This window comes from Pinus tabuliformis, chromosome 9 (assembly GCF_031772625.1).
Source record: "Pinus tabuliformis cultivar Carrire ecotype Pingquan chromosome 9, CPIR1, whole genome shotgun sequence".
In the NCBI taxonomy this organism is placed as follows: Eukaryota; Viridiplantae; Streptophyta; class Pinopsida; order Pinales; family Pinaceae; genus Pinus; species Pinus tabuliformis.
The window spans coordinates 143,547,282-143,691,460 of NC_142307.1; the positions used below are offsets into that span (position 1 = coordinate 143,547,282).

The 144,179-nt window shown below is 37.8% G+C and overlaps 1 protein-coding gene across 4 annotated transcripts; it reads right to left on the reverse strand.

The window, feature by feature from the left end:
• Window positions 1-38,856: 38,856 nt before the first annotated feature.
• On the reverse strand, window positions 38,857-114,712 carry LOC149147515 (delta-1-pyrroline-5-carboxylate synthase-like). Of its 4 annotated transcripts, none has more exons than XM_089439837.1 (20): window positions 114,548-114,712; window positions 82,440-82,511; window positions 82,239-82,342; window positions 81,809-81,911; window positions 81,420-81,581; window positions 76,798-77,075; window positions 54,011-54,161; window positions 53,667-53,831; window positions 53,397-53,474; window positions 53,031-53,120; window positions 52,782-52,868; window positions 52,588-52,674; window positions 52,384-52,480; window positions 52,148-52,251; window positions 51,976-52,051; window positions 47,119-47,269; window positions 46,823-46,891; window positions 39,735-39,801; window positions 39,554-39,624; window positions 38,857-39,343 (listed from the first exon to the last, which is right to left on the reverse strand). In XM_089439837.1, exons 1-20 carry the CDS (start codon window positions 114,596-114,598, stop codon window positions 39,172-39,174), a joined length of 2,235 nt encoding a protein of 744 aa, XP_089295963.1. In that variant the 5' UTR covers window positions 114,599-114,712; the 3' UTR covers window positions 38,857-39,171. The 4 variants fall into 4 exon arrangements, with proteins under 4 accessions (XP_089295963.1, XP_089295962.1, XP_089295964.1 ...); XM_089439836.1 differs by lacking the exon at window positions 114,548-114,712 and adding an exon at window positions 105,150-105,343; XM_089439838.1 differs by lacking the exon at window positions 114,548-114,712 and adding an exon at window positions 87,939-88,146.
• Between the last annotated feature and the right edge of the window lie 29,467 nt (window positions 114,713-144,179).

The following is a 144,179-nucleotide window of genomic DNA, read 5'->3' on the forward strand; positions in this document are numbered from 1 at the left end:
TAATATTGCCATCTATACCCTCAAGAGTTAGGTGGTAGAACATCTGCATCACATCACTTGAGAGAGATACTACTTACCATAAATGGTAATAATCACACCCTATCGCAAGTCATCTCAACCCATTAGCTATATTGGGAGAAAAAAATCCCAGCAAACCCAGCTTGTTGGTAGGACGCCAACTGTGATATACTCTACCAAGTCCCAAAAGTGATGGTAGGGGGAGATACCCACACCCTACAGTGACAATAGGTGAGATCAAATTACTATAGGGACAAGGATCACACCCTATCCTATTTTCCAGAGCTAGCTCAACCCTAATAGCTCTTCGACTCAATTCCTCTCCCTGTGAGCTTAAATAGGGGAGATGAGCATATGTCAATGTTCTCGATTAGCCATGACTCCTCCTTCCCATTAGTTCCCTCACTAGCATTACAACTGTTAGTCCTAGCCATAATGCATGACACTTAGAGAATATCGGGTCAACCACAAGCTTACAAGATGCAACACAATGATCCAATTGTCTGCCTGTTCATCAATCAAAAAGTAATGGAGTCTCATAGCTCTTTTCTGCACCATATCCCAAATATAGTGATATTTGATCTCAATGTGTTTGAACCTATCATGGAATACAAGATTCTTTGCATATCATATCCCACAATATGTCATAGTATATCATAGTCGTGCTCAACATATGCTCAAATAACTCTCCAAATAGATTTATCAATCATACTGAATCGCAGATAGTCATGTTAGAAACAATTCATACTACCACTCAAAGCAAAAAAATTAAATACCTGTCTCATCTAGTAAATCATGGAAGACCTAAGGAAACACTCAGGTCTTCTCATCATCATCAACATATCCATATATTCTCTAGTATATCCCAATGGTTCTCAGATCATAAATTACCATCTTTGCAACATTGCAATATACATATTTAGATTCTATATGACTCAAAGAACATCTTGCAAATTAAGAATCCATCTAGTTGTTGACTCGCCATCAAAACTATATTTGAAGAGGAGGATTTCTCAACCGCTTCATTGTAAAGCATTATGCCAAGATTCTACTAGCAAGCTTACCTTGACAAGGAAGTCCTCATCTTCCTTTTGTTACACTTTTGATCTCAAGAAGTGGAATAATCTTGGGTGTAAGGGTTAACTACCTATGGCACTAAATGTTGAGATGATCTTGGTCCTGTCATAAATAAATTGTTAGCATACAAAACCAAATATCAAAGTCATACCTTCAATTATGAAGAGATGTCAGGGACTGCATCAAATGTTTATCATTCCAAGCATGCTAAGGCTAGGGGACTTGCTAGAGTCCATATCAATCTTTCTTCATTCTATAATCACGGGTATACTACTCATGCCAATCAAGGTCTTGAGATGACTACAAATATGCTTCTTCCTTAAATACATAATAGAGGAAGCTCACTTCACATATATCTGATAATAATGTGTTCATCATAGCCTTCTTTATTTGAGAGAATATTTCTTATCATATTTTGAATCATATCATGGAAGTATGAGGAATTGCTACATCTACATCATCTATAATGGTCCTTGCATGAAGGAAATACGAACCTTATGTTGTATTCAATCTAATCCATCTGAATAGGAAGCCTCCTCAATCAATAAGTGAGATTGCAATCCTCCCTCTGAGGTCTTGAGCTCTTGTCCATTTAATAAGTGATGGGATGGTTTTACATCATCCTCAATATTTAATATAGAGGACTTGATCCTTACATTCATCAAATGTACTTGTGACCCAAGAAAAAGATCAAGGACAACAATAAATAATCAAAATGAAAGTGTACCTGGTGATAAGGTAGGACTATCATTTTTCTTTAGAATTAAGAGTGGCTCCTTCATTTTTCTGCACCAGCTCACTCTTGGAGATAACCCTTCCTGTACTATTCTTCAACTTGCTGATCCTCTATATGGATCACATCCTCATACAAGAAGTTAGTGGAATAAATGAAACACTCATCCAAGAAGAATCACCAGTAACCGAAAAGAATAAATTAACAAGAATAGTCACACACAAAGAGATGGCATAAGCCTAGAAATTTCTTAACTTTAATATAGATTGTAAAAGGCTCTCAGCTCCCTCTGAGTGCTAACTTGCAATGCTCCAAATCATGATGATATTTAAGAAGGATCAACTTTCCTTATCCAAGAAATTTGTAGTATAGTCCAAAAATGAAAAATCAAAACAATAGCATTGTCATAACATAAGATTTGAAAAATAATTAATTTTAATGAGGGTTGAAGGTAGATGTTAACTCACTCTTGATCTAGCCACCTTAAGACACCATTATCCATAAAGAATATGGCATTGATAGAAGAAATGCATCTTCTTAAGAACCACATATATCCTTATCTTATTTCATCGAAAGGAAAGACCAACCATCAATGACCTCTAAATCTACAACATATCATCTCTGATTGTTTCTCTGAATTTATCATGGGATTTTCATCGATTATATCATATCGAGATGTTTCACTTTAGTATTTATCTAAATTTTAATAACTAAACTAGGAATAATTCAGAATCATACTAGGGTTTCAATGATATAGAACCTAGGTCACATCTAAGGCCACTTCAATAGTGTCTACCAAACCCTAACCTTTTCCTCTAAGAACAAAGATTCCCTAGGGTTTCCTTCAATCCCTATAATTATTTTAGGTCTATAACATCTTCATGACTTTTCAATCTACTTCAATCATAGGTGTCCACAAGGGGTGATTTTAATGACTTTTGTCAAGCCCAGCTCTGATACCATGTTAACTTTTCTTAGGGCTAGATTGTTCTACGCTGAAGATAAATGCATTTAAACATTTTCAATATTTACTTATTACATTCATCCCATAACATCATTACCAATATTAGAAATTATGTAGAGAGAACAATAAACAACAAAACAAAAAAGATCAAAAAAAGAAAAACATATACAATTGAGACTCTAGGATTTGGTCAGAGACTAGGGAAAGACCCCCACAAGGGGGAAAACCCAGAATTAAATTATTTTTCTATTATATATTCATCAATTTTTTAACTAAGATACTATTATGAAACCAGCTCACAAAAAGATAGAAAAGAGAGATCCACGCCTTAGAATTCAGCCTCTTCGAGGGGGCAACCTCCTTTACATTACATAAATGAACTATTCTTGGATGATAGAAATGAAAATACCTCCTTTCTATATATAGGAGTCTAAGTGGTCCCAATACAATCAAAGCCTACATAACAATAATATTGTAGGGCACAACAATAACAATAGTGGGCTTCTATGTGGCACAATAGTAACAATATGGGCACTACATGGGTACATCAATATAAATAAGGGGTATAACTACAATAGTAATGGGGTAATCACTAGTATTATAGGGACCCAACATGCCCCTCTCCTTCAAAAAAGTGTTGTCCTCAACGCTTGAGTAGTTCAGGATACTTCTGCATAAAATTCTCGTCCTCCCATGTGGAATCTTCAACGGATAAGTTCTTCCACTTGATAAGGTACTCTGAAATTGATCGATTTCGTAGCTGTCGAGTTCTTGTTTCTATAACTGCTTCCGGTTCCAATATAATTTTTCCTTCTTCGTCAAGTTCTGGCAATATTGTTTGAACTGGGAGCTTGTCGCCTATAACCTTCTTTAAGCATGAAACATGGAAAACTGGGTGCAATCGAGAAGCTGCAGGAAGCTCCAATTTGTATGCCATAGTACCAATCTTTTGCAACACCTTGTACGGACCATAATACTTTGGTGATAATTTATTATCCTTCTTAGCTTGCTTGAGGGACATTTGCTTATATGGTTGTAGCCGTAGGAATACCCAATCACCTACATCAAAACTTCTTTCACTGCGATGCTGATCTGCCTGTTATTTCATTCTATTCTGTGCCAACACAAGGTTATCCTTTAAGAGTTGGAGGACTTGTTGTTGATGTTCCACTGCCTGAACCTTAGAATTTTCTCTTAAATATGATGTGATGGATGGTGGTTGATACCCATAAAGTGCCATAAATGGGGTCATTTTTGTTGCTGTATGAAAGGAAGTGTTATACCACCATTCAGCCAGAGGCAACCATTTGACCCATTGTGTCTGTTTATCAGATACAAAGCAACGAAGGTATCCTTCCAAACATTTGTTTACTATCTCAGTTTGCCCATCAGATTGAGGATGATAAGATGAGCTATGAGCTAACTGAGTACCAAGACAAGAAAATAATTCTGTCCAAAAATTTCCAGTGAAAATGGGATCTCTGTCACTTACAATAATCTTTGGGTTTCCATGTAGCTTTTGAATTGTTTCCATAAATGCAGTAGAAACTGTACTGGCTTTAAATGGATGTGATAATGCACAAAAGTGTGCATACTTGGTAAGTCTGTCAACTACCACCATGATGACACTCTTTCCCTCAGACTTGGGTAAACCTGTGATAAAATCCATTGATACCTCCTCCCAACGTTGGCTTGGAATGGATAAAGGTTGTAATAGACCCGGTGTCTTAATTGTTTCAACTTTATTTTGCTGGCAAACCAAACATTCTGCCACAAACTTATGAATATCTGATTTAAGGCCATCCCAAAAAAATTCCTTCTTAACCCTGTGGTAAGTTTTTAAAAATCCTGAGTGCCCTCCTAAGGGAGAAGTGTGCAATTCCATAAGAATCTTTTGTTTTAGCTGGGAATTCTTACAGAGGTATAAGCGATCTTTGTACCATAACGAATCATTTTTCCAGCTAAATGTATCAGACGTACTGGAATCTTGTTGTAGCTTTCGAATAAGTGCCCACACTTCTTCGTCATTCTTCCATTCCTCCCTTGCTTCATTTATCCAATCTGGTTGGATGATAGAAATAGCGCACAACAATGCTTCCACATCCTCATCCTTTCTTGAGAGTGCATCTGCCACCACATTTTGCTTCCCTTTTTGTAGATGATTTCAAAGTCATAACCCAACATCTTTGTGACCCACTTTTGTTGCTCTTCAGAGGATAATCTTTGTTCTAAAAAGTATTTAAGGCTATCATGATCTGTTTTTACCTTGAAGTGTCTTCCCATTAGGTAGGGTCGCCATTTCTTAAGTGCATGGAGTATTGCCAACATTTCCTTCTCATAAATAGCTTTTCTTAGAAACTTTCCCTTGATTGGACGACTTTCAAAAGCAATGGGTCTTTCATCTTGCATTAGAACAGCACCAATTCCATTTCCTGAAGCATCACATTCCACAATAAAGGTTTTTGTGAAGTCCGGTGTAGCTAAGACCGGTGCTTGGCACATTGCCTCTTTAAGATGTTCAAAGGCCTTTGTTGCTTCCGGAGTCCATGAAAATGCATCTTTCTTCAATAATGTTGTTAGAGGTGCTGCTATTCTCCCATAATTCTTAACAAACTTGCGATAATACCCTGTCAACCCAAGAAATCCTCGCAGATGCTTTATGGATGTGGGGATTTTCCATTCCTTAATGGCTTTAATTTTGCTAGGGTCTACCTTAACTCCTTCATGAGATACAATATGACCCAAATATTCCACCTCCTGGACTCCAAAGAAACATTTGGATCTTTTGCATATAATTGTTTCTCTCCAATAGTTGTAGCACCCTGTCAACATGTTCAACATGATCCTTCCAAGACTTGTTGTAGATAAGTATATCATCAAAAAATACTAACACAAATTTTCTAAGGAATGGTTTGAAAATTGAATTCATCAAACCTTGAAATGTTGAAGGTGCATTGGTAAGGCCAAAAGGCATGACCAAAAATTCATAATGACCCTCATGAGTTCTAAATGCCGTTTTCGGAATGTCTTCAATCTTCATTCTGATTTGATGATATCCTGAACGAAGATCCAACTTGGTGAAGTAAATTGATCCATGCAATTCATCCAGTAATTCATCAATGACAGGAATGGGGAACTTATCTTTAATAGTGAGCTTGTTGAGCTCCCTATAATCCGGACACATGCGCCATGATCCATCCTTCTTGTGCACCAATACTACTGGAGCAGAGAAAGAACTTTGACTCGGTTGAATTATACCAGCCTCTAGCATTTCTGCAACCATACGTTCAATTTCACTTTTTTGGACATAGGGATATCTGTACGGCTTGATGTTTGGAGGAACACTTCCTGGAATCAGATGAATAGCATGATCATGATCACGCATAGGTGGGAGACCTTTGGGAGTCTCAAATACCTTGGAATGATTGTCCAGGACTTTTTGGAGATCTGGAGAAATAGATGATTCTAATGTGGAAACATCTAGCGAACATAATTGTGCAATTACACCCCTTTGCTCCTTTTTTAGAAGCTTTGTCATACCATTAGAGCTGATTATCTTTCCTGGTTTCCCTGCAATACCCCTTAATTCAACTTCCTTTCCTTCCACAGAAAATTTCATGAAAAGTTCTTGAAAATTAAAAGCTATTGTACCCAAGGATTGTAGCCATTGGACTCCTAGTACAACATCAGCACCTCCCATTGGAATGGAAAGCATTGGGCTAGTCAATACATATTCTCCCATGGATAGCTTGATATTATGGCACTTTCCAGAGCAATTTATTGTTCCTCCATTTGCAATCATCACTTGACACTCTGGTGCTGGATATAGGAAGCAATTCAATTCTTTTGCTACCCTACAATGAATAAAATTGTGGGTGCTTCCTGAATCAATCAACACTATTACCTTTTTCTTCTTGATTTGTCCTTCTATCTTGATGGTTTGAGGAGTGGTAATTCCTGCCAATGCATTACAAGATATGGTCGGATTTATTTGTTCTTCATCTAGGCTTTGTTCCTGGAATATATCCTCTTCTTTTGACCTTTCTTGCTCCTTTTCTTCTTCCTCTTCACAATCTATGTAGAATAATTTCTTCTCAGCACACTTATGACCTTTTGTGTATTTGCTATCACAATTGTAACAAAGCCCTTTTGCTCTTTTTTCTTCCAATTGTTGTGTTGTCAACCTTGTAGGTTGTGGAAGACTATGGGCAACAACACTTCCATCTTTATAGTTGTGAATGGTATGCTTCCTAGTTGCCATAATTTTGCTTTCCATTTTTCTTGCTAACCTGAATGCCTTCTCTAATGAATCAGGTTCCCAAAGGCGCACATCATGTTGGATATTATCCTTTAAAGACCCTATGAACACATCAATCCTATGCTCCTCTGGAATATCTTTTATCCTTATGTTCAATTTTTGGAACTCCTCAATGTGCTCCATTATTGAACCCTTTTGTTTGAGATTATCAATTGGCTAAAAAAAGTGTTGCTTTTTGTATCCTCATAATGTGCTATCAATTCTTCCGTAAAAATTGCCCAAGTGATAAATTGTTTACGAGAACAAAGCCATTGATACCATACAAACTGATTTGGTTCCAAATATAAAGTTGCCATACGTACCTTTTGTGTGTTTTGCACATTATTGAGATCGAAGAATTGCTCCATCTGTAATATCCATGTGGCGGGATCCTTGCCATCAAACTTCCTCATATCGATTTTTGGAACATGGTGAGTCTTCGATCCAACATTAGAGTCTATGGAATCATGATTAACATTTCTTTTATTCTCATCATGAGTTTCCTTTACTACCTTTTCACCATTAGTGACCCTTTCTTGTAGCAACTTCTTCAATTCATCCATCGTATCATCCATGCCATCAAATTTAGCGTCAATCTTAGCTTCCATGCCATCCATCTTAGCTTCCATGCCCTTTATCTTAGATTCCACGCCATTTACCTTAGATTCCACGCCACTTATCTTAGCTTCTGTTAGCTTTTGTGAGCGTGACATTTGTTGCACTTGTTCTTGTAATTTTGATATATCATGTAGCATTTCTTCCTCTTCTTCATGAGTCATGCTAGAGCTTTCAGGTTCCTTACTAGGTGTTTGCATTTTCTTTCCTCGGGGCATCAGTTACTGATAATAATGCTTTATTATGCCCTTTGAATTCCGTTAAACCAAGCTTACACAAAAATTTAAAAAAAAACTACACACCTTTTTTCACTTTATAGAGGCCTGATATTGAATCTGATGTATCTCTGTGATTTCGGATCATCCAGTTCTGAAATTGCTATCTGTAGTAGCCTTCTGCGTCCTCTTTCCAATGCCACAAGTCTGAGCCAAATTGGATTCTCCAAGGAAGAGTTATGTGAAATCTCCCACAGTGACTTGCTTTTAGACTGGTTCAGTAGAGCGAACTTGTACGACGTGCCACGAGTCACTGTTTCAACCTTTGAATCTGAAACTCACCCACAAGAAACTACCGTCCGTCCAATTTATGTACCTTTTTACGAAATTTCAATCCGATCCTCAGAGAGAGAGTTATGACGAATTTCCCCAGGTCACCTGTTTTGAATGTAATTCAGGAGTCTGCAAAAAGACCAACTTCCTCAGATCATATCTCCGAAAATATCGCGAAAAAAGTTCTGAAATTCGGAGCCAAGGTTCAGCACCAATTCTTCTCAAATGGGTTTTTTTTTCGACTTCTGAAACGTCACAGAAAAAAAGTTATAGCGAAAATGCCACGATGGCCTGTTTGGAGCAGCGAAACCCTAGAATCCAAAGCTCTGATACCAAATGTTATGAAACCAGCTCACAAAAGGATAGAAAAGAGAGATCCACGCCTTAGAATTCAGCCTCTTCGAGGGGGCAACCTCCTTTACATTACATAAATGAACTATTCTTGGATGATACAAATGAAAATACCTCCTTTCTATATATAGGAGTCTAAGTGGTCCCAATACAATCAAAGCCTACATAACAATAATATTGTAGGGCACAACAATAACAATAGTGGGCTTCTATGTGGCACAATAGTAACAATATGGGCACTACATGGGTACATCAATATAAATAAGGGGTATAACTACAATAGTAATGGGGTAATCACTAGTATTATAGGGACCCAACAGATACAAAGCGCATCCATAGTAAGAAACATCACATTAGGCCTCTCAGGGCCAATCTAAGTCAGTTCACAACTTCGTTTGTGAATTAAACAAAATAAGTCTGAGAGAGAGAGCAACTATCACATCATTATCTATAAGTGACATCAACACTATCCACATTTTTAATAGGAGTAAGAGAACTATCTAGGATCATTGTCATCATATTAGAGCAAGGTCTCTACCACATGCATCATAGAAGGACCTTGTCAATTATCATCATTACTATCAAACCATATGAGAGATGATTTACCAGTCATAGTCAAACATCAATGTTCTAGCTATCATTTCTCACAAGAGAGAGATACTTGATATAAATATTGGTAAGAGAAAGATCACCATATCATAGAGCTTGAGAAATTTATCATGGGAAATATCATTATATTGTATCATAGGCACTACCATCATACTATATCATAGGCACTTTCATCATATTGTATCATAGGCACTATCATCATACTGAATGATCTTATCAAACATCAGATAGTGTCATTTCTATATCAAATAAGGTTACTATAATTATTAGGGTCACGATCATATGAACTAGGGTTAGTTCACGTTATGCAACAATTATAGTCTAGTTGCAAACATAGCCTTGCAAACCTCACTTCGACACATCAAATATTCACACGTTACAAATATTGTATTTGTTGTTACACAAAGATCACGTGAGTCATAAAACCGAACTAGGATCCGTCATAACTATGCGAGCCATAACATCTAACCACTCAAATGTGAATGAACTTTTACAAGCATTCGTGTCATAACATCAAGACACAAGAATGTATGTGAACCTTACCAAAGGTAGCAAGCGAGATGTACAAAGATCATGTCATAGAGATAAACACGTCCTTGTCTTGAATGCAAGTTATACCATAAACAAGTGACAAAGAATGCCATCTGAGTCATTATAATGTGCCAAGATAGAATATGAACTATATAGAAAATATCCGGACCACTGTTGACTTCTGTAATGTTAGCTAGATCATACATGCCTTAGATCGAGCTACTATAATTGCCATAGATTGATACGAGCTAGAAATGAGCCTTTGATTTTGTGTGATCATCAACAATACATGTGAGCCAACATTACGAATCATGGAGAAGAAAGTAAAACTGTAGGTGTTGGAGTGGACCATATATAAGTCAAATGCGACCTAGATATATATACGAACTTTAGGAACAAATGTGTTGTTTCAGGCAATATAGGCAAGGCCTTAGTTAATTGGTGTGGTGCATCATGTAAGAGCCATGATCGAACCATAATATATAAGGCCTTATTTAGATAAACCAAAGAGGTGCCTTTTGGTGCCAAGGTGACCCTTTTTGGTTGAGGTCAACTTGAGTTGATTCTTATATAAATAAGTATTTTCAACTTAATCATTTGACGGGTTGACTTGAGGATGGTTAGTCCACCACTAAATTATGACATAGTACCACGCTCATTAATAATAATAAGAGTGGCCATTATATTAATATTACTTTTGTTTATTTGAATTTTCCTTTTGACTATTATAAATTCTCTTTTAAGGGCACAATGGGCTTCATTTGTGGTCTATGGGAAATTTGTCCCATAACTGCCCAAATTTCAACACAAAGGGGGTCCTAGGGGGGTTGCTCAGGTCCCTCTGGCTAGGGAGTATGGAGGGGGAGAGAGCCCTCTTGCACAGGGTTTGGGGCAACATCCAAATGAATTTTTTTTGGCCATTTTTTTGTGTGTTCATTTTTGGCGATTTTTGGCCCATAGTCTGGCTAAAAGTGGTTTTGTGGTACATGGTGATTTTCCCCATGGTTTTGTAGTTTCAATTATGGAACTATGGTTCAATTAGTGGTTCATATCCATGATATGTATATTATATTATGACATTGTACAAAAATTACAATGAAAAAGAAACGTGTTGGCTTTTATGGGTTTGGGTTTGCACAATAAAATCTCTCCGTAAATTTGTGTTTGCTATTGTATATTTTATGTTTTATTAATTGTAGAGGTTAAAAGCTACATTTTGATAAATCTACCTTCAACTCTAATATGAAGGGTTTATTTGGCTTGGTTAAAAATGTGAAGAACAATGATTTGTATCCTGCCATTATCATGCCTGACTAGAATGAGATCAAGGAGCTTAAAATTTTTGTGATAGGAAAGTGCATGGATGAGAGCATGGGTGCAGAAGAGATCTAAACACGTGAGCCATGGAAGCATTATTATCAGCTAGGGTTTGTGGAGATGGTAGGTGAGACAATAACATATCAGGAACAAGACATGAGCTTCTTTATTGATTGACAACAAGAAGTATAGGAAAGGTACAACCTCATCCAAGCCAAAGCACCGACGAAGACTTCCTCCAGATCCGTCCAGCTCGAGCCACGAAGACAACCTCTCCAAGAAATGCAAGGAGATGCTATAAAGATGATGAACATTGGTATCACCAAAAAATGATCACCTAGCCATTTCTAACTAGGTGGATTGAAATACACCATGTAGATTTAATTTTACCATAGTAAAATTACTTTCACTGCACAAAATAATTTAGTAAACCACTTTTTATTAAACTATTTTTTGATTTAAATAAAGAAACCCATGAGAATAATTAGATAAATAATTATTTATTTAAGTTTCTCTAAGGAATAATTATTTAAATAATTATTCCTTGTCACATTTGACTAAATCCCTTAGGAATAATTAAATAAATCAATTTTTATTTAATTTTCCTTACTTTGGTTATTGGAATAATTGTTAAATAACTATTTAATAATTATTTCAATTTCACACGATTTTTAATTTTCGCGAAATAATTAATAAATCATTTTATTTGTTAATTATTTCTAAATAAAGATGTTTAACCATTTTAAATGTCTTTTCCCTCTCCAATAAATATAATAAAGTATTCCAAGCAGTTAGATCTTGATTTGGCTACTATTATTTTATTATTCTCCATTTTTTAGATTACCTCAATACTTTGTTATAAATAGGAGGATTTTTCATTCATTCTTCACCATGATCATAATCATTGTCACCATTATCGTCTTTTTTATTTTGAGCTCCCATTTGAGTTATCCACATTTTGTCTGGGTTTTTCACATATTGAAAGAGAATATCATTTTCTAAAGCATCAAGGACATCAAAGGACCCATCCCACGGAAGGGGACTTACAGACCCATTTGTAGATCTCCTTTACCATGTGTTATTACTACAAGGCTTATTTGTTTAAAGTCTTTCCCTTTGGGTTATTGCATTGGATATTTTCTATTGATGCTTTCTACTATGGATCATCTATACTTTTATTATAGGTTTTCCATTTTTTATTGCATATATGAATCGCTAGCAGCCATCAACTTGTCGTTAGGGTCACTTATCAGCTAGTGACTTAAGTGAAGTGTTTCTAATACGCCTTCCAAGAAATTTCACACTAACAAACGACGACTCCACTGGTGTAATAACAACGTTCTTAGGTGACTGAAGTTTTAGAAAATTTTAGGTTTTTCTACAATTCTTTTTAGCCTCTCATTTTGTATTTATAGTATTAAACCCTTTTTTGTCAAATTTTCGGATTCTGGTTCTTTCCGCAAGTCACAGGTACTAGCCGAGCACGAGACGACAAAATCTGTTCAATATCTACCGACCGAGAGTCCTAGGAGAAAAACACACTTTTCATCCCCTTAACTGAGTTGCAGAGCACACTTTTTGGCCCAAAATCTGTGCTTTCCACTGTTCCAGATCAATACCCGCATTTTGGAAAATTTCCAGAAATTTTCCAAATTTTTTTCCGAATTACCGAGAGTGTTGTCTACATAATGGTTTTGGGTACTTCACCTCTGTTTTCAATCTCCCTTAGGCCTTGATCCACTTGCTTTGTCTCTTTCAGGAAGGAAAGAAACCCCTATGGTTTAGAGTACACCTCTACATTGTTAGGAAGAGATTTGCTAAGTGAGGAGTCTAGGGTTTTCAACATTTTCAACCACTGATTTTCAAAGTCCGATCCATTACATTTTAGATCTTTTGGATAGGTTTATTTACCTTTTCTCCCTTTAGAATTTGGGTTCTCCTTTCCCCCTTAGGATCCCCTTGAGCATCCTAGTTTTAGAACTCCACACCTATCCTTTGTAGAGATTTTCACCTTTGATATTTGTTGTTTGTCTGCACCATTTACAACAGATTAGTCCATCTAGATCTTATTCCCTTGAAATTAGATCATCTAGGCCTTTTTATGTGTATTTGAGTTTCTTTTTTTTTCCCTCTCTTACTTAGATGTTTATTAGCCCTTGTGGGTGGGGTTTTGTGTGCCTGATTGGCTATTTATTTTTCTGTCATTTTCAGATTTATTTACAGTATTTCAGCATTTTATTTTAAGCAACACATGGCATCATGAAACATGCTTAATTAACTCATCCACTTGACACATTATTTTCACACACTCACACCCTAAGCGAATGTCAGCTTGGTTAACATCGCCAAGACAAGACTTGAAACGCTACACCTTAATAAATCAACACCCATAGATTAAGCCCACTTGGGCACCAAGGCCAAACAATCATTGTAGTGTAGGTGTAGGATCTGTGGGATAGGCTTCCAATAACACCCATCAATCACTTTCATTGAGACATAGAATTTGACATATTAGGGAGATTAAAATCCTTCACCATCCCATGATCTAAAGCCAAAGTGCGTTAGAAACCCAATTCATAGGGGGTTAGGATAGGTCATCATGCAAGCGGTTTTCCTCAGGGCTACCCAACCCTTGGTAAGGAATCCCGTGTGGTGGCTGACTACCAAGAAGATCAAGACTCAACCACCCCCGTGGGACGAAGGTAACCATAGTGACCAATCTTAGGAAAACACCCTATAGGACTGGATGAGGGAATAAATTGGTTCTCTACCCTACCTTTCTCTGGACATCTCTGCTAGCGGGGATGAGATTCTTTCAAGTAAGAAGTTATTTGGAAGGCCATCTAAAAAAGTAGATCTAAGATTTTTTGAGGATTTAGATCACTTATAAGCTAGAGGTATTTTTCTTTGATAACATGTGTTTGCTTAACATCATTAAAATAGTTAACTTTACACTTGGCACCACTACACTAGGTGTTTTCTAGTTGTTTGTTACTCTTTGATTCCTATCATCACCCTTTAGTTCTTATATCATTATGGTATGGAAATCATTGCGTTCCCTAGGAATTTGTTGCGTCAATTTTGAGGTCTTCACCCTCAGTTCCTATTAGGACATATTACTTTGCTGCCTCTTAAAATTGAATTTCTTCATTTAAGCCACTCGTACTCTGGTACCACTTTACCTTTGCACTGGTTGACTCACATGTCAATTTTTGTCATGAGTAACCATCATTTACTCATGTTTTCATGGTCCCCTCTGGGCCTTCCCCATGTGGCAACATCATCGAGTCACCCTTTTTTAGAGCATCCAAGATGAGTCACCCTCGTCTTTGTGGATTCTATATCGAGTCCCCTTGAGTCTAATTATAGTGTTGCATCCATCCCATTTTTCATATTTGGCTTCCAACTCTACTACTCTGTCTTTGTCGCACCCCCGTTTGTGTCATTGACCATCCCATCCAGAATCGAGGTAGTTGTTGCCAGGTCAACCATTCTTATTATGCTCTAACAAGGGAATTCATCAGTCCACCACCCATCTTGTTTCCATCTATCATCATCCCTCGTGTCAGTCCACCAGTCACTCTATTATGATCCCTCGTGCTTTTGTTAAGGATTCCTCATTGCCTTAATTCTAGTGGGCCTTCTTCTATCGACCTTGCCACATTTATTCCTGAAGAATGGTCTAGAGGGTGGTGTACATTGGTTCTAACTTCCATCTTTGTTTGGTGCCATAGATCAAGCGAAGGGACTCATTATTTCCCTTTGAATTGGTTGTTTCTCACGTGCTCAACATCAACTCCTTATCACATGATTAAGATTCGTACACTTGATGGTTCAATGATCCAGGCAATTGTCCCAGTGATTCCCAGGTGCGTGTCAGATGTTCCATATCTCATGAGGGGGTGGCCCTTCAGGTAGCCCCCCACATGCCCGAATGACCACACATGTTTATCAAACCTTACATACAATTATGTATATGTGATGGATTAAGTTCAAGCCGATTACAATGGCCAAATCATGCATGTCTCCTTCAGATGATCCATTTAGGTCTACAAACCTTTTCCTGTTGAGCGTGGCTTCCTTGGTTGTGATCCCCCCTCACCACGTCATCTCAAGGGGAATTCTATCTCATGTACTCAGATGTTATTGTATTCAATCCTGGCCTATGTTTTTTCAGGCGCATTATGTATATGGGATCCATTGTATTATTTTTTGGCCCATTGATGCTAGTGTATCATGTATCATATATCATGTACTTTGTAGCTTAGTCCCACATTACTAGGCTCACCATTATTCTTTGTACGCAGTTATCTCGACGGTTATGGGTATGCCTCCCCTGCCTCATTTGAGATAAGTACTCCCACATAAAAGGAGACTCCTGTCAATTTAGTAGGTCTCGTACCCTCTATTATTTGTCCATCCTTGACTTGCTTCAATTCTCTCTCTCTCTCTCTCTCTCTCTCTCTCTCTCTCTCTTTGACTCCCCTTTTGGTGTCTTGTGGAAGTGTAATCAACAACATATTTCGGTCACACTTTTTCCTCCTAACACTCATACATGTGGGGGCAATCTGTTATCACCAAAAAAATATCACCTAACCATTTCTAACTAGGTGGATCAAAATACACCATGTAGATTTAATTTTACCATAGTAAAATCACTTTAAGCGTGGAAAATAATTTAGTAAACCACTTTTATTAAATTATTTTCTAATTTAAATAAAAAACCCATGAGAATAATTAGACAAATCATTATTTATTTATTTTTCTCTAAAGAATAATTATTTAAATAATTATTCTGTGTCACATTTGACTAAAGCTATTAGGAATAATTAAACAAATCACTATTTAATTCTTAATTCTTGCGAAATAATCAATAAATCATTTTATTTTTTAATTATTTCTAAATAAATATATTTAACAATTATAAATGTATTTTCCCTCTCCAATAAATATAATAAAGTATTCCAAATAGTGGGATCTTGACTTGGTTAGTATTATTTTATTATTCTCCATTTTCAAGATTAGCTCAATACTTTGTTATAAATAGGAGGGGTTTTCATTCATTCCTCACCATGATCATAATCATCGTCACCATTATCATATTTTTATTTTGATCTCCCATTTGAGTTGTCCACATTTTGTATGGGTTTTTTACATACTGAGAGAGAAGATCATTTTTTGAAGCATCAAAGACATCAAAGGACCCATCCCACGGAGGGGGACTTACAGACCCATCTGTAGATCTCCTTCATCAAGTGCTATTAATAAAAGCTTTATTTGTTTAAAGTATTTCCATTTGGGTTCTTTCATTAGATATTTTCTATTGTTGCTTTCTATTTTGGATCATCTATACTTTTATTGTAGTTTTTCCATATTTTATTGCAGATCTGAATCGCTAGTAGCCATCAACTTGTTGTCAAGGTCACTTTCCACCCAGTGACTTAAGTGAAGTGTTTTTAGTACACCTTCCAAAAAATTTCACACTAAAAAACATCTTTACAAAGGAAACAAGGGTTTCCATAGAGACTGGGAGTATAGGAAGCACGGGAAAATCAAACTTGATCTGGGAGAAAAATGGGTCTAATGTTGATATCCCTTCCCTTATATATTTTAGGCCTACCCAAGGGGTGTATATATATCACCTGAATTTAGTTAATTCAGTTGTGCTATGGGCTCCTATAAGTGGGCTCTTGGTAAAACCCATGAACCTCGCCCAAAAAATAGCATATTATTTTAATTTTTCATATTTTAAAATGTATATGTGGGTATGTAGTTATAGAACCCGCAAATGTATGCGCTTTTGTATGGGCATAGTCACGTATTGAATTCAAAATATTTCTTTTTAATATAAGATCAAGTCTGCATGGGAAAAGGCTACCCAAGGCCATACAAGAGAATCAAGTCTACATGAGTTCTCAATGATGCTATAAAATATGTCCCCTAATATATGAGGTTAGAAGAGGTACATGCTGACCAAAATATATTACGTATAGACAGGGGAGTCATCAAAAACTCGAGAGGAGATCACCAGATTCCATCTCATCGAATACCTGTGGAAGGAATCAGAAAGAAAATGCATGTCTGAGGTGGGCATACCCATGCTTAAAAGTAATAAATCATGTTCGATGATCAAGTATAAAGTGAATCCAAAATGTATACATAAGAGAACAGAAGGATCTATAGAATACAAAATGGATCATCGGATCATAGCCGAAAATAACACAATGGAGCCATGTCTCAACATCACATATAGAATAATATATGATCAACGATGCAAGAAGATTGTATGATCAATGCTATTGCATAAATTTTCCTCATAAAAGTACCAAGTCATATAGGTGGAATAGTGGTACTGCATAAACTTGTGTGCCAACATATAGGATGTTGTTGTGAAGGACTACAACATATAAGGGTGGAAGGTGTCACTGGAAGAAAACTGAAGGAGATGTCAAGCGAACTAAAACATTGACACAACTCGAGGTCTTCATGGACTGTAGATGATACATTTGTACACTATGGGAATAAATGAGTTGAAGTCGGCCATGTGAGAAATCGTTTGATTACCAGTCATTGATGTCTACCATTAACAAATGCGAGACAACTCACATATAATGATAATGAGTGTCAAGGTACCCCAATACAATCTAACAAGTGTGAATAAATGTGTTCAAGTCGAACACTTGAAAGAATCTATCAATCAGGAGACATTGATGTATTCTCACCATTGATAGTGAAGGAGTCTGCCACTAATGACTGCAAACGCTAAGGTACCAAAAAAGGGACTCTAGACCTTATTCCTAGAGCAATGAGTAAGAGTCAATGGGAAAAGATCTGCTGGAAAGAAGGCATTAAGGCGTCCCACATCAAGCAATGCGAGTGTAACCCACAGGCTAATAATTTGGAAGAACTCGGAAAGAGAGACGAAGTAACCATTCTGAACTACATTTCCGGTGTACACAAGATGTGGCTAGATCATGACATAAATTCTCTGAATCAACCAATAATGAAATCTGACATACAGGCGAGGAATCCACCAATAGGTTCAAATGGAAACCAAGGTACTACACGAATCCCAATGTGTAATAATGTACGCTCATGTTGAAAATAGAGGAAACCACTTAGTCAAAGACCCATGATACGAATCGATGCGCAGTACAAGGTCACCTATTAATAATGTAAATAGGGCTAGGGTGCAACTCTAGGTCTACTCTCAGAGCAATTTTTTGAAGTCGATAAGTGCAGACCCATCGGTAAGAAGTAGTTGGGGACCTCCTCAACCAGCATGAGTGAAGGACCAAACAACTGATGTGATACTGAAAATAACTTCACAGACAAGGTATGACCAATAGAAATGAGTCACGGAACACCACAGAATGGTCGAAAATAGGTTTACCTCCCTTGAACAAAAGCACGACTCAATGTGACTTTATGGCAACATAAGATAACTTTGTATAATTTTTCAATGCAAGAGGCATTAACAAACTCTCCATATTATGAGAAGAGATAACCAACTGGAGGACTGACTCATAAACAAGGTTATGGCTTCCTTAAATCTAGACTAAGTCCCATCCCAATGGAGGAAAGACTCATTTTAAGTGCTTTATTCAAGGGAGACACAAATGACTCTAGTTGTCGTCAAATGATGAAGAATTGTCTCGTTCCCGCTCTTTTTTGGAATATTTGATTTTTTTGTCTTTTTCATATTTAAAGTCTGAAAAATAATAAAAGAATGCCTATAATACAATGGAGAGAATGAGTGTCAAGGGAAAGTGCACTATCTCCTAGGTTTGGAACAATCCTGCGATCAATGCAAGGTGGCAGATGTTGGTCATCAAGACTCAGGGGATGTTCTCTCCATGGAAAAATAAATGTCAAGTTGTAAAGGCTAATGAATGCATGGTTTGAACCCTCAAAAGTTCCTGGCCAAAATTGGCTTATACACGAGTCCAAATGAAGTTGTATTAAGGACAAAAGAGGTATAAGTAGTCAAAATGCAATGCATTAGCACAACTTAACACATGGGAGCCTCTAGGGTATAAGGCCATAAAATAGTGAAGAAGAAGAAGAATGAGGATTCAATGCAAAGTCATGGTGACACTAAAGAGGACTCCCAAGCCTACACGATACTTGCAGCATGGGTGGCATATGTCAACGAGGATCTAATTAGGAAGCCCATGGAAGGAAAGGCTCTACCACTATGATACGACTTTACAAGACAACGAGTGAAAGTGGTTAAAAATCGTAACATGGGTCGACCCTATGGAAAAATATCGTAGTATGAGGTCAAGATGCATAATGCAATGGAAACGTTATATGTATTAACCTATATGCCAATTTATAGAATGGTACCTGCCATGATAGGTAAGTGATCGTGGAGTCGAAATGGTGGAAAAACATCACTAATTCTTCATTAGCCTGAAAAAATAACCTCTCCCAACACTTGAAGAAAAAAGTTAAAAGTTCATAAAAATATAAAAATTAAAAATATTGAACTTTAGAAAAGTGGGTTTTCAAAATTTAGTTATAAAAGAACTTCTTAGACTCACCCAAACTCATCTTTACCATCCAAGTGTTGAGAATAAGGATCTTGGGGGAAATTTGGGCAAATTGAATTGATCAAATCCACCAAAAAATTCATCACATATAGTCTCTAGGTAATTCTAATCCTTAAATTCATCCATTTGATCCAAAATTTCAAGATTTCAAATCGATTTTTGGGAGAGATATTTATTTTCAAAATTATGATCAGCGTGTACAAGAGTCAAAAACTTGAAAGCCACATATATAAAGCACTATACGCAAGTTTTCAAAGGAAAATTCGCGTATGTACGTGATTGTTCATTACAAAAGTCACATACACAGAGTAAAATGAAAATATTAATTTCTAATGGATACAAACTTTAAATTTTGCAGGATGTCGATCATTTGGAGAGAGAGAGAGAGCATATTGATGTTGATAACACAGTCTTAGAGGATCAAGAATCGTTGGATGCAATGACAAATTGAGGGTTGCTTAAATTCTTCATGATGCCCAACATAAAAACACAAACTCGATTGCTAGATATGTTAGTTCATTATTGGGACCCAGAGCATGAATTATTCATTATAGATCATATGGCTTTAAAAATCAAAGTAGAGGATATTTACTTCATAAAAAATCTTCTCCGAAGGGGCGAAGCAGTTGACCAGAAAGGAAAGGCCCGTGGAGGCCTTAACATTGTAGATTATATTTCTGTATATTATGCACCAGATATTGCCAAGGTTGGATCACAAGTTTCAACCAAAGAAATCACAAACTACCCATCAAAATTATCCTCGTTACTATTTGCAAGGTAACAGGTTCTACCTTATTGTATCAAGGTTCACAACCTGCTATGTTCTTGGTAGTAGAATGCCTAAGACCAATTGTTTATGATTGGTGTACAACGCTCTTGATCAATATGAAAAAACAATTGACTTCAGTCAGACGGGGTAAGATGAAGAACTTTGGCTATGGTAGCATCCTTCCCCATTTCTATTTCAACATATTCTAGTGCTACGACCTAGAGTAGCCACTACCATCAACAGTCCTAGTGATCCTAGGACTGTCATCACCAAAGATATAAAGGCAATCTCCCTCTCTTTGAAGCAAAGGATTTCATCTCAAAAGAAAATCCTTATCCTTGAAGAAGATCATCCAAGAAGCATTAAGAAATCATCAAGAAGTTATCAATCATCATCAACAAAGGGATCAAGTTGAAGAGTTCATCTTCACTTGACAAGTATCTTTATTTCTATAATTAAATCTATTAAAATGACTTCATTTTACAAGGAGAACAACAACTTGGTTGGATCATCGAACTTCCTTTCATGGAAAAGGAGGATAAACTTAGTCCTCAAGGAAAATGAAGTTATTGATAATGTTAATGGCAAAGTCTCCACACCATCTGAAGGGAAAGCATTATCTAAATAAATGAAAAAGAATCTAAGGGATCAAAGAATTCTTATAGATTCCATCAAGGATTCCCTCATCCCCTATATAGCAGAGTTGGAGATATCAAAAGGGATATATGATAAGCTAGTAGAACTATTCTCTGGAAGCACGACATGAAAAATCATATCACTAAAATCTGATCTATACATATTGAAAGCATCAAAGGATTAAGGATATCTACATGTCTCACAAAATCATCTCAAATAAGGAATCAACTTCAAGATCTAGGAGAGATGATATCCCATAAAGAAATGATTACCATTGTTCTAAATGTTGTAACTGGTGAACAAGGAAACCTTGTATCAAATGCCCATGAAGAGAAGAAATATATCCCATTCAATAATTTGTGGTCACTATGCAAGATAGAATAAAACAAGTTGAAGGCAAAAAGTGATATAGGCTCAAATGAGCAGGGTCAAACATTTGTTGTCATGTCAAGAAGAAAAGGGATATTTGGCAAGTTTGGTCCTCAGAAAAAAAAAAAAAGAAAATCAATATGTCACAGGACAATGCTATGGGTGTCAAGGATATGGGCACTACAAGAGAGATTGTCCTAAGCTCGAGAAGGACAACAACAAATGAAGAAGGGAAGAAGCCCATATCATTGAAGAAGCGGAAGAAGCTGAAAATAGGAAATTCAAGGAGGAAGTAAAATATCTCTACTATTTTTTAAATAGTGTCTCTATTCTGTTTTTTGTTATAAATTAGAAGCATAAAATGATGCATCATGTTAGGAGATGGCATCATAGAAGCATACGATTGAAAGAAAGAGCTCGTGACATCGTCATAAAGAAGCATGAAAGATAGCTGAAATAGAAGTCTATGGTTGTCATCTAGAGAAAGATGTAGCTCTTGGTAACCTCATTAGAAGCATAAGTAGATAAATCTCATCATACATCATTCAAAAGGAGCATTTGCAGGATAAATATGATCAAGATCCTTCATTGGAATCTTCATTGGAAGGTTCACCTACTGAAAGAAGCAAGTGCCTCGCCAGGGATTCCAACCTGTATGGGATTCATGGAATGATGGTATGATGTCAAAAGAAGTAAAGAAAATCAAGGAAGTTACTAAAGGAAGTCTAGATGACCTAAAAGGATAGTGAGGTATGTATGCTTGTATTTGATACAACAAAGTCATGTCATATAGTTGCTGGTAACATGGATAATTGCTCTATCTCGAGAGCATGATCAAAAGGAAGGATCTTCCTTTGAAAGAATACAGGAAGGCATGGGTCACACATCACCTAGATGAAATAAACATAATATGTCCTCATATGAAATATGAGGTGGTTGACAATATTTGTAGGAACTCTAATTGAAATTCCTTGGAAAGGAAATGTGTGAAGAAAGAATGATATCATGAAATATGCAACTAAAGGCTTGACTATGATATCTCCATAAAAGATACGAAGACCTGGATGAAGTCTAAAAAAGAAAGAGACCCTTGAAAGTACATAACTTTCGGAGATGTGTCAATATGTATGCAATATGTTGATGCTCATAGGAAGATGTCATGATGAAAGACCATCACAAAGGTTATTTTGATTTAATGTTCATTTCTTACTTTTTAATGATATATGGATGGGCTTATGCAAGGCTACCAAGGGAAGAGTTGTGGATGTCTTCCACAACTAATGCCCATGTAGCAAGATGAAAGATCCTTAAGGAAACGTGGCATGACGAAGGCAACATGGCATGAAAGAAGACCAAATATGGACTAATGGATCACTTTCTAATGAATGGAATGATGGCATGATTGTCTCATGCATGAAAGTGATGGATGGTTTATACCCTAAGAAGAAGTCTCGAAAGATGTAGACTCTATGACAAAGAAGAAATTCATGACATCAAAGGAAGGAGTTCTACAAGCAATTGGTTGTCCCATGATCTCCAACTAAAGAGCTATTGGAAGCAAGTCCCTGGTCAAGAGGGAGCTTGGACAAGTCCCTGATTAAGAGAGAGTCTAGGTACATTCCTTTTATGGAATGGGTTGGCCATCTCTGGTTAAGAGGGAGTGACAGATATGGTTCTCTACTTCATGTGTCATGCACTAGTCCAAGACTAACAACCGTAAGTATTAGTGAATGCCATGAGGAGAGAGAGACACATCGTTCTTGTCTTCACTTAGGAAGATAGAAAGGAGGATTGGGTAAAGAATCTAACATCCGATACTCTTTGAGGATGTGGTAGGGAATCCAAGATAAGAGTAGTCGTAGGGGGCTAATATTCTTTGAGGACTGGTAATCCAAGATAAGAATAGTCCTGGTGGAACATACTCTGAGAGAACCCAAGTGGGGTATGTTCTGAGAGAGACAATGATGAGGGTGTCTATAAATCATTGGGCTCACCAACATTGTGCTCTGATGTTGTGGACATATAGAGTTGTTAGGTAAGGCCTTACTATGTGACAATGTTGGAGGATATGATGTTATACAGATGGGTTACCAATCCGACTCTTCTTATGAGAATTCTTCATATTGAGAATGTCCAAGTACCTTGTATGGATTATGAATACCTCCCTGTTTAAGAGGGAGTGTTGAAAAATGTAACCAAGTTCAGTCTTCATAATGACAGGGATAATCATGATTTTATGTATTTATTGAAAAGAGAAAAAATAAATTTATTATTGTGAGTCTTGAGGCATGGGTTTCATGCTCAAGATAATTTATTTTTATAGGTCAAAGCACCCATTGAGTGCTTCTAGATTTTTTATAAATTCATTGAGTCATTGTCATGTATGAATGACCCTTTTGGGCATGTTACATATTGTAAAGAAAATTATTGAGTCAAATTAGAGTCAAAAGACCCTCTAAGACCAAGTAAATCATGCAAGCATCAAGTCGGCCTAATAGGAGGCTCAAGGAAGCCTATATATAGGGCACTCGACCTCATTTGGAAAATACACTCACACTCACACAAGTTCAATCATTAAAAATAAAAGAAGTGTGAAGTAGAGGAGGTCAAAGGAAGAAAAAGAAGTCGAAGTTTAGGGTTTTTATTTTGGGCTACTTCTCTCCACATGTGCGAAGAAATTAGGGAACATATTGTTGTAGTAAACTTGGGTTGCAGAAGCGAAGTTAGGTCACCAAAAAGAGTTGTTCTGAAAAGCTGAGTTCTCTAAGAAAAAGAATCTACCTAAGTAAAGAAGCGAAGTTGTAGTCGAAGCTGCAGTGGAAGTTGCAGTTTCTGGGCAAGTCGAAGTTGTAGTTTCTCAGAAAGTCGAAGTTGCAGCTTCTGGGCAAGTCGAAGGTGTAGTTGCGGAATAGGTCAAAGTTGTTGGAAAGAGGAGCTACTCAAAGAAGGAGCATTGACTTAGTCTTGGAAGGGTTCTTGGTCAAGGGTCTAGGTCTTGGAATTCATCAATTGAAGGAAGGAAATTAATTTGTTGGGTTTTACTCTCAAGCTTGGAGAGGTTTTGGCCCTCGCTGATCACCTACTTCCTATGTGCTTTCTCTTATTGTTTTTTATGGTTTGGTAGCTGCTTGATGAAGAAATAACACATAATAATAATCAAATACAAGAAGAACCTAATTAAAAAAGTAAAAAGTCCTCACAAACCGTTATCATTAAGAGAAATCATCTAATATCTCTACCGTAGATTTCTCAACACCAACCAACCCTGAAGAGTAGATGGATAGATTATCTTAATCTTCAAGGGGAAGAAAGTCAATCATCAACCTAAAGACAATGTTGGGAAGCATTAAAAATTAGTAATTATAAAATATCAGGTGGACGAATCAGATCCCATAACCAAAACAAGAGAATCATACAATACTTGAGGTCTGAGAGAAGTTACGCAGAGCTTAGGATTTAGTGCTAAGACAAGTTACGCAAATCTTAGGATTTATTGCTAAGAAGAGTAATGCAGAGGTTGGGATTTATCACCGAGAAATATGTACAGTTATACATCCTTATTTCTGAGCATGTAAAGACTAAGACTGCTACTGAAATAGAAACAGGTTTAATCTGGAGAAAATTGGTGTGTGCTAATATCTCAATGAACTTATTGTACATAAGAAGAAATATACAGTTATGCAGTCTCCAGCTAGAAGATTTTGGTGTGCATTACACGTATTTACTGCAAGTTGAAGGTTTCTAGTCAGAAACTGTGGGTTGCCATTTGATTTGGGATTTTGCAAGGTTAGTTTTGAAGATAATAAGCTATCATTTCAAAAGCATTGAATTCATGGGAGGTGGTAACGTTGCCACCATCTGCAAAATAAAGTATGGAGAAGGTATGAAATAAACCTGATTTTCAAAGATTTTTTTCTAAGACATTTAGCGGAGTCTTCAAATTCAAAATAAAAAATCATGTAATGAGTAGATGTTCCAAAATTTGTTTAGTTACCATTTAATTGTTTCTGTTAAAAATTGTTTGGTGACAAATTTACTTTATTACTAATGGTTAATCTTTATGTTACTGGACAATGAGGCGTTTATAGATATATCAGTTTAAGTTTATTTGTTTTCCTACGCCAGTTTATTTGTTTTCGATATTTGTTTTCCTACTGTTGATCTAATCTGATCTAAGCCCAGAGTATGTACATACAAGAATATAAGAGAAAAAATATGCAATAAGATATATGTATATTTTCTTTTATTTGCTTACCTTTGCAATGCAAGTTTGATATCTCTGGTAGCATATTGCGATGCAGGATGCAGGTTTGATAAACAACGTTTCAGTAATCAACTTCAGAGGCTCAAATAGTTCACGAAGCAAGCTCAGATAGCTCAGGTCCAATAAACAATGATTTAGTAATCTAAAGAGCTCAGATAGTTCATGAAGCAAGCTTAGATAGCTCAGGTCCGATAAACAATGTTTCAGAGAGCTCAGATAGTTCATGAAGCAAGCTTAGATAGCTCAGGTCCGATAAACAATGTTTCAGTAATCTGAGCTTCAGTAATCAAGTTCAGAGGCTCAGGTAGTACATGAAGCAAGCTTAGATAGCTCGTGAAGCAGAAGACTAATCACTTGTGCCAATGTCCATGGAAGATGGCATGTCAAAGAGTCACCATGAACATGGCAGAAGGAGAATATGCAGGACTTGCTCTCCGCACTGGACAAGATCTAATATTTCCTGGATTTTATATGAATTATCATATGAATTAATAGAAGACATGAACTTTGGCTAAAGTTTCTGTTTATATAAATTAATGGACAAGACATCAAACTTTGGTTTAAGTTAAGGCTCTTCCTATACCGTACTATCAAACTTTCAATAAAAACGCTTTGCATATCTAACATTGCCTCGGCATCGGGACACGTGAAGTTTCCAATAAGAGGTCGAATTGAAAATTTTGATTAAAATTGCCAAATTGCCACTAGAAACTTTGGTTAATTTTTTTGGTAAGAAATAGAAATGTTTGGTCAAAAAATGCAACATTATAGCGATCGCTAGAGTCAATGCCCAAGGCAGGGACTAATAACTCAATAGCCAAGATAGAGTTCAATTTTAGCCCCAATATTTTATGATGAGCTCTATATTTTAATTGTATAGGTTATGGGGAAGTTGAATAAGACACACTAATCAGTCCAGATCAACAGATAGTGTTTACAATGGAAACATTGCTAGTTGGTATAAAAAAATTCAGGATGATCACAGGCTGTGAGAGAGGATTTGGTTCCATGTACAAATTAACACATTCTAAGAAAGCTTCTACTTGTTTATAGAATCTTACAAATTATAGAAGCGAGTGGGAAGCTCTCACAACACCTTGGAATACAAAAGCTTCACATGGATGGCTAAATCTCTCAGGGAATTACTCCACATGGAATCAAAACAGCATTGATGGAAATAAAATGCTGAAGGTTATGTAGAAATGGATGTTACAGGTAGTTCCTATGCAGGTTTCAACACGGAGAATTGTTGTTGTGCGAACCAACAATAGTTACAATGGAATATGAAAAATAAACAAATAATAGTTTGGAAAACAAAAACACCTAATTTTCTTAATCTTCAAATGTAGCTCAACAAGAGATGACAAGCCCCAACAAGGGCAGAGCTTCAAATCAATAACAGTTCAACATTATATGTCTAGTTCTAGCAAACGATATTTAGAGAACATTAGATATGGTAACACTCAAGCATCCCTCTATAGTCTATACATAAGAAGTGGTTATAAACCAACATACTCCAAGTTGTGTGCAGTCCTCACCTGTTGCAACTCTATAAGTCATGGGATATTATTAACAAACTGCACTGAAATAAATGCACGTGTTACCTTACGTTAATAAGCACATCTTACAGTGAGAAAGGAGACCTTGAAAAGCATTGAAAGTAATTGCAAAACATCAACAATATTCCTAGGGACATATTACAACAATAAGTTGTAAGGTTGATGGTCGTGACTCGTGAGCAATATCATTTTTTTACCATGGTGAATCAGTAAATGGAGGAGTAATCTGGGCAAGGCTCAGGATATAATTTTCTAGCTGCTACTATAACTCCAAGAGTATATGCAATAGCCTGCAAGCTAGATATACCAGTAACTTATGACTTGGCAAGAGCCGAAACGTCACATGGGTGGGGGTGCCTACTCTTCAAGCCTTATCACAACATTCCAAACATGTCCCTTGGAATTGAACGTGGGTGGATGGGAGAACAAACCATTCTCCCAACCACTTAAGCTGCCAATCTAGGATGATGGCCATGCGCAATATCAAAAAACAATAATTTTCCCATACATTGTTGATAGATGATGAAAACTTTGAGAGGCTCCACACACTTAAAAAACCTTTGGCACAATAAATATATCAAGCTCTAAATACAACAAAAATGTCGCTAACCCAAACTTTGGTCTTTAACAAGCAACTAAGCAATCTTTTTTCTTTTGAACATGCTTTCATCAAATGTCAATATGGTAAAGATCAATCCAATGTGTCAACTCCAATAAGTCACCTTAACATGACCTTAACATGAGGAACATTAAATTAAGTCACCTTAACATGAACATTAAATTAACTGCCATAAATGACTTCATAAGATACATTTGCCACACAGACTGATGTAGAACAAGAAAATTGTAATGGCTGAGGAATAAATGCAGGGGAGTCAAAGAAAAATGACCAGCAATATCAACAGGAGAGCTGGAGGAATATTACCAACTATAGATTTTAAAACAAAAGTGCAAATAAATTGAATTCTTTCTTCTTATTTTTCAATATTGCACAGAGGATTAAATTTTTGGAATGGTATCATTTTTCGTTAAAGGGAAAATACTTCTTTTTATCTATGGGAAACTACTAATCCCAATTCTACATTACCACAAGTCCATTTCAACATAGAGACTTGTCAACCTTGGTCAACACGCACATTGTATTCCTCATTGCTTCAATGCAAAGTGTATCTTTCTTCTTCGAACTTGTACAATTCCTGCTTCTAGGAATTCCTAAATTGAGGTTGTCCCCAACAATCTCATAGCACTCTTCACCAAAGTCAAATCCTTCACACTCCATATTTTGTCTTTCATTAATTCCTCTCTAGAAAACATGTAATGATGTGCTTCGAGGAATTCCTAAATTGAGGTTGTCCCCAACAATCTCATAGCACTCTCCACCAAAGTCAAATCCTTCACACTCCATATTTTGTCTTTCATTAATTCCTCTCTAGAAAACATGTAATGATGTAACATGTCACTCAACCATAAGATGTCCTTTTATATAAAGGGCAGCCGTTATTGTAGAAAGCCCAAAATGTAGAGGGGAACGCATTTTCATTACTGGCTTAAGAGTTATACATCGACTGCTCATGTTTAAAAAACTAGGAGTGAGTGATTTGATTCTCAACTTGTTGATTCTCAACTTATAACTCGTAAGTTCTTCATATTACAATTTTGTGAATACTCACAAGTTCCTCTTAGTCCCTGCCTCATGAACTAAAAGCAAGAATAGTGATACAAAAGAAAAAAGCATCAAAGATGCTAACATCTAGAGAATCTTATATTTCTGTTTGAATCAAGCAGAGTTTTCCAGTGTTGATCCCACCTTTTCTTTGTTTGCCCTCTCTTTTGATTTTTGTGAGAAGTCTAGAAACTGCAGTATCTTCATTTTCTTTTGTTTACTCAAATGTGGAATGTCCTGGTGTTTCTTCAGAACAGGCTACATCCAAATACTAAAAGCTGTTTGCGCATCCTTTATAGTCTATATGCCTTTTCTCTTTTTCCAAGGGAAAATGTTGGATATCTTCTGTTTAGGGAGATGATTTTATCCAAGATGGTCTCTAGAAGTTTTAAGGACGCTTTTTATAATCTCTAATTTGAAATATTTTTTCCTTTGTTTGATGCTAGATTCTCTCTTCTAAGTTCTTTCTCCCCTTTTTGGTCCCTGAAACCCCCTCTCTTCATTACTAGAGGCATGATTTGGGAGAGGGAAAGTGGAGCCAAGATTCCATAAAGATGGTAGTTTCCACACAAAGGCCAAGTTCTCATATCAAATATTTACGTCCAAGTAATTCTTTCAGCTTTAGATTTAAATATTCCAAGTCCTCTGTGCACACTCATTTCTAAACATACTTCCCTACAAGGAAACATTCAACAGAAAATTTTCCCCAGTGATTTCCTTATATTTAAGATAGTCACCTCCCTGAAACAGAGAGGCAGATTAGGTAGCTTAACTCATATTCTTTAAAGAAGGATTAAATTACAGGTGTCATGGCCATAATAAATAGAGAATGCAGCTTTTCCAAAGCAAGGGACCCTTTTCAACAACAACTAACTTATCTTCTTCTGTACAAACATTTCTACAAAGAACCTTCTTGTACAAAGGAGAAGCTCAAAGAACTTAAATTTACCTGAACTGACAACTTTGTGGGCTAGACAGTCCTTTAAACCTGTACATCAAACCTCCAACAGAGATGGTCGATGTGGGAAATTGTCTGGAAATGCTCAGTGTAGGCAAACCATAGATGAAGAAATTGGTGAGTAATCTGAATACTCACGAATATTCCTTAGCCCTATTGTGAAGCTGAGTTATCTTGGTCCCCAGTTTGACTCTCTTTTGATGAGTCAAACTCGCCAACTACAAGTCAAACATGACCTCAAAAAAGTCAAACTAGTAGATTGTTTGCTGCTCGACAAGTTGAAGTTGCAGGCAGCTCAAATATAAATGCCATAAAGGAGAAGAAAAACCCTCATTTTTAAAGATTTCCAATCCTGAGTTTTTCCCAAGACCAAGTCAAACTCATCTCCAGCCTCCAGCCTTGCAGAGTTATCCACTAAGACAAGTTTTTCAACGAGGCAAATAGTCTGCCATTGTGACCTGTTAGCCTTGTTGGCATTTGGCCCAAAAATGGATCCAAAATACTCCTAAAGTCTTCAAAATTTGCTTAAGATCATCCAAAGATCGAAACAATCACATGCCAAGAGCCCTTGGAAGGGCGGAAAAACACTATCGGGAGGCTAAAACACATGAAAAACAGTGAAAAACCATGTATTGAAGGCAGATCAACGGCCCAGATCTAAGTGGCAAATCACAAATCAGCCAACACAGAGGACTTAAGGTCGAGTGGAAGACACCCCCGATCAGCGATCTCCAATGATCGGATTGGCGGGTCGCAATCGGCAGGTCACAATCGACAGAGTAAACACGGACTGAGGGGAACTTGCGATTGCGATCAGCAATGCAATGTGGACCGTCGATCAAGCGCGCAGATCGACGAACCACATCGCGTCGCAGGATCGCTATCGAAGATAATTAAGGAGCACTAACCATGGGCCTGGTGCGACCTGATGAACCAGACCCGATGGTATTATACAATATATTTCATAAGATTTCAGGTCCGCAGGAAAGGCCATTTTTAATTTATTTTGTGTATTTTCGTTATATAATGAAATAAAAAGGGAACCAAGGAGCGGCGCCGATGCGATAAGGCCCGGACCCGAAAGGGTTCAGAAATGAAATATAAAATATTTCAGGTCCGCCAAAGCAAGTTTTTCATGTATTTTCAGTGTTTTTTTACGTATTTTCATAATACAAAGGGAACACAGGGACAGGTCGTCTGCGATATGTGATAGAAACCCTAAGGGCGGACCCGATAGATGAATAGGCCATATCTAAGGACTTTTCAAGTTCGGAAGAACAGAGATGGGCGGGATTTTACCATGTGCAACATTTTTCTATGTTTAACAGAAAAACAATCATTGTTCGCATTTTAAAGGGATTACAAAGGCCCGAAGACCCATTCCACCACATAGCAGAGTCCAGGAGACAGATTTCCAGGAAACAGAGGTTGGAAAGGGAAAAAGCACAGCACAACACAGTCGAATCAATCCAAAGAGATCATGGGGCATCTCTGGCACGAGAGAGCTCCCTACCAGCGCAGCCAAAATACCAGAATGCGCTTACTGATCTGTTGGAAGAAGAAACCTCCGAGCCATGCTTACCTAGTCAGGGCATCAAACAGTTAACAAGACAAAGGGATAGATTAAGACCTCTCAAGCCTCAAAAGGCTCGAGAGCATTGAAAACAGGCCTATAAATATTTGTAAAATCAGAGTAACAAGGGTTCAACTTCTAGAGACTGTAGATACTTTGTTCCTTGTAGCTTCTCATCTTCATTCCAGTAATACAAGCTTCTTTTGTTGTTACATGTTCAATATCCATTTTTCTTATGTTCTAAGTTTGCACTTGGATAGTCTATTCATGATTTCTTCTGTGTCTAATGCCAGATAACTGTCATCTTATCTCTGCATTGATAAATTGGATTTTCAATTGAATAGGTTGTTCATGTTTCGTCTGTGTCTAATGCCAGATAACTGTCATCAGATCATCTTATATCTGCGTCGATAAATTAGATTTGCAAGCTTCTTTTACTGCCTGTAGCTAGCCATTCATATGTGTTTATATATGCATTTGCCGATACAGTCAGTATTCTCCATTTATCCATTGAATCTACAAACTATTAAGCATTAGTGGTCTAAAGCCTTGTAAAGCTGAGGGTGTTCATGCATGTCTGGAATGAAAACAGAGTTGAAACGGTTATCTGGCTTGATCCAAACCTTCATCCATTCCAATAGTTCAGAGAACAATATTGAAGATTATATGTTACCAGGCATCTCCGAGGTGCAACCTAGGAGAGTCTCCTGGAGTGATAACATAATTGGCGCCGTTGCCGGGGAGAGGAAACTGAAGCTCAACTTCCCTAGGAGACGATACAGATCTAGCTTTGATGATAGACAAAGTCTGGGCACTTTTTTGGTTGTAATCATCTATCTGGCGACTCTACTGGAGGCCGAACCTTTTTAGCAACTCCACTTCATAGTTCTGGCTCAGTTTGTGAGGCATACTCGGAGAAATCCTCAAAAGCCACAAGCTGACCTAGTACCTGACCCTGAAAAATCATCAAAGAAAGAAAGGTATTGCAGAAAGGAGCATCAGGTTCAGGTAAATCTAAACAATCTTCTATATCTCTTCAAGAAAATCCTACAATAGAACAAATACATGTTGAGAGTATAGTATCTAATACTAGCAGTGAAGAAAAAATCTCAGAAATTCATAAAGCTCCTTATTCTTTAGGTTCTCCTTTTGTTGTAAGCCCAAAGGAAACCTCACCTCCTATCCATCATACTCCTTTAGTCTTATCAGTCACTCCTCAGCCCTCTATCATTCAGATTGCCATTACTCTTATAACCACCACAGTTATGGCAGGCCCACAAGCACCTACCAAAATGGAAAGAACCATAGCTGCTAGGTATGGACCTTTAGTACTGCCCACTCTGAATGCCATGCCTGCTAGAGAATATCATAAATATAGGCCTAAGTTCACTAGGATTGAAGGTGTTACAGCTGAAGAACATCTTGAGTCATTCTATAGCTATGTTGATAACCTAGACATTAGTGAAGATGATGTTTTGATGAGAGTGTTTGTCCAAAGCCTAGATGGAGAGGCTAGAAAATAGTTCAGAGAACTAACCCCAAGACCTATAGCAGATATTAAGGCTTTAGATGATGCATTCCTAAAGCATTGGGGGAATAAGAAGGATCTCCTCTACTACCACACTGAGTTTGGGAACTTAATGAGGGAAAATGGTGAGTTGCTGTCTGATTTTAATAAGAGGTTTAACAGCCTATACAGCAGGATACCAGCGGAAGTAAAACCCACCACTACCTCTGCTAAAGTCACCTATGCCAGTGCTTTTGATTCTGACTTTTGCCTACTGTTTTGGCTGACATGTAGGATGCAACCTTGGAAGTAGAATCAAACATCATGGCTGCAGAGAAGCTCAAGGGAAATATTGATAGAAGAAGACAGAGGGGGAAGTCTTCATCATCTTCAGATCCCAAGATCGATAAAATGACTAAGATGATAGAGTCGTTAGCCTCTGAAATCTCCAAATTAAAGGTTGAGCAGCACCCTGGGAAAGGAAGAGTTCCTAATACCTTTGCTCCTAGAAATCCAAATCCAAATCCATATAGAAGAGCTAATGAGCAGTTGCAGATTTTGCAAATAAGAAAGGATGCCCATGAAGACCAAAGGCTAAAGACCCCTTTTCAGAATGCAGTCATGGAGGAAGAGCAGTTTGAAGAAGATGATGAGATCCATTGTTTTGAAGACATAGGCAGTGCCCCTTTTTTGACCTTAGCTGCCTATGAAAAGTCATTATTCAATGACCAGATCAGCCAAGAGTGGGACAGTGAAGCTGTTCTACAAACTGAAGATCAGCACAGATATAATCTGAGGTCGAAGATGAATAATGCCAAGGAAACCCCTGTTCAAAGAGTTGATGTCCCTGCAGTACAACAAGCTAATAAGCAGAAGCAACTGGCAGTTGATCCCATCATCCTCAAAGCTCCAGCGATAGAGGTAAGAGGCCTTGACAAGTCCCCTTCTCCTTTCAGTTTTGAATCAGAAATTCAAAAGCTAAGAATACCTATACCTCTGATTGGACTAGTGAAGAATGAGTCCTTCAAGAAATCTATCCTCAAGGCCCTTAAGCCTAAAGCCATCCAAGCCTCCACCGACTATGTAAATCTGCAAGATGACAAACCAGCTATTATTCTCAGCCCAATGATTGAAAATTGTGAGGACAACTCCCCATCATTCTATGTCTCTCTGACTATTCATGATAAAATCCTTCACAACTGCCTTCTGGACACTGGAGCTAGCCATAATCTAATGCCCAAGGTTGTCATGGATAAATTGGGTCTTGACATTACCAAGCCTTATCATGACTTGTTTTCTTTTGACTCTAGAAAAGTGAAATGTCTGGGATTAATCAAGGACCTAGCCATCACTTTGTCTTAGCTGCCCATGAAAAGCATGATGATGGATATTGTGGTAGCAGATGTACCCCCCAAGTTTGGCATGTTGCTTTCCGGAGGTTGGATCAAGACTCAAGAGATTAGGTGGAACATTGCAAAATGATTTGTCCTATGCTATTGTCCCAGTTTTTGGAGGTGAAAATAGGAGATTGTACAGAGAAGCTCAATTGGCTTATATCATCAGCGATGAAAGGAATCCCACTAATCATCCCATCTATGCTGTTGACACTGATTTTGGAGCTTGTATTCTTCATATTGAAGAATCCCAGTTGGCCTCCACGCAGCTTAAGAAACCAGTTTGTCAGATCACAGAGGAAGAAGGCCCACAAATTTGGGACACGGACATGTTCTTTGATGGAGCTTGCTCTAAGGAAGCTGCAGGGGCAGGTGTAGTCCTTGTGTCCCCCACACAGGAATGCATTCATTTATCTTTCAAATTGACTTTTCAAGTCACAAATAACATAGCAGAGTACAAAGCCTTGATATTGGGCTTAAACACTGCTAAAGAAATGGGCATCAAAGGTATAAAGGTGTTTTGAGATGCAGACCTTATTATTCAACAGGTAAACAAAACCTTCCAAGCAAAACAGCCAAGGCTGAAAGCATATAGAGATGAGGTGAAATATAGACCATCTCTGCCTGACAACGTCAAATACTGGAAAGTATTTGAAGCTGATGATGAAAGCTTCTACAAGTCTTTGATGAATTTGCTGAAATGCACATTGACCAAGAAAACAAAGCCATTGAAGAAAATGACATGGCAAGGAGAATGAGTAACCTAGTAGAAATATAGCAGATCAGAGAGCAGTTGGTTGAGAAGTCAAAAGTCCATCAGAAGAAGAGCAAAGAAACCTTTGACAGGAAGGCACAAGTGGACAATTTCTAAGTTGGTCACTGGTTTCTCAAATGGGATGCATTGAAGGGAAAGAAGGGTAATCATGGTAAGTTTGATTCCTTATGGACAGGTCTATTTGTCGTTGCTCAAGATCAGATGAACAATACCCTTATTCTGCACAGTCTGGAAGGAGGAGATGTTTTTGATGGCCCAGTCAATGGGCGGTTTTTGAAACTTTATTTCATTTAAGGCTTTAAAGCCTTGGTATTGTAAATATGTTTTTTCCAGTTTTTATTTCATTGCAAAATAGACTCCATGCCCAATGGAACACTAGGAGGAAGATTTGATTTTGTTTTATAGGAAAGGCATTGTTCTGTGATTCTTGAAACCTCACAGGGAGGATTTCATCCCCAGAAGGAGCCAGTGTTAGCCTTGTTGGCATTTGGCCCAAAAATGGATCCAAAACACTCCTGAAGTCTTCAAAATTTGCTTAAGATCATCCAAAGATCGAAACAATCACATGCCAAGAGCCCTTGGAAGGGCGGAAAAACACTATCGGGAGGCTAAAACACATGAAAAACAGTGAAAAACCATGTATTGAAGGCATACACAGTGCAATGCACAATAGCCGTTAGATCTAGCCGATCAACGGCCCAGATCTAAGCGGCAAATCGCAAATCGGCCAACACAGAGGACTTAAGGTCGAGCGGAAGACACCCCCATTCAGCGATCTCCAATGATCGGATCGGCGGAGTAAGCACAGACTGAGGGGAACTTGCGATTGCGATCAGCGATGCAATGTGGACCGTCAATCAAGTGCGCAGATCGACGGACCGCATCGCGTCGCAGGATCGCTATCAGAGATAATTAAGGAGTGCTAACCATGGGCCTGGTGCGACCCGATGAACCGGACCCGACGGTATTATACATGATATTTCATAAGATTTCAGGTCCACAAGAAAGGCCATTTTTAATGTATTTTGTGTATTTTCGTTATATAACAAAATACAAAGGAAATCAAGGAGCGGCGTCGATGCGATAAGGCCCGGACCCGAAAGGGTTCAGAAATGAAATATAAAATATTACAGATCCGCTAAAGCAAGTTTTTCATGTATTTTCAGTGTTTTTTTACGTATTTTCATAATACAAAGGGAACACAGGGATAGGCTGTCTGCGATATGCGATAGCGACCCTAAGGGAAGAACCGATAGATGAATAGGCCATATCTAAGGACTTTTGAAGTCTGGAAGAACAGAGATGCGTGGGATTTTACCGTGTGCAACGTTTTTCTGTGTTTAATAGAAAAACAGTCATTGTTCGCATTTTAAAGGGATTACAAAGACCCGAAGAGCCATTCCACCACATAGCAAAGTCCGGGAGAGAGATTACCAAGAAACAAAGGCCCAAAAGGGAAAAAGCATAGCGCAACACAACCGAATCAACCCAAAGAGATCATGGGGCATCTCTGGCATGAGAGAGCTCCCTGCCAGTGTAGCCAAAATACCAAAATGTGGTTACTCTTCCGTTGGAAGAAGAAACCTCCGAGCCATGCTTGCCTAGTCAGGGCATCAAACAGTTAACAAGACAGAGGGATAGATTAAGACCTCTCGAGCCTTAGAAGGCTCAAGAGCATTGAAAACAGGCCTTAAATATTTGTAAAATCAGAGTAACAAGGGTTCAACTTCTAGACACTGTAGATACTCTTTTCATTGCAACTTCTCATCTTCATTCCAGTAATACAAGCTTCTTTTGTTGTTACATGTTCAATATCCATTTCTCTTATGTTCTAGGTTTGCACTTGGATAGTCTATTCATGATTTCTTCCGTGTCTAATGCCAGATAACTGTCATCTTATCTCTGCACTAATAAATTGGATTTTCAATTGAATAGGTTGTTCATGTTTCTTCTGTGTCTAGTGTCAAATAACTGTCATCTTATCTCTGCGTTGATAAATTAGATTTGCAAACTTATTTTACTGCCTGTAACTAGCCATTCATATGTGTTTATATATGCATCTGTCGATACAGTTAGTATTCTCCATTTATCCATTGAATCTACAAACTATTGAGTATTAGTGGTCTAAAGCCTTGTAAAGCTGAGGGTGTTCATGCATGTCTAGAGTGAAAACAAAGTTGAAATGGTTATCTAGCTTGATCCAAACGTTCATCCATTCCAATAGTTCAGAGAACAATATTGAAGATTATATGTTACCAAGCATCTTCAAGCTGCAACCTAGGAGAGTTTCCTAGAGTGATAACATGACCCACGTCTAAGCAGTTTGGGTCATGTTATCTGAAAGAGAGATCCCTAGAAGAAAGGGGGATATTTCACCAGCCACCACCTTTTTAAAAGAAGGCAGCTGAGTTCAATGAAGTGGACATTGTGACTTTTGCAAATGTGCCAATGAAGGGGTCAAAGAAGAAACTGCCAACGTTGATTGGGACAAACCAACCTTCCATCTGTTGTTTGGTGTTCATTTTTTGAGCCATGAATGGGAAATACTCATTTTTGTCAAGGGCCAAAGTATTTCTTTTGGGTTAGGGTTCCTTTATCCATCAATCTTGGACCACTTTCTTCCCTGTTATGACTCTCCAAGCATTCTTTTGTGCTTACCCAAATCATTCAATGCAACATTATGCAGGATTCGTACCACAAAATGCTCATGTGCTAAACAGTTTTTCCTTTCACTTTTTAAAAGGTCATTTACTACACTACAAACAACACCATCGTGTGTCACTAATAAGAGTAACTTATTTGCTAAATGGGTTCTGTAATTTTATCTTTTCGTAATATTTCATTTGATTGTTAAAACTGGATGCAACACTATTAAAATGTGGAGTTTATGTATCTATTCAGATGCCATGTGAAACTGTTTATTTATTTTAACATGGCTGTTATCAGATGCACTTTCTACTTATTTCTCTCTCTATATATATATGTAATTTTTATCATTTTCTCAAGTGAATGTGCTTATCAGAGCTATTTTTTGTCATCCTTATATGACACACATAAATTTCTTCTTGTGTAACTAAACTGACCCTACAAAGCACAAAGTATTGGAGCCTTTTGATCATTCATTTTTTGAGCCATGAATGGGAAATACTCATTTTTGTAAAGGGCCAAAGTATTTCTTTTGGGTCAGGGTTCCTTTATCCATCAATCTTGGACCACTTTCTTCCCTGTTATGACTCTCCAAGCATTCTTTTGCGCTTACCCAAATCATTCAATGCAACATTACACAGGATTCGTACCACAAAATGCTCATGCGCTAAACAGTTTTTCCTTTCACTTTTTAAGAGGTCATTTACTACGCTACAAACAACACCATCGTGTGTCGCTAATGAGTCTAACTTATTTGCTAAATGGGTTCTGTAAGTTTACTTTTCGTAATATTTCATTTGATTGTTAAAACTGGATGCAACACTATTAAAATGTGGAGTTCATGTATCTATTCAGATGCCATGTGAAACTGTTTATTTATTTTAACATGGCTGTTATTAGATGCACCTTCTACTTATTTCTCTCTCTCTCTCTCTCTCTATATATATATATATATATATATATATGTATTTTTTATCATTTTCTCAAGTGAATGTGTTTATCAGAGCTATTTTTTGTCATCCTTATATGACACGCATAAATTTCTTCTTGTGTAACTAAACTGACGCTACAAAGCACAAAGTATTACAGCTTTTTGATCATTCAGAAAGATCTGCAAAGAAAAGCAGAGGATATAAGATAATTTTATTGATGACTGCAAATGACTACACAAAGGAAGAGTCCCTATGATTTAACACTATGAAACTGAGCCTCAATTTACATAATGTAGCGAGAAGCTCATCTCCAATCCAACTGACTTATCATAAATTACAAAATTTGTAATGACACAAAGGAGGTAATAACTGGGATTATCCCTTACGAATACATATCCAAAGGGCATTTCCCAATGGTAATTGAATATCGTTGTGTCTACAACATCATCTAGCTTGAATGGTAGTAACTTCTACAGAAAAAAAGCGTATGCTATACTAGCTTCCTCATTTTTCATATGCCATTGGCATGGTTACCATGTACATGATGATGAGATGCATAGACCCCGCCATTGGCACTTTTTCTACCCATGAAGTGCTCCAACTCAACATCAGAAGGAAGCTCTTTGTGATTGAAGGTTACCCCATGATCCCCGTCCACAACATGGCCATGGCCTCTCAGTAGCCTGGAAAACAGATGTTCACAGGGAAGACATTAATAATTTAAGTAATATGCAAATCCTGCACTGGTCCAGCAAATGAAACACCATTCTCATAAAGCACTATCACTGCTGAATTATTCCAGAAAATATAGCTCATGTCAGTAATTACATCCTAGAGAATAATTCTGAAATAATGGAGGTAAAATATATTTACTTCCATAGCAAAGTGCATACCATCGTGTGGTTAAAAGCCCTTCTACTCCAACAGGTCCCCGAGCATGGATTCTACTGGTACTTATTCCAACCTGCTCAAGTTTTATGCAGAAAATAGGACTCAGTAGTGCAAATAACATTAGCTCTACCTAACAGAGAATCATTGTCCAAGTTATAACCTAGAAAGGATTGTATATGTCACCTCAGCACCAAGACCAAAGCGAGCACCATCACAGAATCGTGTACTTGCATTATGAAACACTGCAGCACTGTCATAAACAAAATGAACAAACGCAGTGAGGAAGACTATCTGATAATCATCATTCAAGTGGAATAGCAAGGGAAGAAAAATATGGTACTAATTAGTTTGTTTCAGCAGCATAAGAAGAATGCCAGTTGCTGTCTGCAACCTGAACCATGTCCATTGTTTGAGAATATCATATTCTAAGAAGAAAACAGTTAGAGACATGGTTTACATGCCTTGATTTCGGAGACAGACAATTTCAAATTTCTGCTTCCAAGTAAAACTACAAAAGTAACAAATTTGACTGGCAAGATCATACATACAAAAAACCAAGGTTAAGCTAAGCTTATTTTTTGTATTCTAGCAGTAGAGCAGGTGGACAGATCCTGCAATATATCCACTTTTTGTGCACATCATCTTGTAAGACAAAAGCCATACGAAACAATATTTCAATGCCAGGATATTGGAGATGGACAATTTCAAATCTCTGTTTCCATGCAAAACTACAAAGTAACAAAGTTGACAAGTAAAATCTTAAATATCACAAGCCACTTTTTCTTAAATCTTAAATCTTAAATAGCACCCCTTTCTCCATCCAAGTGACTGTACTATTATCAGCACAGTTCTAACATATGTTGCCTTCCTGGACAGACTTCAACGTATACCCTTCAGCACTCTTCTCCATGTCATACAAGCCACTTTCAGACCTTCCTCATCTGCCTGAAGCTTGACGTTGTTGCTGTCCAAATCTGAGGTCATATTAGGCATCTTTTAGCTGAGGAAAGACTCCTCCATGGCTGCGGCTGGGGCATGCTTGAATAGTCTTCTTTTTTACTGTGTTAAGGGCTCCCCTTTCCAGCATATACTTGCTGCATAGAACTCTCATTGACTGCCTTTGAGGACTGCGGTTAGGGCAACATAGAGGCCTCTTGAGATAGCGTATTAGAGGACTGCGTCTAGGGAGATAAGGCCTTTGAGGACTGCGGTTAGGGGAACATAGAGGCCTCTTGAGATAGCGTATTAGAGGACTGCGTCTAGGGAGATAAGGCCTCCTATTTCTAGCGTATAAGAGTCTTCTTGAATTGCGGATGTAGAGCAATATCTTAGTGCAGAATAAGGCCAGCAATTAGGGCGTATATGGACTGTGGCTAGGGCACGAACAGAACTATGGCTAGGGCTCTTTTGATCGGCATATAGGTCTCTCTCCCTAGGGCTGTGTATAGGTGCCTTTTAGGACAGCGGATGGGGTCTCTTCTAGACCAGCAATTAAATCTTTCCTTGCTGCATTATGTAGGCTGCCTTCACCATTCTGGATCTCCCTTCCTTTCTGTGTCTAGGGCTTCTTCATTAGGGCAGCATAGATCTCTATTAGGGCAGCGTAGATCCTTTCTCCATCAAGGCAGCATTATCCCTTAGGATCTCTCCTCCTACTAAAACCCAAAGACAAGTAGAGAGGAAGAGATCCCAAGTGAGTGTGTAGAAATGACTTGAAGGCCACCTCTATTTATACTAAAACGTTGAGCACAAGTGGCGTTTGTTTGGTTGTTGGCCGACCTTGACGAATTGTCCCATAAAACAAATAAATTCATATCTCCATGAATACTTATCGGAATCGGATGGTCTTTAGATCCATCCTACACCTCTCGATGAGAGGGATCCAAGAAAAATATCAGCTACGATTAATAAGATGACCCACATGGAGTTTGGCCCTAGTTGCCAATTTTAACAACCTATGTTGCAAGAAACGTTGTGCAGGAGGTCGTTTCCAGCAAAAAACAAAATGGAAACTCGGAAACACGTATGGGATGGCCTTGAAACGTGTTTCAAGTCATACTGGCATGTTTTGTGAGGTTGAACGTGGCCCAGTATGGCTTGAAATGCGTTTCAAGGTCATACGACCACGTTTCTAGGAAAAATAACCTTTTTTCTGTGTTTTTCTTTTTCTTTTTTTATTTGGCAATTAAATATTGTGTGGATGTTTCTAGATGGATCTCGCAAGTTATAGAAAGACTCTCGCCTCATTCCCTCATCATACAAATTGAGCAAGTCATATCACTTGGAAAGGGGTGATTTTAGCAAGGAGAAAAGACTAAGAGAGCAATGGTTTCAGCTAGGGTGTTTTCAATAGTGAGAAAAGGAGATTTCAACAGCAAGAAAAAGAGAATGAGATGTGGATCCAAAAACTCGTGATTTGGAGCTCTCTCTTACTTCCCTGAATATTGAGGATCAAGAGCCTAAAAGTGGAATTGGCCAATCATCTTCTTCAACTCCACCATCCACTGTTGAGCATACTTCTTCTATTTTGACATGGATTATGATGATGAGGATGGAGATTGAAGACTATTAGCCTTTAGTCTTTATACTTTATAGCAGTGTTGCACTAATCGGAAAAAAATCGCGATATTATCGTTTTATCGCGATTTTTTCAAAACCACAATTAAATCGGGCAATAAAATCAAAAATAAATAAATATAATATATATATAGCCAATTTTTTTGGTAAAAATCGCGGGACCATCGGGAAATGCGTGTTTAAAGAGAAAAACGCGATTTTTTTGGTCATTTGCACAGCGAAAGGCGCGCTGGGGTTTGGAGACTTGGAGACTTGGAAATTTTGGAGCTAAATCAACTAACTAGAGGAGAAAATCGAAGAGTGAGCTAAGGAGGAGACACATTATCTCCATAAAACCGGTATGGGCACCTACGTTTTGTGTTTTCATTGTTTTGTAACTTTGTTTTTGTTTTTTTCTATGTTTTTGGTTGGGTTTGGAAAGGGATTTTTGACATTTGTCCAATGTAATTTTTTTTAGTTTTTTTGGTTGGGTTTGGAATGGGGTTTTTGACATTTGTCCAATGTATTTTTTTTTAGTTTTTTTCGTTGGGTTTGGAATGGGGTTTCTTAAATTGTATGTATTTTTTTTTTAGTTTTTGTACAATGTAAAAAGTAAAATACTAGATTGTAAGTTTGTAACTTGTAAATACTAAATTGTAATCCTTATTTTCCCATAGGTTCACCGAAACACCATTCAAGTTTTCAACTTCAAAGTTAAAAATCAAACATGCCAAGGAAATTGGACCCTTTCTGGGAATTTGGTGAACCTGATGCTCCGAATGATAGAATGAACTTGTCTTGCAAGTTTTGTGGGCACCATATGTCCGGGGGGTGTACAGATTGAAGTATCACCTTGCTCCAATCCCTGGATTTGATGTAGGGCCTTGCACATAGGCAAATCCTAAACTCATCCAAAGAGCCATGAAAGCATTAAAAACTTTAAATCACAATAGAGAGGCCAAAGCAGAAATGAAGAGGCAACTAAAAAAGTCAGTTGAACAAGGAAGTGGCAGTGGTTCTACTGCAACATCAACCAACCCGATATTTGCCTCATCAATTTTTGTTCCTCGAACCACACCTGGTTCACAGCCATCTATCAGTTCAATGCTAAAAAAAACTGAGAAAGAACAAGCTGACAAGTTGCTGGCAAAATTTCTCCATTGGAGTGATATTCCTTTCAGTATTGTAAGGAATAATCCATTTTTCCAGCCTGTTGTTGATGCTATTGCAATTGTTGGCCCATGGTACAAAATCCCTTCTTATCATGACATGAGAGGCCGGATTCTTCAAAATGAAAAGCTTGACTGCACTAAAAGATTGGAGGATTTTAGGGGATCATGGGCACAAACAGAATGCACTGTGATGTCAGATGGTTGGATTGACCAAAAGGGGAGAACCCTTGTAAACTTCTTGGTTAGTTGTCCCAAGGGGACTATGTTTATCAAATCTGTTGATGTATCTGCACAAATCAAAGATGCAAGAACTTTATGTGATTTGTTGGATGTGTTTATTTTGGAGGTGGGTGCAAAAAATGTTGTCCAAGTCATAACGAACAATGCTACAAATTATGTTGTTGCTGGAAGGATGCTTATGGACAAGCATCCTACTTTATTTTGGACACCTTGTGCTGCAGACTGTATTGATTTGATGTTGGAGGACATAGGGAAAATTTCCTTTGTGAAAGATATTGTTGAGTCATCCAAAAGCATTACAAAATTTATATATAATCATACATTTGTGCTCAGCTTGATGAGAAGATTCACCAACAACAAAGGGTTGGTGCACCCCACCATTACACGGTTTGCCATCAATTTCATCTCTTCAATCCTTTTTGAATTCTATGTGGGATGTGAAAAGAATGTTTCTTTTAGAGGAGTGGCATGCTTTGCCAATGAGTCGCAAACCAGAGGGAGAGGCCATATGCAGACTAGTTTTATACCAAGAAGACTTCTGGGCGGGAGTGCAGGAGGTGTGCTCCGTTACTGAACCTTTGGTAAATGTTCTTCGGTTAGTTGATCGTGAAAAGCCCGCAATGGGTTATTTGTATGAGGCCATGGACAAGGCCAAAGAATCCATTTGGGCCTACTATGATGATAAGGGAGATGAGGGGTTTCAGAGACAACTCCTCCTATGGAGAGTGATTGATGAATGATGGAACAACACACTCCATCGTCCCATTCATGCTGCTGGGATTTTCCTGAACCCCGCATTTTCTTATGCATGTGGGTTCGTATTTGATGTTAAGATCATAGATGGATTCTTAACCTGTGTCCAGAAGATGGTGCGATCTCCAGCAGAACGTACAGAAATCTCTAAAGAAATTGAGACATATAGGATGGCAGGTGGCACATTTGGCTTTGACATGGTTGTGACTAATAAGACGATTAAAATGCCAGGTATTTTTTAGTTTGTTTCAAATTTCATTGTCTCTTCAAATTCCATTTTTTTTCTTATGTTTATTTAAAATTTTATTTGTAATTTTGTTGTAGATGCATGGTGGAGAATGTATGGTGCCAGGGTACCCCTTCTGCAAAAGCTTGCCATTCGAATCCTCAGCCAAACATGTAGCTCCTCAGGATGTGAGCGCAACTGGAGTGTATTTGAAAAAATACACAACAAGAAGCGCAACAGGTTAACACTTAAAAATTTAAAATATTGCAAATTTCCAAATAAATTTTTGAATTCATTAAACAATATTTTTTTATAATTATTATTTCATGATCTTTGTACAAGTTGGAGTCCCAGCAACTTAATGACATGGTCTACGTCTACTACAATCTTTGATTGTGGGTGAGGCAACTTGGGAGGACACCTGATATGGAGGCCATCTCATTGGATGGGATTGAAACCACTACTGCATGGAGTGTTGAGGCCGAGAGGCCTCTCATGGAGTCTGTTGATGATTGGTTAGTGCAGGATGTAGTGGAGGGGGAGGAGGAGGAGGAGTTGGAGCAACAGGAGGAGGAGGTGACACCACCTGCATGGGCTACCCCTGCCACTAGTAGAGGACGTGGTCTACCTCCTATAGCTCCTACTCCTAGTTCTTCAGCTTCTAGAGCACAACAGACTCCACTGCCAACTCCACCAACGCCAGCATCTACATCTAGAGGGAAGGGGAAAGCTATGGCATTTTCTCACAAGAGGGGTAGAGGAAATCAATAGTATTAGACTTCAGTTATTTTGTTCATTTCATTGTATATGACATTATGACTCATGAGATACATTATTATATTTTTTGTTGATATTTTGAGGCTGAGTTGGGACTCGGGAGTCCGGACTTACTATTCAGGACATGATTCACTGTTATGTGTAATTTTAGCACTAGAAATGATATTAAACATTTAATATATTAGTTCTTTTATCATATTTATGTGTCAATGTATTTATTTTATGTTGTAGATGGTTTAGATATTAAAAAATTTGAAAAAAAAATGAATATTTTTGTACCAAAAGATTTTTTCTCGATTATTACTGATTTTTTCTTGATTATTACGATTTTTTCCGATTTTTTCCCCGCGCCGAATTAATCCCGATAACAATTAGTGCAACATTGCTTTATAGTACTTGTAGTCTCATAGTCTCTATTGTACTTGCAGCCTCATATATATAATAAAGGCCGATTTTGGATATATATTTATAATAAACCTCAATTATCAAGTTTGTTTTTGGATATTGCTGATTTCATTACATGGTCATTCATGAGTAAATGTGATGTTAGTATGTTTCATCATTATGTGACATGTATAATTGATAGACTCATAGTTTATGCATTGGCATTGGACAATTTAATCATAATGTAATAATGTATCATGTATGCTTTATGATTGCACATAACATTTCTTAAATGTCCTAAAACACACACACACACACACACATATATATATATATATATATATATATATATATCGCATTTCCCCATTTCCAAAACTTGGGGGGGGGAGGTGGGCGGAGGTCACGTTTCGTACCTGTACCCGTTTCCCCATATTGTGCAACTTCGGTTTCAACTATACTGTATAGGCTCCACCCTTAGATGAGCCTATCATTGACATTATGAAAATATTCATTACCCCAATTTTCCTTTTTCCTTTCATAAAGTCTAGAAGACATCATGCATCGAGGATAATAAAGGCATCCATGGACAACCTAAATGATAGAAATTGGAAAATACATATTTAATGTGTTTGGTTTCAACTACGTTTGTAAAGGCCCCACCTTTAGACATGCCTACAGCTGATACAAAATAATATTTATTACCTGAATTTGTCACATAGGGGTCAATGTGAAATTCTAACTAGAATGGATGCAGCAGCCATGTCATCGGGCACGGCCCTGGATGTTATTATATTGCCTATCATGTAATACGCCTCGACGCACTAGAGTTTGTCCTCTTCTGCTATGTTTACATGGCAGCATGTGAACTTTGAATTCATTTTTAGCTGCTTATTTGATGGAGCGGTGATGGAGACCTGTCGTTGGCCTTTGGAGGGCCTCCATTGGCAGGTCTAGGAGTTAGCCACAGCATTCCCTAATAATACAAGGCTATGTATTATGCAGACAATGCATTGGATTGATGATAATACTCATGTATTTGATTTTAAGTAGCTATGCACTGCATGTTAATTCCATAATTATATATTTCTACTGTTTACCTGTGTTTCAATTGTTGAGAACAAAAACTAAAAATATAATTGGTTAAAAACATATAAATTCCATACCTGTCTAGCTGATGCAGGAAAACACTTGCAACATCGATATCTTCAGTAACAATACAATCTGTGTGTGCACTGAAAAGACACCCACTTATAATATTACTAGTCTGAATTACCATAGAAAAAATCCTCTCAAGATTCATGCCATTTATTACTTACAACTAAAGACTTAAAGTAACAGACTTACAGCACAAGTGCTTTCTTTTGATTAGACATATTTCACAAAAAGCACCCTTTCTTGCATCCCAAATAAATCATTTGCCAGAATCACAGTCATTACCACGCTAAGTTGTGAAAAGTACCTTCCATGCTCATGAATATGAGCAATAGCCGCATTAACATCCTTCACTATTTCCAAAGTACATGCCATGGAACTATATTCATAATGGAGGTTATTTGCACTTGGAATATTTCGAAGATCAGTGACCTTTGGGCCACCATAGAGTTTTACACCTACATGGAGAAATCAAATTGAAGTTCTTAAAAGAATGGAAGGACAGCATGAAGCTAGAATGAAAAATAGTATTTTTTGGCATACACAGTCTACAAATGACCAGCTTTTCAAATTGACGATAACGCATGAATGAAAAATCAAACATGCCATAGTACCCAAACCATGAAATCAAAGCTATGCACAGTTACAACTAACAATGAACGTGTGTATATTTTAGACTTCATTCACACTTTTCTGTAATTTCATTCAAGGATTGATGGAATTTAAATAATTGTATATCTTTTGTTTTAGACAGCTAGATTCCCTTAGAACGCTGTAGATTAAGACAAACCTGTTGATTTGGTAGTTATTAATGCTATATTGAAAGTTGTGAAATTGATGGTAAATAAATCCCAGACTGAAAGAATGAACATATCGGCTTTTGGCCAATCATTTGCATCTGACAGCACGTTTGAGAAGAAATACTTGAAACAAACAGAAAGTTCAACTTGGTCAAAGTCATTTAGAACCCGTGTACACTTTGGAGTCAATTTATTTGCGGAGATCCCCATGTTATTTAATCAGTTAAATGACATTCTTTAGGGTTCCAGAAGTATCCAAGTATAATATATTTTTGGAATAGCTCGAAAGTATTATCACTCAAATAAAACCCATTTGAAAGATGTTTTCCAATGCATCCCTTAATCTGTAACTGTATCACATCCATATTACAATTATTGACATGATTACACTAGTGTGTAACTGATATATATGTTTTAATTTGTTAAATAAATGTTGAACTTCCTAGATGGGTTCTGTTACCCCTCCTTTTAGCAGGGATACCCATAGTAAATTTTTTAGTGAATGAGGCAGTTAGTGACATGGAATAACCTTCCATCGTAATCTGGTTGCATTCTGATTTTTGGCTACTTTCATGTTTCCCAAGGCAGCTCATGTTGTTTAAGGCACTTCACATATTCCAAGGCACTGCTGCACTGGTCACACCTACCGAGGAAACTTAAGAGCAGCTTGTGGACACATGGGCATCTCCTTGGCATGCCACATGGAGGAATTGAGAACGTTGTTCTTATTGGTCATTTCATGAGCTATTGTGACATCTTTTGAGGGCTGATTTGCACTTGTAAGGGCTATCACAACTGTGCGGATTCATTGACTGCTTAGATGGGTTATTGGATGATGTAGATGTGAGGTGTCAATCCATGAGACTCATATAATGTAGACTTGCCTTGATGCATTGATTGAAGACTATGTGAACTGATTTGGAGGGTCAACCCCTTGGTACCTTGACATCACTTTGCTGGCTGAAATTTGACCTATCAAGGCATCTTCCATGCTTCATGAAGTGCCTTGGCCCAAGGTATGACCATGAGCCTAAGTTGCACAAAACACCGAAACGTTTCAGAGTTTCCGAAACAAGTACGTATAGAAACGTCAACTCTCAAAAATGGAAACGTTAGTTGAAACATCATATATGTATATAAATATATAAAAAAATATAAATAAGTGAATAACGCATTATCTTGCAAGAAAAAGGGGAATAACACCCATAGATGACAATTTTGAAGGAAAACCAAGTCTATATTAACTCTCATAGATGATTATATGATGGTTGAGTTTCGTCTGAGTTTCAACGGAGTTTCGGAGTTTCAGGTACATGTACAGCCCAAAACACCAGGTTCCTAAAAGTTTCATGCAACATATCCATGGGTTGTCTTTTCGATCATTAAATGGAATTGTTGGAGCATTATTTGAGCCCTTTATTAAGCTGCTTTGAAGGAGGCTGCCACTTTTATTGGACGATATTGCAGCTATTAGGTTTTTTGAGATTGTTTTTTGACTTAAAATGTCATCCTCATACTTCATGGAGATCTCTTGGTCCAAGGTTTGGGCATGGACATGTTACCCCACATTTGAATAGGGGTACATATGGTCTTTCAATTACTTTTTAGAACACAACTGTAAGTGCAATGGATGCAAGTTAAAGCCTTGTAGGCCATGTGAAGTTTTGTATTAAGGTGTCCTAGGCCTATTATGGTCAGCCATGGTTGGTCCCTTTGGTTCCCGCTCTTTACTAAAATTTCGAGCGACAAAACTCGTTGGATGCAGAATTTGATTCATCATCCAAGGAGTACCCATGTTGCATACTTCTGATGGACCTTGCTACACAAAAAATGAGAAATACATGATTGCAATCACATTTTTCATGTATTTCTCATTTTTCATGTAGAAAGGTCCGTCGAAAGTATGCAACATGGGTACTCCTTGGATGAGGTAAATTTTGCATCCAACAAGTACTCCCGCTCGAAATTTGAGTAAAACCTTAGTGAAATAAGTTGAAAATAAGAGTTGAAAAAGTAGTTTTATTATTTTTTAACCTTTTTACTTTTTTACTCCAAAAATGGTGAATCATCCCCCATGGTTGACATCATCATCTTGAATCCTATTGGTTCTTATAAAGTTTATTTTGGTTGTACAGTTTTCTTAGGAGGCCCATTTCAGACCTCAAAATTCCCCTAATGTTCGCTAGAAGCAGCTCCAAGCTGGATCTAGAAACTTATGCAGCTATATTAGACAAAGGTGGGAGTGATTAGTCTTCTTGACGCCAAGCTCATCTCTTGTCCAAAGTGCAAGACTAACTTAGAAGTGGTTGTGATTCAAACCTCGGCAATCAGAATGTAATATTTGACCAAGGTAAGCATATCTCAACAACCATATTATTTAAAAATCTCAAAATCTTTTATTTTCTTGTTTTATAGAAATTAAAAAAAAAAAACAAAAAAATTTACTAGCTTGCACTTTCTAATATTTGTATCTCAAGATCACAAGTTAACCCTTGGGGTTCTAAGCTACAGTTTATATTCAATCCAAGGGAGAGATATACCTTCTTCCTAGGCTTTAAACACACATATCTCTCAAGGTATATCGAGTCTATTTTACAAATATGCATTAACTTACAACAATATACACTCCAGATCTAGCAATATTCAAGGTGCAAGGGGCATTTCCATGTAAGCATATATCATCCAAACCATTGTATTAGTTTCCAAATTTGTTTCTCAAGTTTATATCAATGTTTGGAGCTATCTAGAGCTTATTCCAACCATTAGAAGGTTAAATTATTAGCTGGAATAAATTTCTAGGTTGTCACCCAACGGTAATTTGATCCCAAGACCTCTGCAATAAGTTTCCAACTTGCTGGAAACGGACACTTGTTGTAGATTAAAAGCTTAGTATGGGTCAAATTGATCTATCATTGTTGTCCTAGCTTCCCCCACCCCTAGATCATTAATCTAGAATGTGCATAGACTTTTGGGTGGCCTCAAAAAAGGGTTTACTTTGTTGTTTTTGCATTTTTTTTTGTGTGTTCTCTCAAAGCTACAGTCACAGGACAGCAAGAAAAATAACATAGGACATCCCCTTACCAAGGTACACTTCAAGGATTACTTCTATATTTGTAAAAATATTAATTTATTTTCTCTTTCGAGTTGTTTACAAGTTGTATACCTTAAGTTTAGAGTAAATTTCATTGCTGGTTTGCACTATTTTCTGCACGTATATCATTTCCAGATTAATATAATTAGAAAGAATTAACTCCTCTCTTCATCCTAGACCCCATTTTATGGCACTGGTCTACTAACCTCTTGGGAGAAGCAATTCGCATAGGGAATCCTCCCATAGCCATTTAGCTAGAAGTTGGGATTAAAGAGTTGGATGTGTTCACAAAGGAAAGACCCTATGTCACTAATATATATTTCAAACAAGGAAGAGGAGAAAGAAAGCATCCTTACTTCACCTCGATGGTGCTCTAGATGAACTTAGATAAACCATGTGTTGTATAGAGATGGCTATGGATGGACTCATAAAGATGCATAATCATAGTGATGAGGATCTTTGATATGCCAATGTCACAAAGCCACTGTGACAAGGCCTCCCTCTAAATTGTGTCAATCACTTTCAAAGACCAGTGCCTTGCCTCCCTAATCATGTCTTTGAGGGTAAGTATCTAATGAATAATTCAACGCCCAAGGTGAAAAGCTACCCATGCTCTAGCTTGCAAGTGATGTGTATCAAGCTGCTTTGCTAGCTACAAATGGAGGGCAGTAGCATAGCTTGCAGATTGCATGACCTACCATGATTGTCTGATAATTGGTTGGATCCATCTTCAACCCTTATTTCATAGGCTGCACCAAGCCTATGAAAATCCCAAGCAAATTAATATGATTTCCAAAGTGCTCATGAGGCACAAGGCTCCCGAGGTACTAAGGTATTCTCTCACACCCCATACTATATGGCCAAGGAATGGACTCATATGAGAGGATCTAGAGCCATCAAAACCAGATAAACCTTGTAGGTTTGGCCATATTATCCCAGGAGCATCAACAAAGATGGGTGACAACTACATATACCAGAATGCTTCAAAATCAGAATGTTGGCATTAAACTGCCTATGAAAGTATCTCCTGCTATTAGAAGTGTCTCTTTGTGGACTTAAGATTAACAGTAGCTATAATCTGCATAAAGAGAGATTCTACTTTGTACAGTGAACAAAACACAATGTGCAAAATGTTCACAACCACCCTTCAAAACAAAATGGATGACTGTGAGATTAGATGAAATCTACAATAGAAATTCAGAAGATTCCTTAGCCAACAATCCTAAAACATATCTGTTAAGACCTCCACTTTAAAAAAATCACAAAAAAAAACCTGCTGTTTGTAATGCCAAAATAAGCTCGTCAAGCCCCCCACTCTTCACCAACTCTTCGTGTACAAGAAGTGTTTCCTGAAAATTGCACAAGCATGAGACTTACATGGCATAAGTATAACTCAGAGTAGAGAACTTTTGTATTTAGCCAGACAACTTTAATTGCGTCATCACCATGGCATTGCAAGCAGCGGGATAGTCTGTCTTTGCATCCAGAATGATGTGTTTTGCCATATCCAAATCGGCTGCTTTATCAACATATACATGGCAGACACCATCTGGAAGCAATAAATTATAAAACTATTAATTTTCAGAGCCAGCTTCTAGAATATAGCATGCTATTGAATTAACTTAGGCATAATGATTTCCATACATATAGGAACCAAAACACATCACAAGAGAAGTACTACCAGCATGACTAAGCACAGGAATTTTCGTTGATTCCCTGATTTTTGATACCAGCTTATTGCTGCCTCTTGGTATGACTAAATCTATAACATCATCCAGCTGAAAGAGAAGAGATGAACTTCCAAACTTAGAAGAGAAATATTATACTAAAAGCTTTATCTAGAAAAGTAAACATAAAAATGTAAGTCCAAATCTCCAAACAACACCTTAAGAAGATCTGGAATTTCGTCCCTTGAAGTTACAAGGCCAATAAGCTCCTTTCCTACAGATTCAGGTAATGCTTCAGTGATAACCTGCATAAAATGGAACCAAACAACTATTCATGTCGGCATTCATGAGAGAGAGAGAGAACAATGTCTTCTGCAACAATAACAGTACCCATATTCGAAATGGCACATACCTTATGCAAAATGGCATTTGTTCGAACTGCTTCTTTCCCACCCTTCAGAAGAAGGCCATTTCCACTTCGGATTGCCAATGACGCTATCTATAAAACAACCCACAATAACATAGGTGAGACAAGAAAATAATCAAACCAAAGCAAATTGTAATTAAGTTGATGTAAGTGAAAATTCAGATATGATTGCACCAATATCTGAAGTAATCTTTATTAAAAAAAAGATAAAAAATGCTTTTTGAAAGATGATACCTGAACTAAAGCATCAGGTCGAGACTCAAAAACAATAAGTAGCACACCCAAGGGGCATGTTGTTTTCTCCAATATAAGGCCATCTGCCAACTGTATTCTAACTAATCAGAAGCCTTAAAATGACAGATATGACCTCAGCAATGGGAACCAAAAAATAGATTATTTCATAGAAAACGACTAACCAACAATATGAAAACAACCTGACCGCTTAAACATAATGTTCCCCACGTTTGGGTGTTTACTAGGAAACAAATTACAATTTGATTTATTAAATTTTACAAACTCTTCACAATTTGTAATCTTCACAATGAGTATTAAGTTAAAAGTGGGTTGCTTCGAAAAAAGAAAAAGAAACTTCACACTTACCTCTGTTCTTTTCTGAACTTGACCAATTGGGTCATCCATATCAGCAAGCATTTGTACGGACTTTGCCAAATCAGATACCTACATACCAAGCGTATGATTGAAATTTCTCATATATATTACTCCCAGAACAGGTGCAAATGAAAACTGTTTGCTTTACTTAATAACATTTTCAGTCATAAGGGCATAGATAGCATCAAATAAAATCAGAAATTATTAATTTTAAATTACCTTTCCAGGCTTTAGTCTCAGAAATTATTAATTTTAAATTACCTTTCCAGGCTTTAGTGTCAATCGAGAAATCATAGACTTTGGAATGCCAATTTGTTGTGCAACACATACATCGGCTTCATTTTCTACCCTTATCAAATCTTTATTTGCTTCCAAAGCATTGGCGACGTCATGTAGAATCTTCTTTCGGTCATCAGAGGAAAGACCCTGCAATTCCTTGAAATATTAGTTATAAGGACATGGAAGCCTATGTTGATCGCCAAAAGATATTACAATCTTGACGATACAGCAAACGATGAAGTTTATGGAGGATTCTAAAGCCATTGGTAATTTATCCATCTATGGGTAAACAGAATATCTGAAATGGATATTGTCCAAAGTTTAACCTGCAAATTCCTGCTGGCATTCCTCGCAGCAACTGCCATTTGGCGAGCGCTGATGTCTTTGACTGGTAACCATAAGTGAGCATCTCTGTGGAACAGAGTGCCTATACGTTCACCCCGCAAAGCTCTTAAGATACCATCTGTAGTGTATCCACTACAAATAAACAAAAGTTAAGTTTTTACAATTTCATTTAGATTAAGACATACAGAGGAAAACAAGTTTAAATTCTTGCATCACTTTACCATTTTGATGTCTCAATACAAAAAAAAATAACAACTAATTTACGGGAATTCGAGAAAGTTTTTTTAGTTAACACACTAACACTTTAGATCTGATTCAAGCATAATGAAGCAAGCATAGAGAGTCACTGGTCATTGAGAGATAATGTAGCTCACAAGTTTAAATTCTAGCATGTGAGCTCCTATTGTAATGTATGTTGAACCTTCGTGGAGACACACTAGAATAATGTTTGGCATATTATTGTGGTTTGTTTGGAGCTTGAGGTGTACTTTTAGAACAAATTTGTGAAATGCAATGGCTGGAACTTTCATCTCTTCAAAGTGTCAGCTTAATTTGGTTATTGTTTTCCCTTTTCTATGAGAGTTTATGGATGGATAATTTCCTCCTTAAATTTATACATCATTGATGGCTGAAATTATTGAATTGAAATGAAGTTTCATGATTAAAGTTGGATGGAAATTCTCTACATCATGTTATAGACATCCTCCTATTACATATTTGCTGAAATTTCCATCAGTAAGACTTAGATCTAAATTCTGGAATTTGTAAACAGCAATAAATAGGTGGCTGTATCATGTTTATTTTTGCTGTAAACAACCATGTTTTTCAAAGAAATAAGCTCATATGACCTTGCCTCTTAGACCCTGTTAACCCCCATTTCAGCAGGGGTACATAGACATTTTATTTTGGCCATGTTACACACCAAAAAAGTGGGAAACCCATAGGAGAAATTTATTCTCCTCATTGGGCGGCCAACCAGTCAACAACAATATACGATCAGCACATAACTTGGTGCCAGGATCCTCCACTTTTTGCTCTGGTTAGGTTTCTCTCCTATCCAGCATTCCTTCTTGAAGGAAGGTGGGTCAACCATCGGTGGGTACTTTAACCATTTTGCAATCATGTGATTTCACTTAATGTTATGGGCATACTAATATGGATCAAGGGACAAACTAGATAATTGACCAATCTTTATTGCATTCTTGTTCCCTCACTTCTCCTAGGAGGTTAGTCTTTGGCTTTGGCCAGTGGGACCTCCTCTGAGGCCTTAGGGTTTTAGGAATGGCACTATTGGGGAGACATTGATTGAAGTAGCATGTCCAAGATATTCCATACTTACCACTTTCCATCTTTCCCCACTATTCATATCCATTCTTTGGGTTGTTGGTCATTGGTCATTGGGATTGGCACCTCTCATCCTCATCTTTGAATCTGGCCCTGGAAAACATAGTTTTGGAGGTTGAAGCTAAAAGAAAAATAAAATCATAATGGTTGGGACAATTATTTAGCGCGTGGGAAAAAACCTAGCATGAGCTCTACCCCTCTCATTAGCCATCACCCAAATATTCAAGCACATGATGCTTCATCCATAAAAAGAAACTCTTGTATTATCCCAACCCTAATGAGTGATAAACTAACTCATCCTTAAGAGGTAATGGAAAATCTCAAAAGCAAGCCTAGGCTCCTCAATTATGCACCAAATAAAAGAAAATTAAAAATAAGTAAAAGGTGCACCAATGGGGTGGAAAAAGTAGGCCAAGCAAAGGGGTAACTCATGCCTTCAAGATTTCTCCCCCCTTACATATGTACACTCGGGATGTTTGACCTCCATTAGTTGGTCCTCTTGTCGCCCGGATTGTATAAGCACTGCAACAACACTCAGGACAAGGGTTGTCACTCTGAGCCCCGCTCACCATGTTCTAGTTGACTCTCAATAGCAGGCTATGGGGGTTAGTCCCTGTGGAATGAAATGAAGGAAAACAAGTTGGAAACCAACTAGTTTGGGAGGCAAGGATGAGTGGGATAGCCAATTGGTTAAATTTGAGCAAGATTATTGATTAGATTAGATTTTAAAGTATGAGACCAGTGCCTTAATGGAGTCAAAAATTCTTGTTTATAATAAATTGGAACCAAATGACCGGATGGACACCCACTACTTAAGATGATTGACTAACCTAAATAATATGTAAACATATGACCTATGTGTGATGCAGAGATCTTGGTTTATTTTTAGTTAAATCCCTAATCTAGATGTAAACTTCCCTTTAACTATTTAGACATTGTGCTCCAAGGTAGGTTTTGGGGAGGAGGCCAACAGGAAGCAGGCTAGGGCCTGATTAACGATACCTTTTGTTGTGCTTCTATCACCCGATGACTCCCGTACAACAGAGACTGTAGCTCTAACGACTGCAAGTTCACTGTGTTAACCACCAAAGAATTGTTGAGGCCCCTCAAACTAAGTGAAAAGGGTTACCCGTATCTCTATCAACCTAGCTTATGCTAGGAGGTAAATTATTAATGCAAATCTAAATCTAGTATGCTTACGCAAGAGATTATGGTTGAGATTATCTTGAGTTAAGATTTCTTAAGTTACTTAAGTACTTATGTGAAATTTGTCTTAATGCAAGAGTACTTAACAATGTTGTGATACAATCTTAAACAACATAAGTGCTAAGAAATACAAGTGAAAATTTCAAGTAACCAACTTATCCAACAATGATTATCAACACAAGATATTACGCCAATCAACAAGATCAGTGTCAGATTCTGAGTGCCAAGATGAGATAAGCCAATTTCAAATCTATAACAATTTATATCAGTAGTAAAAATTCAGAAAATTCAGACTTTATCAACGTTATAACAGCACTGAGGTAACCACTTCAAATCATGAAATTTGTCTCACACATAAAACATAAAATATCTCAATAACCAGCAAATGTAAATTAACTTATTTAGCTCACTTTGTGATGATGTATTCAGTGATATTTCAGATCTGATTATTAGTTTACAGCAGTAAACAACCATAGATTAGCAAGCCAAAATTGCCAAAAATAAATGGTCATTATGACAAAAATAGTAAAAATGCACTAGAACTTAAAAATTTCAATTTTTAAGGATTTTTAGGAAGTGTGATTCAAAAATTTAGGAAGTATGATTTTTAATTTTACTCTAATTATTTATTTTTCTAACTTAGGATTTAATTTTATTTTTCCAAAAAAATTAATTGATTTACCCGAGGGGATTTAATTATTTTACCAACCCTCTAATACATATGATTTTTCATTTAGAAGACTCAGAAGGAATACACATTTGGCTTAGACCCTTAAGGCATATAACCCATCTGTAACACAATATGATCTAGTAAACCAAGTGATTTGTAATAAAATAATTAAGTCAATTGGCTTAAATTATTCCCAAACCACTAGACTCGACTAAAAAACTAAGACTCACCTGATAATCCGACAATAAATTTCACCCTAGCTTTGGCGTTTAAGCTGAAGGGGAAAAACTACCCTGATTAGCCATGTCGAAAAACACAAGTAATCGACGAGGTTAAAAAACCTCCTAGGATGGAATTCGTCATCAAATTATAGGCTTACCTAGGTTGTTACATAGAGTCAAGGTTTACTAGAATCATTTACAATATATAACTCGCAGAATGGGATGACCATGACACATGGACTGTTGATATCAATGTTGCGAACATCGGCATCGGGATAAAATCAGCAAGGGTCCGGGAAACTAAAAAATCATAAAAATTAGGAAAATATCAGTAAAAATCAGCAAACATTGGCTAGGCCAAATAATTGTGATTTCGAGATAAAATCGGGATGTTATCGAGATGTTCACAACATTGGCTGATATGTGATTTGATCCTTGCTGAAAAAAGTTGGTACTTCCGCTTCCTTGGAACTTTGACAATTTGAGTGCAACAAGTCCAAAGTTGTTTAGAAGTAGGAGCAAGGAGCAACAATTTTCAGAAGTTTTCTGGTTGAGAGCAATTTTGGGAATATTTTTTGTATAATATATATTTTGATATATTTTGATGCATATATATCAACAAAATCATGCAGAATGATGAATTGGTTATAAAAAAAAACATTAACACATAGATTAAACCATATGACATCAATCATCTAGTAGTTATAATTTTCATTAACCATAAGTCCACAAGTTACAACATCTCGATTCTCATCATGTTGGGTGTGGAGCCTGATTATCTTCTTGATTCAGAGGTATTGTTTCAGCTGCGTTTGGATCCCAGTCCCTGATGAGGCAGTGTGGGGGGCCTTTCCCCCCACCTATTGTTGCAGGGGGTTCAAGGGGGGGTTGGGGAGGGGGGAAAATAACCTTTGAGCCCCTCACACCCCCCCCGCCCTTGCGGGATTTCAAGGGAAATCCTCTGGAAGGAATTTTTTGAAAAATTTGCCTTGTAAAATATTGTAATTTTGTAGTCAATCAAGACTATTCATTAAATGAAAGATCTGCCATTAGAAGTTATATTAATCTATATTTGTTCCTATATTTTTCTAGCACTTGATCACAAGTTTTGACTCATACAATCTTATAATATAATCTTGTAGAGATGTTTTCTTACACAAGTATATGAACTAGTGTAGGTTGTTTTATAATGGGAGCAAGAAAAACTTGTTGTTCCAACACTTTTCCTTCTGACTAGCTTTGTTGCATACTTCTACAAGGGTGTTGAACAGTAGAGCATACTTCTTTTGGGAAGAAAAGAAAATAAATTTGGTTCCAACTCTTCTAAATGTAAGGCTCCATCCTCCAAATTATCCTTCTCCAGGTTGTTGTCCCAATTGATATATGCTCTATCAAATAGAGCATGCTGTCAATAACCTCAAATTGTAGTGTATATAAACCAAGCTTTTTTCCCAATTTCACTGAGGTAGTTTCTTTTCACATTGTGGATGAAGCTATAGGTGCTCCAACACCTCTATGCAGAAGAAGTATTAACCACCTGTGAAAGCACTAGGGAGGCAGCAATTTTTTTGGCAGGAGCATGATTTCAAAAATTGCTCCCAAATGGGAGTGATTCAAGAGTGCACTCTGTGGGTTGCTCCCTATGCACTTTTTTCAAAACGCGCTTTGGAAGCAAGTGCAAGGATGGGGGGCGCTCCCCCATAGCCCTGAGTTGGTCACATGACTATGGCACCTTGTCTCAAAGTCATTACCACTCTACATCCACCATCTTTAACACACACACCTATAGATTGATGGGCTAACCTAGGAGCTGGAAATACCTAATAGGGTGATTAACCTAACCATCCCTAATATAAGGAGCTAAATAGTTTACAAGACTTGATCTAGTTAAGCATTTGAAGGTGAGCTTTGTGTTAAGTATTCTTGTGCCCCTAACATTTGTTATGGTCCACTATGATGTATTTATGTTTATTGTCCCTAATGATCGTTGATTTCACTTGACCTTGAGAGGGTTTTGTCAAGTTGTATTATCAAAATAGTAGAGGCCTCTGAAGGAAGGTGGGTCATCAATCAACAATTCCTTTAGGAAAGGAATGTTCAATCAAATCCACATCATCATTTACACTGGGGACTAGCACATTAACCCTATTTTATTTATGGATCTAGTATACAAACCATAGTCTTGACTGGCGTATTTTTTAGCAACGATCTATTTTAAGATAAGCACGTTGCCTTCGATTTTGAAATAGACAACAAATATAAGTAATCTAATTTGTTGTGATGCTAAAATCATTTTTAGACAATAGATGGCTTCCCTCCATGCATCAAAAAGATCTTGAATGAATGCCACCTGTCATACGCTTTTCATATGCACAGTATCAAAAAGTCGACCATAATTAAGCGAGATCTTAACGATCATTTGGTGATGGAATGGAAACATACATTGAAACCTTTGTTTCTTGCCATGAAGAGGAGTTGGAAGATATTAGATGCCTCTCAGAGAGTTGTAACTATATGGTGGTAGCGATTTGGTGGCTCTGGCAAGTCCTTGGCAGAGTAAATTAATAGTTGGCTCCCAATCAATATGCAATCCACTACAAACAATGATTTAATACTCCATCTCAAAGATGGCATTGACAACATCTAATGACTCGCTGCCTTCTTAACAATGCAATGAATCTACTCTTGTTAAGTTATGGTATGTTCTATGCTTAAAGCATTTACTCATCCTTCTTATTATTATCCACAGATTAGCAATCACATGTACATTAAGTAAAGTGCAGATAGAACATTAAACAATAGACAGAAAACAAGCCAAGACAAGAGACACAAGATGTGGCGGCTAGCCAAGGACAAATCCCAATATGGGGAAACCCTTTGATCAAATCTTCTTTTATCTTCAATAATTCAGCAAAGAGAAATAGTACAAAAATCTGATTTACATCAGCCGCAACAAAACCTAGATCATCCCTAAACTAGGGCAGTCAATATCTTGCAAACTGAGCGTTGGATCGCCTTGATTCCTTCACCCAAAAATGCAGCCTTCCAAAGAGAGTCAGGTTCACCTACTGCATAGTCCAGAGAGAGAGAATGATGGTCAACGTTGGTCAAACTTCCCATCTGCAGTTGTAGCCCTAAAATCTGCGGCGTTCCTTCCACACGTGTGAGAGAAGAGTCTTTTCTATGTAGTAGAGAGAAGAGACTATTTTCTGCGTAGGAGAGAGAGATGTGATGAGAGTGAAGTGTGCAAATGAGAAGAATACTCCTTGTATTTATATGCAAAACGTTGGGGTTGAATAGATGCGACTGTTGGGATTCTGAGTCTACATAAGTTGCTAGCGACTTTGACAATTAGTCCATAATCAAAATAAATTCATATCTCCATAAATACTTATTGGAATCGGATGATCTTTAGATCAGTCCTACACCTCTCGATGAGACGAATCTTATAAAAATATCATCATCCATGAATAAGATGACCCACATGAAGTTTGGCCCTAGTTGCCAATTTTAACACTCCCTCTCAACTAGGGAGAACTTCATCTGCAATCTGTCGGACCATCATTGTTGTCCATCCATCAAATGCATTGACCTATATGGCTTGACCCTTTTTGCTCTGCTCTGCTCTGCTTTGCTCTACTCGGTTCTGCTCTGCTTTGTTCGAATTTTGAAGAAGAAATGATCGAAGATGTATCATACCATCCTCCACTGACCCGAAGTCAGTCTCAGAGTGTGTACCACTCTCACTGGTCCCAAACCAGTCTCATTGATCCCAGATCAGTGAAGGACATCCTAGCATAGGGAATACGGTAGATACAACGTTGCGCCCATCGATACTACTATGGTCCCTATCCTCATTTCCCTGCTCATTGATCAAATGAGAGGTACTTCCCATGAGTCCCAGATTGCATGGGTAGGATGCCTCGATAGAAGAACTAATCATCCTGTCCACAGGAGAGCGAATCATCCTATCCCACAAGAGAGCGAATCATCCTGTCCACAGGAGAGCGAATCATCTTGTCCACAGGAGAGCGAATCATCCTGTCCACAATCACCATGGAGAACACATCATCCAGGCCCACAAGAGAACTAATCATCCTGTTCCATAGTCGCCACGGAGTGTCACAGGGGAAGGTTGAACCTGTTACCATGTACCAAGTGCACCAACAGGGGATGGTGAGTCACACTATGGTCATATGTTGCTCCAAGAAGTACCCCGCACCCCCCCCCTAGAGCTCCCAGAGCTCAGTACATCATACTTGACCCTCATTAGAGGGTCTCTGAATGACACCCAAGTCGTTCTCGGAAAGTCAATAATTTGACCTTTCCTAGGGGCTTTGTCAGAATGTCAGCGACCTGTTCATCTGTATCGATATGTTGGAGCCTTATTGCTCCTCGCTGCACCATATCTCGAATATAGTGGTAACTTATATCGATATGCTTGGAGCGATCATGAAATACAGGATTTTCTGATAAAGGGATCCCGCTCTGGTTGTCACATAAAATCACGGTGGTATCCATTGTAAATCCAAATAGCTCACTGAAGAGCTTTCGTAACCAGACTGCCTCAGAGGAGGCCATGCTAGCAACAATATACTCTGCCTCAGGGGTGCTCAAAGCCACCAACTTATGCTTCCTACTCTGTCGCTCCAAGAAGTACCCCGCACCCCCCCTAGAGCTCCCAGAGCTCAGTACATCATACTTGACCCTCATTAGAGGGTCTCTGAACGACACCAAGTCGTTCTCGGAAAGTCAATAATTTGACCTTTCCTAGGGGCTTTGTCAGAATGTCAGCGACCTGTTCATCTATACTGATATGTTGGAGCCTTATTGCTCCTCGCTGCACCATTCTCGAATATAGTGGTAACTTATATCGATATGCTTGGAGTGATCATGAAATACGGGATTTTTTGATAAACGGATCCCGCTCTGGTTGTCACATAGAATCACGGTGGTATCCATTATATATCCAAATAGCTCACTGAAGAGCTTTCGTAACCAGACTGCCTCAGGGGAGGCCATCCTAGCAGCAATATACTCTACCTCAGCGGTGCTCAAAGCCACCAACTTCTACTTCCTGCTCATCCAGGATATCAAAGCAGATCCTAAGGAGAAACAACACCCGAAAGTGCTCTTACGATCCACCACATTGCCTTCCCAATCAGCATCAGTATATCCAAGTAGTCTCACATCTCCGGTGATGTATCTTAACCCATAAGTAATTGTGCCACGAAGATATCTCAACAGATTCTTGGCACCAATCCAATGTATGTGGTGAGGTTCAACCACATGTTGACTCAACATGTTCACTGCAAAGCATATGTCTGGACGGGAGTTCACTAAGAACATTAATACTCCGACGAGTTGACGATACTCAGTGGCATTTCGTAAAATAGGTCCAGCAACACTACCGCTTAACTTTTTGAAGTTGAGCTCCATCGGGGTAGTTATGGGCTTGCAGTCCACCATAATGAATCTTTCCAATATCTTGACCACATATTTTCCTTGAAATAGGAAAATTTCCCCTGGATTCTGCCAAACTTCGAGTCCTAGGAAATAGTGCATCAGTCCTCGGTCCTTCATTTCAAATTCAGAAGCCAACTCCCTCTTACATTTGTGAATGAGAGAGTCTGCACCTATTAGAAAGAGGTCTTCAACATATAGCACCAGTATGAGAGGTTTGTCATCTTCAACCTTGAAGTAAAGGTTGGGATCGGCTTCACTCCTAGTGAATCCCAGCTTCATCAAGTAGCTATCGATCCTCTCATACCATGCCCAGGGTGCTTGTTTCAGCTCATAGAGGGCCTTCTTCAACCTGCACACATGAGATTTTCGATCATAAATCTCAAATCCTTCGGGTTGCTCCACGTAGACCTCTTCTTTGATTGAACCATGCAAGAACGCGGTCTTAACATCCATCTAATGTAGTTTCCATCCTTGTGAAGCCGCAAGGGCTATGATCGAGCGAATGGTGGTATATCTGGCAACATTTGCAAATATATCGTCATAGTCTATACCTTCCTTCTGGGAGAAGCCACGAGCGACAAAACGAGCCTTATACTTTTCCGCACTTCCATCAACTGCATGCTTTATCTTGTAAAGCCATTTAAAAGTGACAATTGTCTTGTCCAGGGGTCTGGGAACCACTTCCCAAACATCATTCTTCATAATAGACTCTTATTCTTCGGTCATAGAATCCTTCCATACTTGATGCTTGACAACATCTGAGAATGATGAAGGCTCATTTTGAATGATCATGCTCATGATGGTCAGGTATCCCTGATACCTGTTTGGTTTCTTACTTTCACAAAAGGTTCCTCGGGGTGCAGCATGTCCTTCAGCATCATCAGGTGTCCCCCTAAGCCATGAAGGCCTCTTCCGAGAAGAGGAAGGCTCAGGTAGAGGAGGATCAATAGGATCCATGGGTTCTTCCACATCGGGCATTGTTTCATCATATTTTTCTTTCGGTTCCCTGATGTCAGCTTCTTGAGAGCTCCTCACAGTAGGAGGATTGTTCACCTTGTTGAGAGTCATATCTTCGTCAAAGGTGACATCATGACTAATCACGACTTCCCTTTGACAGGCTACATAGATTCTATAGCCCTTAGTATTTTCACTATAGCCCACGAATATTCCTTTCTTTCCAGATGCACCCAATTTGTTCCTTTTCTCTTTCGGCACATGAAAATATACAGGACTTCCAAAAATTCTAAAATGAGATACGTCAGGTTTCTTACCGGTGAACATTTCTTCGAGAGTCTTGGAACCCAATGCTTGATGGGGGCATCAGTTTTGTACATATACGGCGGGGTTTGCAGCTTCGGCCCATAGAAACTTTGAAAGTCTTTGATCATGGAGCATAGAACGGACATCTTCCACAATCGTACGGTTCTTCCTTTCCGCCACACCATTCTGTTCAGGGGTGTACGGTGCAGTAGTCTCCCTCTTAATGCCAGCCTCTTTACAAAAGTCATGAAACTCATTAGATTCATATTCAGTCCCATTATCAGTCCTTAAGACCTTGATCTTCTTTTCGGTTTGATTCTCGATCAAGGCTTTGAAGTGTCAAAACCAGGAGAACACTTCATCTTTCTTTTTCAAGAAGTATATCCAAGTCTTGCGAGAATAGTCATATGTAAAAGTGAGGTAATATGAATATCCTCCCAAGGAGTTCACAGGCATCATACCAGATATGTCTGAGTGAACTAACTGCAATATATCAAAGGTCTTGCTTTGGCTTCAAGGCCTTTTTAGCTTTCCTTCAACACATCCGGGACATACACCTTCCTGCTCTAATCTAAACTCGGGCATCCTGGTCACCATTTTTCTTACATCAGGTAGAGCTTTATAATGAAGATGAGCAACACTTCAATGCCATAGTTCGGACTGAAGAGATGTGTCACAAGACATGACACCTAGTGGACTTCCTCCAACCTGATATAATGAATCAACTTGAAACCCAAGAGTGAAGGCATTTTTAATATTGTTTTTCCATGCCCGTACCTTGCCATCGTTGAAAGCCACCTTGTAGCCTTTGTCTTCCATTGCCGAAATGGACACCAGGTTCTTTTTGAGATCAAGTACATATAATACATCCTGTAGGTGGATTGTATTACCTTGATTCAATTTAAGAGAGGCATTGCCTACACCTTTCATGGGATATTTCATATTATCTCCAAGGACAATTTCCAGGTTGGTTTCTTTTTCTATCAAATTATGGAGAACTTCTTTGTAACCAGTGAAGTGCCTTGAGGCACCACTATCAATAAGCCAATTTCCCAACGAGTCTGGAGGAGCAAAGGTAGATAGAGCAGCTGATAGATAATATTCATCCTGTTTATTGTCAACAGTGTTAGATTCATACATGGAATTTCTTGCCTTCTTGAATGGTTTTCCTCTTCCTTGATTTCCAGCACTCCTTTACCTCGGCCATTTGACCTGCCATTTCTTTGATTGCCTTGAGAGGGGTTTTGATCATCATGTCGGTGTGAGTTCCTTTTATCACGACACTCCCTTGCATAATGACCTGGTTTATTGCAATGATAACATTGTCCTTTTCCACCCTTTGGTCCAGTCTTCCTTTTGGAATGGTTTCTTCTTTTAGCATGAGAAGAAAAGACAACGGGATGACCTTTAAGTGCTCGCATTTCCTGTTCTTCCATCCTTGCTTCTTCTTGAATGCATATTGCTATTAATTCCTCCAATCCAGGATTTACATTATTGTTGAGGAGAGTAGTCCTGAATACATACCATTCAGATGGTAGTCCTCCAAGAGTTGAGTGGCATTTCCCTGTCAGGAATTACTTCTCCAATAGATAGGATATCGTTCTTGATCTGGGTGATTCTTAATAAATATGCTTGCATATTTTTATCTTTGCCCTTCTTAATTTCCTTCAGCTTATTTCTAAGAAACAAAACTTGATTTGCATCATTAACTTTAAATAAACTCACCAGTCTATTGTAGATTTCCTTGGAGGTATTCAGCTCAGAAACATAGGCCACCAAGTGCTTGTCAATAGAGTCCCTGATGATCTTCTTTGCTTTGACTTCTCCGGATTTCCATTTGTTCCTGGCAACAGCGTGTGCATTTGATGGAGGCTCAACAATATTGCCTCTCACATGGTCTAACACTCCCTAATCTTCTAAAGTTAGATCGAGAGACATCTTCCATCCATGATAGTCAGACTTCTCACGGAGCTTGTCTTCGGTGGGGAAGAGTGTTGAGGACTCCATAGTTCTTTTACGATAGCCTTGCCAATCTTCTCTTTGGTGATTTCTCTTGCTCTTGCTCGGGCTTTGTCTTCACCTAAGCTCCGATACCATGTTAAGTTATGGTATGTTCTATGCTTAGAGCAGTTTACTTATCCTTCTTATTATTATCCACAGATTAGCAATCACATGTACATTAAGTAAAGTGCAGATAGAACATTAAACGATCGACAGAAAACAAGCCAAGACAAGAGACACAAGATGTGGTGGCTAGCTAGGGACAAATCCCATTATGGGGAAACCCTTTGATCAAATATTCTTTTATCTTCAATAATTCAACAGAGAGAAATAGTACAAAAATCTGATTTACATCAGCAGCAGCAAACGCTAGATCAGCCCTAAATTAGGGCAGTCAATATCTTGCAAACCGACCGTCAGATCGCCTTGATTCCTTCACCAAAAAATGCAGCCTTCCAAAGAGAGTCAGGTTCACCTACTGCACAGTCCAGCGAGAGAGAATGATGGTCAATGCTGGTCAAACTTCCAATCTGCAGTTGTAGCCCTAAAATATGCGGCCTTCCTTCCACACGTGTGAGAGAAGAGTCTTTTCTATGCAGTAGAGAGAAGAGACTCTTTTCTGCACAGGAGAGAGAGAGATGTGATGAGAGTGAAGTGTGCAAATGAGGAGAATACTCCTTGTATTTATATGCAAAACGTTGGAGTTGAATAGATGTGACTGTTGGGCTTCTCAACCTACATAAGTTGCTAGCCAACTTTAACAATTAGTACATAATCAAAATAACTTCATATCTCCATAAATACTTATCGGAATCAGATGATCTTTAGATCAATCCTACACCTCCCGACGAAAGGAATCTAATAAAATTATCGTCATCCATGAATAAGATGACCTACATGAAGTTTGGCCCTAGTTGCCAATTTTAACAACTCTCATAATGATTTTCCACCTGAATATATTTAGCCTCCTATCCTCAAGTTTGAGGGTAAGCTTTATCGATGTTTTCCTTGGCCCAGAAATTGCACGCAAAGGCCTAATCAAGTCCAAGGGGAGCCAATTAGATCTCCTCTTGCACTCGGATTTATTAACTAACATCAACAATTTTAGATCTCATCAGATATATCCAAGATTCTAACAAGCACATAGGTTCAACCCTCTTGTCTACAATGAATTTATTGACCTCCAAAAATGGATTTATTTCTACCACAACAAAGAGCCAACAAATTTGTACCTACACCAATCATTACTCCACCTTTGATAACTCAAATACCATGTGTTTTCACTTTGATTGCAGCTACAACCACAACTTCTCAAACCTTTCTCTTGTCAGCCTTGCTATGATACCATGTTAAGAATTAGCAAGAGTGAGACAAGACAAGCAAGTGGCAAAAAGGACCTTAAGAAATTGTATATATTTTGTATTGATCCCAAGATATAAATTTATAATACATCAATTAATCTTCTAGATCTCACTGAAAACTCATCAGTGGATCATAACAACACCTCATCAAGATAAGAATTACAACTCATGAAAATTATATTTTCAGACTTTGTTATTGTTGAGGGACTCATAGTTTAATAATGGGCATACTAATATGGGTCAAGGGGAAAACTGGATAATTGATAAATCTTGATTGCATTCTTGTTCCCTCACTTTACTTGGGAGGTTAGTCTTTGACTCCAATCCAATGGGACCTCCTCTAAGGCCTTAGAGTTTTAGAAAGGGCATTACTAGTGTCAGTCTGGTTAGGCATTGATTGAAGTAGTGTGTCTAAAATATTCCATACTTATCATTTTCCATCTTTCCCTGTTATTCATCTCCCTTCTTCGGGCTAGTGGTCATTGGTCATTGGGATTGGCACCTCTAATCATTATCTCTGATTTTGGGCATGAATAACTTAGGCCTGGAGGTTGATGCAACTAAAAGAAAGATAAAAGCATTAGAAATCCACAATGAAAGAAAAGATAAGATGCAAAATATGGTTGGGAAAAACCTAGCAGGAGCTCTATCCCCCTCATTATCCATCACCCAATTCCTCAAGCACATGATGCTTCATCCATAAAAAGTAACTCTTGTATTATCCCAACCCCGATGAGCAATAAACTGACTCATCCTTAAGGGGTAATGGAAAATCTCAAATGCAAGTTTGAGTTCCTTAGTTATGCACCCAAATAAAGGAAAATTATAAAGTAAAAGGCACACTAGAGGGGTGGAAAAGTAGGCTAAGTAAAGGGGCAACTCATGACTCCATGATTTCTCCCTCCTTATATCTATATACTTGGAAGTTGGGATGTTGGACCTCCATCACTTGGTCACATGGCATGGCTATCGCACCCTACCCTGAAGTCATTCCCACTTCGTAGCCACCATCTTTCACACACACCTATATTGATGGGCTAATGTAGGACATGCAATTTCCCCTTGGGAGCTAGAAACATCTAATAATATTATTGACTTAACCACCCCTAATATAAGGAGCTAACTTGTTTATGAGGCTTGATATAGTTAGACATTTGAAGGTGAGCTTTGTGCGAAGTATTATTGCGCCCCTAACATTTGCTATGGTCCAGTATCATGCATTTATGGTTATTGTTTCTAATGATTGTTGATTTCACTTGAGCTTAAGAGGATTTTTTTAGGTGGTATTATAACAGTAGTAGAGGCCTCCAGAGAGATGACTCTCATCCCTTCTTGCAACATCCCAGAGGTCGTTTTACCCATTCTAGAGAACAAATATGATCTTGTTGATACAAAGTTGCCCCTCCAAAGCAAAGTATTGTGCTACAAGATCGTCACACATGGTACTTGACACTCTAGAGCACCCTTAGATCCTAGAACAATGAACCACTAGGGCTTGTTGTATTATTTGATTATGTGCTCAAATGGACCCAGGATGCCGCCATGCTATCATTGACACTGTTTGATAGGCATCACTTATTCTTGAGCCCAGATGATGATGAGATGACATGGGAGGGCTTGCACGTCACTAATGGACCCCAACGCTTGAGCATATTAATGCCATGTCACGCTTTTTTCCCTTAGAAGGGTAACATAAGGCACCCTGGTGATGACATCATGGATTTGGAGGCACTAAGGTGAAGAAGAAAAAAAAAGGCAGTCTGAAGATTTATTGAAGAAAAAGGAGATTCAAAGAAGGTCATTAAGGAAAAGGATAATATAAAAGAAGTCTACTATCTACAGGAACTATGTCAAACTCAATGAAGGGAGAAAAAAAATTAGAAGGAGCCTCCAACTACAGAGCCTGGAAAAAGAGGATAGATCTCATCCTCGAGAAGAACAAAGTTTTGGATCTAGTTCTAGGAAAATTCAAGAAGCCTATAGATGAAGCAGAGAAAGCAAAGTTCAAAGAAACTGAAATCTTGGCCATGAACTTAATAGTGGATGGAGTAAAGGACAACCTCATTCCATATATATCCAACATAGATTCCGCTCAAGAAATGTATGAGGCTCTACCCAAATTATTCACAATCAAGAACATTAGTCAAATTACAAGCCTCAAAAATGAATTAAGAACTATTAAGATGACAAAGGACAATATTATGACATCCTTCCTTATAAGGATATTTAGAATCAAAGATGAACTCCAAGCAATAGATGAAATTGTTCTTGGAGTGTTTTTGCATCAGGAATCAACAATTGGAAGGATACTCCAACATTCGAATAGATGTGGAATGCATGCACTCAAGAAGAAGCCAGAATATCGTTAGTAAACAACACGAAGGAGGATGGAGAAGAAAACACCTTGAATGCATATTTCATTCATCACAAGAAGAAGGGAACCTTCAAGAAGTACAAGGAACAAAAGAAGAAAGCAAACCTATCAAAGATTAAATGCTACAAATGTCATAAGATGGGTCATTATAAAAGTCAATGTCCAGAGAATCCAAGGAATGGAAAGAGAGAAAGAGAGCATGCGAATATTGTCGATGAAGCCCCACATAAGAAGAGCAAGACTGAAGAATCAAAAGTCAAGGACTTATACTACTAAGTCCTCTCTCTCTCTCTCACATAGCCCTCTTAGTATCACTAGAAATCCCCTTGTCTTGGTAGATTCCCTACTAAATCTTACAAACAAATGTGGCATGTGATGTGCCCCGCTTATTTGAAGATGTGCTAGGAAGCTATCAAGGGAGGTGGTATCAGGGAGTTGCTTAACATTGGGATCATCAACTTCACTCCTAAATGTGTTAAACAAGATTTGGTGGGTGGTCAGAAATGCATTACCTTATTAAATGTCTCATATAAAATCTCTGCCCAAGCCTCTGTCAAAATTTCTTGAAATTAAAATTCAATGCAAAACGACAATTTCACTTTCAACCTAGAATGTTTGTCGAATTCTTACAAATTTCAGCCTTAGGACCTTGAAAAACAAGTTACACAATAGTAGTGGAAAGAGTACAATGATTCACTTCCAAAAAACCCAAACTTCCCGGTAATTCAAGGTGAAAGATACCAAACCAAAGGGATAAGTTTCAACCCTTTGAAGGTCACTTATGAGCCAATAACTCGATCTGAAATAATAATAACACCATTACAACCACAATTTACTGTAAAATCAGCCCCGTATATGCTTCACTGATGTCAAAGCACTTCACAATTGTCCTTTTACTTATGTCAAATCAAAAAGACATATGTGGTTGTAAATAACAATGCATAAAGATAATATATAGCTAAAATTCAAATGTGAAAATTGCATAGTGGAGTTGACCTTAATATATGCCAAGGGTTGGACTTGAGAGAGGTGATGAATTGGTACTCTACTAGTGGAGCAACATCTATGGCCCAAGGCAGAGCACAGTTAGAGTCATGGGATAGGGGTGTTGGTGATTGGCCATGGTGGCATTGGGATCCAGGAGGATCTGCGGACAGAAGGACGAGACAGAGTTCAGTCTGGGATCTGAGCATTAAGGGATCTGTTCATGGTTGGCTGGCACAGAGGCATGGTATCACCCAGTGGTATGTATGGGATCCGGGTATTGGTTCTCAGTTTCACTACACTGCCAGAATAGTCGAAAAATATGGATTGCTTCAGGGCAAACAATCTTGGGGCGGGAGGATTTGTCATGTTCCTTTTTCTGGTTTCCCTTATGGCGTGGTCAAGATGGACTTCCAGGGTCAGAGGCAGCTAGGTCACAAGAGCAGGTTTACTCCATTAGTGGGCCCAGGGGCTTTTGGAGGGGTTTCATTGGGTTTTGAGGAGTTTCTATGGGATTCAATGGCATTCGCTTGGCATATTTCATCATCCACACAAGTGAACCATACTTACCATTTTACATCCTTTCCCTTTCACTACCATCATGTCCATAAAAATATATTATCTCCATTTATGTTTGACTTATCAAATGTCATCTAGCATGTTCTAAATGAAGAAATTGAAGAACAATGCAAGCCGAAGTTAAATAAACCAAAAAAAGTGATGTGAAGAGCATAAATGTTAAAAATGAAAATAATGAAGCTAGAGCTATGCCACCTCGTTAAAAAGGTCTAGCCCCAAAGTCCAACATTAAAAATGCATATTTGAAGAAAAGTACTAAGAAAAATCAAAGAAAAATACAAAAAAGGATAACAAATAAAGTGCAAAAATGGTAACTCTAAGCAAAGCTCCCTCTTAAAAGTCTTTACATGAACAAATAATGAAAATTCCTAGCTATAAAGAACTAGTTGGACCAGTTTATAAATATTTTAAATCATTATACATGATATTAAGGGCCAAAACATAAGGTTTCCCTTTCCTTTTCCATTAATTATTCATCAATTTCCCTATTTCTAACGAAGTGGCCTAGGAAGTACTTTATGTCCTAGGAATTGACAGATGTAATAGGAGTAAAGTTGTCCTGCTATCATAAACTTGGGTAATTTATAAAATTAAATCATGTTATGATTTTGTTAGAAGAGATTACTTAATATGCATTGCGTAGTGACAAGGAGATTTATTCTTGATAATTTTATCACTCCTTAAGAGGGCCTTTAGTGGGCTCAAGACTTTGGCCAAAAGGTTGTATTTTTCAAGTTCGATTTTAGTAAAGTTTATAAAAGAGTTAAGTGGATCCTCGTCCTCAACATGTTGGATTGGCTCATATTTCTCTCTTTGCATCATTGATTTATATCATTACTCTTCTCAGGAGCTTCTACATGTGCTAGTGTGAATAGTGTCCTTTTGACACGTATTGTGTTCTAACGCTCTATCCATCAAGGTTGTTTGTTGGCACCATATCTGTATGTCATTGCAATTGATGCTCTCAAATACTTGTTGGAAGCATCACGAATGCAAGGAAACATAGAGGCATATACTTTCCTAATGATAATGAACTTCTTAATATCCACTTTGCAAATGACATAGCTCTTGACAAACTAGGCTTCAGTAACTCCATTGGCCGATTGAATTTTATTAAAGTTAGTCACACATAAATATAATGAGATATGACCTTCGGTTTCATCTTCCAAAATGTCCAACGACTCTTCTTATTCACCTATGACTCTTCATATTTCTCCTAAGCTAAGTCACCTGACACGGGGATTCGGGACACGTAGGATTCGGGATTCGTGGTGTCGGATTCGGGACACGCTGACCCCCCGGAACAGGACACGTTAGGACACGTTATATATTATTTTATTAAAAATATATATATATATATATAATATATATATTTAAAAATATATATATTAAAAATTAGATATTATCATATTTCTTACACAAATTTTAATTAATGATACAAATTTGTTGATTTCAAACATAGATCTTCATCTATAGCTATTAGCATGCATAGTACATACAAAATTCAAATAAATGTCAGTGGTACTAGTCACATAAATGATAAATCTATTAAAAATTTAAATCATGATTCATAATTCATAACTGACAGACAACTTACAACTACAAGATAGTAAGATAAACACACTGACAACTGTAGTTTTCTCATTAAGTCATCAAATCAAAATGTGTTACATTGGTAGTGTTGGTGCAATGCTAATGGCAAATAGAAATAGAAAATATAAAACAACTACAGGTATACAAGCCTCAAGGCATCAATTAGCATCAGAATCAGCATCACTGTCCCCATCATCATGGTCCCCACTGCTCTCCTCTACATCCTCCTCCTCCCCTGTATCCATAGTCGCCTTTGCATCTGCTGGTATGGAGGCTGACCCCTCTAAGTCATCAAATCTAACAGGCTCTAGCACTGGATCATTGAGATCCATGTTGGCCAATGCCAACTCAACAATGGTGTCCAGACCCATATCATCAAGAACAGTGTTACTTGGGAGCGGGAGCGAAAGCAGGGAGCGGGAGCGAAAACGGGAGCGGGAGCGACATATTCAGAAGCTCTTGGTTTGGTGCTCTTGATTAAATACGAGTTCCATACCCTAATACATGAAAAAATTCAATGGAAACATTGCAATCCCCCAATCCTAAAATCCTGAAAAACTGATAAGTCTACTAGATTTTGAATGAAATCTAAAATTCTACTTTCTCCATATGAAATCCAATGAGGCCGGAACCACTCTCAAACATCCTGAGTCATTTCATGGTAATGTTAAAAATTTAAGTAAAAGGATGAAAATGAAGATTAAGGAGAATGTCACTTTTACTTTAAGAATTTAACATTACCATGAATAGCATATCAATACTAGGGCCTAGACTTGATTATGAAGCTGCCAAAATGCTCTACTCCTTGCTGCAACAGCACAAATCACTTACCAAATGAAAATATTAATGAGCAAACACGCCCTTTTCATGCCCGCGCTGAGCTTAGCAAGTCCTGGAAAGCGGACACGTGTCCTAAAATCGCGACACGCCCCTGAAAATCGCGACACGCCCTCAGACACGACGTGTCCTGTGATTTGGACACGAATCCAGACCTAATCGTGTCGGATTCGGGATTCGCAGGGGGTTTAGGACGAATCCGGTTTCCTAGCTCCTAAGTTAATAATAATATTTACAATATACAATAATCCGAAGGATTAGGTATCTAACATCTCTAACATATGAGTTAACCCAACATTCTGGCAAGGGCACGATGTTGTGTTTGGATACTTTCACAAATTTGTTGGGTTAATTTGGGGAGTACAAAAAACAAAATAGATATCTTTATTATTGGTAAGAGGATCCCCAAAAATGGTTGTATCCAAAGCGAAAGTGTGTCTTGCCTAAGGTGATCATTAGGTATTCAGGCATCCCCTTTGGCATATGGGCTTCCCTTGGAGATCAATGGTGGTAGATCATGGGAAAATTTGAAAAAAAAATTGATGGATTGGTCTATTCTCAACTTGCCCCTTGCTATGTGCATTGCAGTGGTGGACAAAATTTTAGCATAGGCCATTCATATTATTACTTGTGTCTCTTTCCTTCCAAATCAACTTATAAAGGTTGAAAAAGTGTGGCAGCTTCAAAGCTTTATGTAGGGAAAACAACATGGAGAAACATGGATACCCTTTGTGTCTTATGACTTTTTTACCTTACCATGTGCTTAAGAGGGCTTCAGAAACCCTAATGCCCAAGCCCAAGGGGTAGCCCTCTCCTAGGAAAATGGGTGATATGGGTAGTAGAAGGGAATGCTCCTTGGAAAGTCTTATTGCAACACCAAATTCAACAAGGACCTCATACTAGAGGGATTAGAGACCTTCTCAGCTTGGTCACACTATTGGTAATGTGAAGGCCTTTGTTATCCTAAGTCCAATTCCTCTTAGGAGTGTGTACGCAACTTTGCATGTAGGTTTTGGGTTTCTTACTTTCCAATTTGAGTGTCCTTGAGTTGCTTGGGATCTGACCTCCCAACCAATCTAAACATTCACATTGACTAAGGATCAACTTGGGCTCTCTCCACAGTATGCAAATAAAGGTTGGGTCAAAAAACCTACTTTTTTGGAAGGGCTTATGAAATTCAAACATAGTGGCATACATGGATGACACTTAACAATGCTCAACAGATTTATGGTGTAGACAAGGCTACTCTCATGGGTCTTTCTCGTACAAGTCTAGAAAGTTCTTTATATAAAATAGAGATGTAAGGGAAGGGCTCTCTTTGCAGGGATTGAAGATGAAAAAGTGGGAAGACAAGTCATACAAATGAGATGAAGGATATTCATGAGCTGGTGTGCCACTCTAACATAGAGCTCCACTTAATTAAAAGGTGAGAGGAGATATCACTATGGCAGTGTCAATCCATTTGAAAAGATCATACCTGATTTAACATAAAGTATGGGGTTGGTTATTGCTTCATCATGGATTAGTTGTCAACAGTAGGTTGCAAAAAGTTGGCATTACTAGTTCAACCTGTGTAGTGTGTTGTAAGGAGACAATTCAACATGTTGTTTGGACAGGTCAATCTACTAGAATATTTGGTCATGGTTTCAAGGTGAATTTTGATGCTTATTTGCAGCTCCACTCTCTTGAAAGGGGCCCCTCCTTGATGATCAGGGGAAGCTACAAATTACTTTAGTTCATTTGGTTGCATATGGTCTTTTTCTAGAAACATCTGGTTGTAAAGCTCTTTTCAATGAGGTTCCTCATCCCCGTCCTCTTGGCAATTGGCAGAGTTTTAAGTAGGTGTTGACTCTAGTCCTGTGAGTTCACCCACATGCTTTTTGTTGTGATGTTGAGTCCCTCCCCATGGGGGGCCAAGCTCATATGATGGCTGTTTTACCATTTGTGAACAAGGATTTTCCTGGTTCCCATGTTATCTGTATGATGTAACTATCTTGCATTATGCTGTACTTGGTTGTTTTTTGAGGTCATACATGAAGCATTTTCCCAAAATAATCAACATTTTTCCACTTTTATAAACTGACTTAAGGTCACTTAACTCTACTTATTCAATGAACATGCAAGTTATATTTTGGATAGATACTTGTCATTGCAATTAGATACAAAGTCAAAAAAAGGAAGTTCCTATGTCACTTGTATGATGTAACTATCTCACATCAAATTGTCCTTGGTTATTCTTTAAAGTAACATATGAAGCATTTTCCAACAAAAGAATCAACATTTTTCCATTCTTCTAGGCCATATTTACCCTACCTATTCACTGAACATGTAGATTATGTTTTCATAGGTACATTTTCATTGCAATTAGATACAATGAAAAAAAAAAGGAAATACAAACGCCGGGGAAGAAAAAAAAAAGTAAAACAGAAAGAAAAGCATGATAGTTCTAAAGTTGAAATAGCATATACCGTCATCTTTAATGCACTAAAATTGGCAATCTACAATATTGCATATCGGCTGGTAAATGCAAAATCACCAAATGATTCAGGTATCAACATTCAACCATCCTTTAAGCTCAACTAAAACAAGGAGAAAACAAGGCTTTTCTTTTTGCTTCTAGATGTTAAGAGTCACTAAATACTGCTCTGCACAACCGGGTCTGTATTACATCCAATGTAGATGCCAAATTATTCTAGCCAAAGGTATTCCTATACCCAAAGATCTTTAGATGCTTTCATGAAACTGGAAAATAACCTAACAGACAAACAAGAACAGAGAAAATGAAAAGGCAGCAACCATTCATACAAAGAATACATGAATAAAGGAATCTTTCAAGGAAAAAAATACCAAGAATAATGTGAGGCAATCATACCTAGTAATTACAACAGGAACACCAGCGTGTGCAGCATAATCAGCAGCTTTAACCTTTGCAGTCATGCCACCTCGTCCTACCCTGGACTTTTCACCAAATGTGATCTCCTCACTATGCTTATCTCTTATGTATGTGTCAATCAGCTTTGAACGAGGATCTTTTGGAGGTCCAGAATAAAGACCATCAACATCGCTGAGAAGAATCAGAAGATCAGCCTTTAATTCAAGAGCCAAGAGAGCAGCCAGACTGTCATTATCCCAGAAAATTCCACAAGAATCCTGAAAAGTCATTTGGATTATCAGAAATGAACAGGTCAACGTAGAAAAACACTTTCATTGTATTACAGTTACTTTCAATGTTTAAGCATGAAAGCACAGATATAACCAGAAAATAAAAGAAAAAGAATTCCCCTTCACATATCTGTTGTTCATTACAGGTACACTAATTAAATTCTATGCAAATAAAATAGCATTTAAAATACTCCTTTTCAGCTTAGTTAAGACATTGGAAGAAATGCTCATTCCAAAACCAGTATCAATAAAGATAAGATCATAATTTTATTAACATCCGACGAACGACCAAAACAGTAGCTTAGTAGGACTAAACAGAGTATATTCAACACAAATACATAGTGTGGGAGTGCATAAGCAGCTCCTTTAGCTATGCTATTAGCAACAGAAACAGGAAAATATCTATGAACTTAGCTGAATGAAAAAGACACAGAATTGAATTCATAAGCAAAGTCACATCAAGAATATGGGAAGGTGTGGTGAAACTCAAACGCAAGGTTGAAAGAGAGGTGTCAGAAGAACACTCCTTGTCCGACTCATCAATCAACATGAAGGGGCTAATACACTTTCTGATACAGATGAGATACTTCTATTAATGTCCAAAAAGTGACCACAGGGCGGCAGAGGGAGGCTGGCTGTGCTATTTTTGGAAGGGATATTGGGAACACCAACACTGAAAAGGTCCATCACTCCTAACACTCTTGGTTTGGGGGGGGAACCAAAAGCAAAAGAGATAGAGCCACAACAACGACAGATATCTAAAAACCTTTCAAAGTGATTCACTTTTCATACAAAGGTAGAAGAGTCATGGTATATATAGAAGATAAAAGGAACAGATAATTAAATATAAGTCAAAGCTTTATCAATAACTCAATCAAATTACAACAAATTTCAATTGGCAGCAATACCCCTAATGAAGCTTCTCTTTTCCGATTAGCCTACAAATCCCCCTAGAAAAATTGTCTAGCACAATAGCATTAAGTGCCTAAAAGACTCAAGTTGTTTATGAAATAAGATGCATCACCACTAACCATCACAAATAACCCTTAAGAGAAGCACTAAGTTGTTTATGAAATAAGATACATGACCACTTGTTTGGGTACACTAATCTGGGCAGCTATCTCTCACACGTGCGAAAGAAGGATGTTTTCTGTTTGGTTGTGTTGACCAGTTTGACCAAATTTCAGAGGTTACCGTTTTGGGTTGTGTTGACCTTCATTTGACTGCGGATTTGGTGAGGTGTCTTCTCCTTGGCAGGCCGCAGATCTGGGCACTGAAATTGAGGTTATTTGACCTCCCATTTGACCAACGTTGACTGCCCTAGATCTGGCTGTAGTTTGACTTTCGTTGACCAACATTTGACTGGACTTTTTCAGACTGTTTGGGTTTACCATTGGAGGCTGAAGTTGACTGGGTTTGACCAAGCTGCTTAGAAGAAGAATTCTGCCCTGTTGGACCAGCATTGACTTTTCTGGTTAGGTTTTTTTCTGCTGTTGTCATAAATTATCAGATTTGTAATTTGTACTATCTCTCTCAGCTAAACTATTGAAAAATATAAGAAGAATTGATCAAGGGTTTCCCCACATTGGGGTTTGTACCTGGCTGGTGCCACATCTTGTGTCCTCTTGTCTTGGCTTGTCTTCTATTGTATATGTTTATGTTCTATCTGCATTTTACTATCATGCTGATGTGATTGCTAAACAGAGTATTGATATTGAGCTAATAAAGAAATTGAAGTAAATTTCTCTTAAGCATAGAACATACCATTGTTACCTAAAATTAACAGAGGGCTTAATAGACTCATATACATTTGACACATGCCCAAGAAGGGCTTCTTCATACATGACATTGACTCTTTGACTCTAATGATAAATCCTAAGGCTCTCAATGGGAGCCATCTAAATAAAAACTCTTGCTCATGAAACCCATGAAGCAAGGCATTACAAAAATAATTTTATTTTCTTCTTTTCATCATTTACAAAGATCATAATTATATGTCATTATGAAGACCATACCTAGTTACACTTTTCAATAGGTCTTATGTCTTGGAATTCGTCATTTGAAAATTCTATAAGAAGAGAAGAATTTTTGTGGGTTTTCATCTCAAGAGGAGAGGTTTTGGCCCTAGTTAGCAACCTATATTTTATATCCTCTTGTCTCATTGATCTTCAATGTTTAGTAGTTGTTTGATGATAAAGAACACAATAATAAAGTAAAAGAAGAAGCTAACTATAAGTACACCAAGTTAAGTAAAACAACTCACAAGAAATTATCAAAGTAAGAGAAATCACCCTAATCTAGTTGCCTTTGATTTCTCAACAAATAGGTCGATGGATCGATGGACACACAACTTGATGGGTTAGTGGGTTTGATACAGTTTACCATGCCAACAAAGAGTTTCTAAAGATTGGTATGATGCAAGGTTACCAACTTACCATGTGTTCCCTCCTAAGTGCCATTCCTGCCTAGAACTGCACCCCCATAGGAAGCATCCAAGGAGAGCACTGCAGGCCCTCATTAGAGGCTCCCTGCCATTCTAGGGAGCGTAAAACTCCCTTGGAAAATCTTGGACCAAGGAGCAGGCTGCATAAGCAATCCCTAGTCCACCCTAGATGCTACTTATGCACTCACTAACTTGCCCAAGCACCCCTATTGAAAAGGTATAAAATGGCATCTTTTAAACTTCTCCTTTAAAGGTGGGACCTAGGGGAGATTTATGGTTTAGGGAAAACTAAAGGGAAAAAGAAAATCACTTCCCCCAACTACTTTCCTTGTCACATTCATCTTTGTGTGCTTGATTTTGGAGTGGCTAGTGTTACCCCTCACATGGTATGAGGCCTTAGAATTTTTATCACAACAATTATGATTTTCATCACAACTCAATTCTACTGGTAATTTTCATGGCACACACTAGTGGCTTGCAAGATGATGATGATATAAAATTTGATAAACATGGAGATTGTATAGGAAATGGATTAATTCTTTGGTCTACACTAAGTGCCAACTTTACAAAATGTAACTCTTGTATCCTTATATTTAAAACCTAATCAATATCTCTAGTACCAATACTTTGTGATAAAATAAAGGATATGAATCAATAGCACATTATAGAGGTAATTAAGAGCAACACATTCTTTAGTCAATCAATAAATCTCTAACGAACATGTCCAATTAGAAAGCACATTTAGCAATTTGAGAAATGAAGTCCCAAAGTAAAGAACATTCTAGAGGATAATTTGAGTCTCTTTATGGGCACTTAGCATTCAACATGAGCTATGTTTTTTAGAATTTATATCCCTAGAGCATTCTTTCAATGTGGCAAGGAAAGTTGAAAGAAAAAATATGGCTACTAGAATGGTGGCCACTAATAACTATAAAGAGCACCATGTTACCTCACTTGACCTACAAGGTTAACAACTTAGCAAATGGATGAAAGAAGAGCAAAGGGACTATCTTTCACATGTGAAGGGAAGTACAATAAGAGGCATAAATGCAACAAGAGGAAATTATTCGACATAGACTGTGAAGAGGAAAAAGATCAAGAACTAGAACCACCACAAGATCTAGAGATGGAAGAGACCACTCCAACCATATCTTGTCGTGCATTGGATGACATCAACACTTCTCAAATTGTCAATATAGAAGGATATATCAAGAACCGAAAGGAAAAAAGTTACAATGTTGATTGATTATGGTAAGTACCAATAACTTCATTGATTCCAAATTAGCCAAACTTCTAAGTTGCTTTATGCACCCAACACCAGAGTTTCAAATAATGATTGCAAATGCAGGTACCATAAATTGCTTAGGGAAGTGCATTAATAATAAGCTCACTATGGGGGAGTATTTATTGGATAGTCCCATGATTGCAATCCAAATAGGTGGTGCTAATATTGGATTAGGGTTCCAATGTTTACAATCATTGAGAATAGTAGCTCTTAATTTCCAAAAAAAAATCCTTGGAAGGCAAGGAAATTGAACAGACATATCCAAAGGAAACCCTCTAAAGTGATAACCCTGATACCCAAGGATAACCCCATTGAGTTGGAAATGAGCCAACCTAAAGTGAGAGGGTAGCTACTAGCTTGCTTAGGTGATAGTGGTGTTTGTCCTAATACTTACCTCTTAGGATGCACCTTGTGGATTAGGCCTTTATCATTAAGTGCAGGTTGGGGACGTAACATGTTGTAACCCAAAAAAAAATTTAGCAATGTTGTCTTTATTGATGTGATATAAACGCATAGCAGGGTGCACATCACATACCTATATGATATGTATCTAATGAAGTTGTCTACTCTAAACCACTGAATTTCAAGGAGATGATGATTCTACCTGGTAAGGAGCTTTTATTCTGCTGATCGCATCATTTTCATTCAATATAGGAACTACTCGGTGTTCGAGCAATATGTTTACTGTTTCGTTCAGTTGGATTATGAAGTCTCGATCTTTGAAATCATTATCAGTTACGAGAAATTGGGAAGACACAACATCAAGCTGCAAAATCCAAGCAAACCAAATTAACAGGAATGGCACTTAAAAGCATAGAGAAGTTAAACCATTTAATAAAAATACCATCCTAGTGCCGTCTCATCATATTAATGATATTTCTAGCAAACAAAGTCAGTTCTAAATTTAAGGTATGTTGTCATTGTTAGTCGTTTGAGAAATGGTAAGCTAGCATTTCCTAGCAGTTGCAGCAAGTTTGTAATTGCCATATACACCTGGCTAAATAGACTGTCATAAAGAGCCATTAAGCCACTCTGACCAACAGCAGCACATGGCTTTCCATCAAGTTCAAGCTGAGGCTTTTGAAGATCTGCAAAGCTGTCAAACAGAAAAGACGTGAAAGTTGAAACACAATTGCATTAGCTTACATTAGAAACTCAACCATACCAAGCAGAAACAGTGCAAATTTCCTCATCTAGGCATCTGAAGATCTACAAAGGGATCACTTCAAAAACTAAGAAAACCTCAACGATAACAGTAACCAAACACACAGCTTTCATACACAATAGTAATGCGTAAAAATGCAGCATGGATTTTTCTTATACGCATAAAATAACATCTACCAATGAAATATTTCTGAACTGTGAGAATAACCAAGGAAGATTTGAATATGTCAGCGACAAGAACATAATTTCAAATTGGAACCTGCTATTAATTAGTCGCTGATACCGAAGTTTCTGTCTTCCAACACCAACTGCACCTGAGGTTACAAGCAAAACTTCAAAACCCTCAGATACCATTTCCTTTACCTGCACACATTTGCATAAGTTAGTACAACACTTTAAGCGGGCTTTATACAGTGATAATATATAGTAGATACATATCATTGGATTATATATCTTGTACCTGCTCACATAATGAGCCAAGGCGGCCCAGTGCAAGTCTTCCATCTGGCCTAGTGACAACAGATGTTCCAACCTGCAAATCATTGAAGACTGAGTATGTAATTTTATCACCATTTCATTTAAGGACATAAGTCCACAGTCACCATAATAGTAAGAACGATGCTCTTTAGAATAATTTCATACAGTAATCCTAAAAGAAGTCTCTGCAGAGAAAGCTACAATCTATTCAATGTTGACAAAAGTCCAAGCTCTAATGTAAAATATCACAATTCCTGCCTTGTAAATCTGATTGTTCCTCTCAGAAGTTTAGGACAGTGGGTGAGCTAACCAAAGTAACGTGATCCATATTTCATATTGCAGGAATACGTATTTATAGTTTTTTCTGCTTCTCTCCATGCAATTATGTCAAAATGTATTGGTTGATATGAGTGATAAATCTATACTTGTACATACATATAACCACCCTAGATGAGGAACTAATTAATCTTAACAGGCAGATCAATATCTTCATTGTAAAACATGGATTGACATCAATATCTTCGTTGTAAAACGTGGATTGATATCAATATCTTCATTGTAAAAACTTAAGGGGCTAAGAGCACTGCAGGAAGAACATATTAATGATTTGAACGAGTAGGCAGTATCCCACTATCAAACAGGATCCCGCATAGCCCATTTTGAGGGGGAACTATGTCACACAGTTGGGGTTTGAATTTTACTTCAAAGTTCTATTCAAATTTGAATTTTCGAATGAGGTTCGACCTTAAGTTCCATTATACATATTTTTCAATAAATATATATATATATGACATAAAATAATAAAAAATCAAAATCAATCATGATCACTATTCACTTCAAGCTTTGGGCGGCGGCTACAAGCAACACCTAGAAATTGAATTCAGGGAATTGCAGAGAATACAACATGCAGTGACAACACTGAGCATAATAGAGTGAGTGTATTCAGGGAATTGCAGAGAATACAACATGCAGTGACAACGCAGAGCATAATAGAGTAAAGTGACAACACTGGGCATAAAAGAATAAATACACTCAGACTTAACTTTGGCTTATGAAAGTCTATCGATGGTAAATAAAGCCAAACCAATGGTCACCGCAAAAATCTCACTGGCAGGAAGCGAAACAAGAGAAAACTGTGCTTCCCATGGTTTTTCTCATAAACCTTAAAACAACTGACAAAAACAGTCCGAACTGACAAAAACAGTCCGAACTGTAACCTCGAATGCCATTATAAAATTTGGATTTAGGTTCGAATTCGTTGAGATTCGAATTTGAGATTGGACTATCACGTTCGCAACGAATTTGGAAAAAAAATTGGGTTCGCCAAATTTCGAACTTCAAAGTTCACATTCGGCGAGCACTGTGACGCCCACACGTACCTTTTTGGGGGAGTGGCATCGTTTGCGTCTCCTCAAAAGGGAAGGTGAGAAACGTTTATCCAGACATTTCAAGGTTTTCTCAGAGGTGCACTCATTATTAAGATGTATTTCGTGGAATATTAGGTGAAAACATTAGAGTTCACCTATTAGACTTGTGATTTCAATGAATTTTTATAGATTTTAAATCAATCACATCAAAAAATACACCAGAAAACTTTTCAAAAAATCAAACTTAAAAACAACTCTATTAGTTTATATTAATAATTTTATATAATAAAATATTTTATTTTCAATATTTTTAATTGATAATGAATTAATAATTTTATTTAATAAAATATTTTATTTTCAATATTTTTAATTTTCATTATCAATTGAATATATATTCATTTTAAAATAATAATATCTTTTATTAATAAAATGAAAAATGAAAAATGTTTTATAACCTTCCATGTATAAAAACAGTATATAATTTTGGTGGGTCTTTTAATTGTTATCTTAAAAACACATCTAACCATATCCATTTATAATAGTTGATAACATCACGAGGAAACTCTTATTTCTACCTCTATAGCATTATAAATGCTATTTGACACGGGAGGGGAATAGCCATGGAATGCCCTCTTCAGGTTAGAACTCTCTCCACATGCTGTCACTCAAAGGACAACGGCTATTCTCCATGTCAAATAGCATTTATAATGCTATAGAAGTGAAAATAGGAAAAACCACACCATGACGGGTTTTACGGCTTAATATGACGTGATGTCCATGGCTGCTTTGCTGCTCCGGCAGGGGGAGACTGCGCTGCTGTTTCTGCCTGGCAATCGACGGAGAAATACAAGGGAATGAAAACGAGAGGTCTTCTTAAAAGTAAACGGCAGCGGTGATTCGTCACGTGTTTATAATATTCAATGTCTATAGATTGACATTCAACCGCCTTGTTCAATTTTGTGAACCGTAATCTACGTTTTGAGGTTTTCTAATATTCTATGATTTGGAACCATATAAAATTAAAATCAATCAAACTAAAAATCATATACCATTGGGTCCAAATCATAGATAATTATTTTAAGATCAAAAACTAGTTTCCCAGTCTTAAGAGATAATCCTCAAGTCACAGCTATGATGCAGGCTGTAACTGTTCTTGTTCTAGCATTAGCACTTTCCCGAGAACCAACCTTTCAGAGCGAACTGTAATCATAGAATAGTATCTGTGTAGGAAATACTATTTTAAATAGGTTCCTGAGTGGCAAGTATGCCAAGCTTTCTAACATATTCCCTACAGGAACTCACTGATCTGTGCTAAGTTTAGCTCTGTTTCCTTGGATACCACCTTTAATATGCTGCTGTTTGACTCGTGTTTTCTCTGGCAGCTGACAAGCGGATACTTTCCTTGCTGAATATGCTGCCCAAAACAGCATTATTCCACGAATTCTTATGGAAATACTGGCCAAGGAAAAAGTTCCAAGAATATACTCATGCCCAAAGAATATACTATAGCTAGGTTCACGTTGGTTTTTCCTTATAGGCCCAAACTGTTCCAAATGATCTTGGAACGCAAGATCCATATAGGCCTAAACCGTGCTCTCTCATACGCTTAACGTAACCCGCGTTCCACTTTCACCAGATATCAATGAAAGTAATTTATTTGGAAATTCAAGCCTCTGCCAACAATCCTAAAAGATGGGTGTGGTCTATATATTACCAATTTTCTTAGAAATTTTGGGTGGAATATCGTTTTTGATTGCATATTTAAATTAATCACCATGAAAAATCTCTAGGATATTTAGATGATGGAGAGTTCACAACTTGATTCCAACAAATATTTACATTTAAGTAGAAAACGTTAAATATAGATATAATCTAACCAAGGCCTAAACTGTGTTTTTCCTCTCTATCCTTGAATACCCCGCGATATTACAAATCTTTACATTTAAGTAGAAAAAGTTATATATAGATATAATCTAACCAATAGCCTAAAAGATTCAGGACTCAATGTTTCCCTGCAGAGATGTAAGACCCACTGTCAATGTTTCCCTGCAGAGATGTAAAACCCACTGTTGAACTGATGGAGACGAATGGTTGAGGGTAGTTGCAATAACGCAACAAGACAGCCTAGTCAACTTGAACATTAATACCTCAAAATCCCTATTAAGGCCTAAACTGTGTTTTTCCTCTCTATCCTTGAAGTACCCCGCGATACTTTTACCAGAAATCAAATAAAGTAATTTATTTGGAAATTCAAGCCTGTGTGTACAGCCCCAGAAGATGTCGATTCAATGTTGCCCCAGAGAGATACAGGCCCAATGTTCATCAAATGGACAACTTCTGTTTGCTCTCTTTATTCCATTAACCCTTTCTTCTTGTGAGTAGTTCGAATAATGCAACAAAACGCAGTATATAATCTCATTGGCATGGGGAATAATATAATGGAGATCCTAGGTCATAGGGCAACCCTACAAAATGTATTAGTTGATTGCGGTGTAGTCTAACTATAGAACACGGCGGTCGTCTTGATACACCTAGCTCTCTCATCCTTTCTGGGTTTTACCTTATAATGCCCGAAGGGCCACAGCGACGCTCCTTCCCTCAAAAGGGTTTTCTGGATACCCCATTTCTTTTTATAATAAAAATACAATATTCGTTAATGTGTTTCGGTCCCTCAAAGCAAGATTGGATTAATTTGGAATCTTAAAACGCATATCTTATATCATTAATCGACTCCAGTTGGGTCACGATAGACTAAAAATACTGACACTTTGGCAGGTATAAGCTGCAATAGTTTCCTACCTCATCTTACATGCAGGTAACAGAATGCCAGCTGTCAGATCACTCGACTGCTACCGGAAAGTTTTCTATAAAATATCAACGTGGATCCCTTAACTACCACCTGTTAAAAGTCAAAGATACCCGAAAATAACGAGGAATCGGACAGTTCATGAGTCCAACTGTCCACCCCTTCACATTTTAAAGGCGAAAAAAATATGAAAACAGGCACTATGTGAGCCCAGTAGTGTACATCGAAAAGGGAAAAAATGTGATAACAGAGAGCTCGTGAGACCACGAGAAAACCGTGGTTAACACAAATACCGCCTGAACAACTGCTAAATGTTTATATTATTTCATGTAATTGTAAACATCTTCTAGGAAGCGTAGTCAGCTACGAGGCTGGTTCAGCAGATGAATGCTCAAATCCCATAGTCACCAAACCGACAGGTCATCAAATATAAACTACGACGACTTCCAAGTGAAGCGCTATGTTAACAAACATAAAGGTGCAGAATGTCAACTGTCAGATGAATAGAATGCTATCGAAAGCGCCATATTAACATACATACATAGAATGTCAGCTGTCAGATCAATATAATGTTATCGGAAAGTTTGCTGTCAATCACCTACGTGGATCTCTTTACTACCTCTTTCAAAATGGTTATATTAACATACATACAGGTATAGAATGCCAGCTGTCAGAGCAATATAATGATATCGGAAAGTTTTCTGTCAACCATCGATGTGGATCTCTTCACTACCTCTTTCAAAAGTATAAAAGTACTCGAAAATAACAAGAAATCGAACCTTATATGAACTCAACAACATTTCACATTTAAAAGGGGAAGAACAAGAAAAAAAGCATTTCCTATGCTGAGTGGTAATGTGAAAACCGTCATCTGATTTATATGGAATACGGCGGTTAAATTATTACCACCTCAAAACAGCTGCTAAATGTTTATATTATTTCATGTAAACATCTGCTAGTAAGCATCGTTAGCTAACGAAGTTGGATCTGCAGATGAAAGCTCAAATCTGTTATTATAAACGATAGAATACTGCTAGTAAAATCACTTCATCGCTAAATTTTTGAGCTGCATAAAACTATTGAAGATTTTCAAACCGCTGCCGATCTTTAAGACTGCACGCGATGTGATTTCATTGTCTGTAAAACTTTTACAGTAAAAGCTGTTCAAAACTTTCATATGGCTGCCAATATTTCAGCATGCAGGCGATGAACTCAATAGAATTTAAAGATAAATATACATGTCAAGAGACGGGAATTTGTTTCTTTAATCAAATGTAATGGAATAGCAGTGAATTGAATAGCACAATACCTTTAATATGACACGTTTGACGTCTCTGATGAAATCTCGAGTGTTATCCATGGCTGCTTTCACCCCAGGACGGGACAGGGTTTCGGAGATTGGATCTGTGCCCGGCAATTGACGGAGAAATCGAAGCGCAGATACACTATAGATGACTCAGGTACACAATAGATGACTCAAGGAGAAACTGTGAAGCGGCTAAGAGACGCCGCATATATTTATAGTGGATTTGATCTTTCCCACTTTGAAGTTAGGATGGCCCAATCATATATAAACACACACAAATGACTTTTTACTTAAAGAGGCGTGCCCCAGTCACCATGGGACAAATCGGCAGAGAGCCCTTTTAAAGAAAAAAAATTAAACGAGCTACGAATAGCATTAGAATGCTAAGTTCATAGGGCTCAAGATTACAAAGATGGATTGTGAGGTTAACGAATAGGTGTATTTGGGGTTGATATAAATGTGTTTTTTCTCCTCTAGCACTAGAATGCTAGGTTCATAGGGCTCAACAGTACAAAGATGGATTGTGAGGTTAACGAATAGGTGTATTTGGGGTTGATATAAATGTGTTTTTCTCCTCTATAATATATTGATATTTGTGCCTTAATTATGAGAATCATATGACACATATATATAGGTTAATCAACATAGGTGTATAGGTGTATTTGGGTTTAATCTAAATGTGGTTTTCTCTTCTATAATATAATGATATTTGTTATTGTATATGGTTTAGAGATAAGATTTAATTGTTCGCCAAATAAGTAAGGCCTAACTCTAAGGGTGTCTAGACAATTTGACCTCTTAACTTCCTAATTAGCTAGGTACTTAGCAATGAGAAGTGGACCAATTGAGCTAACCTCCCAACTAGCTAGGTACTTAGCAATGAGAAGTGGACCAATTGAGCTAACCTCTCAACTAGCTATATGCTTAGCAATGAGAACTGGACCAATTGAACTAACTATTTGGAGCCAATATTCATATATATATATATATATATATAATAATAACTTTTCATTATAAAATGTTTTATCATTTTGTTATAATTAATTAAAATTTAGATTTATTAAATATTAATAATATCAATTTTAAATGAAAATTGTATTTAATTTAATTTTTAAAATGTTGTCACATATATATAATTTAATTGTTGTAAAATTTTATAGATATATATAAAATAATTATTCTTTTTTTTAGATTACAAAATCTCCTATAAGGTATTTGATGATGATGATGGTTAATGGTCATTGAGACCAAACTTTGGTCTATCGGACTTAAAGAAACGAATTATTTAGTTTGATTTAAGATTTTATTCCTATGCTCAAAAAGCTTGGAGAGAAACCTCCCGAGTTCACTGTAATTTTGACAATGTAAAAGGCTAGGAAGGTCAGTATTACAACAAAGATTTTGAAACTGAGATCTAATGTGGTTGTACGCGGGGCACTCTAAGAGGAAGTGATTTTCATCCTCAATGTTTGTATTCTCACAGAGATGGTAGAACCTTTCCATCCATGGTGTTTTAGGCACTGCCCAACGACCCGTTTCACTATGGAGCTCATGAGAGTTCGTTCTAATCTTGGCTATATTAATTTTCTTCTTTGAGCTAGATAAAACAGAGAGATACTTTTGATCTTCTAGGGTGGGGTTGATGACCTCCTTATAATATCTTAATTTTCTTTTAGCTGCTAAATCTTTCTCATACCACATTTTTTCATTGAACTTAGAAGTAACAATATTTTTAATGTTATTAATGTTTTGCAATGCAACATTCTCGTCGATCTCCCAATGGTTTAATCAGGCCCTGGTGTCTTTATACCAACCTTGTTTGACCCTTAGGTGGTTTTGGCTGGAATTTAAAGCTAGCTTAGGAAGTCTATGGTCTCCTATGTTTTTGAGTTTGTGCTTGTACAACAGAAGCCTAGTCATAGCTAGGCTCTCAATAGGGGAAAGACCCGCTTCTATAAGGAGAATAGGATAGGGTGTGTTGCTTTTAATTTTGAGGTTATACATTATAAAACGCTTCTGGATTTGCTCAATCTTTCTCCAAGATTTTCTAGAGATGCTACAACCCCAAACCTCACATCCATATAAGATAACCAGAGTGACTAAAGTTTCAAAGAGGAACTTCTTTCTATTCCACATTACAAGGTTTGTTGTTTTACAATTATTTTCAAGACCAAAATAAGTTTTCCATCCCCCATTAATCCTTTTCTCAATGCTATAGTTCCAGTTGAGCTTGTGATGAATATCAATTCCTAGGTACTTGTAGGAAGACACTTCCTCCAAGTTACTATTGTCATACATAAAATTAGCGTAAGTGTCCTTAGATTTGATAAGCATAACTTTTGTTTTGTCAGTGTTAACAATCATACCCATGGTAGCCATAAATACTTAAGAAGTATAAGTTGCTTATCAAGATTAGATGGGCACCTTGCGAGAAGAACAATATCGTCAGCGTAGAGAAGAAGGATGATGATTATCCCAGCTAAGATCGTGCCAGCACATCCTGCTTCCTCTAAACAACCTTCTAGCTTGTCGATGTAAATGCCAAATAGGGTAGGGGAGAGGGGGCAACCTTGTTTAACTCCGATATTACACTTAATATCTTTCGACCACCCCTCATTGCTCTTTAACTTGGTAATTACATTCTCGTATAACCTTATAGCGGCAGCTCTCAACTCAAAAGGAACCTTTAGCTCTTCTAATATGTTCCAAAGGTTGTTTCTAAGAACCGTATCGAAAGCCTTTCTAAATTCCACAAAGCAACAAAAGAGATTGGATTTATCATTGCGCCATTCCTCCACAATGATCCTAAGCGTAACGTGGTGGTTTATTGTTGCGTGCTGCTTTCTAAAACCCGCTTACCTTCACTTTCAAGTCATATGCTCAACTTCCTTTCCAAAATAATACCATATAACTTGGCTATGAGAGGGTTGATCATAATTGTCCAATAATTAGAGGGGTTATTTGTATCCCCACTTTTAAAAATAGGGATATAGTCCCTTATATATAGAGTTTAATCATTTTTGTTAATTAATAAAAAATATTTTTTTTTATTAATAATTTATGAATGAAGGGTTAAATTTCTAATTTTAATATAAAAACCCAGATTTTCAAAAATTTCTGCCAAATTTTATCATAACTTTATCAAAATTTCTAATATTTTTTGAGCTAATTTGTGATTTTTTTAAACTACACTTAAAAATATAATAATTTTTTTTTAAACTTATTATATTTTTTATTTTTAAAACTTATAGTTGGTTAAAAGTTTTAATATAAATGTAGTATTTTTCATTTTTTTAACTCAATATTATTTAGTGTTACGTAACAACTAAATGAGTTATCTTTACTTGTTTGGGCAAAACTGCTTTCCCCGCGGGTTAATGAGTGGGCATCTCGCAAGATCGGGAGGTGCGAACGCCGTTGGATCGCTTTGGTGGATGATCGGACGACGGAGATTGGTTTGCAGGGTGTGGGCTGTTGGATCATGGCAGAACTGATCCAACGGTGAAGGAGTAGTCGGATCAGCGCTTTCCTTTGAAAACCTTGGGCCCTTGCGTTTGCCGATTTGCGATTAGACCATGGACCCGATGAGGAATTAACTGTTTTTAAGGAATATCGCATCGGCAGAAGTCAAGGGGTTTGGGCCTTATACACACATGATGCGATTTGTCGATTGCGACGAGGAATGAAAGCGCCGAGGTTATATGGTAGGTTCTTATGGAGGTTTTGCACTTCGCAATTAAGGACTGGGGCTAAAGGGGGGCTATTCTGCGTTTTGGAGGGTTTAAACGGGGGGAATGAAGAGGTTTAAGGAGGAAAAACAGAGATAACGGGGCTATGGAGCATAAGGAACATGAGGGAGAAGGAGGAAAAGATTGTTGCGATCTGCCCTTTTTGCATAAACACATGGTTGAGCTGATATTTGGTCCTCTAAATGCTGAAGTATGTAGCAGAGCTAACACTGGCTCCTTCTGGGGATGAGACCCTCCCTGTGAGGTCTCAAGAACGGCATACCAATGCCTTCATACAAAACAAGCTTAAAAAACATTTGCCTAGTATTCCATTGGGCATGGAGTCTAATTAAGTCTACACTAAAGCCTGTAAAAGAAAATGCTTACAATCATTAAGGCTCGAAAACCTTAGACAAAATAAATATTCAAAAACTGGCCATTTATAGGACCATCAAAACTGTTTCTCTGCCTCTCGGCCCGTTCATCATAGATCTGCAAAATTGGATTTATTTGATCATCTACCTCAAACAGTTTGGGGCATTTAACCTTATCAGGTAGAGATGATTTATATTTCATCCCCTCTTTGTATGCTCTCCTCCTTGGATGTTCTTCATGGGAGCCTTTGTACACCTAATGAATAACAATGATAGTTGTGTACTTGTCTGTGTCATCTGTGGCCTGCACAATTAGTATGAATGGTGAACCAATGTATTCTTGTGCGGGGGACACAGAGACCTCATCTGCTCCTTCATCTTTCTTAGAACAGTCCACATCCAAGGAGGAGTCCCAAGACTGTGCACCCTCTTCCTCTGTCATCTGGCAAGCTGCCTTTTCAATCTGTGTGGAGGCTACCTGAGCAGGTTTTGGAATATCAAGACAGATATTACCCATATCAGCCTTGAGCATTGAATTTTGTCCTGCCTCAGTGTTCAGGGGGCAACTTTGAGGGATTGTCTCTTGAACAAACAGAGAAGCAAAAGATGATGGGGAGTTTTCTTCTCCCTTTTTGATCACTGTGCTAGGGACAAAAGCAAGTTGGTCAAGTTGCAGATCTACATAGTCATTGGAAGATAGGCTGGCTTTAGGCTCAGCGTCTTCGAGGATGGTAGGACCTACTACTATTTGCTTCTGCTAATAAGCTTGTTGTTCTGCAAGTACAGCAAACTCATGAGCAATGCCTTTAGATAGTGACTCTTCATAAGCAGCTCTGGTTAAGAAAGGGGAACTACCCTTGTCTTCCAAACCATGGACCTCATCCTCTTCTTCATATTGCTCTTCTTCCATGACTATATTCTGAAAAAGGGTTTTCACCCTTTTGTCTTTGTTTGTATCTCTACTTTTTTGCAAAATCTGTAACTGCTCTTGTGCTCCTCTATATGGATTTGGCTTTGGAAGAGTAAAGGAACAAGGAGCTCCTGCTTCTTGAGAATACTGCTCAGCCTCCAATATGGAAACTTTAGAGGCCAATAGCTCTATCATCCTGGCCAATTTATTGATCTTAGGATCAGAGGATGATGAGGAGTCACCCCCCTATCTTCTTCTTTCAGCATCACCTTCGAGTCTTTCTGCAGCCATGATGTTTGATTCTACTTCAAAGGTTGCATTTTGCAAATCAGCGAAAGAAGCACATCTTCTTTCTCTTAACAGCAGGCAAAACTGAGAATCGAAGGCATTAGCATAAGTAAGCATAGCAGAAGTAGGGGTGGGTTTCACTTCACATGGTATTCTGTTGTACATATGGTTGAATCTCTTGTTGAAATCAGACAGCAGCTCACCACCTTCTCTCTGCAAGTTCCCAAATTCAGTATGATAATAAAGCAGATCTTTATTATCCCCCCAGTTCTTTAGGAACACATCATCTAAGGCCTCAATATCTACTCTAGACCTAGGGGGTAATTCTCTAAACCATTTTCTAGCCTCCCCATCTAGGCTTTGGACAAAAACCCTCATCCACACATCCTCTTCATTAATATCTAGATTATCAGCATAGCTATAAAAGGACTCTAGATGCTCTTCAGTTGTTACTCCTTCTGTAGCAGTAAACTTAGGCATATATTCCTGATAATCTCCTGCAAGCATGGCATTCAAAGGGACAGGCAAGACCAAGGGTCCATACCTAGCAGCAACGATTCTTTCTATCTTTGTAAGAGCTTGTTGACCTGCCATGACTAGGGTATATGAAAGGATACTGGTAGACTGAGTGGTATGGATCAATGAAAAGGATGACAGAGACAGAGGAATATGATGGACAACATGGATTCTTCTTTGGACTGAGATCCGAAAGGGAAATGAATGAACAAGGATCTTTATGAATCTCTGAAGGTGATTTCCACTAGTAGAGATACATGGGAATTTTAAGGCTTACCTGATCCTGATGCTCCTTTCTACGATGTTTTCTTCTGCTTAACGATCTTCTCAGGATCAGGCACTGGGTCAGCTGGTGATTTCTGAAGATTTCTCCGAGCATGCCTCATAAACTGAGCCAAGAATGTGATGTGGAGTCGCCAAAGGATGGTCTTCCTCCAGTGGAGTCGCCAGATAGATGATTACAACCATAAATGTGCCCAGACTTTGTCTATCATCAAAATCTGGAACTGTGTCGTCTCCCAGGGAAGCTAAGCTTCAATCTCCTCTCCCCGGCAACGGCGCCAATTAATGTTATCACCCCAAGAAACTATCCTAGGTTGTATCTCAGAGATGCTTGAGAACATTACAAACTCAACAAAAATGTTGAAAATGGGTGGATGAATGGAAGGAATGATGCATATTCAAGCCAGATAACCACTTCTACTATGCTTAACTCCAGACATGGGTGAACACCCCCAGACTACAAGGCTTTAGACCACCAATCACTCACAGTTTAAGGAATAGGTGAAGATGGAGAATACTGACCACACCAGCAGATGCACAAGACCATGTGATGGCTAGCTGCAACCAGTAAAAAGGTCTGCAAATCTACTTCCTAATGCACAAACAGGATGACAGCTCTCTGGCACTAAAATAACAGAAACCTGCATAACGCATTCAATCATACATACTAAATTTTAACACAGAGGTGGGATGGCAGCCCCTCAAATGCTAAATATCAAGAGCACGTGAAAAATGCATAACAGGCACAGCCTAGAACAAAGAAGGAGTGGAAAGTGAGCAATTAACAGCAAAAGAAGTTTGTATTAGTTGAAAATGAAGACCAGACGCTGCAAGTATCAAAGTAGTTACAGTCTCCAGAAGTTGAACCTTACATCAAAACAACAACCATCATCCTTGATTACATCTGTGTTCTGGGTATATATAGAGTTTGTTTACAAAGATATTCTGCTATTCCAGGCATGGAGGGGTCATAATCGACCACCAACCACCTTAACTCTCTGATAGAGTCTCTGCTACAATCTGTGTGTTTTAATGAACAAATTGACCCTTTCCTGATATTCTGTTGTCCTTCTTGAGCAGGTGGAATGTCGTATGAAAAATGCTCCATAACTGCTGAATGAATTCAACTGCTCGAGGCATGTTCTTTTCGTTCTCGGCCACTCTGTTTGTTGAATGCGGTGGTTGAAGATTAATTGCGCAGAGTGCTGGTAGGTGATCACCTTCATCCTTCAGCAACATAGAACAGTCAAGGGTGGTACAGACAGTATGGCAGAGGCGTGAATATGACGGGAACAATTATCAGTCGTTGGATCGCGCAGCTGAATGGCTGAGATTGACTCGGAGGGAGACATCAGGAGGAAATGGGAGTGAACAAGCATGAGCCGTTGGATCCCGGGCAGGTAGATCCAATGGCTATCGGGCGGCTAACGTGCACAAGCGATAGCGAAGGGGACAAGCGAGACGGGCGGTAAGTGGTATTCCTCACACCGCTTACGGGGATGGGCGGTAAACGTACAATGGGCAAGCGATCACAATCATCGCGCGACACGTGGCTGATGTGACAGGGCCAAAACCACTTTCCCCGCAGGTTAACGAGTGGGCAGCTCACGGGATCGGGAGGTGCGAACGCCATCGGATCGCTTTGGTGGATGATCGGACGACGGAGATTGGTTTGCGGGGCACAGGCCATTGGATCATGGCGGAACTGATCCAACGGTGAAGGAGTAGTCGGATTAGCGCTTTCCTTTGAAAACCTTGGGCCTTTGCGTTTGCCGATTTGCGATTAGACCGCAGACCCGATGAGGAATTAACTGTTTTTAAGGAATATCGCATCGGCGGAAGTCAAGGGGTTTGGGCCTTATACACGCATGATGTGATTTGCTGATTGCAATGAGGAATGAAAGCGCCGAGGTTATATGGTAGGGTCTTATGGAGGTTTTGTGCTTCGCGATTAAGGACAAGGGCTAAAGGGGGCTATTCTGGGTTTCAGAGGGCTTAAATGGGGAATGAAGAGGTTTAAGGAGGAAAAATAGAGATAGCGGGGCTATGGAGCATAAGGAACATGAGGGAGAAGGAGGAAAAGACTGCTGCGATCTGCCCTTTTTGCATAAACACATGGCCGAGCTGATATTTGGTCCTCCAAACGCTGAAGTATGTAGCAGAGCTAACAGGTAAAAGTTCAAGTTCGTTTGAACCCAACATTGCTTATTCCTCCTCTTTTGTTCACCATTCTCTGTTGAGCAGGCATAATTGCATATGCAAGGGAACAATGTAAACATGCACTGATGGAACCACCACCAAAGTAATAATCAAACAGACGAATTATCGCCCCTTTAACCCTAGACCGAAAAATTACCAAGCCATACGCTAAATTCCAAACCAGAGGACCAAGTTCAACCAAGATTTGAAACTCACTACATTTTAATGACATAAGACAATTGACAAACCCAAGTCGGAGGAAAACCGATTTTTTATTATATCAGATAATCAAACTACCCCTGACAACACGTTGACTATTGGCGTTCAAATGAAATAATACCAAGAACAGGGTAAAAACTAGACTATAACAAACTCTTGTGACCAAAATTAACAAATTAATCTTCCCAATGACAGGCTTACAGTATACTAGTGACACAAGCAACAAAACTCCGCACAAAACATTAAATATGTACCAAGAATCAATAACCAGAATTATAGTTCCCTCAAACGCATAGCCACAGAGATGTAAACAGGATACCAACACCCAAAAGCACGAACTGTACAGGGGTAAAAATATCTTGGTAATTGCTATCCAGAAAGGGAAAATCTGAATGGATGGCCACCAACTCAAAGACAAGCCCAACCTTTGTCACATAAAAATATACAATGACAAGCATCGACTCCACAAATTCTTTAGTTTGGATGAGAGATACCAAAATACTAGACTCGCAATAATAGGACAGACCTCCAGTACATGAAAACTTAAAACCAAAGGACCTAATATCACAGGAACACATGTGAATGAGGATGAGGAATTATGCTCCCCTCCATTCCTGTTATGTGCATACCTTTACCACCCTGGTACATTACCTCTGCATTTATAACAATGTGGTAGCAGGTACCCACTCCAAGGTTTAACATCGGTTCGATGCCACACCATGCTGAGAAGACGACAGGTGTAGTGGGGACATGGTTTTCAACAAAGTCTCATTCCCTTCAATGTACGCACCCCCATCAAGGACTACCCAATCAAAACCTAACAAATCTTGTAGCTTGTCCATATTATCAACCTAGACAGACTAAGGCCATAATTCATCCAAAATCAACTCTCACTTTCTACACCCCAAATTGGCCAAAAAATCTGTGACTTTATTAGTAGATCGCCTAGAGTGTTGAACTGTTACATATTCCAATTTACAAGGTAAGACTTTTAGACGTCCGACAACACTCTTCAAGCGCCAACTCTTAAATCTGGGGCTGACCATTTAATAAGTTTTGAATACAGTGAATGGAAATTTGAGAGTCCCCTTCAATCCATAATATAAGAAAACCCTCTCGATAAGCTATCCTCAACCCCTTTTCCAATGCCCAAAATTCAGCCAAATTATTACTAGTAGATCCACAACTTTGTGCATAAATCATTGATGTAGCACTGCAGTCACGAAAAATACCGGCAAAGCTAGCATTCCCTAGATTACCCTTAAATACTTTGTCGAAATTGAGTTTAATAAAGCGTGGAGAGGGAAGAAATAGGTATGCAATCAGGGAGTGATGTCTTGAAGATGTCTATTGAGACAAAAGCTCATTTTCTGGTGCAGATTAAGTTTGACTAATATTCTTGCTTTCAGACTATCAACCTTCCAATCATCTGATTTCCATGAGGCAACAAGAATAATTTCCCTGATATTTTGAATAAGTACTTCATTTACTGTTGAAACAGGCCTTTCTTTACCCCTAAAAATTCATGCATTTCTTTCCTTCCACGTGCTCTATAACACAACTCCAATGACCATAATACAGGCTCTAGTAATTATGGGATTTTTAAAAGCGACCTATTTCCATTGGACTATAGACCTTACCAAGTTGCCCTTGTGCCTATTCTCCAAACCAAAAATTAATAAGATATTGGCCCATATTCCTTCTACAAACGGACAGGACGTAAACAAATGGTCCATAGTTTCTTCTGCATTTGAACAAAGCATACAAAAGGATGGTCCTTCAATACCTTGCATTTTGATTCTCTCCCACCTATGCAAACATTGCCTTAAAATCAACCATAAGAAAGTTGATATTTTGGGCCAATGAAACCCCATCCATAAAATGTTCCACATATGATTATTGTCAAGACTACTATGACTAACACAAATAGAATAGGTCCTTTTTGCAGTAATCATACCTGTAGGGGTGTATCCTCACCTTAAGATATCTATTTCTTGGGAGAAACAAATATTTCGTTCCAAGTATTCTTATTGTAATGTATCCCGTAAACATTATGGCACGTCCCCTAGCCAATCATCTTTGACTTTCCATCTTCTTCACAGCTCATCTTCCAGCTCTTCCTGCCAAAAAGTCCTTTAACCTCATTACACTTATCCCAGATGTAAAAGTTACCAAAGAACGAAATTCCATTATGTCGTAAATGCAAGGAGATTGTTGCCAAGAATCAGACCGAAAGAAAGTTGAGTCGTCTCTTTGTATTTCCCCAAAAATATGATTATTTACCAAGTGACGATTTTCCTAAGTCCATTTCCAGATACTTGAACCTTCAACATTCAAATTGTGAAAATTCCTTGAAATGCAAAAACTGGAATTAATTCTTCTAATTGTGTTATGCTCTTAACCTGCAAAAGATACCCAAATACAGAATATGTGAAGAAAGATACCCAGAACATAGAACAGTGAGAGACAACAGCAAATACTTTGTTATTGAGAAAGCAATGTTCACTGGCCTCTTCGAGGGGGCAACCTCCAATAGAGCAGAGCTCGATACAAAATTAAGACACGATGCTCCTTGCAGGGAGTCTCTATCCTTTATATATGACTCATACATGCAATACCAAGGATCAATACCATGGGTTTTATTATTACCACCTATCTAATACTACGACCCACTTGCAACTAATTGTGGTCCCATCATTAATTGCGGGTTAACCACTTACAATTATTAATGTGGGTTTTATTGACTCTTGACTATGACTCGAACCCATTACATAAATAAGGGGGTTAGGGTGGGACCCTAACAAATTGATTAGCAATTTATTAATTTTATGAATTAATATCGAATTAATCACACTAGAAATTTTTCACCAAATAAAATAAATGTTGCGGAAAATAAAATGTTGGGACTGAGAAATGCTAGCACTCACACACAAAAATTGACATAATTATTTTTAGACAATTGTCATCGGAAAAAACCCAATGTGGGAAAATCGATGCAACAACTTAGGGTTTATTATTATGAAGCAGTGAAATTCTGGGTACAATAAATATGGATGCCCAACTAACTATCCAACCTGAGAGAAATATTGGCAAGATCAACTAAGGGAATTCACCCTCCTCCATGAGCAATCTCAGCTCAATCTAGCTAGTCGAACTGGCTTTCCTACCACCTCTGCGTAGGCCCTGCATCACCTTTGCACAAGCCTGAATCTCGCTAGCTTGAAACTGCCTCGAATCAACTTCTGACTCACTATTGTTGGTCTGGAAACCTCTGACTTGCCCCTTTGGAAATATTCCTGACCACTAGCACCTAAAATTGTCACTGCTCCAGTTAAATCAAATGCACTTTTTGAAGCTCTACAAAGGTCATGTGTGCCTCTTGGAGAAATAATTTGACCTTATCTTTATGCCTCTCTGAAACTTGAAACCTTCCTCTGGATCATTGTCTCTAGGGCTCTCTAGCTCTATGTCCCCTCTCTGGCTCAAACTCTGTTGCTGGCTTGTTCGAACTACCCAAGGAACTCACACTGCTAACTCTCTCCTATGTATTTCTCCATCTACCCATCAACCTCTTATAATCTCTAGTTGGGACTCCAATGACCAATATTCAAACTGAATTAATGGTTGAGTTCATCTCCAAGTCAATTCATGTGAGTTTCTATAGAATTCTCACCTTTCTCAATTAATTACCATTAATTAACCAGTTTTCCTAAGTTAGACTTAGGAAAATTTAAATGATGGTCAATTAATTTAATTGAGTTATCTCTAGGTCGAATTTCCAAATTCGATTTATGGGTTTTGGAGAACTCATGTGTTTTAGTCTCTCCATAAAGTTTGAGACTAGAACATCATCTGATGCTACAAAGACTAACAATCCCTCTTAGTGAAGAAGGTGTTATCCAACTATCTCCATAACATCCTCACATGTTGATGTCTGGCAATTGTAGCCACCAGCCACTGTCCACCAACCATTGTGCTTACTCTGATTCATCTGCTACTAATTGTAGCTTAACCATGTTGCATCTTTGTTGTTGCTGACATTGCACTGTACATCTTTTAATGCTACCAACTCTACATCTGCACTACAACCCAACTATCACCCCTATCATTGTTGTTGTTGCTACTGCAAACACTCCAACTAAGAAGCATCCAAAATACTTTGTCCCTGCTACTAAAACGGTTCTCCACTATACACATTTGTTCTCTGAAATATTTGAACTTAGCTCTTCCTAGAGCCTTCGTGAGTATATCTGCAACCTGCTCTTTTGTGGGAACATATTGTAGCTGGACTGCTCCACACTACACACAATCTCTAAAGAAATGACACAAAATCACTGTGTTTCTACTTGTCATGAAACACTGGATTTTCAAAGAGCTTGATGCAACTCTGATTATTACAGTAAACACTAGTCGCCTCTAACCTCTGCCTGAACAAGCTTACCAACAACTTCCAAAGCCATATAGCTTCACACGCGACTGTGCTAGTTGCCATATACTCTATTTTTGCAGAGCTCAATGCTACTGACTTTTGTTTTCCGTGGCACCAAGAAACCATCCCTGATCCAACACTGAAGTAGTACCTAGAGGTACTTTTTCTACCCATTGAATTGCTTGCCCAATCTAATATCTGAATCCACATAGTCTGACATCATCCCCTCGGGTAAGTTTTTAGCCATAATCTATTGTGTGATGCAAATACCTCATAATGTGCCTCACTATTTTCCAATGCACTCTCTTTGGTTCCACCATAAATTGACTAAGAGTGTTAACTGTGAAGCATATGCATGGCCTAGTGTTGACCAGATACATGAGAGCATCGATGGTTGCCTATACCGATGGAGATTCCAAGGCAGTGTAACATTAGTTGTAGACTAGTCTTGGGTGTACAGATGTTGCATGCAATCAATAATCAATCCTTGGGAATTGCACAATCATTTTGAAGGACATTCCTGCTGATTTAATGAGGATTTGAGCAAGGAAACAAGAGCTCGGGTGGAAAAAGAAATTGACTAAGTCTGGGTTAGAGCTTCTCATTGAGCAAAGAGATAGGTTATTCACTTGCAGGTTGAGCTCAGAGCGAGCAAACAATTGTAATACATTCTCTATTCATTTGATGAATGCAAAGAAGCTTGAGGGTTTTTTCACAGTTGGGTTCCCCTAGAAAAATATTGTGCATGTGTGGTTTCTCTTATTGCATGTTTGTGATTGTTGTTGTAAATTGTAAATTAATTTCCGTGGAGCAGTAGAGTAGAATTGTGTCTCTTGATTTTAGATTAAATTTCTTCAGCAGTTGCAATTTTATCACCAAATTTCTACATGCATAATTGAATTTGTGCCTTCAATTCTTTAAGCTTCAATTGCAAAGTGTGCATCTTGTTCTTGCCTCTAACCTTATTGTTCTTCCACCATGCTTTAGCTTTATCCAAAAACTCTGTAAACTAAAGCCAAAAGCTCTTGCAACGAAAGGGTTGATTTTTAGGAGTAGCATTAAGGTCGATCTCCAAACAGACTAGTCAGTGATTCGAATCCAAGCATGGTAGAATAGTACCTTCAATAAAAATATCCTTGTCCACCATTGCTTTAGACACTAAAAATTGATCTGAACAACAAACAACCTGTTGCTTACCCCTCCATGATTATTCCATGTAAACATGCCATTGATAGTTGAGACATCAACCAACTGCAACTATTCTATGAAGTCAACAAAAAAAGTTGATTCCAAATCCAATTGGCACAATACACCCTTCTTTTCACTCAATGCTTTAATAAGATTAAAATCCCCCAACAATCCGTAATGCATCAGTGAACATAAATCTATGCCATTGAATATCCTTCAAAAAGTTTTGTTTTTCCTTTTACGAATAATCCTACTATCTCGTTTAAGCCAATATGATACTTGCCATCCAATCTTGAAATATTACCTCCAATAAATTCCACGTAACTATTATCCCTCCTACACTACCTCTAGCATCTATAGCCATAATTCGAAGTACCTAGAAGTCTCTTAGGTAAGTGAGTGCCATGAAGGAATACACATCAAAGAGTGTTTGAGTGCTAATTTGAGGCACCTAAAGAGATGTTTGAAAAAGTATAAAGATATTTTCATTCTATATTACCTATTTATAATCGGGAAAAATTACATGAAAGCACTTGTACATTTATGTTTAGCTAGTTATTTGAACATATTTTGACGCAATGGATTACAATAACGTAGCATGTTAAAAGTTTAATAGTGGTCTTTATTAATGTCAAGGATAAAAGACTAAACATAACATATATCTATATTTTTTTAATTTAACACAAGTGCATTTTAGGTATGAGACAGAAATATTCAATCTAATAAAGTAAAAAAATTAGTAAAGCTTTGGTATAAATTCATCTTCATCCTTTTTGTCTAGAATTCTAGAGTGGGTTTTTTTGGATATAGGCAATACACTAGGTATCATGAAGACTTGTGAAATAGACAAAGCAAAATGATTCATAATTTATGTTCGGTTTTGTGTAATAATGAATTTTTATTAACCCCCATCAAAATAGATATTATTATGGATTTTACCGAGTACAAATTATACTTGAAATCTGTTCATGTGTGCCAAGTATCGTAAGTTTTCGAGCACACTCCCTACAGGAACTGGCTGATCTGTGGCAAGTTTAGCGCTGTTTCCATGAACACCACATTTAATATGCCGCTCTTTTGACTTGCGTTTTCTCTGACCTCTGAAATGCAGATACTTTCCTGGCTGATCTGTGGCAAGTTTAGCGCTGTTTCCATGAACACCACATTTAATATGCCGCTCTTTTGACTTGCGTTTTCTTAGACCTCTGAGATGCAGATACTTTCCTTGCTGGATATCTGCCCAAAGCAGCATTATCCCACGAATTCTCATGCAAATATAGGCCAAGAAAAGAGTTCCAAGAATATCCTCATGCCCGATGATGAGGTCCAATCTCCGCTTTATTTGCAGAATCAGCACAGTAGAGTTAGCATGCATGCCAACCGTATCTAAAGAGGTTGAATTAGCATACAAGCTCCACAGAATTAACGTATCTATTCAACATGGTTTTTCCTTGTAGGCCTAAACCGTTACCAAAGATCTTGTAGCGCAGGATCCTTGTAGGCCTAAACCGTGCTTAAAGTGACCCGCGATGTACTTAGACCAGAAATCAATTAAGTAATTTATTTGGAAACTCGAACCTCTGCCAACAACCCCAAAAGATGCAGGATTCAATGTTGCCCTACAGAGATGCAGGATCCACGGTTCAACTCATCGAGAGAAATCGCTGTGTTTGCGCTGCAACGACCCTCGCCCTACTCCAAATTTAACTCTTTCTCTTGTGAGTAGTTCCAACAATGCAACAAGACACAGCCAAGTCAACCTGAACATTTATACCTCAAGATCCCTTTTAGGCCCTAAACTTTCCCTCTCTTTGCTTAAAGTACCTCACGATACCTTGACCACAAAGCAAATAAAGTAATTTATTTGGAAATTCAAGCCTCTGTCGACAACCCCAAAACTTGCAGATTCACTGTTGACCTACAGAGATGCAGGGCCCACAGTTCGACAAATGTTGAGATCGCTGAGTTTGTTCTCTCTACTCCATTGACCCTTTCTCTCTTGTGCTTGCAACAATACAGAGTATATAATCTCGTTAACATGGTAAATAACATAACAACGATCCTAATCGTAGAGAAACACTACAAAACGTATCTGTTGATTGGGTTGTGGTCTAATGATGGAACAGGGAGAGCGTTTAGGACCAATTCTCAGCCTTTTCGCGTTTAGCCTAGGGTTTTAACCGATAACGCCCAGAGGGCCACAGGACGCTTCTTCCCTCAAAAGGGTTTTTCTGGATACCCCATTTTTTTCTCAGAACAATACAATATTCATTACTGTGTTTCGGTCCATGAGATCAAAGATTAGATTAATTTGGAACCTTAAAAGCATATCTTACATCATTAATCGACTCGACTCTGGTTACACTACAATAGAGTAAACATATTGACACGTCAGCAAGTATAAACTGCAGCAGTCGCTATATTAACATCCATGCAGGTAACTGAATGCCATCTGTCAAACCACTCGAATGCTATCGGAAAGTTTTCGATCAAACACCCACGTGGATCCCTTCACCACCTCCCTTAAAAAGTCAAAGATACCGGAAAAGGAGGAGGAATCGGACACAGGCACAATGTGAGCCCAGTAGTTTTTACATTGAAAGATGCAAAAAATGTGAAAACCGACATTTCGTGAGACCGATACTTTTACATTTAAATAATAATAAAAAAAGCCGAAAAATGTCTCTACGAGAAAAACGCGGTTAACACAAATTACGCCTGAACAACTGCTAACTGTTTATAGTACTGCATGTAAACGTCTCCTAGGAAGCGTGGTCAGCTAACGAGGCTGGTTCAGCAGATAAAGCTCAAATCTGTTATTATAAACAATAGAATACTGCATGACACTCCTGAAGATTTTCAAACTGCTGCCAATTTTTAAGACTGCATCAGCTATTTTAAAATTTTCTGTAAAGTTTTTACAGTAAAAGCTAATCAAATCTTTCATATGACTGCCCATGTTTTAAGTAAGTAAGCGATGAACTTTATATACTTTAAATATAAATATGCATGTCAAGAGACGGGAACTTGTTCCTTTTAATCAAATGTAATGGAATAGACTAGAATTGAACGGGAAAATACCTTTAATACGACACGTTTTACGCCTCTGATGAAAGCTCGAGTGTTATCCATGGCTGCTTTCACCCTTGGACGCGATAGGGTTTCGGAGACTGGATCTGTGCCCGGCAATTGACGGACAAACCGAAGCTCAGGTACACGATAGATGACTCGGGGTAGAAAATGTGAGGCGGACAAGATGCGCCGCATGTATTTATAGTGGAGTCGATCTTTCCAAAACTTTTAATTTACAAAACCCAATCAGTGGGCGATGATATAGAACTTCGATCTTAGTTGAAACAAACGGCTTTTAATTTAGGAGTTGTCTATAATGCGATTTTTTGAGATTCCGGTGACGGAATCCGGCGGAAGAAATTGAGATGAAATCATGATTTGTTGCAGTTAAAATGGTTTTTTAACTGTATATTCGGATTCAGCACCCTGAAAAACCCCTAGGACGCTTTCATTGTGCAGAAACTAGTTATCAAACTTGGATTTCAATAAATTACTGCCGAATTTTCACCGGAAAAAATCGCCGAAAAAACTTTCAAAAAGTCGCGTTAAAGACTACGACTTTAATTTACACAACTCCTCCATTCACTGATTACTCTGCGACGAATCATATAAAACTTCGATCTTACATTTAAACAAATGACCTTTCATCATCTACAGAGGCCCCGCCCAATCAATATGGGGCGAATCATTTAAAACTTCGATGTTAGATTCAAATGATTTTTTATTTACAGAGGACAAACACTGTGTAACGAATCATATAAAACTTCAATCTTAATTTAAACAAATGCCTTTTAATTTACAGAGCCATGCCCAATAACTATGGGACAAATCAGCATAGGCTCCATTAAAGAAACAAATAATGGAGAAGGTACATACACACCATTGAGTGGTACAAAGACTGATCGTCACGGAAAATGCTTTCTCGCTTTTAATGTGTTTCTCTTTCCCATAATAGGATGATATGGAAATAAATAAATCTTATTCTATCGCACCAAATAAATTTTATGTTATAAAGTTTTAATTGAGTGGTGGTTGTATATGTTTACTGTTTTATTTTCTCAAGGCTAAAATTTAACGGTGAGTATATATAACCACCACTCAATACAGTGTAATAGTATAAATAAATTCTATGTTATACGGTTTTGCTCAATACATCCTAATAGTATAAATAAATTCTATGTTATACGGTTTTAATTGAGCGATGGTTGTATATGTTTATCATTAAATTTTGTCAAGGTGTGAGTATATACAGCCGCTGCTCAATACAACGTGATAGTATAAGATTTATTTGATGTCTGATCTTCTTAGACTCTCAAAATAATCATGAGAGTGAGATAGTCAAAAGGTATTTAATCTTATTGAAAATCTTAGTTCATTTTGGTATATATTTGTTTTTCTAGTAATTGTTTGATTTTCTTAGCTATGAAATATTTGGTTATATGTTTTAATAATATATTTAAGGTAAGATATTGGTTATGTTGTTATAAAAATAGATTTGGTGTTAACTTATTTATAAAAAAATTGTTTGTAGTTATATTAATTGTTTTGTTATATTGTTTTGATAGTATTGATTATTATTATTATAAAGTATTTTTAACGTATTTTTGTGATTTTGTGATATTATATTTAGTTGTAGTTGTTAAATATTTTGTTATAAAAGTGTGTATTTATGTTGAAATATTATTTTTATATGATGAATAGTTGAAGTTTCTTAATAAATAAAAAGGTTAAGGGAGTTCTAATTGAAACTCTCATATAACACAATAATACTAGTTAAAGTTTTACAAATGAGGTAGCAAGTTAAGTAGGTTTGAGTATCAAGAAAATTTCAAAGTTAAGTGCACCTGAGCCAAAGGAGTATAGGGATGGGTGACCTACCAGGAAGTCCTAGTTATCAGGTGCAAGTTCATCCCTTCATGCAATGAGTGCTAAGAAGACTATTCAAAATATTGAGAAATTGATCATTTGCAACTAATACTTATAGACATAGGTCTATAATGGTTGTATATAATCCCGAAAATAATATCTCATATCATTCCAAGTTAATACTCCTTTTCTTCTGGTGTCAATTTCAAAATAGTGAACCATCTTTGACCTAGTTGTTTACTATCATAAACCATCTTTCATATATGCTTTTGTAACCTTTGTGGACTTTGTTTAACTTGTGTGTATTATGAAGAATCCCACACACATACAATCATGAAAATAAGATGATTTATAAGGCATTTACCCACCAAAAAAACATTGTTAATTCAAAAGTTGGTTTTAAGGTGCAAGTCCTCAAGTTTATGTGATAGCATTCTCACTTGCTTTGTGGTTGTTGGCTATCTTACTATAATGACATATATATATAGCAAGATGTTGGTTATCTTGTCACAAGTGTATATCCCTATATATTTAAAGTAAAACTCATTGATCATCTTTGGCTTGGTTGCTAGAACTTATGGACCATCCTTGACTTCTGTTTTTTCTTGTTGTTTCACTACATTTCCTTTGGTAGTTGTGAATGTTCGTCAAGATGGGGCATATTTAGCTTGTAGTTTTTATTTTTTTGCAATATCTTTATATTGAGATATCCATAGGTTTAATCTATCTTTGAAAAGATTTGATATAAGAAGAGTGGTGGAAGATATCTCTCCCCACCCCTACATGAGCCTAGTGACCCTCATGTGGGGAGAGACATTAGGGAAAACATTTATCCCTACCCCCAAGTCTCCATAGGCGAGGGGATATTAGGGTATCCACACATGAGGCTAGATGTGGGGGGGATATATTGGGAAAAACTTCATGGATATCAGGGTGGGGGAGATACTATAGAAAACTTCATGAGAGTAGATATTGGGAAAAACTTGAGCTTTCACCAATATCTCCTCCCATCTCAACACTTATAGATTTTTCCCAATATCTCTTTCCACCCCCAACCTCCTGTTGTTTTCTGTAATATGTCTCTCCCACCCTCATCCTCACAGAGATTTCCCCAATATCACACCCCACCCTCACCATCATGAGAGAGTCGACATTACGGGAAAATTATTAAGTTTTCCTTAATGCCTCCATTAAATTTTACTTAATGTCCTTCCCCACCCAAAATGTTTTCCCTAATGTTTCCCCATATATGAAGATTAAGTTGAAGAAAAATATTAAAAAAAAACGTAAGTGTGAAAATATAATCATAATGTACTTCACATTATAAGAAAATTATCTTTTAAAATGGAAGAGACATTGTAAAAAAAAAACTTACCATAAAGATATGAACATGCTTTGCATCATCTCTTACCCACCCATTAAAGATATGAACATGCTTTGCATCATCTCTTACCCATCCATAATATGACTAAATCATTTCCAAAAACGTAGGAGTCCAAGGCTAGATGAAGGGACCAACACTACCCCAAAACCAAGGCTTGGAATCATAAATAAGCTTCTTATCCTCAAAAAAATAAAAAAAATAACAACAGAAAAACTCCAAAGCTAGGGGGTAGATATACAACTCTTGAGGCAATATGGGTTTCCAAGTATTAGAGATCCACTTATGGAAATCGATCAACAACAACCAAAATCCATTAAATCTACACACCAAACCAAGCTCAAGAAAAATAAAATAAAATAAAATAATATCACAAGTGAAGACGACACCAAGCTCAAGAAAAAATAAATAAAATAATATAATATCACAGATAAAGGCGACATTTCAAGTAGAAACTTCTTGAACAATCAAAAGAATATATCAATATTTCAACATGGCATTGTAAGAAACTTTGGCTTGATTTAATTGAGAAATAGAATTTGTTGAACCAACTACCACTCTTTCCAAAGAGACAATCCTCTTCCCTAAAACTTGGGAGTTTGGAAAAACTACACAATAGTATAAAGGCGACATTTCAAGTAGAAACTTCTTGAACAATCAAAAGAATATATCAATATTTCAACATGGCATTGTAAAAAACTTTGGCTTGATTTAATTGAGAAATAAAATTGGTTGAACCAACCACCACTCTTTCCAAAGAAACAATCCTCTTCCCTAAAACTTGGGAGTTTGCGAGAACTACACAATAGTATGACCGATGGATCCATGCATCAAAGGTAAGGACAGATGGCTAAGGTGAAACTCTCACAATCGTTGCATCAAAGGTAAGAACAGGTGGCTCGGGTGAAACTCTAACAACCTCGATTTGCAAAGCTCTCCCTAAATTGTAAATTTTATGTATATGCTAATTATCTTTAAAATAAGTTTAGTTTTAATAATGATGAAAACTAATAATATCAATGAGATATAAACTAGTTATTTTGAGTAGGTAGGTTCAAATTTTATGAGAAGGGGCCGATCATGGAAATAAGTTTTGGGAATTAAATTATGTCAAAGAGTATTAAGTTCTACTTAATTTCACACAACATTTTAGCGTAAGTTAATCATTCTCCATCCAATAAACTAATTAGCAAAATCTTTATAACAACATGGAAACAAGTTTTGGGAATTAAATTATGCCAAAAAATATCAAGTTCTACCTAATTTCACACAACATTCTACTGTAAAATCTTTATAACAACATGGAAACAAGTTTTGGGAATTAAATTATGCCAAAAAATATCAAGTTCTACCTAATTTCACACAACATTCTACTGTAAGTTAATCATTCTTCTATCTAATAAACTAATTAACAAAATCCTAATAACAACATCTCATTGTAGATAATCATTCTTCCATTCAATAAACTAAACTACCTTATAATTCGATAATTCTTTTATTCCGTTGACAATAAATAGGCTGGCCCACCCCACGTAACCTCAACCTCGTTTTGAAAAACCATCAATTTCATCAAAATCTGTCAAAAGACACATCGATTTCCCGATGAAAACGCGCGTAAGCCTAATCAACCTTGCAAATACACGTTTAACGTTAATCAAGCTTTCGCGGCAAAATGTCCAGAGAACCCAAATTCTTCTTTAGAAAAAGCCCCTTCCAGGCTTTGGTATGCGACTCTGCTTCAAAAAAATGCCAAAATCCTCCAAACCCAAATCTAAAGCAGGAAAGTCCTTTAAATTGCTCGCCACTTTCCAGATCTTCAAGCGGCAACATCCCAAAATGCTGGACCCTATTCCGCTGACATATTAGGGTCGTCAGGGCTGGATTTTCCAGAGCATGTTGATGTCTCTCTGTACGAAGACTCTAAAAGCAACTTTCGATGAAACGATCTGCGGCGTGGAGGAGTTTAGAGATTCCCTGGGCTGTGTTTGGATCAGCCAAACCAGATTTATTCAAGATTTCCAAGTGCATTAACAGAAATAACGGTAAAAGCAAAACATTCCTCTGGGATCAAACTCAAAGGATCCTGTCTTGTAAATCCAATCGCCAGGCCTTGTCTTCCTAAGGGAGGGTATGATCCGCAACCTGCTATAATGTACTTTTCATTCTCATTAGAGAAGTCAGGCACGTCTCATTAAGCAGATTGAATCGTTTGTCCGGGTACTCGAGCATTGATGCTCTTTTTAGCAATGTTCTATAATGCGATTTTTTAAAAGTTTTTTTGTGTGTTTTTCCGGTCAAAATTCGGCAGCAATTTATTGGAATCCCAAGTTTGATAGCTAGTTTCTGCATAATCAAAGCGGGGTTTTTCAGAGTGCTGAATCCAAATATGTAGTTAAAAAACCATTTTAACTACAACAAATCAAGATTTAACCTCAATTTCTTCCGTACAGAATCTCAAAAAAAAATCACATTATAAACAACTCCCTCTTTTTATACCCATAACCAGGACCGGAACATATCATTTATCTGATCGACTTTGCCCATAAAAACTATGCCCCTCTCTTCTGCTTGCTCAGCATTTTTTTCAACCTCTTGGATGGCCATCTCCCCATGCAATCAAAACTGGCAACCTCAATTACCAATCGTCATTAATCACTCTACTAACAGATATACATTTTAATCGCAATCTCTACCACCAAAAACCCTAATCCAAATCTATTATCTGCAAGATTCACTGGTGTGTCAATGTCAATTTATTAACAGGCAAAGCCTGCGGACTTCAGAAATCTGCCCCAGTAGACAAAGGAAGCCTTGCGAAAGAGTGTGGAGAAAGAAACATGGACGCTACCCGGGACATGGACCAGTGGCAGCAGATGGAACGGTTGAGCGGGCTGCGGGGCATTACTGAGGCAATTCCGGCGGCCGGGAAATGTTTATGTCATCGGCATATCTGCCAAATTGAAAAACGGTGTTCTGGCTCTCGAAACCCTGTGTTCTGACTGTCAAAAACCCCAGGATCGAATCCGACAATGTCTCCGCTAGCGACATCAAAAGTATTGATATTTCTGCAAGTGCCTGAGAATTTTGTCGTCTAACCTGGAACTTGGAAGGACCAAGTGATCCCATACAGGATTCCCACCGCTTGAAGGACCAAATGATTACTTACACACAGGATTCCCACCGTTGCTGCCCGGAGAAGTCAGAAGACGTAGACTGACAAAAGACACAGCATGACTGCATAGGAATCGTAGTGGCAATTTGGCAGGTACGGCAGCTTTGGAGGAGCAGCCAGTGCATGGGCTCAGAGAACAGGTGGACGAACTGGATGACACATACGACAAGGACCAACGTCGCATAGAGGACACGCGAAGGTGAAAAATTAAGTTGTCGCAGTTGGACACAGAGCAATTAGCATAAGTCTGGCTATGGTAACCGTGCCCTTTTAGAAAACGGATTCGGCGTAATAGAAGTTACAGAGGCGCATATTCCTATATTTTAATTCCCATTTTAGTTTTAGTGATAACTTTTAACCCATCTAAGTTGTATTAAATTTTACTAATTTTTTTTCACAAAATTTTGATCATTTTCCTAATGAAGGCATGGTTTCATTTCTGATACCTCTCCGCGCCCCCAAAAGATTTTGAAAGTTTTTTATAATATATAAGTGAAAGACACGTTGTATCAATTACAATCGTACATTTTTGTTTTCCTAAATTAATAAAATATATATTATGAAAACTATTTAAAATAATAAATTTTTAAAAGTATATCACAAAAACTTAATTATTACACACAAATTTAACTTAATGAAGCACCTGACTTTTGAGTATATAATAAAGAAATCTAAAGAAATCTATTTTCTTATTTCATGGTGTGGCTCCATGTCTTCGCGCAAAGCAGTCTATTCATGGATAAAGGAAGCACATGCATTCTCAAGTTTCACATATGTAATATTTCTTTTAATATTGTTTTATATATATATATATTTATATTCTAAATATAGATTATGTTTTGTGCTCAGTGAATAGGAGTTTTTATAATATTTTTAAATCTATATTCTAAATATAGATTATGTTTTGTGCTCGAAGTGTGTAGGAGTTTGTCGAGGCTGATTAGGCGCCAAGGGCGTATGATTGTGATTTTTTTAAAGGGATAATCAAAGTTAAAAATTAGAGAATAAGTTTTATATATATTATTTAAATTGTTTTTCCATGGATTGTATTTTTATTTTTTTATTAACTTTATATATAAGTAAAAGATTGAAAATTTTAATATAATAATTAATTGATATTAAAAATAATTCAGTCAAGATTAAATCACGAGAGAAAATTTCTGAAAATGGCTGATGCAAGCTAATCACTTTCAACCGGTGGTAAACCTAATATTCTTATTTATTGGGAATATTTAAATATTCTATATTTTATTAATTAATATCTTAATAATTTTATCTAGAGAGAATATCTCAAAAATTCTTTTTACCATTCTAATATTCATATTAATAATCTAATTTATATGAAATATGTCAACAAAGTTCCATTCATACCCAATGTTTTGGAGGTCTTTAATTATTTAAAATTCCAACTAAATCAAGTTACAATATATTAAAAAAACAGTTTAAATAAAATGATAATTTTAAATAATAATATATTAGTTTATTTAGAAATGTTTTATATAAAATAATATATTTTAAATATAATAGAGTATTTTCGTGTATAATTTTTTAATAATATTATGAATTAGTTTAAATAATAGTTAATGAAAGCCTCAAAAAGTCTCACAGAACTCAAAGCCGTGGCTAGGGGAACACTCCGTGAAGAAACAATAATCTAGGGCCATTTTCCCAAGTTATAATTTGACACGCAACCCTGTCAGCGACTTCTGTTAAATAAATCTGAAAATAAACATCCGAAGATCCCTATTTATGCCCATTTCCCAATGTGTGTCAGCCAGCAAACTATTTTAGTTTAACCTAACTTGGAAATTCAAGGCGCTACAAAACGGCTAGTGCAGGAGCTAAATTAAGATAGCTAACCGTCGCAGACTGCTAGCTGGCAGTCAACAGAAGCGTGTAGCCGAAATTATTCGTCAAACACTTACGAAGCCGTGGATCCCATTCACCACATCCATGCTGAAAAGACTTGAGATCAGATATTTTGGTACGCGTCAAACAGCGCCGGTTTTTTCGCGTGACAGTTCACATCAAAAAGGAAGTAAACATTACTATTACTTTATAAGTTGGCCGAGTTTTATTAATTCAATAATAATGACATCAAACAAAACCGCTAATCTATTTAAAAAAAAAAAAAACACAAACAGAAAAAACTATTTAGTCTAATAGTAAATATATATATATAATAGTAAATATATATATATAATAGTAAATCTGGCGAATTATCAATCCAAGCACTCTTCTTCACAGCCTTATGATTCAACTCTAATAAAATCGATTAAAACATATTCAAATCCAATCAAATAGCTTATAATTATCGACTAATAATTATGGTGTTAAAAGTTTCGAATATATATAGAGAGAGGGTTCGAATAGATCTATATAAAAGCTGCTCATCAGGTACCAAGGCTGGGGCATTATTCCAGTGATCGGTGGCCAGTCCTACAATTCCGGCTATTCAGTATGATAAGAGCACAAAATTTTTCATATAAACGCTTAAGATCGGGTAATACATGAACAAATTGCTATTTGCAAACGAAAACCTGGAATTCCACATGCACAGCTTAATGCAAAAAAGCAGAATTTATATTCTGCATACAAAGGATCAAAATCTGCTATTGTATACACAGAATTTCATATCATAAACAGAATCCTACCAGTGATAATTTATTTAACGGCCAATCTTGAAGCTGCACAAGAATTATTAAAGATTTTCGAAATACTGTTAAATTTTAAGACTGCAAGCGATGCTATTAAATCGTATGTAAAATCTTTACAAGAAAAACTAATAAGAACTTTCATATAGTTGCTAGGCAGAAGAAGAAAAGAATAAAAGCGAAAAGATGAATTCTACAAAATAACTCGACAGAATTGCTTCCTCGCATTCTAAATCAAAGCCAGCCATAAAAAGAGACAGAGACAGAGGGAACTAACCTATTTTAAATGAAAACATATATCTAATTGAAGAGGACTGAATCGAAAAAGAAATACCTTTACTATGACGCGCTTTACGTCTTTGGTGAAAGCTCGAGTGACATCCATGGCTGGTTGCTTGATCAGAAGGGCCGGCCCTCAGAGGATTGAACTCGTGCCCAGCGATTGACGGAGAAACCGTGGGGAAAAGAAACCGTTCGAGGCCGCGAGTGGAAATGGGATGGAGATGCGCCCCATATTTATAGTGGATCTTTGTTATTTCAAGACATTTATGATTGCGATTCTCAAAAACCAATTTTCGTGTGACAAATCATCATACATTTTGAGTGGTATTACTAGTCTTTTAGGGAAACAAACCATCATTATTTTTTAATTTTTAATGGACCAGTTTCCATTGGTTTAGAGACACTACCTGAGCAGTCAACTTTTAGGGAATTGAAATAATATTTTCCGTTTGATTAGGGAAATAATCAACGAAAAATGAATTATTATATTTTATGGAGTATAATATTCGATGGGAAAAAGAGTGATTCGTGATTTTGCTTCTAGTTTTTTAAATATTTTATAAAATTATTTAAAGTTACTTGTACAAAGTTCTGTTAACTTAATTCTTTTATAAAATTATTTTAAAGTTAAAGAAAAATCACGAAAATCCTTCCATTAAAAATTTCTTTTATTATTTTAAAATTAATATATAAAATATATTTATCAATACCAATTTCAAGACGCAACTTTATTTTTTCTTTTTTATTTTTTCTTGAAGGTGGCAAAACCTATCAAATTCAGGTGTCAAACCAACAGTGAGGACAACCATCTCTGACTGCTATCCGCGAATGTCGGTTTGACTCATCACTGTTATCAAGGAAAACCAGGCCACGTGTAATAACCCGCTGGGCTTTCACTCCTGCCAAATGCCTCTGGGTCTTGGGCCGTTAACCTGTTTCCTTACGTCAGAGGAAGACGAGCTCTTAGTCAAGCAGAAACAGTTTTACGGCAGACTCCAGACTGACCAAACGTAACTTTATACCAATAACTTAAAATAATTTTATAAAATCTAGTAACTTTAAATAATTTTATAAAATATTTAAAAAGTAACTTTATACCACTAACTTTAAATAATTTTATAAAATCCAATAACTTTAAATAATTTTATAAAATATTTGAAAAGTTAAGTTACGTCTTGGAATTGGTATTGATAAATATATTTTATATATTAATTTTAAAATAATAAAAATAAATTTTCAATGGAAGAGTTTACAACTATGTTGTATGAATATTGAAAACATGCACACGGGTGTTTTTTTAAGTAGTAATGTTGTACATTAAAAATTATAAAAATATTTGAAATTAGTATAATTTTAATAAATGGTAGTTTAATTAAAAAAATTATTTTATGATAAGATAGGTAGTGAAGATTAGAGATTTTCTCTTTTTTTCTTATGTTATTGCTGATTATACAAGAAGATCAGGAAATTAGGTAGTGGATTGGCTAGTTAACTGGGGGACTCGGACATTCAATTTGGATCTAGACACCCCTTGGCATTCTCTAGCGAATCAACATGATCTTGGGCAATTAGATAATATTATTGACAAGGATAAATCTTCCTCGATGGGGGTGTTGGAAATTGGATCGACGGCTAGGGAGACGACCAACATCTCCCTTCCCACCCAACACTAATGCAAGTTGAAGGTTTTGAGAAGGCCTCACTTGGCGCTTAGCTAGTGAAGCTTCTGGAGGATCCAAGTCGATTTAATTCCATAAGTGTGTGAGAGGAGATGGCTTTTTGGTTAAGTGAGATGGGGGATACAAGTGTTGAGCAGAGAAATTTAACTCTTGAGTTGGGTGGCTTTTGGTCCAAGGCACCCTGGGCTCTGTATAGATAGTGTTAGCACTCCTCAATGTCCCAAGGATGAGAAAGGAAGCCTAATTGATGGCTGGTGAAGGTAGTTGAGGATGTCTAGAAGACCTCTGAAGATTCAAGCCTGGAAAAATACACCTCCAAAGCACCTAAAAATCCAATCTCCCAAGACTACTCTAGAAGCACAACGTGGGGTCCAGAATAGTGGCAGAAACATGAAAAATTGCTATTTTTTTTACTTTTTCTTCAAAACTGTGAGCTGACATGAGAGACCAACTATATTACTATGATGTAGAGGTCAAAAGCAACCTGGATATGTTTGAAATTCCTCATTTGGATGCTATGAGAAGAAGCATAGCATGGCCACGCTACGCTTTTGTACATCAAAATTTCCAGAATTAACCAAAAACTCAAAATTTGCCAAAAATTTCTGCTTCTTCATTTTTTAGTCATGGCTTAGACAACTAGAGATGCATCAGCGAACAAATCTAGGTTATCTCCTTTCTTGAGCTTTCTTAGGGTTTTCCTTAAGCCTTCTCTTCATGTTCCTAACCCTAATTTTGTAAATCAATTTTCTAGTGTAATAATGCCTTGCCATGTGCCTTCGCAAGTTTGTGTCTATGTTTTCCTTCTTTAGTAGCTTCTCCAGGTGTTCATTGATTCTCTCAAGCCAGATTTCTTTGTCCTTCTCAACCTCAGTTGCTATAGTGTCATCTAGGTTTTGGTGTACTTGAGGAGGAGATGACTCATTTTCCTGTCCTTCCTTTCTTGTTATTGCTCTTGTCTTCGGCCTTCTTGGTTGTACCTGAACTTCCTTGTCCTCTAGTTGCTCCACATCTATGATGGCCTTGCCCTTATCCTTCTCCACCACCAAATTTTCTTTACTAGATGAGGGATGATCTCCTTTAGGTTTGCTTAGCAATAGTTGATTTACTTTGAGCTGCATGTTCTCTTGCTACAAAAAGTATATCATGAAATTTGCCTTAGCAAGATCATCTTTGAGCTCTCTGATCTCTACCTCTTTTTCTTTAATTATTTCTTTAGTTGATTTGTCTACATTGTGATCTGCTAGGTTAGCCATGTCAACATCTAAAGGTGCCTACTCTTCATTATGCAATGGTGCATCATTTTTGCCTCCTAGTATCTTTTGTCTCATAGTGTTAGGTTGAACTCTTTCCTCACTGGTAGTCTTCCTAGGAAACATCTTAGCTTGAGCCCTAGTTTGAGGTCTAGGCATCTTAGTTATTTCAGGGGAAAACACCAATATTTTACCTCTGCTATAAGTCTTTGTAATCTCTACCTAGATGTCTTTGTCATTGATGGCCTACTTGATGAGCCAACCTCCTGTGGCCTAAATAGTGCTAATGATCTATGATAAAGAACTATGATTTTGACCAAACCATGATGAAATAAACTTGTTTGATGATCTCTCCCTTTGCTTTTCACTTTCTCAGTCATCTTGACTAGGCTTATAAACAAGTAATTGGGTAGGTTTAGTTGTTTGATGGCAGTGAAATGCATCAGCAACCTTATGTGATACTGATGCAACCTAGAAAACCTCCCTTCACAAGTAAAATGCTTCATAATCACCTTCATGAAAGGAGCATAGTTATCTAGAAATTTCCTAAAAGGAAAGATATGAGTGGGAGCATCTTTGTAGTGTGGTTTCAGGAAGACTTTGTAGTTTTCAATATCCAAATCCATCCCTTTAAACCGAATTTCTCCTTGGTTAGGGATACCTGTAGCTGAAGCTATGACATCTGATGATATGATGAATTCCATCCCTGCTATGGTAGTCTTACCCCTCTTGAAATTTGTGGTAAAAAGAGTGGTCAACTTAGCATGGTAGACCACCTCTTGTATTTTCTCACAAAACCCTAGGCAACCTACTTCTTTAAATGATATTTTGATGAATGGTGAGGCATTGATCTCCTGCATATGAGTTGGCTCATATCTAGAGACGTGCCCTCCTTTGTTATACTTCTTCTTCTCACTAGCCACAGTTTTGGTTTGCTTGATAAAACCCTAGTCTTGGTAGGAGGGAAGGGTAGGGTAGGATAGGGAAAAAAAGGGAAAAAGAACAGCTAGTTTAGGGAAGGGAATGTAGGGGATAGTGATTAGGGAAATTTGTAGGAAAATTCTAGGGTGTAGGGGTAGATGTTAAGGAGACTTGGGAAGTGGAATTTCTTGAAATGAGTGAGGGAAAGAGGGAAAAAAAACCAAAAACACAGTCCTAACCCAGAATTTTAGCAAAAGCATAGCGTGGGCCAGGGTTTTTGGGAAAATGATGGAAATGAAGGAGATGAGTGTGGGAAATGGTTGAGGGAGGTGTATGAAGTGTGTACAGGGGTGTTAGGGTAGGAAAACTAGGGTATTTCTCTTTGAACTAAAGAAAACACCAAGAAGACCAAAAGCATAGCGAAAAACCCTAGGAGAGGGATTTCACCATTTGCTGAAGGAAAATCACTGCATGAAGATTGATGAAAGGCTATACTTACTTGTTGAGAGTCTCTGGAAGCTGTAATTTGTTGATTGAACCCTTTTGTGGCTTCCTCTAAGCTCCAAACTAAAAAACGCAACGTGCTAGTTAGAAGCGCAGCGTGCTAGGCATAAATGCGACGTGCTTGATGGCAAAGGCTTGATGATGGAAAACATTGAGTTTTGAAGGTTGAGGTGAAACTCAATGGTGGAGGAGAGTTCTAAGAAGATGAAATGAAGTGTTTGAATGCTTAGATGGTCTCTTTATAGCTTGAAAGTCGATTTTTTTATTTTTGTGATGGTATCACATCACATGTCCTTTTTAAGAAATGATGTGATGTGGTAGTGTACTGCAGCTTTATAACTTTATTTGGAAAGGTTACATCTCCATCAGGAGTACACATACCTTTGAAATATTTTTGAAAACTTTTCCCTAATTACTAACTTTGATGATGGTGACTATGGTGATGACATGACTCCCTACATGCAGATCTCTTTTGGAGCACCATGGAGAAGTTGTGGAAAACATTGGGAAAGCCTCTAAGGCATTAAGGAAAAACTGGTTATGGAAAGCACTGAAAACTTCAACATGCACTTCGCTAAATAGGTAAGTGATTCTTCACATACAACATGTTTTAATCAGTCATAAGTTGATGAATGGTAGCAATTATTTTCATGTTTGTTGCTAGGTTTTGTTTGAAATATAGGGAGATCCTTCATGCCTACAAGAAGGATTAGTCCACCTAACATTGGTAGAACGGAAGTTAAGATGGATCTAGGCTTGTTTAATTGCCCCCTTTAAATAAGCTATATTCCAAATGAATATTATGGGTCAATACCATGAGTTTTCAATACCATGGGTCAATACCATGGACCATTTTTATTATTTTATCTTTCTAGAGTTATTTTTATTTTATTTTAACCAAGTTATAATGTCAACATTACATTACATTAATATTTGTATTTTATTGAATTGAATTTTTATTTTTATGTAATTTGACTTAGTCAAAATGTTAAACATTTCATTACAACATCTCTACCACACTGGGTTGGTATTATCAGAATTCGGGCTTCTTTGATCCATATGTTGAATATTGAGAAATCTCTCGGTAATAATCACATCAGAAATATTTTGTCGGCGCTTGTCGAACCATCCAGTGTGGTTCATCAACACAACAGAGAATCAGATCTTGGCATCAAATTAAATAAAGAGAGTGATGTAGAGAAAATCAATTCTAACTGTTAGAATATAACACAATATGGATCACAGAAGCTTCAATTCATAGAATATACCAGTCATTTCTGAATAACGAAATATTATTTATTAATAAGGAACATTTTAATATATTAAATCATTAACGTCCACAGGGTCTTGGGTAGACGGTGATCGGGTGCTCTGTTAAGACACTCCTTGATGTGAAGTCACTTGTTCAATTCCCCGTCCCAGGGTGATATATTGGACATGATGAAGCTGTAGTCCCCCCAAGCTTACAAAAAAATAAATATATCAAATCGAAACTAAAAATGAATTAAAATATTCATGGAAAAGTTATAAAGATTAAAAATAAACTAAAAGGAAGTAAAAAGGGAACCAACCTATTATAGGTCAAACAAAAATATAGTCAAAAATTAAATAATAAAGAATCAAAGGAATAAATGAGGTTAAGAATTAACAACTAACTATTACTAATAAGAATCTAAAACAATGAGGTAAAATTAATGAGTAAATCAAGGTCAATGCTAATAAATAAATTAAGAAATAACAACTAATTCACATTAAATAAAAGAACACATCAAAATATAAAATATCCAAAAGAGAAAGTCAAGATTAATAAATAGGGGAGAGACTAAACCAATGAAAGAATAATATTGATATAAAAATAAAACAAAAACATTAAAAGTATATTAATGATTTAAAAAGTATTAAAATGATTAAGGAAAATAAAGTAAATAAATTAAGAGTTTGACTTTTTTCTAAATAGTTAAAACCAATTTTTTTTATGAATAACAAAGAAAATTTTGAAAAAACTAGTTTTCAAAAGACTGAACCATAGAAAAATATAAAATTATAATATAACAAAGAATGAAATATTTAGGAAGTTAATAAATGTTGATGAGAATAAATATACTAAAGAAATAAGAATATTTATGTACACTTATATATATATATATATATATATATATCAAAAATCACGATAAACCACTTGGTGTCGGACAACAGTGCAATGTCGAGGGTTTCACGGTCTTTTTGCTTTCCAAATGTGGTCGATTTTCTTCAGAAATCATATCCACCACCTGCATCATTGCCAAGGCATGATCTTATTGCTCGAGGGGCTGATAAGGGGTTATTTGGATGGGATGAACATTGGAATTGACCTCATGTGTGGGGATGGAGATTGACAGCTCGAGCTGTCGGTAGTATCACTCACCAGGTCATTGATGTAGAGTTTTTGTTCACCCCGAACGTTTGTGATGATGTAGAAGGGAGTGAAGGGTGTCGAAATCATGAGCTGAGACTGGATCCTTTTAGGATTATGGTGACTTTGGAGCAGAAATTGTATCCCTGTCTGTTCTTAGACACAAGGGAAATATTGGTTAGAGCGATATGCAAACCTCCAACTACATAATCAAATATTCCATCTAGAATGCTTTATTTCATAGATCCTTTGTTAAAGATCCCAGATCTGAACTTTCTCAATCCCCTGAACAAATTAATCAGCCGAAATGGAGGAATAACTATAGATTTGGGGAGTCTGCTTCGTTCTTCGCCGGATTGGATTTTTCCTCCATCACATCAGGTTGGTTTGATGGTTCAGCTATCAATTACGAAGCCTATACTTCTACTGCAATCCCTCTCACTCTTCATAGATCTGCATTATGAGGTATACCCAACGTTCTTACCAAATCAACGTAGGGGTTCTGTAAAACGATGTTTATATTTGTCACTGCATCAAATCAATGATTGTTGTTCTAGGGATGCAATATACATTCGACGCAGGGAGACACAATATGGGTATGGTATTGCCCTTGATTCACAACAAGACGTAAAGGCAGGCGGAGAGTGTCGACCAATTGTGACTAATAAAAGGTTGGGCCTTGAAGATCAATTGCTAGATCCATCAGAAGGAACCCTAGTCCAAATCTTTATCAGACGACTTGAAGGAAAATATGTTTGTATGAGGGTCTGGAGTTGGGAGTGGATAAAAACTCTCAAACAAATGATTCAAGACAAGATGGTATCCTAGTTAGCCTACAAAATCTAATTTATGCAGGGAAAGTTTTGCAAGAGGAATACAAGATACATGATTATGGAATTGGACCCGACTCAACCATCTTTCTTAACACAAGACTTCTAGGAGGATGTCCTGGGACTAGCTCAAAAGGCCCAACTTCATTCAAAGATGCAGTCAAAGGGAAGATGGAGCCACAAAAACAACCAGAACAACCTCCCACTATTCTTGGTCCCTACATTGTGGAGTAGATGACCCAGGTGCCAACCTTGACAATCAACTTACTGAGGTAAATGAGATTCATGATGACTTCCACTCTAGAGCAGTTATATGTAGATTCAATGGATTTTGGCCCAAATTGGAGGCACTACATCAATGGATTTTTTCCACATGGACAGAAAGTTGTGATATCCATTTATGTTCTAGAGGTTTTTTCATTGTCAAGTTTGATACAACAAAAGATAAGGAATATGCATTAAACGAGGGACCATGGTTTTGGGGCAATGTGAGTCTATTCATGATACCATGGTTTCCAAGTTTTTATGCAAATACCATTGTGTTTTGCAAAATTCCCATGTGGGTAAGGATACATAATCTACCTATGCATTTCTGGCACCATAAAGTATTAACAGGAATTGGGAATTCTCTGGGGACATTTATAAAGGTAGATGCAGATCGAGTCTCAAAGGGAATTTTCCATTAGGGGAATTTTGAGGTCCAAAATGGGCCTCCCAAGGAAATTATAAAATAATAAAATAAGATTAGATTACTACATCAAATTTTAGAGGGAAAAAAGAAAAATCTATTTTTTCAACTCGTATTTTCAACTTATCTCCTTATGGGTTTACTCAAATTTTGAGTGAAAACAATCGTTGGATGCAGAATTTGATTCCTAATCCAAGGAGTACCCATGCCACATACTTTCGATGGACCCTACACGAAAAATTTGAACTACATGAAAAATGTGATTGCAATCACGTTTTTTCATGTATTTCTCATTTTTTCGTGTAGTAAGGTCCATCAAAAGTATGAAACATTGGTACTTATTGGATGAGGAATTAAACTTTTCATCCAATGAGTAATCCTGCTCAAAATTGAATAAACCTTAGGGGTATAAGTTGAAAAAGTAGTTTTCTTATTTTCTTATTTTTTAATCTTTTTACTTTTTTAATCCAAAAATGGTGAATCACCCCCCTTGGTTGACATCATCATCTTAAATCCTATTGGTTCTTATGAAGTTATTTTTGGTTGTATATTTTTATTATGAGGCCCATTTTAGACCTCAAAATTCCCCTAATGAACTTTGCAAGAATCTGTGTAGAGGTAGACCTAAGTAAAAGATTTCTTATCGCATCCCACTCTATCACAACAATCAGTAGTGGTCCCAACCCCTTGACTATGAGAATATGACCTTCAGATGGCGTACATGTCTTCATACTGGTCATCTTCAAAGTGCTTGTCCTCAAGTTAAAAAATAAAGAAAAAGGAGACAACCACAAAAGCCAAAACGATGACAGTTTCAGAAACACGGACAACAGAAACAGAAGAAGCAGAAACCACAGAAAATACTACAAATATCAATTCACAGAAATCCTAGGATACCATGCAGAAGGATGAGGCCGAGCACAAATCCGCATTAGTTCCAATGCTTTCCGAACAACAATAACAGATTGAGATGATTACATTCGAAAAAGAAGCAAGTGGTACATGTTAGCACTCCATGATTCCTTTTAGGCTAAAGGAAAAAGGGTCACAGAGGTAACCACTACCTCTTTTGGTTGAGAGACTGGTCTTCTCCAACTAAAGGGGGCTCCCTCACTCGAAAAATTCAAAGATAGGGGACTTTGAAACACAAATTCTAGGAGATACCAGATTTGAAAATAATTTTAAAGAAATGATTTGAATATGAGTGGTTGAAGGAGGATGAACGCCTGTGACCATGTGATTTACTATCCCACCATGCTTGTGCATGTAATATCCAATAATATTCCCAAAGGCTTAGCAGGTATGTACTTTGGATAAAGGAAATAAAATTGTAGTATAGAGGAGAAATAGGAAAAACATATTTCCTTTTCAAATATAACAAAATAGCAAGACATTCATACGCTGCACATATATGTGAAGGAAATGAAGAAGAAATAACAAAGTATATGAGAAAAAGATATCCCATTTGCAACCGAAACATTGACACAGGTGGTTCAGAGCAGTTTAAAAATCGAATTCTAACTCAACTAAAGTAATCATACCCATAAACCATGGAAACTATATAGAAGAAATCAACATAAAATCTAATACACAGAGAATAACAACTCCAAAATATCATACCATAAGAATTATTGCGAACAATAACTAGAAAACCCTCAAGACATAAGCATTTTACTCATAAATTCGATTATAGTCACATTAACCAGTTCATAATAATCTCCAACCAACAACAACCTATTCCATCTATATTTTCCAGTTTATATAACATACTTCAGCAAGTAAAATATGTCCAGATGCAATGCATTGTTGATCCTTACAGTGGATCAAATCAAAACAAAAAGAGGAAATCCTTTGTTGTTTCAAGTTTTTTCTTCAACTTCTTAAAAACTAAAAAAACATAGAACTACTTAAAAAACTAAATCTCTAAAGGCATATCTATCTTCAAACTATATCCTCATGGATTAAATAAAAAAGTAAAAAGCGTGGACAGTTGGCTGTTGACTGCGCAGTGACTTGGTAGTAGTTGGGTAGCGACGGTGTTAGCACATTTTCCTTCCAAGAATGGCACGTGGATGGTGACTGATGGTTTGAGTTGGATACCACCTTTGCTACATGTTCACCCCTTTAAACTATGACATTTGGCTTCTTCTCAATGCTTATGAAAATCTGTAGGCAGGGGCTACGTGGCAGTTGCGTAGCAAACTTTCATGATTGCCTCTTTTACGCTATCAAGCTTTAATAAAAAAATTCATAATACTATAGGTCACTCCAGATATCAGAACTATTTCAACCTACTGATCAAAATTCCCACTGCAACTTGAAAACAAAAATGTACCCCTGTGGTGCAACTTAAGCACCCTTGGCCATGGACAAAATTGCCAAAAAATTAAACAAGAAACTGTTACCTCCTTTTCCTTTTGCTGGATGCTTTGCTGGTGGAAGCTTGTACCTTAGGAACTTTAGGTGTGGGATCTTTGTGCTCAGTGAGAATTGGTTGATTAGGCTTTGCTTCAGATAGAGCCTTATATCCTAGCCTTGGTACTCTTTCATATGGAGGTATTTTGGCTGCCTCTTTGTATTTCTTGACTAGTCCCCATGCCTTGTCTAAACTTTTCTTCATACTCCTCAGCCTTGCATTTAATACCAGGTTTTTGACATAAAGGTTTTTGCATTGTCTTCTTACAGGAAGTGACCATTTGACAAAGTGCTTACTTCTATCCAGGGCTTTGGAGGCCTCACGCATTTCTTTGTTACAATTTTCAAGTAAATGCTACATAGATTTCTTATAATTATGATTTTATTGCTTAAACCTCTTAACATGTATTTGAATCTCCTCAAGATCTTCTAAATATCTTTGGTATTACTTCCATTGGTCAAAATGTGGCCTACCGGGCGCTTGGGCCACTTTCTTCATTTGTTGCACCCAAATTTGTTTCAACTTTGTTGCTCTAGTTGTAGGCTTGTTGGAATCCACTCTAAGTTCTTTGGAATGCTTAGTAAATGAAACATGTTTACCTTTATCTTTTGTAAGAGGTTTGGGAGGTGTCTCTTCCCTTTCCTTTTGCTCATCTGTTAGTTGGGTTGTTTCTTTCAAGTCTCTTTTTTTCCTCTTCAAGGATGCTATCTTCAACTGATCTTTAGAAAGAGCCTCTTTCATTTTCACCATATTGGGATCTTCTTCTTCAAACTGCATTGTTCCTTGCTCAAAATGTATTGGATCTTCTTATTGCTCCACTTCTTTCTCTTTTTTGTCCTCTTGTTTTTCTTCTTGTTTGTCCTCTGAAATTTCAACAACTACCCGAGGAACTAATTTCCCCACACTATTCTTGACTCTTGACCTAGTCCTAGGCCTTATCACGAACTCTTCATATTTGACTGCCTCTTCTACTTTTTCTTGAATCTTCGTTGTCTGATATGATGCCACCTAAACCTTTGCTTCCTGGATTTTCTCCTTAACCTTTGTAATATGCTTCTTACCCATCTACTTACCAAGTTTTCCTTTGGGTTTCTTGCTGGATTTTTCATCCTTTTCCTCAACTATATTTGTTTCTTTCAATGTCTGGGTGACTTTCTTCTCATGTGTTTCATGTACTTCTTGTTCCTCCTCACAAGTTTTCACTGACGAAGACTTTGTTTGGAGTAGTAAATCAATGCTAGATAGAAAATAAGACCAATAGACTTTATTTTTGTTCACTACAAACTTAACAAAAATCTTAATAAGAGAAAAATGAAACATACTAGATATATGGTTGTCTTTCTGAAGATGAACCTTTGTTGTCATTCTTTCCAAACTTTTGAGCAAGAAGAAAGGTAGTTTCATGGGTTTTTTGTCTGTGAAATGCAACAGGAGTCTCAAATGGTACTGGTAAGCTTTGCTAAATCTACCATAGCATGAAAAATACCTTGGATAACCAAGGTTGATGTAATGATCTTGAAGATACTCAGTAGGGAAGGTTGTGGGATATTTGTTGCTAAACTCAGGTTTAACAAACTGCTTGAAGGCTGAAATATCCAACTCATCACCCTTGAACCACTTCTCACCTATTGTAGGAAGGTTTGTGGCATCTGCAATAAGCTTCTCAGTGACAACAATTTCCACATTCCCCAACTTGACTATGTTATCATGGAAGTTCAAGGCGAAAAGACTAGCCAACCTTATGGTATGACCCACTTTCTAAACCTTTTGGAAAAATGAAATCCATCCAACATTCTTGAAGGAAGCTCTAATAGTTGGGGAAGAGTTCACTGGGTTAAAGTTGTGGGCTCAGTGCGTACAATATACTCTCCCTTTTTTCCAGTAGTAGGAGCCATTTAACCCTAAAACACCTGGAAAATTGGGTTGAACTTTGTGGCAGACTACGTGTACAAGACAAAGAATGAGAGACTTCACAATCGTGACAGTGAAAAACTCCACTAGACAACAACACTATGCAGTGATGACAAAGAAGGCTTATAACATTTAAGATGAGTGGGAAAACTTTCTATTCAACCTATAATTTACCCTAACCACCCAACATTCCACATTGACCATGATTCTTATTTAAAAGACACAACTTTAAGCCTTTAGTTTTGACTGTAGGCATGGCAGACAGGGTGCGCGTAGAAAATGTCTCAAAGATAATTTTATAAGGGTATTACTGTCCTCAATTGGAGTATTGAACATAAAACTTATAGGATGAGAAACAGATCCCTACCTCCCACAAACTGAAATTAATTTGTTTTCACACTAGTAGCGTGAAGGAATCACAACACAACAGTTGCATAGCAATGGTGTAGCACTGATGTAGTACTTGCGTAGCACGACTTTTTAATCTCTCTACAATCTGCCTTTCAAGTTGTGACTAACCTCTCAAAATTGTGAATAACCTCTCAAAACTCCTGCACTACAAACCAAGATACCAACCCGTGATCAGAATTGATGAAAATGGCGGTCTCCTCAAACAATTTGAAATTAATAATTATTCGTTAATGACCTTATATTTGGCTGACACTCCACCTGAAGGGTAATCATGCTAGATTATAAGAGCATAGGAGCATTTGGGAATTAGATTTTCACATGATGGGATAAGCTTGTGTATGGGTTACATGGGTGACTTTTACTCATCATGTGCAATGATGTTTTAGCAAGGGGGAATTTAGGCCTAGGATAACATAAGGGATATTATAGGGATGGGGAATAATTTGAAAGGGAATAATGGGATAGGGAGAAAGGATAGGTAATGGGGAAAGCATTGAAAGGAATAAGAGATATTAGAAGTGGGAAAGAAGTATAATACTTAATAACTATGCTTCCTTTAGCAACATCCCCTTAATTGTAATTAATTTTCAAATAAAACCTTTAACAAACTTTCGCTTTGATAATATTCCTCATGACCCAAAAAATATGAAATGAAGACTCCCAAAAGCTCAACACCACTTCACATTAATGACCAAAAACTTTGACGACCAATTCATGACGACTTTCCAGGCAATGATCGGTCAAACTCATGGCAATAAAAATGTTTGTGAGTTTGACCTATTTCATGACAACAAAATTATGGATTCGAAGACATTTGACTACTGATAAACTAACAGACTCTAACAATGCCAAATGAACTCATGCATCTAAAAGTTCGGATTCTGACAAAGAAATTCCGTGAAATGTAAACAAGAAGCAAATGAAAATTGTATCATTCACACCCAACTCTAGTTGTTAGCGAAAAGTGGAAAAAAAGGAAGGTAAGAAAGAGTAGAAAAAAGTAACTCTCTTATGAGATTTTATTGATCCTAGTCATCAGAATCTATTATTTTGTATATGCTTTTTAGCATCTATAATATGTAATTTTGTTCAAATAAATAAAGTTGCAATTTTTCCTTGAGAATATATATATATATATATATATAATCATAAAATAAATCTATAATATAATGAATAAAACAAAACAACTAAAAATCATATTTAATTAGAAATGGAAAAAGACAAACAATAATAAGTTATAAAGAAATGAGAGAAAGAAATCCTAAAAAAAACAAACAATAAAAGGTATTAAAATAATAAAGGAAAGAAGTCTTTAAAAGGCAAACAATAATGGGTTATAAAGGCATGGAAAGACGTCTTAAAAAAGACACAACAATAGGTTATAAAAGAATGAGGGAATGAAGTCTTAAGAAGGTATAAAGAAATGGTTATAAAATCATAAAATTAAATTATTAATTTAATTTCTCTTAATAATTTTTATGATGTTTTTTTAAATACTTATAAATATTTATTAAAAAATACATATATAAAAATTTTGAATATTTTTTAATTTTGAAATATTATTTTGGTTTTGGTTTTGATTATTTTGTTTCTGATTTTGATTGAAAATTAATAATACTTTGGTAATCTAAATATAAATAAAAATCAAGAATAAAGTTGACAATTAAATAATAATACTTTGATAATTTGAAGATATAATAAAAACCAAGAATAAAGTTTAATGGCAATATCAAACTCGAACATTAATTTATTAAACTTTTGTATTTAGTACTTTCTAAAAAACAAATATATATTCATCAAACATTATTTATATAGATAGATAATCTTCATGTGAGTACTACTCAGTTTTTTTATTTAAATATTTTTTTTGTAAGTTTGGCAGTGAGGCTACATCATGGTCATATTCAAGAATAACACTTGAATATGATGGGTAATTGAACTGATGACTTAACATCTAGGAGTGCCTTAACAAGGCACCTAATCACCATCTATCCAAGACCACATGAAATATTTAAAAAATATTTGAAACAAGATTTACATGTAGTTTAATAATTTATCATAATATATTGAATAAATTGTTGGCTTAGTGGGGCCCGACCCAGGTCCAGAGATGATTTAGCTAAGCAAATCCTGGTACCACTGGCCCTTTTGGCAATAGTACGTGGAGCGCGGACTAAGGTCTCACCCGAAGTAGTATGGGAGGGTGCTAGAACCAGGTTTCCGCACCCTTGGGATCTCTAATGGGCTTTTGGAGGTCCGCGGTACGCGCACTTGCAATCCCTTCGCAACTTGCGGTGCGGCTTTCGCGCAGCCCTACTCGGGGCGCGACCCATATAGTACCCAAGCCTCTTGCTACTTACGTGGTTACTTAACTTGTGTGTGTAAGAGTTATGGTTATTACAGCGTATCCAGCAATCATATCAGTGCACGTGATACATAAACAAATACCAACATAAAGAATATAATAAATAGCAAATACACAAAAATAGGAATCAACTTATCTTTATTAATCTTCAATCCCGCTTACAAACTCGACACCGCCCTGCGCACTTAGCTGCAGGGGTCCGCACACTCAACTTCGGACTCTACTAGGCCTCTGCGCACTCAACTACAGAGCCTCTTCCTACTACTATAACCCAAGACACTTAGGATTCTACTCTAAACTTGAACCATTCCTTCGCTACTCTCTCTATTATCAACTATCTTTACAACTTAGAGCCTCGCTCTATTTATACAATCCCATGGTCCGCGGACCATGGGTAGGCCGACATAACTTTACGTTACATTATAATACAATACAATGTTTAGGGTGGACAACCCTATGACTCAATTGTACACTTGACACTCCACTCCCGCAATTCGTATAGTTTTACAACATATTTGACCAAAACTTAGGCTTTGAGCCCCAAAACCTGCTGTGGGGGGATTCCATGCCCAATAGGCCCCCAACACAATCATTGTGACTCGTCCTGAGTCAATCTGCCAGTGCTGTGATCTTGGCACAGAGCCCTTCCAACTGATCCTGCGCTGCGCGGAGGTCCAGAATGCACTGTTCTGTTGTTTGCTGGACTTGCTGCATTCCTGCTTGGGAATCATCTATGTCTGACTCGTGTCCTTTCCTTGGTACCGACTTCTGGTGCTTGTGTTTATAGTCTTGCACCCTTGTCTAGCTCCTCGGGCCGCAAAGACTGTGCCTCGGCCGGTTAGTCAAAGAGTTGGCCCACCCGTGTAGGGTTTCAAGCGGTTGTCGTTGACTTTACCCGGCAAGGGTTCTCCATTGAGTTTGACTAGCTAGACCGCACCTCTATCTGTGACCTCTTTTACCACATATGATCCCAACTAGTGCATCCTGAATTTTCCCGGAAATTTTTCGAACTTGCTTTCATACAGTAGCACTAAATCGTTTACCTTGAAGGTGCGCAACTTGATATGGTGGTCGTGCCAGGCTTTTTCATGCTGCTTTTGTACCTGCTAGTGAAATCTGGCCAGAAATCGTTCTTCCTCGAGTTCTTCTAATTGCGTGAGCCTTTCTTCCAGAGCTTCATGGTCCGTCATGCCTGTGAGCGTTGCTATTCACAGACTAGGTACGATGTATTCCATCGGCATGACTTCTTCTGTACCATAGACCAATCGGAATGGTGTCTGTCCCGTCAATTTCTTGCACGTTGTCCTATACGCCCATAACACAACGAGTACGCGCAGGTCCCAATCGTTTCGTTGCGCATTACATACTTTGGTCAGTGCAGTCTCCAGTATTTTATTGAATGCTTCTACTGTTACATTGGCTTGTGGGTGGTACTGTGTACTTTTCTGACGATACACCTGGAACTCTTCTGTGAGCGCATTGATGGTTTCATTCAAGAAATGTGTTCCGCGATCGCTCAGTAATATTTTCGGATAGCCAAATTGTGTCAACACGTTTTGATAGAAAATTATATATTACAGAGCAATAGAACACATAAAACATTGCAGAAATATAAACACAGAAAATGCATAAAACAAGAGAGACACAGATATACGTGGTTCACCTAGTTTGGGCTACGTCCACGGAGAAACAACCAGTCCTTCCTTTTATATTATCTAGCAAACTGAAGAGATAAAACCTACAACAGATCTGCTGTAACACCTTCTTCGCTCTCAATCTCCTCTCTCTTCCTCACTCAGAATACAGATATACATAGACACAATACAATTCCCTCATATATAGTTAGGGGTTGCCTTCTACGGCAAAAAAACCTAAACTGTACATAACCTCCACCGTTAGATCATCCGCCTAATGAATGGCCCAGATTGACTAGAAATTACTAGACTTTTACAAGGCACTTTTACATCTATTTTTAGCTTCGAGGGTGCTGCCCCTAAACCCCCGCCGGTGGACCGCTAGCCCCCGCACCCCCCCGTGTGGAGGGGTGTATAGTCTTCCTGGGGTATACATCCGGATGAAACCTTTGAATACAGAAGATAATCAGGCTCCACACCCAAACAATCTCCCACTTGGAGACTGATTATAGCAACTACACCACTGCTTCATTTACTAGACAATGACTCCACTTTGGACCTGGCTATTTCTCATCTTCTTCATCATACTTGAAGACCAATTGAAACTGAGCAGATTCCCAATTTCTCCCTGGTTACAACTTTTGTTAACATATCTGTAGGATTTTGGCTAGTGTGTATCTTTTCTAGCTTCAACTGTCCATCTTTCAATGCTGACCGTATGAAATGGTACTTGAGTTGTATATGCTTAGTCTTAGAATGAAATGCAGAGTTCTTTGCAAGATGTATGGCACTCTGGCTATCACTGTATAACCTGTCCAACTCCTGCTTCTTACCCAATTCATCCAGAAACCTTTGTAACCAAATCATTTCTTTACTAGCCTCTGCAGCAGCGACATACTCTGCTTCTGTTGTTGAAAGTGCAACAACACTTTGGATTTTTGAAACCCAACTGATAGTTGTTCCACCTACAGTAAATACATACCTTGTAGTGCTCCGCCTGTTATCTCTGTCACCTACCATATCTGCCAACATATCCCTGTAGAGCAATGTTTGAACCACCAAAGCATAATGCTTGATTTGTGGTACCTCTCAAATACCTGAGAATCCACTTCACCACCATCCAATGTTCTTTTCCTGGATTGTTCGTGTACCTGCTTACAACTCCCACTGCATGTGCTATATCAAGCCTTGTGCAGACCATTGCATACATTAAGCTTCCAACTGCTGATGCATATGGAACTTTAGACATATGAGCCATTTCTTCCTGAGTCTTGGGACACGCCTCCTTTACTTAATTTGAAATGGCTAGCCAAAGGTATACTAACTGGCTTTGCATTTTGCATATTAAACCTTTTCAACACCTTTTCTATGTACTCACTTTGAGACAATGTTAATTTGCGATTCTTCTTGTCTCTAGTTATTCTCATACCAAGGATTTGTTTTGCAGCACCCAAACCCTTCATTGCAAATGAGTTGGCCAATTTCCTTTTGAGCACATTTATTTCCTGCATGTTAGAACCTGCAACAAGCATGTCATCTACATACAATAACAATATAATAGATTTTCCATCATTTTTCCTTTTGAGATAAACACAATGATCAGAGTGACATCTAGTATAACTTTGTTCAGACATAAACCTGTTGAATTTTAGATATCGCTGCCTTGGAGCCTGTTTTAAGCCATACAAGCTCTTCTTTTCCCTTTTACCTCATATCTTTGTGGCTGTTGCATATATATCTCTTCCTCCAAATCCCCATGGAGAAAGGATGTCTTTACATCTAACTGCTCAAGATGCAAATCTTTAGCTGCTACTAGACTTAGAATAGTTCTGATTGAAGTCATTTTCACAACAGGAGAAAATATCTCATCAAAGTCTATACCCTTTTTCTGTGAAAACCCTTTCACCAAGTCTAGCTTTATACCTTTTTCTACCTCCATCTTCTTCCTTCAACCTCTAAACCCATTTATTCTGCAATGCTGTTTTACCTGCAGGCAACCTGACTAAGTCCCAAGTCTGGTTATGTGCTAAGGAGTCCATCTCTTCTTTCATGGATTGCTCCCACTTCTTCCTGGTTTCTACCTGCACTGCTTCTTCATAACATTCTCGTTCACCAGAATTAGTGAACAATACATAATATAATGAAGGAGAGTATCGTTCAGGGGGTCTACTTATCCTGGTAGATCTTCTAACACCACTTTCAGGTGTTTGAGGTGCTTGTCGCTGTTGTGGTTTTTGTTCTAGCTGTTTATCATTATGATTTTTAGGCACCATCACTTTTCCTATGATATCGTCAAGCACAGTGTATTCTTTGTTTTCTTTTTCCTGTTTGTTTTCTTGCAACTGATTCTTATACAATACCTTTTCATAGAATATTACATCTCTGCTCCTAATGATCTTGTGATTTTCATAATCATATAAGCGATAACCAAAATCATTAACACCCTATCCAATAAAGGTACATTTCTTTGATTTTGCCTCAAGCTTTATTCTATTTTTTTTATTAATGTGGACAAAGGCTTCACAACCAAAAGTATTTAAAAATGAGTAGTTTACCTTTTTACCTGTCCATGCCTCCTCTGGAATACCACCATCCAAGGAACTTGAAGGCCCTCTGTATATTAGATAAACAACAGTGTCTAAAGCATCTGCCCAAAATTGTAAAGGCAATCCTGCATGCAATCTCATGGTCCTGTTCATCCTTTCTGACACACCATTTTCTTGTGGTGTTCCTGAAACTGTCTTCTCTCTGCGAATTCCATTCTCTAAACAATACCTATCAAACTCTTTGCTGCAATATTCAACTCCATTATCTGATCTGAGACACTTCAACCTTTTCCCTGTCTCATTTTCAACCAAAGCTTTCCATTTCTTGAAAGTATCAAATACATCAGATTTATTTCGAATACAATAAATCCAAGTTTTTCTGGTTGCATCATTAATAAAGTAACATAATAATGAGAGCCACCAAGAGATGATACCTGAGTAGGTCTCTATACATCTGTATGCACAAGCTCTAATTTTTTGCTCTTCTTTTCTTTCCCAACTCTAAGGAATATGACTCTCTTTTGTTTTCCATAAACACAATTTTCACAGAATTTTAAATCAACATGCTTCAAACCTAGCAAAAAATTTCTTGAGTGAAGAATCTACATCCCATTCTCACTCATGTGCCTGAGCCTATGATACCACAATGCTGTATCTTCTCCTGTAGAGGTTAAAGCATTAACAAAATTAGAAATTTCATTGCATAAATATAATGTACCAACCTTTCCTCCTTTCGCTATTACTAGGGATCCTTTAGTGACCTTCCAGGTTTTATTTGTGAAAGTAGTTATGCAACCTTCACCTCCCAATTGCCCTGTTGAAATCATATTTTTATTCAGATCTGGAACATGCCTTACCTCCTTCAATAGCCACTGATTTCCATTTTGTTTTTTTACGAAAACTGTACCCATTCCAATTATTTTACAGGGTTTATCATCACCCAATCGAACTTGTCCAAAATCTCCTTGAACATAATCATGAAAATGTTTCTTATTAGGCGTGGCATGGAATGAGGCCCCTGAACATACCACCCAGGCATCAATAATATTTTCTAATGAAAGAATCAAAGCATCTTGCAACACATCACCTGTTACATTCACTTCATGATTAGTTTCTTGCTGCGTGACACCTTCTTTTCCCTTTCGAGACTTGTAGTCTTTCTTCAGGTGTTCTTTCTTCCCACATTTCCAACACACTATCCCTAATCTAGACTTGGATTTTCTTTTTCTTAACTTACTACGATATGCTGGGCTCTTTCCTCTTGCCATTTTTCTTCCCCTAGTCTCTGCAGTCAAAGCATTACCTGATGTCTCACCAGAGCTTTTCTGTCACATTTCCTCACTAAGGATTGCACTGACAACATTGTCAAACTTTAAAGTACTAGATCCAGAGACAAAGTTACTAATGGCCATAACTAAACCATTCCAACTTTCTGGCAATGAGCACAGAAATAACATAGCCCTAACTTCATTATCAAAATTTACCCCTATAGAACTTCACTGACTTGTAACTGTATTAAAATAATTTAAATGGTCTGCAACAGATCCACCTTATGACATCTTCATATTAAATAAACACTTCATAAGAAATACCTTATTTGAGGCCGAGGGTTCTTCATATAGTTTGGCCAATGCGGACATTAAACCCTCTGTTGTCGTTTCCTTTGAAATATTAAACGCTACCGACGCCGCCAGGCACAACCGTATTATTCCAAGTGCCTTTCTGTCGCGAATATCCCATTTTTTGTCTATCATACTCGTCAGCTTCTTTGTCTTTTCGCTTAATGGTAGGTACAAATCTCTCTGATACAGATAATCTTCCATCTGCATCTTCCACAGCTAGTAGTTTCGGCCGTTGAATTTTTCGGCCCTAAACCTACCATCTTCCGTCGTTGCTCCCACTCGAATTAGGAACCCTTCTCTCCTACGAGCTTATCAGCCAAATAGACCTTCGACTCTGATACCAGTTGTTAGAAAATTATATATTACGGAGCAATGGAACACATAAAATATTGCAGAAATATAAACACAAAAAATGCATAAAACAAGAGAGACATAGATATACGTGGTTCACCCAGTTTGGGCTATGTCCACAGAGAAACAATCAGTCCTTCCTTTCATATTATCCAGCAAACTGAAGAGATACAACTTACAACAGATCCATTGTAACACCCTCTTCGCTCTCAATCTCCTCTCTCTTCCTCACTTAGAATACAGATATACATAGACGCAATACAATTCCCTCATATATAGCGAGGGGTTGCCTTCTAGGGAAAAAACCCTAAACTAAACATAACTTCCACCATCAGATCATTCGCCTAATGAATGGCCTAGATTGACTAGAAATTACTAGACTTTTACAAGGCAATTTTACATCTATTTTTAGCTTCGGGAGCGCTGCCCCGAACCCCTGCCAGGGGACGCTGGCCCCTGGACCCCCACAAGGGGGACAAGTCCCCCCACACCCCCCTGCATGGAGGGGTGTACAGTCTTCCTGGGGTATACATCCGGATGAAACTTTGAATACAGAAGATAATTAGGCTCCACACCCAAACACGTTTTCAAACAAAAACTTTGTAGCCGTAGTGGCCATGCAGTCCTTGATTGGTTGTGCTTCCGTGCATCGTGTCAGGTACTCCGTCGTGGTGATGATGTAGCGTGCACCTGTCTTTCCTTGAGGTTTGATTGGGCCCACAATGTTTATTGCCCATTTCTCAAATGGTTGCAGTGTCATTTGGTGATTTAGTGGCATCTCGTCCCTTCATGATGTTTTGCTCATCCTTTGACATATATCGCAAGCTTTACAATGCACTTTCGAATCTTGGTGCAGGGTAGGCCACCATAACCCTGCGTGAAGAATCTTTTGTGTAGTCGCACATCCTGTGTAGTGTCCTCCTGCAACACTCCCATGTGCTTTCGTGAGGATTTGACCTCGTTCAAATTCAGGTATGTATCTTCACAATATCTCATCGTTACCCATCTTGTAGAGGTGCCCTGCGATGACAGAAAAGTCTGCTGCGCACACCACCAATTCATTCTTCTGTTGGATTGAGTAATCCTTCAGCGCAGTCCTTGTTGTTAGAAAATGGATTATATCTTTGAAGTGTTCGTCCGTGACGCGCACTGCGAAGAGCTATGCATCAGGTAGTCCCTCCTCCAAATTTGTTGGTTCATCGCCCATCTCAATTCATGAAAAGTGGTCTGGTCCTACATTTAAGCGTCCCGACTTAAATATGACCTCAAAATGATATTCTTGAAACAGTAGAAGCCATCTGCATATTCACCCCCCCAACACAAGCTTGTTCACCAGGTATTTCAACGTGGAATGGTTGGTATACATCTTGAAATGTCCTCCAAGTAAATAGTGTCAGTATTTTTGGAGTGCGTACACCATTGCCAACCCCTCGCGTTCAGTGGTAGAGTAGTTATTTTCTTCTTTGGACAATATTCAACTCGTAAATGCGATCGGGTGATCCACACCCTCCACTCCCTCCTGTGTGAGTACAACTCCCAATGCGATACATGACGCATCAACATGTACATGAAATTCCATGTCCCATTTCAGGAAGACCAGGATTGGCACGGAGGCCAGTTTCCCCTTCAGGACATCCAAACTCTTCATGCAGCTATCATTCCAGCAATATGTAACATCTTTTTTCAATAGCTTTTCCATCAGCGCGGTTATTTGGGCATAACTTTTGATGGACTTCCTATAGTATCCAGTGTGTCCCAAGGTAGTGCGCAATTGTTTAACACTTTGCGGTGCTTCCAAATTTAGGATAATGGCAATATTCACAAGTTCCACCATCAATCCTTGTTTGCAGACCACATGTTCTAACAGGTTTCCAAAGGGAACGAGGAATGTACACTTTTTCAGGTTCAACACAATCTAGTGTCGGAGGCAAGTATCCAACATCAAGCGTAGGCTCGCTACATGGTGCTTAACTAATCCAAAAACAGTCCAATCATCCATATATACCTCCAAAAAGTTGTGGATGTATTCTTTGAACGTGGCTACCACGATGTGAAAAAATATAGTTGGCACGTTCTTCAGTCCAAACGGCATCACGGTGTATTGAAAGCATCCCCATTCTGTTACGAAGGTCGTCTTGCTCCTATCTTCTGGCGCGATCTTGATCTGATGGTACCCTGAGAACCCATCCGTGAACAAGTATGCTTCTTGACCGCCAACATTCTCTAGTACTTCATCTGTGAATGGTGTTGGGAATGGGTCGTGTACACAGGCATCATTAAGCTTTCTGAGGTCTATGAATATTATTATTTCACCTTTTTGTTTTTTCTCCTATACTACCATAGGACTCACCTAGTCGGATTCTTCCACTGGTTCAAGAATTCAGGCTACGAGCATTTTGTCTAATTCGTTGTGGACCTTTTCTTTAAATTTTGGGTTCAATCGGTAAGGCCTCTGCTTAACTAGCTTTGCGTCGCGTTTCAAGGTGATCTTCATCGTCCCTAAATTGCCAACGATCCCTTTTAAGTCCATAATTTTGGTCGAGAACAAGTCTTGGTATTCGCGGAGTAACTCAATGACCTTATCGACTGTGGCATCGTCCCAATAGTCCCCAAGCATTTCGTAGTTTGGTTCTGTCTCTGTGCCAGTGTTGACCTACTTCGTCTTTAGCAACGCTGTGATGTCGGGGTCTTCAAGTGATGGTCCGTGAATCTCATGAGAGCTTTCTGTTTCTGAAATGTTAATGTTTTGTGGGTCCTCATCATCCTCCTCAACATTCACGTTATAACACTCCAGTGTGCTGCTTAACTGTGTCGCCCATTCTGGCTTAAGTACTCCCATTGGCTCCTATGGTATTTTAAAGATAGCGGCTTTTACTGCTTGTAGCGCATCGTCAACAGTATCTGACCAACGATCTTCAAATGTGAATGTTAACAAGAATCCCTCGCGCAAGACATCCCATTTTCCCGTACCATGGTGGAGCTTCGTCTCCGTATACCAATTCATGGGTATGACATCCAGGTTATGGTAGAATAAATGTACCCATTCAGGCTAGGGCTCTTCCCCGTAGATCTTGGTCCATTTTGCGAGGTGCATGCGTGGATCATCTCTCCTATCATATTTGTCTACTAGTCAAATTTTTGGTTTTCCAATACATATGTGCATCATCGTTTGGCATTCGCGCTAGTCTTCAAAAGTTCCTGGATGCGTACCCCACCATTGTGTGGGTGTTGCGCGCAGTGCCCACTTCAGCACATCGAATCGCTGCTACTCTGGTACTGCGCTTTTGAATTTGCTCAGAAAATCATCTACCACTAACAATCCATCATATGTCAGCAACTCCCTTGCCTTTGTTTTTACGAAACGCAATGATCTGATCATCATGTTGCAGTTTAGTGTTGTTACTTTGTGCAGACGATTTTGCCATCGCTCTATCTCTTCGTCTTAATCCGAAGTGCAAGAGCTTTCGTGCTCCCATGAAATCCTTCCATCTGCAGTCGGATTCACCCAATCCTCACCTTGTGTAGTTATCTTATAGATACAGTTGAGATCGTCATCATTATCGTCGTCGCACACCAGTTTAGTGTATCGCGCTCCTTCGGCTGGGTCCAGTGGTACTACTATGCGTAGTGACTTTTTCTCAAAGGTCATTTTGCGCTTCGTCGGATTTATGACCCCATTCATATCGGTAGCCCAGTCTATTCCTAATAGCGCGGGATAGGGATTGTTGTCATCGAAAATCTCTATCACTTCAAAATCCACCTGCGCGCTCGCGCCTTCAATATCAACTGTCACCCCTTGCAATCTTCCCACGGGCAAAATCTTTTGTTGTTTCGCCATTCGTAACTGAATAGGGGACCATTGTAACGTGGGTTTGCCCATGCGTTCCCATGTTTTTTTTGGTAGTACATTCGCGTTTGAACCCAAATCCATGATTACTGGATCCATTTCGTACTTGCCTATTTGCGCAATCAACCTCATCTCCCTTCTTGTGCGCAATGCATGCTTTCCCAATTTTTGGACCATGCGTAGTTCTCCCAATCCCACGCACCTAGCGATAAGTTCCTATAGCCCTTTAACTGCCTTGCTGTCGCGTAGCAGTTTCATGCATGTCTACAGAAAGGTAGTGATCATGGAAGGATACATTCCTGGTTCTAGTTGATCCTTAATTCCTGAAGTGGAGGCCTCCGTGAAGCTGTTCTTAGCTTCCATGAATGTCTCCTTCGCGCGTTCTAAATCAAACTCGGGTTCCTTTGTAGGAGCCTTACGAACCCATGCACTTTCTTCTGTCTGCTTCCCTTTATCATCTCCCGTTGTCATACTGCTCCTGAGCATCATGTTTACATTTGGGTCTTCGTCACGCGGTTCAGACCTCATCATTTGTAAATTCTGGGTTGGAGGGGGCTGGAGTACCCCCTTTCGCACATCCTCGCTATCTGCGAAGGGAAATCTTCTGCCTCATGATAAAACTGATTATAGTGCCAACATGATATCCTAGCTAAGTTCATACAATCGCAAGCATAATGCCTTGACCCTCTGCAATTGTAAAAAATTACCTGGCCGTGACCCCTTCCTGGTCCCATTCAACCTCGACCCCGACCATCCCCGTGAAACCCAACGCGCGCCATCCCTGCATTTGGGTCGAGGGCTCGCATTTCAGCCTACACCCTGTAGGCAGGACCCTGATCCATCATTAGTTCATAGCTTCGGCAGGTGCGTTCGTCATGGCCTATCGACCTGCAGAAATTACAAAACAATTGCTGGGACGTCTGCGTATACTTCTGTAACAGATGATATTATCTGTTGTGTGTTTTCCTCCTATCTGGCAGATCACACACCATAATGAAAACGCCGCGCTCGGCCCCGCCTGTGCCTCTGGTCTTAATGGCATTTTCCCACCTCCTGCCAAGTAGTTTGTGAACACTGGACAGTGATCTTTGTCGTGGCCCTGGCCTTTGCATTTTATGCACCATACTTCCTCGTGTGCCTCTGGCCGAGGTGCCCTATCCTGTTTCAAACTCTGCATTTCCAGACATAGATTATGTAGTTGCGCATGGATCTATTGGACTCCCAATCCAGGGTCTTGTATAGTGGTCTCATGCAACCTCATCGCCATCTCCCATGCTTCGGCCTGCGTGGAAAGTTTTTATTGTGACAACGCCATCCTTAAATGTGGTGTAAGTGAGGCCACAAACCATGCGCGATGTTGTGCATATGTTAAGGTCATATTGGCTTCACAGATCGTACTCTTTAGCCTTTGGTTCAGATCCCAGGGGGTCTCGCCCGGGAGCATCGCGATCTCCTTAAACCTGATGATTGATTGTGTCTCTAATTTTGGCCTGCTAAATTCCCTATTCAACGCGGTCTGGATCTCCGCAATTCTTACGTTTGAGTGGTGATTAGAATGCTTGATATACCATGTTAATGCATGATACTGCAGCTTGCTCACTAGCATAGCCTTTTTAATATTATCATCCACAACACCCTGTGCTTCCCATACTACTCTTACTACGGACCAAAATTGGTCCAGATCTTCATTCCCTACTCCTCTGAATACTGGTAGTTTGATCGCACTTGCCGTACTGAACTGTGGGGGTGGCGAAGGTGGAGTGGGTGGAGATGGAGGTGAGAAGGGTGAAGTGGGTGGCGGTGTGGGTGGAGGTGGTAAACGTGGAATTTGCTGCCTTATCAAACTGATCGCGCTTCTCGGAGAAACCTTCGCGAGCTCGTCCTCACTCTCCCGTGAGGGTGAAATTAAGGGATTGTTTTCTAATTCTTCACTACTAAAGCTTCTTTAGATATTTCTGCTTCGCGTAGTCCCAAAAATTATTTATTCTCATAACTCCCTTTTCACATGATAACATCTTAATCCAAGGGCTCAAAGATTTAATATACTTACCTTGTGATGCCTTGAGAAAACGTCGCTCGGCCTCACTGTAGCTGACGGTCGTGTCTATCGCGAACTGAATGATAAATCCTCCTATTATTCGGTAGAGAGGTGGTCCACAGCTCGCGCTATCTTATCTTATGAGGCTTCTATTCCGCGCACTTGTTCCAGAGTCCACACTATTGGTTTATCAAGCCTACAACTTCCCTGGCTGTCTGCTAACTTTGCGATCCACTCATACAACCAGACGGAAAAGATGCAAAGAAAATTTCATGGGTTTCAGTGTACAAGTAGCGATCCAACCATTATTCCTTAGATACTCGCGGATTTCTATTTTCTCACGCCGCAAACTCGTGAATCTTCTTGTCTAACCACTCTTCAATTTCTTTCTTTGTAGGATTCCAGTGGCATGAAATCATACATCCTCTATGCAGATCCCGATCCCAACAACGGAACCATTTGTTGGCTTAGTGGGGCCTGACCCAGGTTCTGAGATGATTTAACCAAGAAAATCTTGGTACTACTGGCTCTTTTGGCAACAGTCCGCAGAGCGCGCACTGAGGTTGTTGAGAATGCAACAAGATGATGGAGCTAAGTGGAAAGAAGTCGCCTTCACTAAGTGGGCCCGCAGGCTATTTTTGGCGCAAAGTCTATTTTTAGACATATGGATCGTGGTATATGAGTTGCAGGATGCTATTTGTGGATGACTGGTCATGTTGGTAAAAATAGATAGACTTCTATTTTTAGAAATATAGGCGGTTTCTATTTTTAAACTGCCAGGCTAAAAATAGAACAGTCAAATATTATTAGCTCATAATAATATTTGGACTATAAACATTATCTTATCCTCTTGGAGCACTTCAGTTTGAGCTACAGATGTGGCACATGCAGCTATCAAAAGGAAACACACTTTTCTTGTGGGTCAGTTGAGCTATTGCATGCAGGACTTCAGTTAGAACTCATGTGGTTGAGTTTCGGTGGAGTTGATGGAGTTGTGTTCAGTTTGACTTGGTTGAACTAGTTGTATTTAGTCTAACTGCAAATACACTAGTTATGAGTGATGTGAATTAATTGTTAAACTAATTCACTAATTATTAACTCATAAAGCAACTAAAGAATACATCAGTTAACTCAGTGCATGGACAGTTCAGTGGAGACAGGTGTTAGAGGTTGAGATTGCTATGAGTGTTGACTATAGTTGTGCATGAGATCTTGCAAAATCAGTGGGATTGAGTAATGTCAATGAGGATTGCGTGGTTCAGCCAAGGAAATATGAGTTTGCTTCAACCATTCATCATTATTCTCTTGCAAGATTGCGCAGTGGAGGCAGGCAAATAGTGGAGGAGATTTGAGGCATCAGATCAAAGCTAGTTTGTGTGTAACAGGTGGAGATAGTACTGAGTACTTGTGAGGAGTATTGTACTATGTATTGTTACATGTTCTCAATCATTATAATATACAGATAGTGTGGGGTTTTCAGCTGTAAGCTTTCCCCGGGTTACATACTGTGTTAATGTGTGCATGCGATTGATGTTTCATTGTTTTTAATGCTGCTAAATTGATGATCAACATAGAGGAGGTTATGTATTGTGCATGTATTCCGCAATAGTGTATAATCAGGATAATCTCTATGAATAAGTGTCATATTATTCAAAATTTCTACAGAGGTCTCACCCGAAGTAGTATGGGATGGTGCTAGAACCATGTTTCCGCACCCTGGGATGTCTGATGGGCTTCTGGAGGTCTGCGGTTTGACTTGTTGCTACACGCACTTGCGATCCCTTCGTAACCTGCGGTGCGGCTTCTGTGTAGCCCTACTCGGGGCGCGACCGGTATAGTACCCAACCCTCTTGCTACTTACCCTATTACTTGACTTGTGTGTGTAAGAGTTATGGTTATTACAACATATTCAACAATCATATCAACGTGCGCGATACATAAATGAATACCAACATAAAGAATATAATGCACAACAAATACACAAAAATAGGAATCAGCTTCTCTTTATTAATCTTCAATCCCACTTATAGACTCGACATTGCCCTGCGCACTCAACCGCAGACTCTACTAGGCCTCTGTGCACTCAGCTGCAGAGCCTCTTCCTAATACTACAACCCAAGCCACTTAGAATTCTACTCTAAGCTTGAACCATTCCTTCGCTACTCTCTCTACTATCAACTATCTTTACAACTTAGAGCCTCGCTCTATTTATACAATCCCATGGTCCGTGGACCATGGGTAGGCTGACATGAATTTACATTACATTACAATACAAT

Excerpts from the sequence above, each read along its gene's own strand:
- LOC149147515 (XM_089439836.1), bottom strand. The coding sequence starts at position 105,335 with ATGCGGCGCATCTTGTCCGCCTCACATTTTCTACCCCGAGTCATCTAT. Across the intron at positions 53,475-53,666 it reads TGACACTAAAGCCTGGAAAG|GTATCTGATTTGGCAAAGTC; the intron begins GTAATTTAAAAT and ends CTTGGTATGTAG. Across the intron at positions 53,121-53,396 it reads AAGTTCAGAAAAGAACAGAG|TTGGCAGATGGCCTTATATT; the intron begins GTAAGTGTGAAG and ends GTTAGAATACAG.